At 36.5% G+C, this 117,031-nt stretch overlaps 4 protein-coding genes across 6 annotated transcripts; 2 read left to right on the top strand and 2 right to left on the bottom strand.

Moving 5' to 3' along the window:
* Positions 1 to 20,371: 20,371 nt before the first annotated feature.
* On the top strand, positions 20,372 to 29,562 carry LOC137387255 (alpha-2A adrenergic receptor-like). The gene is made up of 4 exons (XM_068073597.1): positions 20,372 to 20,536; positions 25,315 to 25,916; positions 26,212 to 26,777; positions 29,267 to 29,562. Exons 1-4 carry the CDS (start codon positions 20,372 to 20,374, stop codon positions 29,560 to 29,562), a joined length of 1,629 nt encoding a protein of 542 aa, XP_067929698.1.
* A 67-nt stretch (positions 29,563 to 29,629) lies between these two features.
* LOC137388663 (uncharacterized) lies at positions 29,630 to 39,635 on the bottom strand. The gene is made up of 5 exons (XM_068075128.1): positions 39,460 to 39,635; positions 39,193 to 39,292; positions 38,726 to 38,826; positions 33,262 to 33,457; positions 29,630 to 29,882 (listed from the first exon to the last, which is right to left on the bottom strand). Exons 1-5 carry the CDS (start codon positions 39,594 to 39,596, stop codon positions 29,826 to 29,828), a joined length of 591 nt encoding a protein of 196 aa, XP_067931229.1. The 5' UTR covers positions 39,597 to 39,635; the 3' UTR covers positions 29,630 to 29,825.
* Positions 39,636 to 51,969: 12,334 nt separating this feature from the next.
* LOC137386746 (LIM and SH3 domain protein 1-like) lies at positions 51,970 to 84,224 on the top strand. 3 transcript variants are annotated; one of them, XM_068072870.1, is made up of 11 exons: positions 51,970 to 51,992; positions 56,537 to 56,633; positions 58,270 to 58,364; positions 60,448 to 60,532; positions 63,171 to 63,204; positions 63,787 to 63,924; positions 66,197 to 66,298; positions 68,723 to 68,884; positions 70,769 to 70,939; positions 81,022 to 81,134; positions 83,387 to 84,224. In XM_068072870.1, exons 2-11 carry the CDS (start codon positions 56,562 to 56,564, stop codon positions 83,564 to 83,566), a joined length of 1,152 nt encoding a protein of 383 aa, XP_067928971.1. In that variant the 5' UTR covers positions 51,970 to 51,992; positions 56,537 to 56,561; the 3' UTR covers positions 83,567 to 84,224. The 3 variants fall into 3 exon arrangements, with proteins under 3 accessions (XP_067928971.1, XP_067928973.1, XP_067928972.1); XM_068072872.1 differs by lacking the exon at positions 70,769 to 70,939 and having other exon boundaries at positions 51,972 to 51,992; XM_068072871.1 differs by lacking the exon at positions 66,197 to 66,298 and having other exon boundaries at positions 51,972 to 51,992.
* A 101-nt stretch (positions 84,225 to 84,325) lies between these two features.
* On the bottom strand, positions 84,326 to 89,316 carry LOC137386747 (mucin-3A-like). The gene is made up of 4 exons (XM_068072873.1): positions 89,147 to 89,316; positions 86,476 to 86,566; positions 85,705 to 85,853; positions 84,326 to 85,120 (listed from the first exon to the last, which is right to left on the bottom strand). Exons 2-4 carry the CDS (start codon positions 86,510 to 86,512, stop codon positions 84,449 to 84,451), a joined length of 858 nt encoding a protein of 285 aa, XP_067928974.1. The 5' UTR covers positions 86,513 to 86,566; positions 89,147 to 89,316; the 3' UTR covers positions 84,326 to 84,448.
* Positions 89,317 to 117,031: the final 27,715 nt, after the last annotated feature.

The following is a 117,031-nucleotide window of genomic DNA, read 5'->3' on the forward strand; positions in this document are numbered from 1 at the left end:
CAAGAAGCAATGTGAAATACAGCCATGTTAGTTTAACCAGAATATTGTAAGTTAAGCCATAAAAACAGTAAAAAGATTGAGTTCATAGCTTTGAATGCTGCTACTTTGAACTTTCAAATGGCAGAAGTATCACAAAATTCGCCGTCCATATTGTAATTTTTTTGTTTCAATTTGTTTTTTAATTAGCTAGAAATCTCATTTAGTTTTTCATCGCAAGTAAATTAGTTTTATTTTGCTTGTAATGTTTTCCGTCACTTTACTTACTGTTTTTGTGCATAAAAATCATTGTATAAACTGCGTAATTAATGAAGATTACATTTTGTGTAGCGTATTAATTTTTTACAACAGAGTTATAAACATATTTTGATGTTTTATTACAGCCATAATGCATAATTTAACCAGAATATGCTGAGAATATTAACACAAAAGAAGGCCTTACAGTGTGTAAAGAATTGCTGTATGTTTGAGGGTGATGTTTGAGTTCTCTTCTCATATCCATGGTTTTCCACATCAGTGAAGTTTTGGAACTGATCTCTTGTAGACACAGGGATTTATTGCATTAAAAACTAGCGGATCTCATCACACTTTATGCCTCTATTATATGCTTTACATGCCTAAAATACTGAGTGGGCCATGAGCAGATGTTTTTTTAAATTTTCCTTGTAATGGTTAGTCTAATATTCAACATTGGCTATCATCAATGATATACAGCCCCCCAAGGATAGCCGACGGTTATCACCATCACAAGGGTAGGGTTTAATGATGGAGCTCTGTCAGGATTGTGCTAGCCTGGGTTTCAGAGCAAACACAACTCTCGCGGGGCGATCGCGTTGCCTTGTTAGGTTTTGGAAAACACGACTCGCTGTTATCGTTTCATTAGCTCATTCAGTCAGTAGACCCCGCGGTTCACAATAGCAAACCTTGAATTTCTACAATGTAGGGGTGATACCTAATCAAAATAATGGATCCATGCAAAATAAAACATTTCAAATTACCTACTTTTAGGAATTTTTAAATTGGAAAAAGTTGTGGTATATGCTTAAAGTTGAATATAATTTACCCAAAATTACCCGAACAACGGCCTTTTTTCCTAGTTTTTGATTAATACTTTGCCACTCCTAATATAAAATGACAAAGTCTTTCATCGTTCTCACATTGTTTTACCTCGCCAATAAGATGGGACAGCAGGCAAAATTGTGCAGTGTAGTTTTCATACTCAAAATCTAAATACAAAACCAAATTTGAGCTATTTTACGATTGTGACTATTAATATCACGAATGCTTGCGAATGGCAATGGACTGATCATAATGGTGACAATATTGGGATACTATATTTATTTGACAACAAAATGAATTCAACAGATAAGTAAAATAACCACTATAGTTCATAATATTTGTAAATTTACAAGGGGCTTTATTCAGCATATTTGTTTGTTCGGGTGCCGTGTTCGGGTTGACGGGTTCATCCCAACAGAGCTCCATCATTAAACCCCGCCCATATGAGAGCCGTCGGCTATCCTTGGGGGGCTGTATATCATTGCTATCATTCATATGGCTGTTTTGCCATCTAATTACTTTTAAAAAGAAGCTGTTTTTACTATCAAATGATGTCTACTGTAAATTAATATTTCCATCCAATAAATATAAAACTTAGAATAATTTTTGCTCATACTGAAGTTGTCTTAGGATAATATAGTTATTCAAGTTACACAAATCAAAATGAAACCTTGTTTTTGTAAGACTTCCATTCAGACAAATTCTGAAATTTTTATAACTTTTCTCACATTATTAGGAAAATCTTCAACGATCAAAAAAACTGTTTCACTAAAATGTTTGAAATTATAGGAAAATAGGGTCAAGAAAGAGAATTATAAGCTTTAGATAACGTAAGCAAATTTACTGTTAAATCACTTACCTGTAAGTACTGGACATATTTCAGTGCTGTCGTACTAAAACCTGCTTGTGCATTTGTGGCAAGAGCTGGTTCAGATTTGCTTCTCCAAATGTGCTTCGAGGCATGTACCTTTGAAGCCAACAGGAAATTACGAAAAGCTCACTAGGGTTCACTCTGCAGCAAGCCAAAGTTTATCACTTGGTAGATATTTAGACATGCTGATATATATTTACAGTAACACAAAGAGGGCAATTTACAGACGAGCAAATGACAGTTGTAAGCATTTCTCTATCACATTTCAACATAGTTATAAACATCAGAGAACTATTTCCAAAAGGTACTATAAAAAAGTAACTATTTCCAAAAGGTGCAGAAAGTGACTTATCAAAACAAGCCAGACAAAGTGCAAGTGTATCAGATTAATTATAGATTTATAGCGAAATGAAGAGAGACTTACTGTGTTTAACAGAGCAACTGTAGAAGAGTCAGGTATGCAGTGTATTTGATCAAAAGAATTAAAGAGTGTCTCAAGCCCGAGCGAGGAGAGTGTAGACACAGAAGGGCTCAGCTTGTCTTCGTCTGAAACAAGTCCAATTACTGTTCAAGTTGTAATAAATAGTTATAACTCTATATATAAACACTAATATAACATGAAATCAAACTAGTGAAAACACCAGGCTTTACAAGTTTGTAGGTAATGTGCACCAACCAGCTAGATCCTCTGTAGCAGAGGCTAGGGCTTCAAGTGTCTCAGACTCTGTTACTTTGTGAACCTCTGTTAGACTATCTTGAATATCGTTATATAAACCCTAAAAACCACAAACAGCCAGGTGTTGGATTAATAACTAAGTCCTCAATCTGCATGTTTCAATCTCGAAGCTGAGCTTTAGCAGTTACAGATAAGGAAACTGATTAAATCTGTTAGATTGAAACCATAAGAGAGGGTCATGGTGTTACTAGTAGGTAGTCATTGAGTTGAAGCTGGTGTTACTAGTAGGTAGTCATTGAGTTGAAGCTGGTGTTACTAGTAGGTAGTCATTGAGTTGAAGCTGGTGTTACTAGTAGGTAGTCATTGAGTTGAAGCTGGTGTTACTAGTAGGTAGTCATTGAGTTGAAGCTGGTGTTACTAGTAGGTAGTCATTGAGTTGAAGCTGGTGTTACTAGTAGGTAGTCATTGAGTTGAAGCTGGTGTTACTAGTAGGTAGTCATTGAGTTGAAGCTGGTGTTACTAGTAGGTAGTCATTGAGTTGAAGCTGGTGTTACTAGTAGGTAGTCATTGAGTTGAAGCTGGTGTTACTAGTAGGTAGTCATTGAGTTGAAGCTGGTGTTACTAGTAGGTAGTCATTGAGTTGAAGCTGGTGTTACTAGTAGGTAGTCATTGAGTTGAAGCTGGTGTTACTAGTAGGTAGTCATTGAGTTGAAGCTGGTGTTACTAGTAGGTAGTCATTGAGTTGAAGCTGGTGTTACTAGTAGGTAGTCATTGAGTTGAAGCTGGTGTTACTAGTAGGTAGTCATTGAGTTGAAGCTGGTGTTACTAGTAGGTAGTCATTGAGTTGAAGCTGGTGTTACTAGTAGGTAGTCATTGAGTTGAAGCTGGTGTTACTAGTAGGTAGTCATTGAGTTGAAGCTGGTGTTACTAGTAGGTAGTCATTGAGTTGAAGCTGGTGTTACTAGTAGGTAGTCATTGAGTTGAAGCTGGTGTTACTAGTAGGCAGTCATTGAGTTGAAGCTGGTGTTACTAGTAGGTAATCATTGAGCTGTAGTTAAGAGTCCTGTAGATTGAAGCTGAAGTCACTAGGATGTTGTTAGAGTCAAGCTGTGGGGACTCACAAGTAGTGTTTAGGATCAAACGAATATAAGGAAATATGAAAAGAGTTCTTAGATTAATTTGAAAGTTTGGCAATCACATATATAACAGGTTCATAAAAGCAGTTGGTGAGGCCGCACTTACAGTGTAATGTTTTCTTCTCTCGGGAGCACTCAGACATTCCCTGTCTGAGTGCTCTGAAGTCTCACTCGTCTCATAGCATGAGCTCGCTCTCTGTGAGCTGTGCTTGATTGCGTCATTCTTCCAAAGACAACTCTCACTATTAGATTTGTGTAATTTCTGGTCTTGCACCGCTTCTAAACTGCCAAAAAACAAAACCTCATTTTATATTTTAAGAAACCCAAACTATAATTTTATATTCTGAAATTATATATGCTAGCAAGTACCTGCTAGTACGTGTAGGTTTGCTGGAGGATGTCTGTCCACAAGCATTGGATTCAGAGTCAGAAGAACAAAAAATAATTTTTATGTTGTGTATGATCTGAGCAGGAGCTGAGTTGATGGTAACATGAAGAGTTCTCTGTGGTGGCTCTAAGGAATCCTGCACGACTGTAACCAGAATACCTTCCGCGGGCACTGCTACAACACATGTCTAACATAGAACTGCCTTGGGATATAAGCAGTAACTTTTATTTTATGTCCTGGTGATTGAGCTGAACAATTCTAAAATTAGACACTAAAATGTATTGCTTACAACTAATATTCCTCCAATGAACTAACAGGCCTTACCGCACGCATCAATGTTTTTGTAATTTGAGTTCTGCAATATTTTACATCTCAGAACACACGAGTAAAGTCACCTGCTTGCGGTGTCAGCTCTTTACTGACACCAGCTGGAATCTCACTGTAATCTGCAGACATCTGATGAGCACCTGGATTCCATTGTCTATCTGTAGCTGTATTTGTCGGAGATTTGCATGCGGCTTGTTCTTGGAGTAAGTTATTTGTTGGCGCACCATGGTTGGTGTACTCAGCAAGAATGCCACCCAGATTATTAATACCAACAATACTTGACCTTTTTGAATCTTGCAATGTTGAATTGGCAGAAGATGTCGCATCAAATGATGGATTTTTAAACTAAAAACAATACAAATTATTATATTGTAAATCATATCTTATTTCGAAGAAAAAAACAATTTAGTTTTTAATTGGTTTTGACCATAGATATATAAACCTAGATTGGCCAATATGGAAAAAGCCTGTCAGAATTAAATAGCATGACGTAACGTCATTGTATTGTACCTCATGCTTGACTGCACTGTTGTTAACAATGGAGCTAATGAGGAGAAGGTGACAAAATCACATTTATTTTCACATAAAAACCTTCTTGTATACATAATCCAGTAAACTAAAGCAATTCTGTGATAATATCTGATAACCACCATAGATTAAAAGTATAAAAGCTATGAAATGTTGCACACAAATCATGAGCCATCAGGGCTTTATTTGCCACCTTCTCCTATCCCCATTCTCTCTTTTCCTCTTCTCCAACGAAGAATTGAGAAGGGGAAAAGAGAGAAGGGGGAAAGGAGAGGGGGGCAAATAGCCCACCCACCTGAAGAGCCAGACCCTGGCTAGGTAAAAGACTAATATCATGTTGAACTAAACATGACTAAATATGATGAGCCTGTGAAGTTTTGATCTGATCAGGGAAATGGAATCAATGGCTTTCATAGCTAGAACCGGAACGAGACCAAGGAATGCAGGGTCAGACCAGACTCAGGGTCAGCAATAAGGGCCAAGATCGGGTCGGACCGGGTCAGCACGCGATTTTTTATTCATTTAAGGTTAAGATATAGTTCTATTACAGCCTAATGTTGTGACATCAATAAACTAAGATAAAAGAAACCGTTATCACACCAATCATTATATTTTGTGGCTTGGTTTATAGATGCAATCTACAATTTATGGCTAGACATTGGTGGATCAATGCTATTCAATGGGTGAGAGAAAAATGGCATGATTTGGCTAGAGTGTTTTTATTACAGATTTTATTTTCAACTGGTAATATAATCAACAAGAGATTAGTTAAAAAATACTTTACAAGTATAGAAATAGATAACCCAGCATAGTGGAAAGATAAAATCCATTACTTCCCTAAAACTTTTGGTATTAGTGAAAGAAACTAAAAATAGAATAAATTTGCTGGATTGAAGGTTCTTAAATGCGCTTTTAAGTTCCTCAGGATGCCCTCGTTGTAAATGCCTCAATAGTATTGAGGTGGACCCTTCTTTGTAGCTTAAAGGTTGACTTGCAACAAAATTCACATTACAGTTATTTGGTATCAAAAGATTCACCATGTTTTACTCTGTTGTGTTGTAGGTGCCAACTATGTGGAAATGTGATTACAAGCTCTTAAAAGCTCAAAAACGAAAAGCCGTCGTAGAGAATCTGTTTATTTCTCTGACGTTGTGTCATTACAGTTTGGTTATTGTCTTGTCACGTGATGTTCTCACCTGAATTGAAAAGCCAATAAAAAGCTCAATATAAAACTTATCGTAGCACTAGTTTATGACAAACACTTCGGGTTTTACCGAATACTCCGAATCAAATATAGATGCTCGCTACTTTACAGTTTTCTTTCGGGATTATTCAATCGTCAAGTCGTAATCTGATCACATGACTCAATACTTCAAAAATAATTTTTGCAGCATTTTTCGATTATCACAGGTGACCAACAGGCTCGTCATGATTATCAGACAATGATATGTACTCCTTCGAGCTAAGGTTAAAAAGTTTAACGGTTTTTTACGGTAAGTTATAAGATATCAGTGCTAAAAGTGGTGGCATTACAATGACGATAAAACAGACGTGTAATAACAATAGACATGGTTTTATTGAATGCATGAAGTATATTTGTGAAAATATTTTGACGAATGAGGTTGCATGAAAGTGTAAACAGAAACCATCCTGTAACAACTACGTCTCATTTGAGCCGTTTTGGAAGGCGAATCCAAACTACGGCGGTCTCGTGTGGCTGCTATTAACTGTTCGTTTTTGAGCTTTTAAGAGCTTGTAATCACATTCCCATATATTTTACACCTACAACACAACAGAGTAAGACATGGTGAATCTTATGATACCAAATAACTGTAATGTGAATTTTGTTGCAAGTCAACCTTTAACTTGCTTTTGCATATTGTACAACTTCTCCATGGTGGCAATTAGTGCTAGCCTGGGAAAGTTTTTCACCAACCTAGCACTTCTAAGCAACACTCTCGTCGCTTTCTCACTGTGGTTGCAAAACTCAATCCCCACAAGCAAAGACAAAGTCAAGCCACCACGATTCTGAACTGTGATTAGGGAATTCGTTGCTTGGTTTACATCATAGTTGGTAACATCCACGATGCAAGTGATACAATCGTTACACTTCAGCTTTGGTGACCTAGCCAGCTACATAGCCAGCTGTAAAATAATCATTCTGTCTCATTTTTGACTTAAGACATACTTGCATACTCACCATACTTAGTCATGTTTAGTTCAGCATGATATTAGTCTATTTACCTAGCCAGGGTTTGGCTCTTTGAGTGGGTGGGCTATTTGCCCCCTCCCCTCTCCTTTCCCCCTTCTCTCTTTTCCCCTTCGCACTTCTCCTTTGGAGAAGGGGAAAAGAGAGAATGGGGATTGGAAAGGGTGGCAAATAAAGCCCTGATGGCTCATGATTTGTGTGCAACAATTCATAGCTTTTATAGTTTTAATTTATGGTAGTTATTAGATATTATCACAGAATTGCTTTAGTTTACTGGATTATGTATCCAAGAAGGTTTTTATGTGAAAATAAATGTGATTTTGTCACCTTCTTCTCATTAGCTCCATTGTTAACAACAGTGCAGTCAAGCATGAGGTACAATACAATGACGTTACGTCATGCTATTTAAGTCTGACAAGGCAACCGATGGGAATAGCTATTATTGGCCAATCTACGTTTATATGTCTATGGTTTTGACATTACAAAAGGAGAAAAGTTTTGTTTGCCTTATAGTTGAGGTTGAAATAAGCTTGTTTGAAACGAAGCGCATTAACCTATTATTGAATTAACTCCGCATCATCAGCAATTCGAGATATTTTCCTCAGTAAATTTTTAATGGCTTATTTAATAGTTGTAATATAATGGTACTTTAATACAAGCCAACTATATAAGAATTCATTACACTTTAAGATCTGAAACGTTGTTTGAATATAAACTATACGATGATGTCTGGTTCTATAGCCATTCCACAACATAAGAATTTCTTTTAAGCTGCAACTCAAACAGACCTGCGGCTCTAAAATAGTTTTACAAGTCTGTGAGCTAATAAAACTGTTGAGAGGATTATGAAAAACTAACCTGATCTAGGGAGTTCTGTCTTGTCATGTTGTTGGAGGTTTCATCTGACGATCTTCTAGTGTCCTAAAATCAAAGATCACCTTTATTACTCGTTGATGCGCTTATAATGGCTAGTACTTGAAGAAGAGTTGCCTACTCATGGCGAGCAAAGCTATCAAATCATTTTAGCGCTTGGAGTTGTCTACCCTATAAAGGTTTAGCTCATACCTGACTAAGGGTCTCCTGAATATCTTCCAGACTTGGCACCTTAGACGATCTGCGAACATTTTCTCTCTCCAACGGAGCTGCAATAAATCTTAACTTTAACATCGCTACTTTAATTTTGTTATCATTTTATTGTTTAGTTTGCTGAGGTGGAAAAAGGTTGAAATAATACCATATAATAACTGCAGTTCTCATTAATCAATTTTCATTCAAAGTTAATACTAACTTATTGATGCAGGATTTGCTGTGGTTGCTAAGACTTCTGTACTGTAAACATGCATCTCTACAAATTTTCTACCTCGCTCACAGCATTTGTTGGTAAACCAGTTTGTCTGGTTAAATAATAATAATAATACAAACTGTCACATAAAATTATCAAAATGTGTTATGCATCTTTATTGTTAGTTTACATGATGAATTGAGTCTTTCAAATGCCCACAGTTTTAATCCTTAGTCTAGAATACTTGCAGGTACCCAACTAGCTCCAATGTAACTTGTAACGTTAAGAGTTGTGTTCTCAGTTTGGCTTTTTTCTTTAGGTAATCTTGAATACAAACAGTTCAATAATAGAATCTTTGATAAATTCAAAACCAGCTATTAGCAAATAAGTTTGTATGTCCTAAGATCAGGGCACCTAATGGGAAGAGTATTACATGAAAACCATACACTCACCATATTTACCAGTCCAAGTGACATCTCCACCTGGCGAGAGAAATACAGCAGAAGATCGTCTTCGCTGATTTCGAGGTGAAAAGGTTTGTTCAGAGCTGCCAGCATCTTCTGACGCATGACAAACAGAGCCACGCCTTGCAGATCTGCATAACAAATACATGTAAGTGTGCCTTAGCAACAGCTAGCCTAAGAAAGTGAGCCTTAGCAACAGCTAGTCTATGAAAGTGCGTCTGAGCTACCGCTATTTTGTGTAAGTGTGCTTTAGCAACAGCTAGTCTAAGAAAGTGAGCCTTAGCAACAGCTAGTCTATGAAAGTGTATATTAGCAACAGCTAGTCTATGAAAGTGTGTCTTAGCAACAGCTATTCTGCGTAAGTGTGTCTTAGCAACAGCTATTCTGCGTAAGTGTGTCTTAGCAACAGCTAGTCTGTGTAAGTGTGCTTTAGCAACAGCTAGTCTGTGTAAGTGTGCCTTAGCAACAGCTAGTCTATGTAAGTGTGCCTTAGCAACAGCTAGTCTAAGAAAGTGTGCCTTAGCAACAGCTAGTCTATAAAAGTGTGTCTTAGCAACAGCTGCTCTGGCTAAGTGTGCCTTAGCACCAGCTAGTCTATAAAAGTGTGTCTTAGCAACAGCTAGTCCATGAAAGTGTGTCGTAGCAACAGCTGCTCTGGCTAAGTGTGCCTTAGCACCAGCTAGTCTATAAAAATGTGTCTTAGCAACAGCTAGTCTATGTAAGTGTGCTTTAGCAACACCTAGTCTATGTAAGTGTGTCTTAGCAACAGCTAGTCTATGAAAGTGTGTCTTAGCAACAGCTAGTCTATGTAAGTGTGTCTTAGCAACAGCTAGCCTATGTAAGTGTGCATTAGCAACAGCTAGTCAATGTAGGCGTGTCTTTGCAACAGGTATTCTGTGTAAGTGTGCTTTAGTAACAGCTAGTTTCTGTAAGTGTGCCTTAGCAACAGCTAGTCTTAGTAAGACTGTCATTACATGTAGGAGAGAAGTTAATGTCAGTCAATCTATAGCACCTGTAGTCTCAATCTCTACAGGTATCTGAGACTCACTAGCTAAATCTGCTATACCTTGGGCAGGCATATCCATGGTGACGTAATTCACTGTATCATATTGTAAAGAATAGCAGCGGATAGGAGTGTACCGTAGTGCACTGGAGTGTATTGTAGCATATTGTAATGCATTGTAGTTTATTGTACAGTATTGTAGTATATTGTGTTGTAGCTCAATGTAGTGTATTGCAGTGTATTGTAGCATATCGTAACGTGTTGTAGAGTATTGTAGCGTGATGGTTTTTGTTTGTAGCTTCTACTGATGCCATATACCGATGCAAGTGCCAGTCTTGTAACGCATGCATTTCCCATTGTGTTAACAAATGCGCATGGAAACAATGCATTCCCTGAAACAACCTCTTTGCAATATATCGGTACATTGCATGAACTAAGTACTAACTACGTCAACTGTATAACATGACTACTTGACGATAAGATAACCTATCAGCAAAAAAGTAACCACTCGTCAAATAATCTGGCAGCCGTTACAACCATCTGCCAGATTCACTATCCAACTCACCGTTTAATTATGTTTTGTTGAGTGTGACACCATTCTAGGGTGCTAGCCTGTGATTCTGTGTCAGCCTCCTCTCCACCGACAGTAAAGTTCACTGCTGGCAGGAGCACAGACTTATCCGATTGAACACTTTGTATGTCTTCACTAGATTGCCTGTCTAGCTCTGTCACTGAAAGGCAAGATGAGCGGATATGTTTGGCAGCGAGCAAACTGAGCAGTGGTGTTGGTTTTTGTGAGTGGTGGAACCATTTTGAGAATAGCGGAACTGTATTTTAGAATTGTCAAACCAAACAAAAAGTTCCTCTTTTCTTGGTTTGACAAATTCAATTAAATCCAAGATGAGTAACTCTGGGAAAACTCATGCTAAGGTTATGTGACCCAATCGGAAGCCTGCCAAAACGGTACAAGCCAATGAGAGAGCCTGAAAAAAATGTTTTTAGAAATTTTTTGGAATAAGACACTCTTTGTCTAACCATCTTTAGCGGGCCACTTTTTGTGAGATAAAAACATGCATACCTGCATACATACATACGTACATACATACATACGTACATACGTATGTACATACGTACGTATGTACATACGTACGTACATACGTACGTACATATGTACGAACATACGTACATACATACGTACGTACGTAAATACATATGTACATATGTATGTACGTACATACATACATGCATACATACATACGTACATACATCCATCCATACATTTATACATACATTCATACATACGTACGTACGTATGTACGTACGTACGTACATACGTCCATACGTACATACATACATACACACATACATAAATACATATATGCATATATGCATACAAGCATACATAAACAGCCTGTGTAGTTACCACCATATTAACATATATACTCAGTATGTGTAGTTACTAACATATTAAAATACATACTCAGTCTGTGTAGTTACTAACATTTTAACATATATACTCAGTCTGTGTAGTTACTAACATATTAACATATATACTCAGTCTGTGTAGTTACTAACATATTAACATACACACTCAGTTTGTGTAGTTGCTAACATATTAACATATATACTCAGTCTGTGTAGTTACTAACATGTTAACATATATACTCTGTGTCTGTGTATTCACTAACAGACCGGTAAGCATTCTATTATTGAACTTCAACATTTAAAAAAATTCTTTGCCATTTGTTCTATTTTGTGTCGTACATCTATCTTGCAAAGTTCCTTTGAGAGCCGCTAATGACCAGCTGACTACAGAGCCTGCCCTTGACTTCCTTGGTTCATTGATGTAGACCTGCACTGGGCAGGCTGCCGTCGGCATGCTCTGCCGGACTTGTCTCGCCAAGTGCTTCTCACCCTTCTTGCTGGCGTGGCTCTCCTCATGCATGGACCTACAGTAGTGTAGATCATTGCTCTATATCTCTGTTTATAGCACTCTATATCTCTGTTTATAGCACTCTATATCTCTGTTTATAGCACTCTATATCTCTGTTTATAGCACTCTATATCTCTGTTTATAGCACTCTATATCTCTGTTTATAGCACTCTATATCTCTGTTTATGGCACTCTATATCTCTGTTTATAGCACTCTATATCTCTGTTTATAGCACTCTATATCTCTGTTTATAGCACTCTATATCTCTGTTTATAGCACTCTATATCTCTGTTTATGGCACTCTATATCTCTGTTTATAGCACTCTATATCTCTGTTTACAGCACTCTATATCTCTGTTTATAGCACTCTATATCTCTGTTTATGGCACTCTATATCTCTGTTTATAGCACTCTATATCTCTGTTTATAGCACTCTATATCTCTGTTTATAGCACTCTATATCTCTGTTTATAACACTCTATATCTCTGTTTATAGCACTCTATATCTCTGTTTATGGCACTCTATATCTCTGTTTATAGCACTCTAAATCTCTGTTTATAGCACTCTAAATCTCTGTTTATAGCACTCTATATCTCTGTTTATGGCACTCTATATCTCTGTTTATAGCACTCTATATCTCTGTTTATAGCACTCTATATCTCTGTTTATAGCACTCTATATCTCTGTTTATAGCACTCTATATCTCTGTTTATAGCACTCTATATCTCTGTTTATAGGGAAATAATTATTATAATTATTAAATGCATTATTAATACATGTCATTGTTTCTTCATAGTTCTATTTGAGCGAAATTCATTTACACAAAATTTACGTTAATCCGATTCTTTTGCAGCAATGAAAATTGCTTACTTCTGAACTATTGCAATAATTATATAATGTTATATTAACAACTAAAACCAGTCATGCGTAATATACTGAATACTCCATGAAAATGGCTATTTGAAGAATTATTTTCTGTAGCATCAAAGATGATTATTTTGGAGTTGATAACCTTTTCTGTTATCAATATTCTGGCATCCTAAGCATTGTTCTACGAAACCATCAGATAGAATGAGGGAACCCCACAATATGCTGATAAGAGCATAAAGTTTCTCAGTTAGCCAAGTTGATTTTGCAAAAGATATGAATTAGTCTCTATCACACCTCTTTCATCCTCTATGCGCTACCATATCTTTCATTCAATAGCCGTACTAGCAAATGATATATCACAATAGGTCGGCTATATTTGCTAGCATGATCAGCTATGAAGGTCATTATTCTATTTTTCATCCAGAGGAAAATGTAGTCAGCCAATCAGTTTCATTGCATAATAGGCCTTAATCTTAGCTGCCCTGCCCAAACTTGCACCTATACTACTTGAGAATCTTCGATATTACTTACAAATTCTCTCCGTACTGCCAATCACTCTCCCCTACAGACACGAAAGAACCGACGCTAGCTGTAGACCTAGTCGACGACCCTCTAAAATGCCTGGAGTGCTTTTTGCACCGCCCACAACAGAGTGAGGATAACATGCTGAGAAGAGCGCTTTTCATTTCCTTGTTGTGTGTACTGTAGATGATAGGGTTGAGAGCAGAGTTGATGTACCTGAATCACATGTATAACATCTTTGCTATAGTATATCATACTTAATAGCTAAGATGAGCAGTTAGCTATAGTGAGATATACTATAGCTAACTATAGATTATACCACAGTATATTATAATATTCCATTTTAACAACGTTACAAAAGTATTCAATTTGGTATTTAGAGCACTTATCTCCACTTTGCCAGTTTCTAATCGATACCCTGTTCATTACAAAAAGTTAAATCAAAGGCCTTGAAGGTCTAAAGCAGTAATTGAACTTCTATAATAGTTTATTAGCTAGAAGAGATAGCATTTAATAATAAGTGCCGGTGCCAAGAGCTATTATAATAGATGTACATTTATATCCAATTACACACTAATATTAAAGTGTATGTGCGGAGGGGGGGGGGTCTTGGGGTGTTCAGTAACTACAAGCAAAGATTCTATAGATAGCAATCAAAAGTTAGCGTTGTGCTGGCAGCTCAGGTCATAGTCAGCATTGTGCTGCCAGCTCAGGCCATAGTCAGCGTTGTGCTGCTAGCTCAGGCCATAGTCACCCCGTTGTGCTGCCAGTTCAGGTCATAGTCAGCATTGTGCTGCTCTGTCGTTGAAGTTGTAAGTTCATATCAATGCATAAGATCATCTATTTCAGCATTAAAAATTTGTTAGTAAATTATGAGAAAAGCAGTTGCAGTGTAATTGTTGCAGTAGCTTATAAACCATACAACTTATCTTAAGACTTTGAATGTTGAAAAGCATTAAGAATCAATGACTACAGACGCACCCGAGCCAGAAGCAAACCTTGAAGAGAGTATCAGAAACACCGCAGGTCACTTTGCAGACACCGTTTAGAAGGTAGACTATGGAGAAGGGGGTCCAGCAGATCATAAAAGCTCCAACAATCATGCTCACAGTTTTCACTGCCTTCCTCTCAGACATGAATCTGCAAGTACCAACCGCTCTTTATTGTTCTTACTAATGCTGAAAGTATTATACAAAAAGAGAAGATGGCTAAAATGAAGTCACAAAACCTGCTTCTCAATGCCGGTATGTGGACAGAAATGTCTGTTGTCAAAAAAACTGTTATAATTATATTGAACAAGACTGTAATTAAATATTTATTACATGTTGAATAGGTGCATAATAGTGCAGTTTATTCTATCGTGTGTAATACAAACATCGCTCAATCTTAACTTTTGCAGACCTGAGAATGATTGCGCTCATCTATTATTTCATTTTTATCTCTTCGTATGTTATTTTTGTTATTTACCAGCCTCTGCACATTATTTTTCAAATCTTGACAGATTTGAGAAACTTTCATCACCACATGTCCTGTTGGTAATTACTTTGGAGAGAGAGTTAAATATTCGTTATTACATTGAAAATTGTGTTACTGCAGCAGTAAGTGTACGTTTAGTCGTATATGGCTATAAAGGTAAAGTGCTTGCCAAACAAGGCAAGATACTTGCTAACGGAGACAAGGTACTAGCTAACAGAGGCAAGGTACTTGGTAATAGAGGCAAGGTACTTGCTAATAGAGGCAAGGCACTTGCTAACAGAGACAAGGTACTTGCTAATAGAGACAAGGTATTTGCTAACAGAGACAATGTACTTGCTAACGGAAGCAAGATACTTGCTAACAGAGACAAGGTACTTGCTAACAGAGGCAAGGTACTTGCTAACAGAGACAATGTACTTGCTAATAGAGACAAGGTACTTGCCATCAGAGACAAGGTACTTGCTAGCAGAAATGAGTGCATCATAAATTCCAACCTTCTGAGTCGACGACTAATAGGAGAGCGTTTAAATTTGCTGTTATTGGAGGAAGTCTGTGAGACATAGCTGGCTCTTGGAATAACAAGGTTCTGTTTGAAGTAATCATGCAATAGATCAGATTCCATATCACCCCCATAGGAACTTGAGCTAGACCTTGAGCTTCTCATCGAATCTCTCGGCACAGCCAAACTATCAATAGAAGCAAACTTAAATGGAGTAGAAATTCGCAACAGCGGAGTTGTTTATAAAAAGACAAAGCAGTCTCAACTATAAGCAGATGATAAGGCAAGATGATTGAACAGAAACAAACAGTTTTATTTTATTATTAGTATTTAAACAGTATCTTATTCATATTGAGGGTTTTAATTTATGACTCTCAGGTACACCGATACACCGAAGCAAAAATAATATTGCTAGTTTTGAACATAAATATTGCTATCAATTTTGAATGTTATGGGATATAGCAGTTTGCGATACTTTAACTTATAAGCTGTGGACTCACAAGATTGTCAACTTAAATTAAAGTTGTTTTATACTCTCAACTACAAAACTCAATTGTAGGTTTGTACAAAGAAGAGTAGATAACTCCATACTTTCTCTTACATAGTGTGAACTGAGTAACGGTCAAAGAGGGTTAGTGCAAATATTCGAGAATATGATTTAAACTGTTTAAATGTGTTTGTATCATCATCACAATTTTGATGATAAACTTTTAGTGAGTATCTCTTTGTAAATATTGATGAATATACTCTAAAATAAAAAAATCCTAAGTTCTGTGAAAAGTCTTGCCACTGATCATACAGCGCTGAGATAGCAAACGTAGCAAGCATAAACATGGATTTGAACTTGAACATTTCACTATAATTATGTATATTATATACATTACTTCATTACATCAGATCTTTTTAGAATATATACTTGTAATAACTTTTTTAAATTAAAAATTTCTTCAAGTTATAGCTTTCGTATTTTTATAGTTGCTATGTCTAATTATTTTTGTAAATTTTCAGATGTGTCAGAAGTAAATAGAACCATTTTTTTAAACTTCTACATGTCCGAATCGCTACTAGTAGTGTTAGTCACACCTACTAGTAGTGTTAGTCATCACTACTAGTAGTGTTAGTCATCACTACTAGTAGTGTTAGTCATACCTACTAGTGTTAGTCATCACTACTGTTTTTTAGGTCTAAAATGTTTTTAAATTTCATATGGAATATCTATTGACCAGTGGAGCTGGCAAGTAATATTTCCCAGCATGCATCAACAGGCTAGCAACATCAATGTCTCGATTCTTTAAAACTCAAAATTTGTTATTTTCTTTATGTAAAAAGTACTTCATTTTAAATCTATACATTTTTTACTGATATCTAACTGAATACTCTATAGGCTATAATACAATTAGATGTGGAGTTGCCCTACCTTGCCCCATCAAAATCAGAAACAGATACGGAGCCGCTGGACCTTGAACTTCTAGAGCTAAGAGGAGATATGAACATGTAGCCAGATTTTTTGCGCTGCCGACCTGGCACCATCAATGTATCAGAGCTGTCTTGCTTACTGAGGCTAAACCTGCTGCCACTCATAGGATGGCAACTGAAGGTGTCAGCAGTTGACCTAGATACCTGTATAAATGTTAAATCTGATTGGCACGGCTCACCATGTAGAGACCACTAAGAAGTGGTGCTAAGTAGTGCTTAATGATTGCAATTCAGATGTGTGCTGTTGTTAAAAAACAAAAGCTAAAGATTTTTTTCATGGTTCCTATAGTATACCTAGTGTCATGAACCTGCACCGGTAGCAAAGTGCTAATATTTCAAATTGAGGCATTAGTGTGAGAAGCAATCAATAAAATAACAAACAGTTTGAAGTAAACAATAAATATAACAAGGTTATTTTATGACAAGATGACATAACTGCTTGTTCACAAGGCAGATAGTGTATTTGTTTTCTTACCTTTTATCAGTCTCTATCGAGAGAAACCTATCAGTTCTATGCATGTATCACAACTCTATGCTTATCTCATAACTCTATGCAGCTATCACATCTCTATGCATATGTCATAACTCTATGCAGCTATCACAACTCTGTGCATTTGTCATAACTCTATGCAGCTAGCTCAACTCTATGAATATCTCATAACTCTGTGCAGCTATCACAACTCTATGCATATGTCATAACTTTATGCAGCTATCACAACTGTACTATATATATTTCTTTAAAACTGTCACTTGGAATAGTTAATAGCCTTAATAATCCCTATGCAGTTATCGGTAGAGTCACAAATAAACAGTCCATTTGCCCTTAACAATAAATCACTTTGTAAGATTCAGGATACTTGTCACCAGCATGTTCGGCATCTAGGTATGTTGGCTACTCAATGATACTTGGGACTGAGGCTAGGGGCTACATTTAGCCAACCTGACTGAAGCGCTGCCCGGCTTTGCTAGAAGAGTATCCACTTGAAGATGAGGTCAACCTTCTGTTCATGATTTTGTCATCAGAAAAAAGAATGCTTCTGCTGTCCACCCTCTCAAGGTCACGGCCACGCCCATCCAGGTCAAGCAGTGAACCCACCACTGACGTCTTCTTTATGGAAGCCATATGACTTTTAGCCACCTGGAAGCAGTGAGAAACTTTGGTAATTTGACAGGCATTGGCCAATCATACTTGTTTAGGAAATGACTGCAAATAGAAATGTGTAGATTATTTGCACATTCACAGAGCTTTTGAAATAGATTTGAAACAAATTTTTTATTATAGTCAAGATGTCAGTGACCTCTGTCTTTTTACTCTGCTACAGATTACAATAACGCTCAAAAGCCAGATACATTATATATATTGTGAGTGTTAGTTGTCACTATCTTTTGGCACATAAAATAATTTATTATATATAAAAAATGTAGCGTATGTTTTTAGTTTTGGTTTAAAAAAAGAGAATGTTGTTTTGCCTCCCATAGCCTTCCGCTCACGCGATGGTCTGGCATATTCACACGCTGTCATCTACTCAATGGCTCATATAACCTGATGCTTTCTATCGCTTTAGAGTACACGAGTTCTGAGAGTTCTGCCCTCTTTTCGTATGACATTAAATACAAAAAAAACTTAAATTAATTAGTTATTTGTTTTGCTGATTCTCCAAGTCTTGCAAATATATTAGCAAAATAAATAGCCCGTGATTCTAAGCTAACGATGTGGGTGGGTAACATAAAGCCCACAACTAGAAAAGGAATATAAGTTCGCTAATTGGCATAGACTCAATCATTGGCATAGACTCATCTGCCTGCAATCCTTTTAAACAGATGTTTTAGCGGCTGTTGAGCATTAATTTTTCATGCAAAACCTACAGTAGGTGTTTGGTAGTCTAGGTAGGTCTAAACGCGTGGTCTTAAGTGAGTGGGCTTATGTAGGTGGACCTAAATGGATCGTCCTAAGTGGGTGGGCATAGGTGGGCCAAGGTGAGTTATCCTAGGTGGGTGTGCCTAGTTGGGTAGACTAGTTGGGTGGACTAGGTGGGTGGGCTAGATGGGTGGGCTAGGTGGGTAGGCTAGATGACCTGCCTTGTATATCTTGTAGTAAAGCACGAACATGATGATGAAGGGCAAGTAGAAAGAGCCAATAGCAGAATAGATGACATATCCTGGAGAGTAAGGGAGGAAGCAGGTGCCCTCACTGTACTGCTGCTTGCCCCAGCCCAGTAACGGCGGTATGGAGATGGTTAGAGATATAAAGTATATTACAGACACGATGAGAGCAACTCTTTTCCCACTGATCATTCTTGGGTAGAGAAGACAATTGCTGTAATAGAAGTATGCTGGAATTATGGAATACAGTCAGGCTTATGAAATATTACAATGGTGACAATAGTACAAACTTGTTGCTTTAGCAAAATAGGTAATCGATACTATATTACATTAAATTGCATTATATTGTATTAAATTGCATTATATAATACCTATTATTATTATTATTGTTATTATAATGTTACCTTTTTATTACATATCTTGGGTTGTATTAGATTAAAGTGTATTGTAATACTTTATGTCATATTATAGTACATGCATATTCTGTTACAATGTATTACAATATATACAATACTATAATATAGTTGGTATACCTATATCATATTGTATTAGTATTCTAACATAATCATTTCATTTCTATCAAGTCTGCTGATAGCATGATTGTACCAACTGAGTGATGAGAGATGAATAAAAAGAAAACATCACATGTTAAGCAGGAGCATAATGAGCTCTCTAGTCTCACAACTCCAAAGATCTGCCCAAATTTGCTACTCAACCCAGCTAATCAGAGCTCAGTCCTTTTTGATGCCATACATAAACAGGAAACTGGCAGTCTTTGCTTGGAACCATAGTGAATTAAGGTTTAGAGCCTACATACGTCCTTTAAAAGAACACAGCTTGAATAAGCGCTGTCCAAACTTCCGCCATATAGCATAAACATTCTATGTGTAACTCTCTGTCCAGACATGCATTATTAACACTATTTGGGGCACCGTTTGTAAAAAGTTTTTTCTATAAAAAGGGTTGATGATTTCTTAATAAAGATATAATTATATCTATATATAAAATAAAATTTTGTGTGTTTTAATTTTATACATGAATATATATAAACTATCCCATGTACCCAACCAACCCATAGCTACACCTCACAAACAAAAACTACTGAGCACACCAGACATAAACAACATATACTGTCCTATATCTAGAGGATGATATAATAATGATAAGACATAATATATAGATATAGAGATATATTACATCTATATCTTATATCATAAGATTTTTTTTTTAAATACGATTGAATTCTCATACTATTATTTTATTTATTTTTATACTTTTGTCAGCGCTGAACAGTGAAATAAAGTTAAGGTTAAATCAAAGACACGCATTCAGTATGTACTTATGCATATTCTTAGGCATACGTCACTCGTCATACATATACACTGTTCATGCTGAAATAACCAATTTTTTTGGTAAGTTAATCAAGGTAGTCAAGAAGAATTAACTAAATACAGGCGATACAATAATAATAATAATATTCTAGTTATTAATATTTTTTTAAATACTAAAAACCTCTTAAGGGAAGCAATGCATAGACCTACCTTATCGCCATGTATCGGTCGGCACTGATAGCGACCAAATTTAAGATAGAGGCCGTCGATACAAATACATCCATTACTGTCCATATAAGGCAGACAACTGGCCCAAACACCCAGACCCCTGCGACATCATATACCGCAGATATTGGCAATATCAAGATGGCGAGTGACAGATCGGTAACAGCCAAATTCAATATGAAATAATTACTCGCTTTTCGCAGTCGTTTTCTAAGACAAAACGCGGAGATGACGAATGAGTTGCCGATAACAGCGACTATCACGATAAGTGAAAGCACAACAGTGACAGTAACTTCAAAAACGGTCGGCGAGATGAAAGGAGAGTAGAACACTGAATTGAGAAGAGAAGAATTGGAATCTTCAGAAGAGGAAACATTCGCCATGCTTTATTCGTACCGCAGCTATTTGTGGCCGTGAGCCGGAAACTCTCTTTTTTAATCGAAATTCAATTACAAATAATAGAAAAACTAATGAGCGAACTCGTGAAGGGCTAAGAATATACCCACAAGGCATTGTTAAATCTTGATTGGAAGACATGTGTAGCTAATTTTTGGTATAGCTGTTGTTGCTGCTTCATTCCTCTAGGGCGGCCTAGGCCATTCTACTTGCTAGACTCTCTAATATTACTGTTAGCTCACTGTTAGTCACATAGAGAATAACTTAGTCAAAGGTTATGACCTAGAGTGAAGGTATTATACAATGTTAAGTATAAGATATGTTAGGAAATAGGTTAAATAATTAGGTTAAACCATCAGACGGTCTGATGACCGAGTTCTTAAGGACTCACTAATTACACAGAAGAAACTGTGTAATCACATAAAATCTCCAGCTGTCAAGAGCTCTCTCCCAATTGGTGGTTTTATGAATTCGGAGCATATGAGCTTGTCAGATGTCAACAGGTTGTTGCCTAAATGTGTCAGATGTCAACAGCTTGTGGCCCAAATGTGACCAAATGTAAACATTAATTTTACAGAATGGAGGTAACATGTGAAATCAAGTATATGGACTATTTCCTGCCTGAAGAGGAAGTGAATGATGCCTACGCTTTTATTAATAAATACCATGTATTCTGAGAAAGTATAAAAACAAGATTATTGAGTTAGAGCATGTCATTAGTCAGCTTATTGACAATCCTTTACCATGCAGGTAAAAACCTCCGCTATTAAGAATAACGCATATACTTGCTGGTCAGAATATCAGCTGCGGGCTTTTCTAGAAACATATTGACATTTGATTAGTTGCAATGTATTCAACTCTGATAAGGTTATTTATTGTCTCCTTCCATAAGCTAACATCTCATATTTTAGACATTTCGCCCTCAGCACTAGACAACCTTGTGCTAAGTCTAGGTTTTATCCTACTTAAAAATATTGAAAATTGTGATGGTGTGCCTGACATGTGAAATTTGAATAAAATACCCACCATTCATAAATGATAGCGCATAACAGAAAACCATCAAATATTGGTTAATTGCCATCGCTCTCGGCGGCAATGTGACATCAATCCCGAAGACTTTATGATACCCAAGTACACAGTAGATTAGAAAATTCACTCTACAAAGATGTTGGCCTTTAAAATGGTTGCTTTGACATGAGTAAGTGGTTACCAATGACACCTATTTTAGGGCAAGGGAGATGGTGAGCGTGGAAGAGCTTCAACCCTTCTCTCTCTATTTTGGTGTTTGAGGTGATACTTTACAGAATTGTTGAGTCAGCACTGAGTGAAACTGGCAAGGTGGTGGGTGAGGAGGTGTTATATAAGGAACATCAGTCGGTTTCTAGTGTAGATATTATCAAGCAAGGTTAGCGAGTAGGAAATCGTTGATAGTCTGTTAAACGCCAAAAGGCCTGTAGGCTCTATGAACCGCAGAAAGGCTTGTAGTCTCTATGACACCGGCTGGACTAGAAAGTAACTAAAGAAGGAGGAATGAGAACTAATTAAATTTCTTTGAGAGGAAACAAGTAAAAGACAAATGACAAAGACACCAATGACTACATGGACAGCGTCTTCAACTAGCTGCTATGCAAGTTACAAAAACTTCACAACCAAAGATTAAAAGATGTTATGCATTCTGCTGAGACACGGCCTTTTGAATACCATATACATGTATGCAGCATTATTGTTATATGTACTAGTGTTATATGTACTAGTGTTATATGTACTAGTGTTATATGTACTAGTGTTATATGTACTAGTGTTATATGTACTAGTGTTATATGTACTAGTGTTATATGTACTAGTGTTATATGTACTAGTGTTATATGTACTAGTGTTATATGTACTAGTGTTATATGTACTAGTGTTATATGTACTAGTGTTATATGTACTAGTGTTATATGTACTAGTGTTATATGTACTAGTGTTATATGTACTAGTGTTATATGTACTAGTGTTATATGTACTAGTGTTATATGTACTAGTGTTATATGTACTAGTGTTATATGTACTAGTGTTATATGTACTGGTGCCCTGGCAGTTTCTAGTGCTCTGGGAGATCATCAGGTGTGTCATTAGAGCACAGAGAATAAGCATGTGCACAACTATTCTGAAATCCTGGAATGCAATTCATTGGTGGAAATGGTTGCGTAGAAAATGGTGAAACGGAATGCTCTAGGTTCGAAATCTGTATGATGCAATCTTTTTTCCCAAACTCCAACCTTGGCTTTGGACAGACAGACAGACAGACAGAGGGACACGGCTCTGATTCACCGTATTGTTCACAATGCAATACAAACCATGTTTGTCAATAAATAATTTGTATTCATGTTATTAAACAATCATTCTCAAAGGCTTCAGCCATCTTTGACACAGTTGGCATGTGAAATATAATTAACAGAGTAGCCCCTAGCCATCTTATACCATGAACTTGCCCGGCGGACTATCTAAGACGCCTGAACAAGTAGACCTGTCAGCTCCCTTACGTTCGTGCTCTTGTGAGACTAGCATACTCTGAAGAATTCATCGCGTGCCGGACTGCAGGAACTAGGTCTACACACCATGCTCCTGATATTGCGTTACCCCAGAAGTTACCATTTTATTCAATGATGATTGTGATAACCAACGACTTGATGGTATCAGCAAGGAGAGTGTAAAACAACATTATTTGGTTTTTTCAGTGAGTATAAACCAATAGAATCATCAGCTCTGTATGATCTTGTTTACCAACACAACTGTATTATTGCATCTTTGACAGCATAGAGAGGCACCCAAGACATTCTCAGGCACCTGTTTGTAAATATATGCTGCTACAAAATGGATTTACTTCTCTCAAGTCCGCCATCTTGTAACAAATTATTTATAGACGTACATATTTTATCTACTGTAAGTATAATGCGCTACATCCTCATTTAACAGTTGAGAGGCCAGGTTTAATTACTGCCTCCATTGAGATCACTCCCGGAGCTCTTCCGTTCTCTTTCTGATGTCAGAATGACGCTAAATGCTGGTAAGTAGGGCAGTGTCAGGAAAGCTGTGTATTATTCCTCCCATGTTGAATTATTCAGGCTGGTTAATCGCGCTGTTGTAGGGCGGCAAGAGCTCTATTCACTCAGGCTTGCTGCCTAACAGTGCACCAATAAGGGAGGAATTGATCTTCAGGGGTCCCGTCAGAGCAGCTGTAGGCTGCCGCTTAAAATCATACATGATAGCAGTTGCATGGGACCCATAGACAGAGTTCTACTACGGACTAGAGACGGCAGTTAAAAAGCACCTACTGGCGCGATAGAGGTAAGAATTTTGCTAGAAGTTTGTGCTTAAAATGTCATTTTGAAATATAAGCTATACCAGAATAAAAAATACAAACTTTTCAGAATATTGAAAAAAAATTAAATCAGCGATTTTCAACTGTTTGGAACCCTGATTCAGTACAATTTTAAATAGAAGTAAATACTTGTACATCTGGCCTACTTTGTCGATAACCTAGTAGTGAAGGCTACATTTAAATGGCATCAAACTGAGGGCGGTATCAATGTAGGTTAAAAACTAGGACTGATTTATGAGACTTTCTACTTGTTCAAATCACTGTGTTCACTCGCCTTCTGTTGCTCTCATTGTCAGAAGCAGAACGGCTATTAAATACTCACAAAAGTGACAAATTTATAATCGACCCTACATGTATACCATAAGCTGACCATGTTTTAAATGAGTTTGTGAGATCTAAACAAATATGTTACAGAATGAACTGAGAACATTAATAGCTTCTGATAAAATAAAATAGATTTCCAAAATTAATACTTTTATTTAAAGTTAAATAAACACTGGTTGATTTTTTACTGTTATTATCTCTTAAATGTTTGTGTCAAAATCAAACAGATTGTTGGCAAATTTACATTCAATTTAACATGAGAGGCTTTCAGGAAATTAGCATCGTTTGTGTTTGTTTTAATCTCAGCTATATGCTGTGAAAATTAAAAGCGAAGCTTTGCTATTGATTCCATTGATGAAGTCTGATGAGGGAAGTAATAATTTAATTTACTTATTATTTATATGTCGACAGTCATGTAAGTCATCGGGAGCATCGATACTCCTGTGAGAGAAACCTAAAGGGCAGCGCTAAGTAATGATCGCAGCACAGCAGGAGTTTCAACTGAGCTTAAATGGGTGTGCATGGTTAACATACGGCCCAACTAGAATGTTATTTTTTTTAAATTAAAGGCTACAGACGCTTGAAGCTTGGTTAAACTCATAAATTTATACTTAACATAAAAATATTTAAATAACAAGCAAAACTGGTCATAAAAAAGACATGCAAAATCACCTGTTTAGATAGTCATTCTAGCTGATGTCGGCAGCGGCTTCTGGTACTGACCACCATTTTTCATTCTTTTGCCTTCATAAGCATATCAAAATGGAAAAAAATCTTAATATTTACCAAATCTGTTTATTTCTTTTAATTAAATGCTCTGGTTAACCTAACAGACCTTTATGATATATTTTAGCGAGGAAGTTGTGGAAGCAAGACATGCTCTTCAGTCATGAACATAACCCAAGAAACACAAGTTTACTCGCAACTCGAGACAACATTCAAACAGATAAATGACAGTCACCAGGAGCTATCACTCGGTTCAAAGTCAGCCCTCGGCATCAGTCTGGGTGTCTGCTGCTTCATCATAATATTCGGAAACAGTCTGGTCATCGCTGCCATCATTATAAACAGGAAGTTAAGAATGGTCACAAATTACTTTGTCTTTAGTCTGGCGGTAGCCGACTTGATGCTCGGTGTTTTCGTTCTGCCCTTCAGTCTCATTCGACAGCTAGAAAGACGATGGCTCTTTGGCGCGTCATTCTGCAAGGTGTGGGCCGCCGCTGACGTGCTCTGCTGCACCGCCTCTATACTTAGCCTCTGTGCCATCAGTGTAGATCGGTACATAGGAGTAACAAGGCCTCTGAAGCACAGGGTGAGCAGAATATCATTGTCTTTTGTGGATGGGCCTGACCTTGCTCTGAAGGAGGAAGCGATGGCTGCCTCTTTTTCAGAACGAGCTGAAAGGCTTGCTCCGAAGAAGAGGCAGAAATGGCTGGCCAAACACATCTTGAATAAGTAAGACTTAGCTACTAACTAAATTGTATCAAGGGCTAACGATATGACACTTGCTTATTTGAAGTGCCCTACAAGTTCAAGGTAATTCGGTAAGTACCACGCGTGTTTGAAGCAAAAAACACTTATCAGGCAATAACGTTAGAGCACTTGAGGTGGGCATGATACACATACATAGCCTATATATTACTGTAGGCTATATTTTGTAGAATATGTCTAAGAGGAAAACCTACATTCCTATATTGTCCATTTGGACGGTCTCCTTGGTGATTTCGCTTGTGGGACCATTGATATACAGACGGACCAATAAAGTCATGCATGTGTACGACTGCACTGTGATAAAGAGTAAAGAGTACGTGTTAGCCAGTGTCACATGCAGTTTCTACATTCCAGCACTTGTTATCATCATTATTTATATACGAATATATAATGAGGCCCAGAAACAGTACCGATTCCTGCAAACAGGAGTGAAACGCGTGAAAGGATTGAACAACTCCGAACCTCTGTTGCTTAGAGCGCATTCAAAGAAGCAGTCATCGGCTCCGGTGATGTCAAGGTCAATGAAACTCGATGACAGCGTAAAGCCAAACGATCTTGATCAAGAACTTCCCGCGGCAGAATCCGAAGCTCCAGTCTTTTGTGAATCAAATGGTTTGATGAATAAGGACGGTTCCAAATCAATGCTAAGTAGCAAGCTTCTAGATGATTCCACAGAGTCCTTTGGAGAGGCCAAAATAAAACGAAGCGCGCTGAGCGCAAAGGTTTCGCAGTTTATGAGTGAGACGAAAGCAGCCAAGACCGTAGGAATTGTTGTTGGAGCCTTTTTGCTTTGCTGGTGTCCGTTCTTCATTGTATTACCGATAGGTGAGTCAGGCATTACCTCCGCTAATCTGTGTATAACTCATTAGTGACCAAGGAGACAATCTGAACTCGGTTTAAATGCAAATTTTTTCTAGAAGGTTTGTTAAAATTCTGAAACAATTTTTACCCATTACAAAATGCATAATGTGAATAATCTATACCTAGACTGAAAACTACTTATAGCCCAGCCTGGGTTTCTAAGATTTTTCCGTGAAATAAATACCTTCTGTGTTTTATTTAAATAGATACATGTAAAAGTATAGTAGCACACTGATCTACTACACAGATTACAAAATACGGTCAGTATGTTATAAACCACTAAGAATAATCCTACATACGACAGTTTAATAATACGGCTAATGAGAAGTCAAGTTGCCAGAACTATGCCATCAGGTTTTCTTGGTTTTTCTAGGAAAATTTCTAGCTCCAAATTTTTGTCCGGCGAGCAAAACGGTCTCAACTTTTTTGTTTAACCTCTCATTTATTCGATGTGAGATATTTGAAAGCTGAGGTTGGACTTTATTTACCTTTAAACCATCACGTTACATTAGCCTGTGCTCATACTAGCATTACTTAGCGCGTGTATTCATATCAGCATATCTCACACCAGCATGTATTTGTATCAGCATATCTCACACCAGCATGTATTCGTATCAGCATATCTCACACCAGCATATATTCATATCAGCTTGCACCCATACCAGTCTGTAATCACCTCAGCATGTATCCGTATCAGCATATATTCGTACCAGGTTGTACTCATATCAGCATGCATCACAACAGCATGTATTCATACCAACATGTACTCACACCAGCAAGTACTCACACCTTTTACCTCTCTTGATAAATTGTATGGATATTGCTAAGGAAAGAAAGATTGCAGCAGGACTTGAAAGATCGCTAGACATACTATTAGCTTAATCACATGTAATTTGGTTTCTTTTTGAAGACATTTGGCTTTTACAATGACTCCATATTTTCAAAAATTTAGGTTTCAGACTAATTTTAGAATACAAGTTGTTTATCTATACTCAGATGTGATTCGGTCTGAAGAAGATGATTGTACACCAAAACTGGTTTGGAAATTACTTGAAAGCTTCAGATAGCATCTTCCTGAGAACCAGTCTTTCTTTGTGCTGAACTACAGACAGCATTTTTTCTCCCGTGAACTAAATGATGACACCCTTTCCAATACTTGATCCACGAGACATATAATTGAGCCCGAATGTATATAATTGCAAGGAGAGCCTCCGGGGAGGTAAAAGTATTGGTTGCTAGAAAACAATAGAAGGATCTATATTTCGTGCTCTCGAGTGAATTGATCCATGCAGGAGTGTGACCCGCTGCGACGAGCAGAAGTTGCGTATACCAAAACAGTCAGTGTCGGGTAAAAATAGCTGCAAAGCAAGTTTTACGTAAATGTTTTGTAATAGTACACAAATAGCAAGCAATTTCTATGACAGTGCGTAATGTTTACAGCTGCGTGTTGTCATGTGAGCGACCTCAGCCCTGAACTGGTCTTTGCATTGCTTGCAAATGAATGCTGGGGGAACTTTAGCCTCTTGTGTTGCGATTACGAGGAGTTACAATCTGATACCATTATATCGTTATACTTAGCACACCTACTGAGCTCTTAATACGAATTGTAATCACTGCCAAGGAAATGTTTCAAGGATGTTGTTGCTAGCTGAACAAAAGTGTTGGCTATCAACAGAACTGAACATAAATTTAAGCAGCAAAATTAGATTTGGGATTGCTGATTTTAAAAGTTGCTAAAGGAGTTGTCTGACCTTCATAAGAAGACCTCTGAATATCTTAGTTATTTATTAATATTAACTATATCTCTGAACATACTTATGCGATGATGACGTGTCTGAACTAGGTTCCTAAATTAAAGTCTCACTTATACTAACAACATGTAATAGTACATCACATGTACTAGGGGCCCTATAAGGATGTACCATTTCTACTAGGTAACTCTAAGGATCTATCTCTGTATGATTGAGAAAGACCTTAAACATCGTGTCAAAACATTTAAAATATATATCACCACTCTTTCATTTTTGATATCAGGAAAAGAACCAAGCTTTCACACTCATCAAGGATTAGCAAAGCGAACCCAACTTTATATGGTACATAGAAGAAATTGAGAATGGGCCTAGGTGTAACTATTCTGGAATTATCTATATTTAATTTCAGTTTAAAAAAGGCATCTGGCGATATAGTTTTAAGCAATCACGTTACCTTCCATAAGGTAAATGTATATACATACGGCATTTATATTTCTATGTACATGTACTGCTCACAAATGCTTGATACTTTTGGCATGTACATTATGTTCTCCACTTCAGCACAAGAATGATATGACAGTCACTCGGTATCAGAAAGTCTTATCTTTACTAAATAGGCTATAATCACTACACATACAATGTTTAAAATGGCTGACTCCTCATATAGCCAATTATACTGGTTATATTTGTCTTTCATTTCAGATGCCATATGCAAGAACTGTGTGTCCGAAACAGTCTTTGATCTTGTCTTTTGGCTTGGATATTGTAATTCTATGCTCAACCCAATGATCTATGCCTTGAGGATGGGAGAGTTCAAAAAGACATTTATCAAGATTCTATGTTGTCACTACAAAAACCGCAGCAAGGCAGCTATGTATGACTTGTACAAGCGCAGCTCAAGCAAAGGAGAACACAACTCCTCGAAGAAATGCTCTAGTCGTGTGAAGGCAGTCGGCAATACAACAATCATACAGCTAACAAAGCCAATTGATGTGTAAAAGTGGAACTTAAACGTAAATAAAAAGCACCAAATATTTGATTGATATAGTTGATTTATATATGCAATAGTCATTTTATATTGATATCTAATTTATAGACCAAGGCAAGCATACATAACCATTAACTTATTACACTGGCAATTAGTCAGTCAACATTGCGCATCCGTTAATTTGTCTAACCTATTACACTATTTGCTCTAACATAATAATAATAATATGAGTGCATCATCAATTCATAGATAAAATCTCTCTTAAATCCAGAACTAGTCAGCAGGTCGGTTTTGTTGTATTGACAGCTTGTGGTTCGCCAACTCAATTGCCTGAAAATAAAATAGACAACCAGATGAAATAACAAGTATCAACTCTTTAAAGTTGGAACTGATTTTCAAAAAATTTTTAAAAGTTGACACGGCCCTATTTAATCTTTTATAACTTGAGAATTGGTACTTCTTTACACTGGAAATTACATTTTATTCAGCAGTTTCTTTTCTAATGATATATAAATAATTAGCTTTACTAAATCCTTCCATTCCATAAAAATAATAAAAGGGTTTAGAGAAATAATTTCTAAATCGCCCCTAAAATGCAAGAGATTATTGGCTATAAGAACAAACAGCTATGCTCACTATGATGTACATGTTAGCCATGTACATCGTAGTGAGCACTGAAACCTTGTCACTTGTCATCATAGTAGCTTTATCATTTGGCACTACAGAAAACATGTTTCCATTAAGTACTAAGACGAGTTATGAGTAAGATCGTAGGAGTTGTGTGATCAATGCTCTTTTGTATTACTTGAAGCGTAGAGTGGGAAGGTCTTTTAAGTTTGTACAATATAAAAACATTGACTTGGGCTATTTCTAAGCTAACTCGAACAAAATTGTTCCTAGACCTTATACTTACTGCGAAACTTCGAAATCAGAAGAGCTTGTAAAAAACGATAGCCGGATAAGGGTAACTTATCATTCAGAGAGGTTGATCACAAACATTGCTGAAACGCTTTTGATTGGTTGAAGCAAAATCAGAAACACTTGGAGATTTCACGTTACAAATTTCACATTGATTGTGTGACTCATTTCATAGCAATAAGAAAAATTAAACCAGATACATGGCACGACAATTTTTGCCTTCGTTTTTGATTACTAATTTTGGAAACAAATACAACCACTCATTTTGGCAATATAGTATTTAAAATAAGTTGTCTCTTGTAGAAATTGTACGCTGCCGATACACATGTGCGCTGCCGATACACAAGTACGCTGCCGATACACATGTACGCCGCCGATACACAAGTACGCCGCCGATACACAAGTACGCCGCCGATACACATGTACGCCGCCGATACATTTGTACGCTGCGATACACAAGTATGCTGCCGATACACATGTACGCCGCCGATACACAAGTACGCCGCCGATACACATGTATGCTGCCGATACACATGTACGCTGCCGATACACATATACGCTGCCGATACACAAGTACGCTGCCGATACACATGTACGCTGCCGATACAGAAGTACGCTGCCAATACACAAGTACGCTGCCGATACACATGTACGCTGTCGATACACATGTACGCTGCCGATACATGTGTACGCTGCCGATACACATGTACGGTGCCGATACACATGTACGCCGCCGATACACATGTATGCTGCCAATACATTTGTACGCTGCCGATACACAAGTATGCTGCCGATACACATGTACACTGCCGATACACATGTACGCTGCCGATACAAATGTATGCTGCCGATACACATGTACTCTGCCGATACACATGTACGCTGCCGATACACATGTACGCTGCCGATACACATATGCGCTGCTGATGCACATGCCAGTTGTATTGAAGCTATGAAAGCTGCAAACATGGGTTGAAACAGTAGTTACAAATGCCAGTGTATTCACCGCATTGGTCTTATAGAAGCTCAGAAATGCTCATCACCTTACCAAAGTTTAAGACATGCTTCCGTTACAAGAAAAAGTTGGAGGAGCTCAGACTAGATACCTTGGCTGCACCACTAATTAGGAAAACCTATTGAAATTTATGAGTTATTGTTGTCATTTTGATTGATAATCAAATATCAAATGTATTTGTATGTAATATGTAATATTTGTATATATTTGTATTATCAAATGTGTATGTCTTCACACATAAGAACAAACTGAGACACATCTATCTACCTGTGATGACCAAAATTTACATTAAAGGTTGACTTGCAACAAGTTATTGCATTTACATTACAGTTATTTGGTATCAAAAGGTTCACCATGTCTTACTCTACTGTGTTGAAGGTGAAAAATATGTGGAAATGTGATTGCAAGCACTTAAAAGTTCAAAAATGCAAAAATCAAATCAAAATTCAAAAATCACATTTCCACATATTTTGCACCTACTACACAGCAGAGTAAGACTCGGTGAACTTTTTGATACCAAATAATTTTAATGCGAATTTTGTTACAAGTCAACCTTTAAGAATAAATCAATGTCTTGCAACTTACCTAAAATTCTGACTGTTGTCAAAGCCTGAAAGACAGTGAAGTTTATCACTATTTGTTTTTTTAGCTTTTTTTCGAATCAATTGTTTCAATACTGTGGCAACAGCGCATGCAGAATCTCCTACTGCACTAATTGCACTTTTATCTGCGCGAGAAACAAGAAAGCAGCTCATGTATTTATTTTTCCCTATACTCTGAAGTACTCCACAAGTGGCAGCAGAGAGGCATCGCCGGCAGCATTTGATTGCATCGTACAAAAGGCAGGCCAAGGTGGCAGATCTGAATTTGGTGTCGACAGAGATCAGAATATGTAAAAGGATTATTGTAAGTTGAAGATATTCTAAAGCAGTGGTTCTTAACATTTTTAAGTGTATTTCTCACTTTGACAAACCACACTTCGACATTTCCCCTTCTCTAACAGCAAAAAATTGTGGTATTTTTGCCACTCTCAGATTGCAGGAGAAGGCTTCTCAAATAGCATTTTGCCATACAGTCAAAATGAATCAATTATTAATTGAACTGTGATAGAAATCATATTTTATGGATAGTTTATCATGATATACTTTTTATTTATGGAAAAATGAAGTTCAAGATAAACACAACAATAGAGTAATTTAACTATCCAATAAGCTGCTTGATACATCACGAGGCTTGGTTTCTGTATTAATACTGTTGTACCCACAATGAAAGCATGTGTCTGCACCATGTATGTGGTGAAAATACAGTACAACAGCTATATCCTTGAAATGCGCGTAATCAATATTCTCAATCTGAAGTTTGAGAATTTCCCACCTCAAATTTCCCACTGGTTAAGAACCCCTGTTCTAGAGTGACGCTTCTAGTAAACACATATATATATATGTGTACATAACTGTACTGCTCTTGCAAATAGGCAACTTAAAACTGCTACTAGAACCTTGCATTTCTTTCGAGTGAAAATGACAATGGTGTAATAGCTATGTGGAATCACTGGGAGATGATACATGTACGAAGGAATTACTAATATTGCCCCGGATTGGTCTGACAAATACGTTGCCATAAACACTCCCAAAAACTCAAGCCTCCCTTTTCTCCTAAATCGATAAACTACCCTCGGGAATACGAAAGTGACCGACATCCTTCATTACAGTTCCCTATTAACTTTCAAAGTTTTTAAAATCTGGTGGAAGTAAGAAGGCTAAAGGTCAGTCTGACCTTCAGTTTCTTTGTGATTTGGGCTATGTCGCCTTGAAGCGCGAGTATTTCTGACTCAGCACTGGCTATCAACGCCCTCTTCCTGCTATTCACGAGCAGCAGGTCAGCGAGCATCTCACTGAATGTTTTATGGTATTGGCCAATCGCGGCTTGAATATGAGCTTCAAGATCTATTGAAGGGTCACCACTAGGTCGCCTGAAAAGAGAACACAACTTCTTCAGATGTTTCTAGTCGATCTACTGTAAAATAACCTGAAGGGCTAATACTACAGTATACGTTATCACTCGGCCTGATGCACTAGTAGTCTAGTACGCACTGAAAACAACATCTGATGATAAAGGAATAAAACTAAGGCTACAGTGGACAGACTAAGGCTACAGTGGACAGACTAAGGCTACAATGGACAGACTAAGGCTACAGTGGACAGACTAAAGCTACAGTGGACAGACTAAGGCTACAGTGGACAGACTAAGGCTACAATGGACAGACTAAGGCTACAGTGGACAGACTAAGGCTACAGTGGACAGACTAAGGCTACAGGGGACAGACTAAGGCTACAGTGGACAGACTAAGGCTACAGTGGACAGACTAAGGCTACAATGGACAGACTAAGGCTACAGTGGACAGACTAAAGCTACAGTGGACAGACTAAGGCTACAGTGGACAGACTAAGGCTACAATGGACAGACTAAGGCTACAGTGGACAGACTAAGGCTACAGGGGACAGACTAAGGCTACAGGGGACAGACTAAGGCTACTGTGGACAGACCAAATACATGATTGTTCGAGGTGTGATAGCAGTCAAGTTTCTTTCTTAAAATTCGTACAGGACAGACAACATTGCTCTAAGTCAGGAGTGATTTTAACGTAAAACTATGTGTAATCAACTGTTTGGCACTACCGTTGACGAACACTAGCATAGGTCCCAGTAGACTGCTGTAAGGCACATTTCTCTGAATTACAATTGCCAATTTTAATAACATACTATGTACCGCTGCAATAGCGGTACATAACATACTATATGTTATGTACCGCTGCAATAGCGGTACATAACATACTATATGTTATGTACCGCTGCAATAGCGGTACATAACATATTATATGTTATGTACCGCTGCAATAGTGGTACATAACATACTATATGTTATGTACCACTGCAATAGCTGCCTATAACTCTTAGAGTCAGCTAATAGCAACAACCCGCAGTTGATGCTTCCCCATAGTTACTAATATTATAAAAGTTCCTAGTAAGTTTTATTCTGTATGTCTATCTTAATTCTCTAACTTGAAAGCAGCCACTGCTCCTAATAAATTAGGGGTCCAATCGTGGGGTGTGGTGCACCGCTTTTAGCCATCATATAACTGAGCAACTGAGACAAGCATATCTATTCCAATACTTGAAGATTTTGTGTTGGCTTCTAAAGACTACACAGGCAAATCAAATGCATCTTTTCCAAAGCCAACGCATTGCCTACGGCTCATTGACATGTTCTCGATACATCGTTTAGAAACGAACGTATTGATCTACATCGGTAAAGATCAAACTGACAGTCTGACACATCTGTGGTTGGCTGAAATAGTTGATTATCTCCATTAAAAATCGTAATTCGTTTTTGCTTGTTTTCAAAGCAAGCTAGTTTCATAGAAGATTCACTTTCGAGCAAGCAAACAACTATTTCTATATAGACAAAAATATTCTCACTTGTACCAGATATACGAAAGCCACTAATACAGTCTAATTGTTTATGAAATATTGTAGATAATCCTATTTGTTAATTAAACATTTCATTAAACCATTAAATATTCTGGTTTACACTCTATAGTTCTATTAGTCCTTAGGACTAATAGAACTATAGTTTAAGTATATTTCACTAGATCATTAATTTCAACCAAAGAAAACACAACAGACCTGATTGACCAAACCAATTCAAGTAGAGTTATCTTCTCTCTCATTCCTACACCCTTACTATCACTGGTTCAGGAATATGATAGAAGATGAGATGGCATATATGCAAGCAGGCTCTGGAGTATCGTGAATAGTGCCAATACAAAGTCAATAAATGATAAATTTTCTGCAATGTTGTATTTTGCTGTTTAAAAACTTTGACATATCAGTATCATTTTGATATACTTTATCTATTAATTTGATATATTATTTATATATACAGTCAAACATGGATAACTCGAACTTCAAGGGACCGAGCAAGTGTTCAAATTATCAGAACGTTCAAGTTATCAGAGCACTGTCACAAGTCCATATATTTACTTATTTATTAGTAGATACATGTACATATACAAACTATAATATAAATCAAAAGCACAAATGGCTTGTTTCAAATTAAATGCTTCTAATGTAAAGTTTAAAACGTTTTCATGAAAAAGTATAGAGATTTTTCTATCACTTGAGATTGGTTTGTTGTTTGAGGTGATGTTATTGCCAGGACGTTTTTCAGATTGACATTGGCAAAACTTGATCGTTGTTGAAATGCTCAAAAGAAAAGACATTTTCTTCTTTTGGGGTTTTACCCACGATCAATTTTGCCGTTTTTTCTTGAAGTTTATGCAGATTACCTTACTTTACCTGGGATTCGTTAAGAGCAACACTCCGAGGCAGTTCAATTAGAAGTTTTACGAGGTTTTACGGTACATTCTATATCACTCACGCTTTTTTAATAGATACTTATTGAATGTACACACGTATTCTGTGTTTAGGTCAAACGATGAATAGTTTTTTGTAGCTCCGACAACGTATACGTTTAATTACAACATTTTTTAAGACGTTTTAAACATTCAACATTCCGACGTTGATTCAACATGGAATCAACGTCGGAAAACTATTCATCACGGGCTAGCCGGGTCACGCACTCAAGGATTTTCGCCACACACATACAAAACAAAAATCGCATGTTGTTTTTGTTTTGTATGTGCGTGGCGAAAATCCTTGCGCGCGTGACCCGGCTAGCCCGTGCTATTCATCGTATCGCAGTATAAATCAAATTTCACCAAACTTTTAGAAAAGTCGTTGACAAAAATATTTTGCCGATGGTGGTAATAACGACGCTTATGAATTACGAAAAGATGAAGTTTACCTCTATGGCTTTGAATAAAGTGATTTTCTAAAGCGATAACAACCGTTTCGGTACCGTTGGGCAAAAAAACAGTTCGAATTAACAGTGTTGAGTTCGAGTTATCTATAGCAATTTATCATTACGTGGGAACGGACCAAAGGAAATGTTCGAATTAACCATGTGTTCGAGCTATCCGTGGACGAGTTATCCATGTTTGACTGTATATGTAGTTATTTGTATATTATTTTTATAAATGTATATAAAATATATGCATGAAATATTTTTTATTTGATACATATATTTTACATATACATATATAGCATTGCTGAAGCCGTAAGCCATCTTTTTGAAGTCCTTTCGGGTGTTTTGCTAAAGGATGTTTGTTCAATGATGGTGGACCTTATAAGGTTAGCAGGTCTCACTGAGCTATAACCTTTACACATAAAGCTTCATTTTTCCAAACTACGATAGATTACTTACCCTTTTATGAGTAACCATGAGCGAAGATTTTTCTTTTGAAATAACAAATTCTTAATTGACATAAAAGGCCGGTCATTTCCTGTTAACCATATTGGTACTAAGGTGCAGCCATGAAAAATGCAGGCAAACAAATAATCTCAATTTTTAAACGCACTTTTGAAAAACACATTTTTATACATGAATATATATCATTGCTATTTTAGGTACACTTTATATGTGTTCAATTATATACAACATACCACAAAACCTCTATTTGAACGACATGACGCCATAACGCTCTATTTTTCTACCTTTCCCCTATAGTGGCGGTCAAATGTTGTAGCGGTGGTGTTGTATTTTTCTAATAGCTTTTCAGATATTTGGCAAGACATTTTTAACTCTTTTACGGGCGAAGCGAATGTCGCCTATATTTTGCACTCTCCTTCGAGAGGAGCGACATTAACCCTTCTGGATACTATAAATCTGATAATTTACCTCCAACTTGTAGATCTCTAAATAAATGTACATTGGGAAGCTGAGAAATACCTCTACCAGTTGATATCTATTGCTTGCAATTAACCTACGATGCTCCTGCAATGAGCCTGCATTGGAAATTGTTGAAACTTTCAATTTTTTATTTCACTCTAAATTTGAAGGCATATTTTCATTTTCTAACTATGTTTAACAATGTTGCGAAAAGTTCGTTGCACTTATTGATGTCTTTGCTACAGTTTGCAGCCAGAACTGGCTTTTTATGTGTAAAATAGAAGAGGAGTTACGAGGGTCAATCCATTGTAAGTCGGGTTAAGATAACCGCAAGGATACTATCAAATAATTCTTTAAATAAGCAAATTTATAAGTTATATAATGATAATCTATCAAATGCTACAAATAATTATTCAAGAACCAGTGCTATAAACAAATCATATTTATAACAGCTGCAGAGAAAAAGTAAAATTGTGAAACAAAAATATCTGCATCATTTGCTCGGCCAGTTGCATTCTGATTCAATTCCTACCTATTAATTCAATACCTTTAACAGTGTTTGCTGACCTCAACTCATTTTCTGCACTGCTAAACTAATCGATACTAGTGTCCAAACATTTTTTAGCAGAGCAAAACTTTTACGTGTTGCTATTTGGAAAATTTCGCGAAAACAATGATGAACTTTTAGGCGCAGGCGCGCTAAGCACAATTTTATAGCCTGAAAATAGTAGTACAGATTCCATTGTAATTGTAAATTATTTTCACATACGTCGAAGTATCAAGACCACGTTAAACAAGGAACTGCTATTAACCGGATACAGTTATTAATCATTTCTATGGCGTTGGTTTTAAAGTTTAAAATAAAAAACCGTAAGCTTTGCAGTTGTAAAACGGGCTTCGATACGAATAGCAATCACGAAAGAATTTATTGTTAATGATGTAACCAAGTCTTTATTAATACGATTTTGTGGACACTTTTCTAATGATCCCTCGCTATTATGGATTCATACAGATCAAAGAATGTGAAAGTGGTGGTCAAATAAAGGTGGCGGTCAAATAAATGTGGCGGTCAATTAAATGGTGGCAACCTATTTTTTAAGCCTTCTCCTATAGTGGCAGTCAAATGAAGGCGGCGGTTAAATAGAGGTGGCGTCCAAATAAAATTGGCATTCAAATAAAGGTGGCGTTCAAATAAAGGTGGCATTCAAATACAGGTGGCGTTCAAATAAAGGTGGCGTTCAAAAAGAGGTTTTACAGTAATTACAACAAATAGCATTATTTACATTCTCTTTTTGGGCAATCTCTACAGATAAAAAGAGAGTTCAGATGTATCAAGTGCCAGAATGTTACGTTTGAAGTTAAAAATTAATTATGCTTAACATTAAACTAGTACACATATAAAAAACCTAATGAAAGCAATGCCAGTTAGTAACGATAAAGGCCTACCTACCACATGTCCTTGAATGTCAGAGGTCGTTCTTGGGTGAGAACATACAGTTCATTTAAAGAGCTGATGATTTGTGTGTCATCCAGCACCTCAGCTACCTTATCCTGCATACAAACACCGGTTTCGTTACTATATATGCATAACAGAGATCGACTGTACGCCTAATGCCTGCCAAGGAAACCGAAAAACTAAAATTTTTGATTTAAAGCTAAAAAGTCAATAGTAATATAAAAATAACATGCTAGTAATACATCATGTACATGGTAGACAGGTCTGGAGAGCTAATAGCTACATTCTTCATCAAATGATAAATCTATCCAGTCAACCAGCTCCCAGACTTGTACTAATTACAGAAGATTAGAGCTAATCTAGTGTAAACACCAACCGCTAGGCTATATTGGCACTGCAATGACTGTAAGATGACTGTAAGATGACTGTAAGATGACTGTAGAGACTACACATCTCCTTACTGTCATAAATTTGTGCAGAGATGATATCATCTTCTCATGTAGATCTTTCAACAACTCTTCATTTTCCACGTCTGCAAACGCCTTTTGAAAATTCTTCAGTCTACATGGATTTACAATAAAATAGCTAAAACGACAAACTCCTTCGATGCTTTTCTTTTTTTAGAGATATCAATTCAACTGTGCATTACTTTGGTCTCTACAGCATTAAGTGCGAGCATAACTTACACATGAATGTTATAATATGAGACAAAAGAGAAGATAACTTACGAAAGGTACTGAAAACAACGAGAGATGACAAACTCAATCGCCTCTTTAAACTCGGCTGCTAGAGGATACTCATTTTCATATGATGATGTTGAGTTAGTAAGGTACGGTCGGGCGACACTGATATCGTCACTAGCCATGATCTCTTTAGCGGTTTGGGCTAGGTTTGAAGCTTGTGAGTATCTAAAGGTAGAATCAAATCATTGATTTGGGGAATGACTCATTGCTGTCGTATTGAATCAACACAGAAACCATGAAATCTACAATTGACCAACAGATTTACAACGACTGCTTTCACTGCAATATAAAAAATAATTATTTTAAGAAAAATAAAACACTGGTGACAAAAACACTCACAGAACTTATTCAAATAGTCCAATGAAAGAAATTAACAGAAATGACAAAATATTCTGATCAGAAAAATTGTCTATTAATCATCAGCTGCGTGTTGCTCGTTGGAATTCAAAAACCATAATGCCAAGCTTGGATCAGGGTTGGCATAGTATTTCCCATGGCGGTTATTACTGCCGGTTTATACCGCCCTGGGAAAAACTCATTTTTGTACAAGAGTGGTAAAAATTGGGAAAAACTAAAAAACCTCTTTTTTGACAAGTTGACTAATGCTTAAGCAGAGAATAACAATACACTTATACCATTAGTTGTCATAGAGCTTCTTTATGGCTCTTTAACAGTAAACAGGCTAAAAAAGCGCATAACCTTTATAATTGGTTTATTTCCTAAATATAGAATGAAAAGACCAGATCACAAGATAATATTCGTTTATTGACATATATTAAATATTAATATTGAATAAAAAGCAAAATTGATACGCGTGAAACATGACAGTAAGCACAATACAACAATTAAAAAATAATTGAAAAACGAAAACACATGAAAATAATGCCAAGTAGTCAAGACCAGTGAACTGAACAAACAGATTAGAGTATTGAGAAATGATTGTCTAAGAAAAGTTAATTTTCGTATTCGGCCGAATCGTACCCTAAAGAAATTGTTTTTAGGTTTTGGTATCAAGCTACCAGTTTGGGCGCTTTCTCCACTCCAAGCCTGTTGCGCAGCTTGGTCTGCACTAAGGAAAAAGTGCTAAACAATACACGTCAAAACAGTTTTATTATTGGACTGCAAAAGGCTCATCGTTATTTAATGCTGGCCTGTATTTTGGGTGTTGATTTTTGATAATTTTTCCCACTTTTAAACACTATTTTACTTCCATTGCTATTGATTGATATAAATATGGAGCCACACAACTAATTTTTTAGTCCAATTTTTCATTTTTTAGCAAAATATTTGGTTAAAAATTTTGGCGTTATATTTCCCGGTTTTTACCAGTTTTTCCCGCTGCCCTGGGAAAAACAGTTTTTCCCGAGAAAAATGCCAACCCTGGCTTGGATGGAGGATAATTACTGAAAGTAAAAACATCGAGACACAAGGTTGGCCACCAAAGACAGCCCGATCCCCATGCCAAACCATAGCACAGTTGGCCGAACGCACCACACGTCGAAACAACTCTCATGACCCCTTCGAGCCGAACACAACGATGTTTTAATTAAGAAGGACTATAAAACTGGTGAGCGAGTAATAGACTGAAAAGGCTACTCGAGTTCTCTTACAATCTCTAATAAAGATTATAAAGTATCTGTTTCGTATCAAGAAAAGATCTGGTTAAAAAGACCACACAGAACTCAAATACAACTAAGCTCCTCGAAAGAAGAAAGCTTTACCATAGTATTTCTCTGATGTAAGGAGACAATTTGTTATGCTAAGATATTAAAAGGCTAATGCTGACTTCAGCATGAATGTCTTGTGGAAATGCAATCTGACCGATATTCTGCAAAAACAGAAGCTATAAGTAATATATTTGCTTAATATGTTTGATGCCAAATTTAGGTTAAGATTTGCCTTAAGATTTGCATGTGAATTATGTACTTTCAAGCCACCTGAACAATACAGTAGACGCAACTATAACATATACCTATATATAACATAAATTCCAGATAACGTAAAAAATTTATATAAAGTTATTGCTTTGTACTACGTAAACAATTCCATATAACGTGAAGTGTCAAGTCGGGCGAGTTTTCAAATTCGATTTGAATGTTAGTTTATCTCGCTGCACTTGCGAAAGAAAAAAATTTGTGCGTATAGCGTTGCATTTATTATATATAACTTTCGTGACATTCTAGTTGGGCGTTATATATCGTTAAATGTGTCGACAAAAGGCAAATAGGATAGCTGCGCAATTGTTCAGAAATACAAAGGCGATCGATTGGTACAGGTGTTACAGCGTCGGTTTACCAATCTGAATGTCAAGAGTTGTAGTATCGTCGAGAGTTATTTTTTATTCTAACCTTGAACCCTGGATACAAATAAACGGCAAACAAGTCGAATTGCCTTTTGTAGTAAAAATATTTTGTTGCTTTGTTTTTTTGTAGACATAAAATATTTGTTATTAGTTTTACTTTGCAGAATAAACTGTTTAAGAAGAATGAGCATATCGTTACAAATGAACATCAAAAATGTGCAGTCCCTATCAACTTCTTGTAAAATTACCCGATCTATAGTCTATAAAACCAGTGATATTGACGATAATAAGAAGAAAAGTTGCCAATACAAACCAATAACACTGCGGTTACAGTACAGCTCACAAATTAAAAGTAAAGTCAAGTTTTTTTTCTGCATGGCCATAGAGGTGAGTTTGCAAAGATGTTGAAGCGGATTAGGTGATTTACATGTATTTTACTACTTTTATAACGTAAATTCCATATAACATAAACATCATTTTCTCTCTTGAGAGCAGCAAGAGAGAAAACGATACTTATAAGTCTAACTATGGGACTCTCATTATTCAATTCAAATTTGAGAACTTGCATCAACTTTCCGGTTGACGTTATATGGAATTTCTTGTAACTTGTAATTTCATTTATACTGGAACAATTAGTGTCACAACTAAGTTTATGGTTGCTGCAGTTTTAAATGTGTTTTGGCTTTATAACACTGAATCACCAAATTGGTTCGTGACTTCAATAGAAAGTAGTCTTAACAGCTGTTACGATATTTGTGATTGCTGTGAAAATACAACATAAAGCCAATCAAACAGAATTGATGACAGCCAGTGAAGATTCAACGCAACCGTAAAAGAACCCAGTTTGCTATACCCCTCCTTGTATGAGAGTGCTGTTTATGTTTAACACTTAATCCATCTAGGCTCATTTCACAAGAGAAGGTATCTCACAAGTGACATAGATTACATAATAACTTTCTGTAAGGCTGATGAGATTGCAGTTGGTTATACAGATGCTAGTTGGCAAGGGAATGAGGAAAATTGTCACTACAGCTGTCAACTGTTTTTCACCTTTTTTTGGCCACCATCCTCTCACTCATCGCAGGTTCTACTTAGCCGAGTCGGTCAAAGTCAAATATAAACAAGCTAATACCATTCATAGTTTTTATTTGTTTCTTCTTCATTCTTTTTGTTCATGGGTACTTTCTCTATTTATTATGCAGCAAGTTACTGTGATTCTAACAGGCATTTGTTACACGTTTTAATCTACATATATAAATTTCTCAAAGTTTGTCGTATGTTTGTAGGATTGATTGTCCGGCTATAGCAATTATTAAAATAGTTTTAGCTGGACAACAATGCAGACGTAAAGTCATGGCTTACCGCCATTAGAAGCCTAGCTTATTAAGCAGCTTACTAGAATTTTTCATTGGCAATGTGCCTGGCTAACAGCTTGAAAGTTACAGTTGTTTAACAAAGTTTTAAAACCTTTACAGTTGTTTTTATTTTTCTCTTAATTTATTTCAACTACACAAAACACTTCTCTCATGATATGTAATTTGAAAGTTAGAATGGGAAATGTTGTTATATATGTTAAATACAAATCAATTTTTTGTTCAAAGACTTTTTTATTACCCGAGCAACGCCGGGTGGCACAGCTAGTCATTATATAAATATTATGTCTGAGTTCTGTGAGGGCTTGAAAAGGATTAACGCATTTAACGTAAAACCTCTATTTGAACACCACCTCTATTTGAACACCACCTCTATTTGAACACCACCTCTATATTTGACCGCCACTATGAGAGAAAGGTTGAAAAAGAAAGCGCCACTCTCTACTTGAATGCCACTTCCCCCATTTGACTGCCACTTTGAGAATCTCTGATCTTTAAGAACCAATAATATCAAGTGATCAGTAGCAAAGTGTCCACAAACTCATATTAATAATGAATCATTTACATCAATAACAATCTATTCCTTCGTTGTCAAACTCCAAAGCCTTTCGCTTTTTTTCGTTAAATCTTTGTAAGCAACATCATAGAAATAATTAATAACTGTCTCAGGCTAATAGCAGTTCCTTGTTTAGCAGCTCCTTAATATTTCGAAATACATGTATAAAAAACGGTTTACATTTACGATGATAGACAAACGACTAGTTTTAGGCTAAAGGTTGCGTTTAGTGAGAAAAACTTTTACATTCGTACAAAGTATTGCTCGGCTAAAAATTGTTTGGACGGCAGTATCGAGTAGTTCAGCAGTGCAAAAGAGGAGTTGAGGTCAGAAGACATTGTGGATGGCATTGGACAACCAGAAAATGTTTGTTCCATCGGAAGCATAAATTAGAATGCAGTTATCTGAGCAAACGATGAAAACATTAATTTTTGTTTGAGCATGTAATATAAGTATAGTTCATGTATGTCACTGGTTCACGAATATATACTTGTAGCATTTGGTAGATTATCATTATAAAAGTTACAGATTTTCAGATTTGAAGCATATTATTTGATAGCGTCATTGTGGTAATCTGATCTTACAATTGATCGACGCTTGTAACTTCCCTTCTATTGCAAATAAAAAGCTAGTTTTGGCTGCAAACTGCAGCAAACATCAATGAGTACAATGAGCTTTTATGCAACATTGGTAAATCTATATATATAAATCTTATTTGGTGTGTGTTAGTGTTGGGCCGGTAAGGAGTTATCCGCTCTTACTGACACAGAGGGATTATCGGTATCCGGAAAACCAATCATTTTCGGTGATAGTTATCCGCGGCCGGTTTGATATGATCGGTATTTATCCGTAAAAGCCTATCGGTAAATGGTTATCCGGATATATTTTTGTATTTGACAGGCTACAGCATTACCAGTGACGCAATGCGCGGGAGAATCTCCGGCACAATGAGCTGCTTATGAAACCTGTCACTGTTTATTAGGCGATTTTTAATACCTGTGAAACACTGGGCATTCCGCTAGTATAGATATAAAATATAAATGCCTTTAAATTTAAAATTAAACAAAAATTAAAAGCACCAACAAACTGCAAAACAGGACACAGACTATAATATCATTGCAGGTCAATTGCAAGGAATCTCAATCTTGATATCAACCAGTAGAGATATTTCTCTGTTTCTCCATGCATATTTATTAAGATATCTTTGACAAGTCGGAGGTAAGTTAGCAGGTTTATTGCAGCCAAAAGGTTAATGACGCTCCACCAGAAAGACACTGCAAAATATAGCCGACATTCGCTTCACCCATAAAAGGACAAAATTTATCTCTCCAAAATTCTGACGTCCCATTTGAACAATATAACGCCAGCCTCTATTTGAACCCCCACCTCCTATTGACTGCCACTATAGAGGAAGAGTTAAAAAATAGAGCACCAATGCGTTCAATTAGCGATTTTACGGTAGTCATACTTTAACTTACGAGTTTAATGCATTCTGGGACTGAGTTCATATGTCAATTTACTCAGATGCTGGCACAATTTATTCATATATACAGTGCACCCTCAGGATACGATTACCCTGATATACGATTTTTTCACCTTCCGAAGTTGAACACGGTGAGATTTTCACCTCATCATAAAAATTTTATTTCACCGTATGAATTCAAGAAAATTTTCGCTCGAGTTCAAATTTAGCAGTCAGTGTGCATATAATGTACGTCGAAATAACAAACACGCCGAAATGTGGTTCACCGAAAACATTTTCACAACACTTAGAAGAGACACGATGACCGACTTCTCTCAGGTCAGCATTCCACATGAGAAATTTTGTGAAAAGTAGAGCGAGAGCAAATTATCATTTTTAGCATTATACTCATATTTACTATAAACTTTTATTCAGCATACGTGTATAACTAGAAGTATCTATATTTAGATCACTAGCTATGGAATCTGAGACCGATACCTACGTTAAATGACGAAGAAAAAATGATTTTCGTGACAACAAAGTTGGAGGTCATAAATAAATAGGAAGAAAACACCTGTATCTATATATATATATTTCTCAAGGTATGTCCCTATGTATGCATTCTGGCTATAGCTATTAAAATCTTGGAATAAAGTATCCATACCGAAGATTTAATATCAAACCCTACCGTTCACCAGTCTGACGCCCTACCCAATAGGCCACAGAAAATGAGTTGATAGCTTGCTGATATAAGCCGATATATGGGAGCACATACGCAACGGCTTTGCATACCACACAGGGTGATTGCATAAGTAGATAATTATCATTAGCTAGCTTACGAAAAATTTTCATTGGCAATCTGCCAGGCTAATAGCAAGTGGCAGGCAACTCTCATTGTTTATAAGCTGATTTTCAATATTCGGGTAAGAACGGGTAACACTGCTAATTGTTAATATTGCCAGGGAACATGGTCGCACCCAATTGACAAGTGCAATCATTATTGAAAACAAGAAATCCATTTAAATTAGCACAAGGAGCTTACGACTGACGACTTGAAGGAATTGGAAGCCATGCACGGAATCAGCATTTAAGAGGAGCAACTACTTAGTGGTGGCAAGGAAGTAGAAGTGACGTAAAAACCTACATCGGCAGAAAAATTTCAAGTGTTTAATTTACTAATGTGGACTAGTATATAAAAACAATACTGTACATTGAATGTATAATGTATATCATTATTTACTTTTTTGTGTGGCGCGTTTTTCATGTTTTATTCATTTCATTTTATGATTTATTTCATTTTGATTTATTTTCTTGTTTAATCATGTTTTTGCAGGCAGGCCTGTTTTCTACTACGTAAATACGAATCATCGTACATGTATGTAACTCATATATAACTACTCAAGATAGTTGACGCATCCGCAATACTTTCTAGAACTTGCTAAAGCCCTGCCCTTTAGGGTATAAATACGTACAAACATCTGTATGTATGGTTACATTGATTCTTGTGCACATTTCAAATTTGGCAAACTACTGTACAACCTTCTCTGGATTATTTTACAAGCGTTAGCTAACTAGCAAGTTTCTGCATTGCACCAGCATTTACAGTGCACCAGCAAACATCCTCAATAAGTGATCAAGTAGGCTATGCTCTACATTGCACCAAGTTAGCTTGTTTTTTAAAGCACTCTGCATGATCAGGAAAACTGTGTCTTCCTGGCCATTTCTGCTTTCCAGGACCCAAAAGTGATAAACCTTTTTTAAAACCAGTCGAAAAATTGGACAAGACTAGACAACTTCTTTTAGCCTCCTAAAAAAATTCCATTTCATTATGTATTAAATTTATTTTCAAGTGTACAATAACATAATTAGCATTGATACGTCTTTGCCTTCTCTCTGCTCTACTCGCTACATAAACCAGCTCAAGTCACGTTACTCCAGAGGTATGTATGTCCTGTATAGTGTATAGTGAATAAAATTTCATTTTTCCTTTCGATGGCCAAGTGTGCGGGAGGCCGCTTTCCATAACCGCACCGCTCGGCCTTTCTTGTTGAATTAGGGTGGAAAAGGCTTTAACCAGATACGCTAAATCTTAGAGTGAAAGTGAAGGCAGAAACTCATAAAGAATAAATTTTTCGTGATAAAAAGTTGAAACTCTGTGAAATAGTTGAAAAATCCATACTAAAACTTAAGTTTAGGTGTGAGTTTAGTAAGCTAAACTTATTTGAAGTGAATTCAAACTTTATGTTATAAGAACGTCTTAAAGGTAAGAACTCCTTACCGTACGTACTGCATTTGGTACACACATTACAATGTTGCATTTTATTGCAGATGATAACCTTAGAATACACTAAATACAATACAGTTATTGTAGGTAACTAGAGTTAAGATACTATTTTGTTTCTAATTTTCAATATGTACAAATTTTTATTAAATTTTGACGATTTTCACAAGAGGATGTTTGCATTGTATAATTACAATAGTCCCTACACCTTATATAAGAATTTTTCACCATACGATGCCAACCCTAGAACGGATCAACATCGTATCCTGAGGGTGCACTGTAGAACAATTAAATACATATTGATTGGTTTCCATACTCTAAAAAAGCGTAAGCAAAAACACTTAAAACAAGATGTTGTCTCAGAAAAAACATGTTAGTTATTGTCCTAACTTACCACATGCTTTCAAAGAGCAACAAATACAAAATAATGCAAGGAAATGTGATTATTAAACTTATTAACTGTCTATTTTTTATAGTCTTGATAGATAGCACCGGCCTTTTCACATAGTATCGTTTCAGTCACGCTGTCACCGGCCAAGTTTTTGTCTTCTATCCAAAGCCTGAGCAGTCTCCTTTTGCAAACTTATTGCCCTTAATATAATCCTTCTGTTTGATAATTGTGCATATTATGGATGTATTTCTGTCATATTGCTGAGCTAGATCAATCACGCATACACATTTCGCATATTTTTTCATAATTTCATGTTTAATATCAATTGTTATCGTTCGCTTTTTCCTTGCATTTTCCTTCATTGTACCGGTTGGCTTTCGGTCCACGCAGAATTCACATAATTCTTCACTGAAAAACGCGCACAAAAAACACATATATATAGTATAACCTGTGGGGTTGAAAAATACTGAGTGATGCTGTTCTCATAAGACACCTTCGACATGCTTGGCCACTGACGCGCGTGCTTGTATCTCAAACATGGCTCGTATGTTAGTGCTAAAAATTGCTTAAAAGCTGGCTCGTATCTCAAGTTCCTCGTATGTTGGGGCACTCGTAAGTGAAAGTATGACTATATATGGTAAAAATTCATTCCTACGTATGAGATTTCCTACTTACAAAACAGGTTCTCGAAAAAATTATTTTCCAAGTGGAGGTTTTACTGTATTACACAGCAAATAAAATGAATTCCTTAGAACCTTTACTAAGGCCTATAAAATACTCAGTTGTAGTTTTATCTGTAGTTTTACGTCTTTATCCAACTATCGAATACAAAAATTTAATTTGTCTATCAAATCAATGCACAAATAGGTGTTAAAATCAAACATGTTGGGGACTACTTTAAAATAAAATCAAAACCTATAACAATTCCAGATATAGTCATTACTACAAATATGTAGGATTGTACATGCTGTAGATACAAATAAAAAAATATTAGTTTTGTCATAATATAAGCCCTCATTTTGTTAATGAAGTGCGAAACAAATTATGCGCTTCATGTACAATATCTGCTTTGCTTTGTAACAATTAGTCATGTAGTGAGCAGACTGACAACCATTGTAAACTACCACACGCTATACTTAATATGTAGTACACATTGTATCAGATATAGTAGTTCGTTTAGCTATTATTAGTTCGGGTAACTCAACGGGTTGAGCACACAATCTTTACAACACCAACTATCTAGAATAGCACATGAGGCATACTAACTAGCTGCCCAACAATCCACATATCTTTTTACAAGTCAGTATTGATACTACCATACATTTCTATCTTTTCAGGCGGTTAGTGACAGCAAAAACATAAGTTAATTCTAGTTTCGGAGGGGGAGGAACCTTTTAGAACATTTGTATAACTTGTAAGAGTCGGTTTACTAGTCAGACCTTTCTTACTGATCGTCCTTTATTAAAACAAAAGAAAAATGAACCATCCTATGATTAACAACCTTCCTTTATTGGCTTTAATGGCTCTTTCATATGCATCATGTTATTGGGTTATAGGCTGTATTAAATACTCTCTCCACAAAAGAACCTGACAAGAACAAGCTGTTCGCATACGCCAATCTATACAGACCTACTTTTGAGTATGGAAACACTCTATGGGACCCTGCAGACAAAACTGCTGAATGCTAGAATCAGTGCAAAACAAACATGTTCGCTTCATCAAAAACATTAAAAGCGATCATAGTCTGAGAGAAGTGCAAGCTAAACTAAAATTGTCAACACCAAATGATAGATGTAAATAACACCGAATAGCCTTACTGATGAGAATACTCTCTTATGAAGATAGATGTAACACCTTTCCCTCAGATTATGATGATCTGCTTAAAGACAGCAACAGCACAACTAAGACCACCCATTCAGCTACAAGGGGTAAGCCAACTTCCATATATGCACCCCAACCATGTACATATATTATTACAGCTTACTTCTACGCAGTATTAAAGATATGAAGATTGGGTCAACAAACAATTAATAATAACCTCAGCGGCATGCTGTATTGCTGCCTCAAATCATATGCCATTGAGGCACTTCCCTTTACACCATCAGTGTTATTAAAGTGTTCTATGCTCCACGCGGTACGAGCTGCAAGCGTAAATAAAAAGCAAGTATATCTCATTTTCTTAGAAAAACTATGTTCTCATAATTTAAAAGCATTAATCATTCTCTGCTCATCCTTTTTCATTCAACCTTCTTTTGATGGAGAAGGGGAGGATCTCTTTGAAGGTCTGTAATTTCCTTTTTTTTTACTAAAATGTCTTCTGTACCCATGGATAGGGAAAAACATTTTCTGCTATAATATAGCACTATAAACTTCTACTACAAACATTTCTGCTATATATACTATTTTCTACAATGAAACAGTACAAAATTAGTTAAGTCTAGTAGGAACATGAAAGGCATAAAAAAGCAGTATGCAGAATTTCCAAAGATGGTAATCTAATTTAAGTTTCCTAGTATGCAGAACTTCCAAAGATGGTAGTAATCTAATTTAATTTCCCTAGTGGCGCGTGGCAAGAAACTGGAAAGGTAATGCTCGGTGTTACATGTAAAGGCTTTTATACCAATTTTTTTTTATATATTGGTAACGGTTTCAATAGCTTGGTCATATCAATGATATACAGCCCCCAAGGATAGCTGACGGCTCTCATATGGGTGGGTTTAATGATGGAGCTCTGTTGGGATGAAATCGAACAAACAAATATGCTGAATAAAGCCCCTTGTAAATTTACAAATATTATGAACTATAGTGGTTATTTCACTTATCTGTTGAATTCACTGCGTTGTCAAATAAATATAGTATCCCAATATTGTCACCATTATGATCAGTCAGTTGCCATTCGCAAGCATTCGTGATATTAATAGTCACAATCGTAAAATAGCTCAAATTCGGTTTTGTATTTAGATTTTGAGTATGAAAACTACACTGCACAGCTTTGCCTGCTGTCCCATCTTATTGGCAAGGTAAAACAATGTGAGAACGATGAAAAACTGTCATTTTATATTAGGGGTGGCAAAATATTAATCAAAAACTAGTAAAAAAAGCCGTTGTTCGGGTAAATTATATTATACTTTAAGCATATACTACAACTTTTACAAATTTTAAAATGGGGGGCTGTATATCATTGGTCATATGAACAGGCCTGCCAACCCAAGGGTGGGGCAATGCTTGAGATTTGGTTTTAGGGCAATTGATGTATCAATGATAGTATATATAAAATTGTGAAAATTGGGGCAAAAATCTCACGCATTTTCATTTTTTTTCTGGGGGTGATTGCGTGAGTCTCACGCCCAATGGGTGAGAGTTGGCAGGTATGCATATGAATCATTTAGACTTGGGAACTTACCAATATTTTCAAGAATTTCGAAAAGCATGTTTTTACGGACACTAGTTCTCCTGTCTTTTTGCAAATCTAGATTTCGCCCTTCTTTTGCTACCGTTACTGAGAAATCGCTCTCCTTTGCATTTCCAATAAACCTGATAGCCTATGACAGAATTCTTTTAAGCATACAGATGTGCTTTACCCTGTATCGATCCAAGCTTCCCATGCTTATTCCAGTAACGGTCTACAAAAGGCGAGGTATGCTACATAATTTTCTTTGGGGGTGCTTAAAATACATGTAGTACGTTTTATCAAAACGTACTACTTCAAGCTCCCAATATTTTCACCAAAACATTATATTCAAGTCCTGGTAAAATATTATCTCGTTTAAAATATTATAAAGACATGGTAGAAGCAGTGTGCAAGTTTCACCAAAGTATGTTTAAGATTGTGGCAGAGTCAGTGATTGCTTAAAGCTTCCCGCCGTATTATAAATATTCCAGATTCTCACCAATAAACTTGATGAATTTGAGTGGGCGAATAAACGTAGACTGTGTATTCAATATCGACTGGGTAAAAATTAGACTTCTACCTGTTTTATATATGCAGCAAATGTAAATGCGTCACAAAGGCTTTGCAAATGATTAACCTTTCTTTAGGCTTTACAACGTCGTAAAGTATATGATATAGTTCGAACTCTTACTTCGTCCTTGTATTTCCGGCCTCAAATAAAAGACAAAATTTCCGAGATTGCTTTGCGCTTCTCTGAGCTTGGTAACTAAATTTGTAATATCGCTATCCGCTGCGTGTTCTGCCAACAGTCTTTTGGATTTTACATCAACAAATGTTTACATAATAGTTTTCATAGCATGATTTCATTTGCGTTTTATGGTAACGCAGTCACTTTTAGATGTATTGTAGTTCGTAAGCGATATTAACGTAGCTTGTAAAAATTGTATGATTTTGATTCAGTTTTTGTATGCAAGGATGTTCGCTATGGTTTGCGAAATACTATTTATATTTCGTATTTTGAATAGTGCATTATTTATTTCTTATTAAAGTAAAACGCATGCTATTACTTTACGACTGGGGTACGATTTGCTACAGACATGATAATATATTCTCTAATTTACTCTATCAGTAGTTAATTCCGAAATTTAAAATAAATAAATAATTTATTAAAAATAAAAGTTTCAAAGATTTTTTTTATTCGTAGCAAGGTTCAACACGTACTACATAGACCTACTTAGCACTGATATTAAGGACAGTCTAACTATGTCATTTGTAAAATTGTCAAGTAATGTATTGACGAAAAAAAAGCAAGCAGCTGTTTAACGGACAATCTGTTTAAAGAGTATTTTACATAGTTTACCAGTCTGTAAAGTATGTATAATTTGTGATATGACAAAAATATGATCATTTATATAATCTACATACATTTAATACTTTCAAATATTATGCCATGCACAAATTATCTTTTCATGCCAAAAACCTTGTTAGCACTTGCCAAGTTCTGTAGTGGTAGTAGTCACATGTCAGAAGTACTGACAAGAGACTAATAATCTTCATTCATGTAATGAGATTAATGTTTGTCAATGAGAGTTTTTATTATGCTCATGTTATTATTTGATTCTGAAAACCTCTCTAAAAACTCTGTTGCCTCTTATGAATTAACATAGGCTGATCACATCTAAATAGAGTATGTCAAAATGGTATGAAGAGGAGACCAGAGATCTGCGGGACTGGCCTTTGAAATTTTGCACACAAACTCATCTTGCGAGGTTTTTGCCAGCTTTGGAAAGCTAAAATTATTTTCGCTCAACCTTTCGCATTACCTCACTTGGTATGTTGTACATAAAATGTTAGTTTGAGCCCGCTAGGCTCAAGGCCTGTGTACGTACTAGGCTAAAGGCCTGATTAGGAATATTGATAAAATGCATAGCTACCACGTAATTTAGATACCTACTTCGACTGCACATACCATCACTACTCACTGATACGTCGCGTTGACAAATTGATTGACCAATGAAAATGGGCCTGAGTCGTGTGGATCGTGACTTCTTTGCTGGATTCCCCATTACCGTCATTGAAGTATCGTCAGCGCATCAATGGGTCATCTATGCACAATTTTGGATAGCGAAAACACTTGTACAGCTATTTGCATTGCTATATCTTTGCTCAAGGAAAAAGCAATACACATTGGTAAAACCAATGATATACAGCCCCCAAGGATAGCCGGCGGCTCTCATATGGGCGGGGTTTAATGATGGAGCTCTATTGGGATGAACCCGAACACGACACCCGAACAAACAAATATGCTGAATAAAGCCCCTCGTAAATTTACAAATATGAACTATAGTGATTATTTTGCTTATCTGGTGAATTCACTTTGTTGTCAAATAAATATAGTATCCCAATATTGTCACCATTATGATCAGTCAGTTGCCATTCGCAAGCATTCGTGATATTAATAGTCACTATCGTAAAATAGCTCCAATTCGGTTTTGTATTTAGATTTTGAGTATGAAAACTACACTGCACAGCTTTGCTTGCTGTTCTATCTTATTGGCCAGGTAAAACAATGTGAAAACGATGAAAGACTTTGTCATTTTATATTAGGGGTGGCAAAATATTAATCAAAAACTAGGAAAAAAAGCCGTTGTTCGGGTAAATTATATTCAACTTTAAGCATATACTACAACCTTTACAAATTTTAAAATTACTAAAAGTAGGTAATTTGAAATGTCTTATTTTGTATGGATGTATTATTTTGGTTAGGTATTACCCCTATATTGTAGAAATTCAAGGTTTGCTATTGTGAACCGCTGGTCTACTGACTGAATGAGCTAATGAAACGATAACAGCGAGTCGTGTTTTTCAAAACCTAACAAGGCAATGCGATCGCCCGCGAGAGTTGTGTTAACTCCGAAACCCAGGCTAGCATAATCCTAACAGAGCTCCATCATTAAACCACGCCCGTATGACAGCCGTCGGCTATCCTTGGGGGGCTGTATATCATTGGTAAAACAGAGTAGTACTAAAGTACACTAGGTGCTCAAGATGAATTGCACAATAAAAGCAAGCGATTTTCACAAATTTAATTATTAAAAAATCATTTGAAAGGTTTCATGAACAGTTCGAATTAACACTAGCCTCCATATATATATGCTACGAGTGAAAATATTTTTTCATCTACATGTATATAAATAGTTGTTTTTGCATAAAGTTGCGATATCATCACCATTCAAAAGTAAAGCTAAGATGACATTAGTTTGGATTGGCAATAAACAAAATTGGGATTGAGACTATGTTTGTTGGAATTGACTGTTTTAGCCGATTACAGATGTTTCAGTTCATCTCTGCCAACATAGACTAACATGCTCGTTTTGATCCAACGCATTCACATCGTGTTGACAACACCGTCGGCGAGTGTAACCAGGCCTATCGAAAAACCATGAAGACCGATGTAACCTGCATAACGGATCGGATTGCCAGCGACTAAACTGACATTATCAGCTACTAAACTAACATCACAAGCTCTAAACTGGGACTGTATCTGGGCATGTGGATATTAGAACGAAGTAAAATATTCAGCAAAGGCTGATGAGATTTCTTAAAAAGTGTGCTGTGGCCACACTCGAAGGGGTTAGATAGACGTATCCTCGGCTAGCCGCTGCAGCAGACCAAAGATGTCAGTATGTCTGGACCTGTTTTTGCTCGCTGGATTGCATCTCCTTACTGCCGAGAGAGGGACTCTAGTAATGCAAAAGCTGGTGTTCCTTAATACCTTTTGCATGCAGTTTTATGAAAATGACGCAAGTCAATGATAATCATTCTGACTGGAACGTCGCCAGGCGCAAACAAACGTCGCCAGGCCTTGAACAATAGGGGTTTCCACTACCCTATAGGTTTACAACTGTCAAATAATTTTTGTTAACTATTATCGTGAATCCTTGTAGTTCACTATTGTGTTTATCTAAGTGCATTTGTAGTATTTCATCTTTTTTCAAAACTGCGACAATATTCCCCCGACCAAACGAGCGAAGTTCGAGAGTTTTTATGATAAATGCATGTGCACACAACTTACGAAAATTATTCATCAACAGTGAGACGAACCCTTGTCCCAAAATCTCATCAACAAATTTAACCATCGTTTTGTAGAGTCGTTAAAGTATAATAACGATACAAAACACATATAAGCCTATTTAAATATGTTACCAAGTCTTTGTAAATTGTCGACAGTCTCTTAAAACTTACCCATCTGATCGGATTATACACAAATAGACAGATTAATTTGGCCGAAAATCATCACAAAACGCTTGAAAAGCTTGGTTTAATAAAAGTTTTGACCGGCAAACGAAACGCCGAGTGACAGAGAATAGAACCATTAAGTACAGAGAATAGAACCATTAAGTCGTGCGCATTTCACGAAAAAATAACGTTCACATTTCACCAGTCTATAGCATTGTCGAATTGCCGAAGGTTTCTGTAATTAACGTAGAAGTACAGAAATCGTTTCCTTTTTGCCGATTTCGAAGTAACTGACATTTTGGAAACTTTTAAGTACTTTGGTATTCTAACTGATGTCCAACGCAGTGTATGTAAAGGAAATGACGATGACATTTTTTTCTAACGATTCTTATGAGATTATTACAATATTTAATTATAAGTTTGGATGACTACAGAACAATGACTACGTGATACAGATTTTCTACAAATCTATATAAATATTACAACTTCTTGATATTGCTAGCTATGATGTTTTGAAATGTAAACAAAATTGTGCATTGGTTTTATATTATTACTATATTAATAATGTTGGTTATTCTAATAATATCAGTGCATTTTACTTCTAATATTGGCCAATATTGCATTTCTCCTATTGCAGGGGGAGAGATATAAACATATAATCTTTTCCTTTCATTATTGCTATTTGTTGTATATAATAACACCCACACCCAGTACATTACAGCTACCATTGCGGTTATCCTATTGCACTGCAGTGCCATTTGACTGCTAATATTGCATTTCTCAACCATCAGTACCCTTTCTTTTTTTCTAATATCTCTTTGGTCGTGGGCTGTATGACAGTGGAACTTCTAGTCTAAATATGCCCGCTTATTTGTGTGCGCAGGGTTTTGTTATTTCATCTCATGCTATTCTCAGGCCGGTGGTGAATCTTATATGTCACTCAACCGAATATAATCTACATAAGTCATATCATGCTTATTCCACACAAATCAGAAACAAGAGTTATGCTTCAGACCTGACAGAGTCAATAAATTTATGTGTGTTTAGTTATAGATGATTTCTTTCAGGTAAGTTCAAGAAAAGTTCGCAAAAATGCCTCCAAAGGCTTGCGCAGCATGCCAGAAGTCGGTTTTTCCTATGGAGGAGCTAAAATGTCTAGATAAAGTGAGTATTGTCTCTTAACAGTTTGATAAAGTGAGTATTGTCTTTTAACAGTTTGCACTAATGACGCATTGGAGTTTACTAGGTTTCAGTCGATGAATCTCGATCCCATGCAAGATCGATCTGCGTGCTCCTCTCCACTGATACTTATCAACTTACCTTTCATTCAAAAAGCACTGTGTTTTACTAAGATACTGTTGACAGGTACTAAAAATACTGGATCACTCTCACATCTTGTCAGTGTTGAATATGTGATAAGAGATTGTTTACAAGTTAATTTGGTGGTGTCACTCATAGCAAACATTGCTATTAGCTGTCCTATTTAACAGTGACACAAAATGACCTCTATCTCTTCTCATTTTGATGTTTCTAACTATGTGTTCGTAACGCTGAATTCAAATTATTTGTTTGCCTGTAATGTAGTTTGTTTAACCAGGGATGTTAGCATATCACCGGATCCGTAGTTCGGGTGTCATATCTTTGCTGTACATGACCAGTTGGCTTTGACCTAGCATTGTGATCACATGACACCTGACTTCTCATTAACAACATTTTATTCATGGTAAAAAACAGATGTGTGGTAAAGATTTACCATCTCCATCCAGCCACTTATCTAGTTTTAACAAAAAAGATTTTGTTAAATAAAATCTGAGTGTAACCATTGGTTCACTATATAAAAATAACCTGGTGGTTGTAATAGCTCTATCAGTGTTTTCATGACGCGGTCACGCCATAAGTTTCCGTCATGCGCTAGATTAAAGCGCAAAACATCCATAAAGCCTGGTTTCCATATAACAGCGCAAGGCGCGCAACAAGGCGCACGACGTCGTGCGTAGGCCAGTTGTGATATGAAAACGTCAACGCACGACGGTCGCGCGACGTGCGTACGCTGATCGCAAGTATCCAACAGAATGGATCCTTGCGATGGGTGCGTGCGATTATGTATCCCACAATACACCGCTAGATCTTTTCAACCTATCCCACAATTCCAGCGAAGGGCTTTGTTCCGAAGAAATCGGTCTCCCGTACGAAAGAGTAAGCCTGATTTTTATATGACAGCGTAATTTCGCAATGGAGGTCTGTTTTTCCGAATAAAAATGTCTCTCTTACGAAAAAGTAAGGAAAATATCCACCCTGTCCAATGCAAGCATGGAGCTTACGCGCGATATGGAAACACTGCCTCGCGGCCCAAGAGATGCATTGCGCACGATCACTGGGCCGCGCGCGATCATTGCGCTGTCATATGGAAACCAGGCTTAAGTCAAGCTAGTTTTGTTACGCACAAGTACAGATCATTTCATGCCTGTGAAAGATAGAAATGAAACTTCCGGATGATGCACAAAAAAATGCCGTGCAAGCTATTCCATTTTAAACATTTTCTACACTTCAATCGTGTTTATTTCCATTTGAGAAGTTGCGAATGCGCTGCTATGACCGTTGGCATATAAATTCTTATCCTTTTTTTTAGCAAAATGCCCGCATCAATCCGCATCATGTGAATGTCTATTGAAATACTTAGCGCATGATAAGTCACCTTGTGCACAGTTCCCAGTCCGCATTATGGAAACATTGTATATCACTGCGTTTCCTATACTAGCCCAGTCGCAGCCGTCATCCGCTAGAAACATTTCTTTTGCAGACTTGGCATAAAGGATGCTTCAAATGTCAGGTATGCAACATGACCCTGAATATGAAGAACTACAAGGGATACAATAAACTGCCCTACTGCAATGCGTGAGTGGTCATTTCCTCTCTGCCCAAGTCTTATAGCTATGCGAGTGTTACATGTGTCTGCATACTAATTACCTACTTCACTCATCCGCTATGGGGAGAAACTTGTCTTATTATAGCCAAAAGCAATCCCTGTAGCATCGCTAACAATTCGTTTACAAGAGAGGAGCGCTAGCCTAGTCTAGGTATGACCTGTTGCGAGCAAGCTAATCTATGTCAAACACGCGCATCCTAAATACCGCGGAATTTCTCCTCTCCGTATTCCATTATTAATTATGCAAATGGGTTAGACGAGCTTGTAGTTGTATTATAGCTCTTTTGAGTTCAAGAATCGCAGTCTCGCCATCGCATCAATTTACATTACATCACTTTTGTGATGCTGCATTCTTCTGTCTATAAAGTCTGCACGCTAGCTTGCTAGCAACCGGTTCATGCCAACTTTTATTTGGAAGAGATGATATCAGCTTGTTGCTAATGCTCCAAATATTTCAGTCTTGTTATTGTCATTAATCCTCAAGTTCAATACATAACCATAATATGAGCCATTTCTCTAACAACCATTTCATGCTGTAAGAAAGCTCTCTATTTCTGTATTTTACACCGATCATCTGCGTCTTTATTTGTATTACACGGCAAACATTAGATCTAGACAGGAAGGGAATATTGCCTTGTAGGAGTTAGAGAGAAGACTTGATTGGAATAACAATTAAACTGATATATCTACTAGTTGTGGTAATTATTTTCCAATATCTTAATAGATGGTTTTGTAATGCTAGCGTAGTCTTGTCTGCCTCCTATTCTGTCCACATGTATCATCAACAGCTACCAACACAAGTAGTTTCCTGTTTGCGGTTGGGTCGGGTCATCCGCTTGCTGCCTGGCTGTGTGCCAACTGATAAAGGCAGTCCTGAATCAAGGGCTGCTGATAGACACTTGACATATGATTGATGCTGTCTTTACAGCTTGAAGCCTGCTCCTGGTGTTGATTTCTTGGTGTACTAGCTGCTCTTCTAAAGGGCTAGTAACTAAAACTCGATATGTAACTCTCTTATTCTGAAGTAAAAGTGTAGTTCATTCCATTTCAATCTGGTATGTTTTCAAATGATTATTCCGCTTGATTTATAAAAAATAATTTATCATGTTTCTGGTACATTTATAAATAGACAATGTAATATAAAACTTTGTAATAATAATAAGGCAATTGGTTGTTTTCTCCTTTTTGTTTCTCTTTCTTGTTTGTTCTCTCTTTTCTCTCCCCCCCCCCCTCTCTCTCTCTTCTCCCTCTCTCTCTTCTCCCCCCTCTCTCCTCCCCTCTCTCTCCTATCCCTCTCTCTCCTCCCCCTCTCTCTCTCCAACCCCTCTCTCTCTCCTCCCCCTCTCTCTCTCCTCCCCCTTCTCTCTCCTCTTTCTCTTTCCCCCTCTTGCTTTCTCCCCTCTCTCTCCTCCCCCTCTTGCTTTCTCCCCTCTCTCTCCTCCCCCTCTCTCTCCTCCCCCTCTCTCTCTTTCCTCCCCCTCTCTCTTTCCCCCTCTCTCCTCCCCCTCTCTCTCCTTCTCTCTTCCCCTCTCTCTCTCTCTTTCCTCCCCCTCTCTCTCCTCCCCCTCTCTCTTTCCCCCCTCTCTCTCTTCTCCCCCTCTCTCTCTTCTCCCCCCCTCTCTCCTCCCCCTCTCTCTCTCCTCTCTCTCTCCTCTCTCTCTCCCCTCTCGCTCCTCCCCTCTCTCCTCCCCCTCTCTCCTCCCCCTCTCTCTCTCCCCTCTCGCTCCTCCCCTCTCTCCTCCCTCTCTCTCCTCCCCCTCTCTCTCCTCCCCCTCTCTCCCCCTCTCTCTCCTCCCCTTTCTCTCTCTTCCCCCCTCTTTCTTTCCTCCCCCCTCTCTCTCTTCCCCCTTTCTCCCCAACCATGTAAAAGGGTTTATTCACAGTTAGAAGTGCAAATGATTTTTAATACTGATTCCAGACAAATGTGTTTATCTCATCTTCATCACTGACACATTTAAAAATGAAAAGTATTAACAAAACCATGTTTCATAAATAGGCCTTTCGATACTAAACACATTCAACGTATTACGTCTATATGTGTGATTCTTGTAGGCACTATCCAGAAACGAAGTTCACTGCAGTCGCTGACACACCAGAAGCCAAGAGACTCGCACAGAATTCTAAAATACAAAGTAATGTAAGTGGGTGCACTAGAGTACTCTATGTCTATTACGTGTAGCACTCTATGTCTATTACGCGTGGCACTCCGTCTATTACGTGTAGCACTCTATGTCTATTACGCGTGGCACTCCGTCTATTACGTGTGGCACTCCGTCTATTACGTGTGGCACTCTATGTCTATGACGTGTGGCTGTCCTTATAACATGGTTTGTAAGGTGGCAGTGCTGAAAGTAGATGGTGAAAATATGGCAAAGAGTTGAGTGCAGTCGGGTTGATTCACAGGCAACTATGTTATCAGCTTTACGGAAAGGAAGGATCAACCTTCTGCAACATGTCTTTTGCTCACCTTAATATTCACCATAACTGCCAGCCATCATGTTTATAATTTACCTTAAACACTCTTACAACTGTTTAGTGATGCATTGGTTTGAATATTTGTGTGTTCCTTTGATGGTTTGTTGGTTCTTCAGTGAGCGTATCAGTCTGTTGAACTCGTTTCTATGGAAATTGAATAGATCATGGGCTAGGGTGGCTCCAGCTCGTCACAGTATCTTTATCAGATCTCATCGCCTTGGTGATTCTTATTGCTGATTCCCTACCTCTGTAGGTCTCTAGGCCAGTCGCTTTGTATCAAGCTCTTTGTTTTTAAAAACTTTGTGATAAGATATCAATTAGAGGTGCTAGGGCTATTATAGGGTGCTAGGGCTATTATCAGGCTCGTTTAAACACATACACGCACGAAGAGTTTGGTGTTATAGACAACTGAGACAAGTCGGAAAGCGAAACAAACAGTCGGTTGAGTATGTACATGTAGATGCTGGTAGGACCCTGGAATAGCCCTCCGGTCAGGTGGGGCCTAGTAGTTCAGGTTTATTGCACGGGTGGGGTGGATGGCGGAGTCATCAGAGAAGATGGCCTACCGGACCTAAAGCTGTGCAGATAGGGGAGTTGCCACTTTCTGGTGCTCATTTAAGATAGTGTATTGGTTGAGTGGGAGGACAACCACCGGAGTGAATTTTTAAATGTAAAAGGCATTGGGTTGGAGAGCAGTCATTTCCACCCTGTGACTGAACCAAACTAAATGTAAGTTGATCAACTAATTGCCAATGCTGAAGGTTCTCTGGAAAGCGAGTCTACATTCATTAGGTTTGTATTTGTGTGGGCCTTTCTGATTGTATCAATCAAAAAGTCTACTCTGTGGAAACATTGATTCTTCCAATTATGTCGCTGCTTCTATTCGGTTACATGGTTTACCATCACAGATGTTTATGATATGGGCACTACATACAACAATAACGCGTGTCAGGTTACATTATATGTCACACACCAATATGTCACACGCCATGGAAACCACGCGGCTTGCCTGGGTCAAGGTTGAAGCAAAGCGGGGGGGGGGGGGGGGGGCAAGTGAATGACATTGTATTTGGAAATGTTAGTCCCCGGGTCAGCCTGTATTGTTCTGTGAAGCCCACATGTAATGAAAATGCATGCAAACTTTTTATCCTTAGCATTTATACATAACAATTTCTATTGTAATACTTTTAATATAAATTTTAATTGTATGTTTTTAAATATACACTTTAAATAAGTTGACCTTAGGCGTTATATTATTTTAGTGTGTCCGGGTGTTTTCATTAGTTGAAACAATTTCTTTTTAGCACATTTTGTATTTTATTTTAAAATGCTGACAAATCGGTAGATGTAAATATCAAACACACATGAATTGATTATTAATCATTGTTGGAACTGTCGTAGTCTAGATACAGTCCAGGTGCAATGTAAATCTAGACTTCATTCGCTAATTGTTTAAATACTGCTCCAACGAGCTTAGACCTTGCTGTTCTCTCTAGTGCCAATATCTTGTACCCGTAAGCTTCGATCCTAGGAGTAAATTTCAATCTAGAGGCGTCGCGTTTGTTCACTGTTCTAGGCTAACACATGTCTTACAAAAGAGTAAAGTATGCTGTGTCAATGAAGCTTCAAGTCTGTCTACAGTTTGTAAATCAACTTACGGTAACTGCTGAATTTTGCTTTTAGTGTTGCACTAATTCATTGATCAGTGTTAAATTCAAGCAAGCCTGTCAACAAAAATAATAAAGGATGTGCATTTCTTAATTTACATCAGCAACCTATTCATCACTGACAGTAAACTCTGTTATAAATTATGTAAAAAGGGGTCTTAACAACCGATGCTGCCACGCTGTTTCTAATTATGAAGTTGGTAGATGAAACCAATTCTTCATCAGATGTGTTTGGGAAAACTTAGGAAGGAGAGGTATATTACATCTGTCTGTTTTTTACCAGTAACAGTTCATAAAATAATAATCTATAATATCATATAGATAATATGATATTATATAATATCATAAAATAGCTATAGTAAGCTGAATCTCTCAATACAGCAAAATTTTGTATTTATAACTATATATACCTGTATTTGCTGATAGCACACTCGATTACTTGCTAATTACTGCTTCACATATATTTACGAATAATAAGCTAGTCTACGTGGTATTTGTATATTATCACATTTGTATGAACTGCAGGTGAGTAGCTGAGTGAAATGGCAGGTCAATGGGCTGGCTCGGCCTCGGTTAAGATGGTTAGACTTGTAGGTGTTAGGAATGCTTCATTTCCTGTTCTACGTTTTGTAGATTACCTACCATGCTGAATATGAAAAGGAAAGAGGTACGTAGCATGAATAATGTTATCTACCATTCACGTTCTTATCAATGGGAAGGGACCCTCTTATCTCTTTAGTAGCCAAATATAACATAGATTTGGTACGTTCAAGTACTTCAGTAGTCCAAGTACTTGAGTAGGCAATAGCATGGGAGCAGTTGAGTGCTGCGGGTAGGGTGCTGACATCTCATTTGATGTAGCGGTGGGCCTCAGGCTTGCGTTACTAGTAAAGCCAGTCCGTAAATCGATTGTAGCTACTATTGCTAATTGTTGCTCATATAAGCGAGACTTATTAGACAGTGATTACATGGCTAGTCTCTTGCTAGGCGTGTATGGTTCCCCCTCATTGCATTCACCTGTCTGAGGACAGAACAAACCAATTGGGCCAATTCCATTTCAGGTACAGAATTTAGCTTGAAATTCTACATACAATGGTTATATGTAGGTAACATTGCATTTCTGTGTTAGCCAGTTATGTGTTCTGAGTTATGTCATTTACTGGGGGAAGGAGGGTGTAGGCTGGTGCACTGGCTACAAAAGTGCAATTCTGTAATGGGACTAGTGAAGGTCTGCTTAATCATTTGCCAGGTCAATACACGGCTGTTGCTGACGATCCAGAGACGCTGAGAGTGAAGAAGAACATGTCTACTATCAGTAATGTAGCGTATCACGGAGACCTCATTCGGAGGCAGGAGATGGAAAATACGAGGCCCAATGAATATGAACGTAGGTTTGTTGATTAGGTAGTGACTAATCTAAGCTGTCTTCACTGTACAAATGTGTACTCTTATTATTGCAAGTACAGTAGACGCTCCCACAACGTAAATAATCCGTTCCGATTACGTTTACGTTATACGAAGAGTAAAATACATGGAATTGCCTAATTCGTTCCAAGATCATCCCCCACCTTTGACCCTTCAAATAAGTAAAAACTAAACCTAACTTCTTAATTTAGTGAAAGTTATTGTAGTATTATTGGTTTGTATTGACAACCTTTCTCTTTTTCCTGTCATTTCCGCTTGGTTTAGTGTTTGTGATTACGGTAATTTCACAATAAGTGTAGGAGAGCGAAAACCTCTAAATATCCATTTAATCGATTTTTTCACTTTTTTTCTAGACAGTATTGTCTTCGTTGGACAGAAAACATTTTGTATGTCTAAAATAAAGTAAAACAAAAATATATATTTACTATCGTAAGCGCTGTCTGTTAGAGGTTAGAATAAAATATGGATCTCAATGAGACTCCAATTCAGATTGGTAGACTGACACACTCACACCCGCACCAATCGACCACCTTTAGGTACTTACTAATTGCGCAGCTACTTATTCTATATTCGATTCGACTCAACTAACGATCTCTCACAGCATGTTAGACTGCAAAAGGTATTAGTATATATAATATAGATACCCTTACAGGTAATATAATAGAGATAACATATAATAGAGATACCCTTACAGGTAATATAATAGAGATAACATATAATAGAGATACCCTTACAGGTAATATAATAGAGATAACATATAATAGAGATACCCTTACAGGTAATATAGTAGAGATAATATATAATAGTGATACCCTTACAGGTAATATAACAGAAATAACATATAATAGAGATACCCTTACAGGTAATATAATAGAGATAACATATAATAGAGATACCCTTACAGGGTTCTCTTCCAAATACGGCAAGAGAAAAAACAATATTTCAAAGGCTGCCAAATTCTAATTATTTAAATCTAATTTGAGAACTTTATACCATAGTGAATTTCTTTCATAATACGAAGCAACAACTTTGTATAAGTTCTTTACATTCTGAGGAATTTACATTATAGGAGGTTTATGTTATAGGAGCATCTACTGTATATAAGTAGATAACCGTAGCATTTCTGTCAGACTTTCTTGAACGTATGTCATCCCTCTCGCTTTTCTTCTCGAAGGTAGTACCTGAGACTGCATGCTCTTAGAGGCATAATGCATGACAGCCAAACCATTACCCTGGAATATCGCCTGTTGTTTTAATTTATTGGACAAGTTACTAACACATGCATGTTGCGCGCAACCATTTAAATATTTTTTGCAAGCTAGAGTTATCATCTCATGTTCGTAGTAAGAGTTGCAGATTGTTTTTTATTGCAGCCAACTCCAACCTCCAACTCCACAGACAACTCCAAACTAAAATATGCTGGTATATTTTAGTTTGGAGTTGTCTATGGTTTGGGTTGCTACTGCTGCATAGAGTAAACAACTTTTTATCATTTTATAAAATGACTAGCTGTACTACCCAGCGTTGCCCGGGTAATAAAAATGTTTTTGAACAGAAAATTGATCTGTATTTAACATATAAGAACATTTGCCATTCTAACTTTCAAGCTACATATCATGAGAAAAGTGTTTTGTGTAGTTGAAATAAATTAAGAGAGAAAATAAAAACAACTGTAAAGGTTTTCAAACTTTGTCAAACAAATAACTTTCAAACTTCATATCATGAGGAAATTTTTTGTGCAGGTCAAATAAAAAAAAATAAAGCAACTATAAAAGGGTTTAGATATAAATGTGAAATAATTAACAAGTAGTAGCTAAACTAAGTCTGTGTGCGTGCGCGCGTGTCTGTGTATAAAAAGATTATTGTTCCACCAGAAGCTATCCATCAAAACTTTGAATACGACGATACTGGTACCTCCCGATACCGGTACGAATGTAGAATGTATATAGATGCGTAGGTTTCACTTAAACGGGCACCAACTTAGCAAATTAATTTGTAAGTCTGTAGTAAAAAGTAGCAACAGACGGTAGTCTGATTTCAATGGGTTTTCTTTGGGAATCTATTACCTCTTCATTGGTTGATACTGTTGAAGATGAAAACTGACGTTCTGTATATAATGAACTCTGTAGCTATATGAGGTTTTTATCAATTTCATTTAAGGACTTGAACAAGCTCTATAAGCATAATAGTGCAAAGCTTTCTTTAGTTTCCTTATATGAAGGCTACATTTGCAGCCAGTGAGAGTTTGCAGCCCTCACACGAAGCCCCTCCTATGTCTTACACAGCTCCGCCTTCTCAACAGCAGCGATTATCGACCTCTTCTCAAGGTCAACAGTGTACGTCATGTCTTTGCTTTTACTACTAACTAGTAGCAGGGGACAACTCTTAATGCATCTTTTTTGAGAGAATCTCGCTAGATTGTCTCAGTTCCCTCTGAAACTTGGAATGCTGATAAAAAATGAACTTTGTAAAATATACAGCTGTACAAACTATGATAGTCGGTAAGAGTTGTCTCCCGCTGTTCACGGTTAGCTCACCCGCTATGTACTTTCATAAATAACCTTCATGCTAACTCGTTGCAGCTCCACCGCTTGCTCAGACCGTACCTTTGAATATACCTTACGACTATCAACCACCTGTACAAGGGCCCAAGTCATATGCCCGACCTGTTGTAACAATAGGCAAAGGGCAGGCTATCGGTAACTAGTGTGTACCGCCATCCCTGCATCTTGATATGTGTTGGAGCATGTTGTTATATTTAGTTGTTTGTACAAGATTTGAGAGTAATTATTGTATGCTATAGATCAGTAAGGTGGGTATACAGCATCTGTTGAGTATATAGCTACTACTGTGTATATAGCTACTACTGTGTATATAGCATCGGTTGAGTATATAGCTACTAATGTGTATATAGCTACTACTATGTATATAGCTACTACTGTGTATATAGTATCTGTTGAGTATATAGCTATTATTGTGTATATAGTTACTGGTAAGTATTTAGCTACTACTGTGTATATAGCATCTGTTGAGTAGCCTATATAGCTATTACTATATAGCGACTGGTGTGTATATAACTACTACTGTGTATACAGCATCTGTTGAGTATATAGCTACTACTGTGTATATAGCTACTACTGTGTATATAGCTGCTACTGTGTATATAGCTACTACTGTGTATATAGCTACTACTGTGATGCATGTTTGGTAGAAGTTGTGAATTCTATTTAAAGGCTGTGTACGAATTTCGTGTATAATCACGCAAGAATCTTAAAGGTTGACTTGCAACAAAATTCACATTACCGTTATTTGATATGAAAAGATTCACCATGTCTTACTCTGTTGTGCTGTAAGTGCAAAATATGTGGAAAGGTGATTACAAGCTCTTAAAAGCTCAAAAACGAACAGAAAATCGCAGCCACACGAGACCGCCGTAGTTTGGATTCCCTTTCCAAATCGGCTCAAATGTGATGTAGTTGTGAGAGATGGTTTCTGTTTACACTTTCTTGCAGCCTTATTCGTCGAAATATTTTTACCAAATATACTTCACGCATTCAATAAAACCATGTCTATTGTTCTTACGCGTCTATTTTATCGTCATCGTAATGCTGTCACTTTTAGCAGTGATATCTTATAACTTACCGTAAAAATTCGTTTAATTTTGTAGCCTTAGCTTGAAGGATTGAACATATCATTGTCTGATAATCATGACGAGCCTGTTGGTCACTTGTGATAATCGAAAAGTGCTGCAGAAATTATTTGCGAAGTATTGGGTCACATGATCAGATTACGACTTGCCGATTAGACCAGGCCGAAACAAAACAGTAAAGTAGCGAGCATCTATATTTGATACGGGGTCTTCGGTAAAACCCGAAGCGTTTGTTATAAACTAGTACTACGATAAGTTTTATATTGAGCTTTTTATTGGCCTTTCAATTCACGTGAGAACATACGTGACAAGACGATAACCAAATATCGTGGTTACATCATCGAATTAAAGAGATTCCAATCTATGGCGGCTTTTCGTTTTTGAGCTTTTAAGGGCTTGTAATCACATTTCCATATACTTGGCACTTACAACACAACAGAGTAAGACATGGTGAATCTTTTGATACCAAATAACTGTAATGTGAATTTTGTTGCAAGTTAACCTTTAAGTAATGTTAGTTGACCACAGCTGAAAGTGATCCACCTGTCTGTATCTGACCTGTCTGTATTCCTTATTTCCATGCTCATGTGGCATGTCAATCCATTAGCTTTAAATGGGTCAGTGTTGCTTATAGTGGCCTGATTGAGCAACAGCTCTCCGCTGTCCTGCTTTTTGTTGCTTGTGACAGTGACACCGTTTGCATTTTGCGAAATTGCATACGCTACAAAATAATGTTTATCTGGAATAATTTCTTCATGGTTTAATTTAGAATTAATTTTAATCATCGAGCAGGCTTGTGCACACGCAGCAGTAAGGGTCAATGACACTCCGATTATTGACCTAATAATTACTTACATAACCAATTATCCACTCTGTTACCTGAAGGCATAACTACGTTGTCATTTTCTCTGTAGCCTGACTCCACTGGATCTATTTTTTTCTGTTCAAAGGTCATGCAAGGATATAGTCTTAGCATAGACTCTAATTATAATATGGTCTGAAGTGTCATGATTATCAACCTGCATGCATGTGTGTGTGAACTATGTATGATAACATAACCACTTAGTATATCATAAGTTGGCTATTTATCAGTATTTGTACATTTATTTAGCCCAGCAGCCTGTGCTCCCACCATCCCAGTCAGGCTACGCTAGGAGGCCAGGCAGCATTAATGACTATGATCCGAGGTCTGGCCCCGGACAGGCCAGCTCTCCATATTCGAGCAAGCCCCAGTCCACTACAGCGTATAACTCACAGCAACAGGGCTCACAAGGTACCCCTCGACCTACTAAACCTTGATGGTTGTATCTTGTTTGTTACTGGTTGTGGTCTAACCATTCCGCTAGGATTATGGGTGAATTCTAAGGTAAAGGCTTCCTGTCTGCATGTAGCGATACCTGTTTTCTTTCCACGGACCAATCCCACATTTTATCACTGCCGGATATGTCCAAATTTTGTGGGTCTCATGTCGACAAGAAGTATTGGACAAGCATTGTTCGTTTTCATGGCAAGTTGTGCTCACTCTGACCAATGTTTGTACCCTATTACACAATTACAGTAGGCTCTCCGGAGGCCTATACCGTGATTGGCTCTACGTGTCTATTTTTCTTGTTTGTAAACCAATCATTTATCAGATAGGTGTGTTTAGTCTTCCCAACTATACAATTTGAATGGCTCGTAGACTATGAATCACATGTTGCGCTTTGTCGGTTTGTTTGTGTTACAATACCCTTCTTCTTTCACAACATGCTAATGGTGTTTGGTAATTCCTTCAATGGCAGTAGAGAGAGCACACTTTTATACGCTGTCATTTCATTAACTAGAGCTGAGTTAATGAAGTCATTTCACAAAGCAAACAGCTAAAATCACTTTCAGTTGAACAGCAGTTATACAGCTATTTCGCAAGCTAACTTTTAGCATTGTAAGCGCAGATATTAGACATGTTGAGATGTTATACGCATTGAGAGAGATTTGGTTGCTAAAATGTTTTATTGATATTCCGTAAAAATGACTTATGATCATTCTTCTTTTCACACCCGATATGGTTTAGAGATCGGAGGTTTAGGGAGAGGATGTTTATGGTTTAGAGATCGGAGGTTTAGGGAGAGGATGTTTATGGTTTAGAGATCGGAGGTTTAGGGAGAGGATGTTTAGGGTTTAGAGATCGGAGGTTTATGGAGAGGATGTTTAGGGTTTAGAGATCAGAGGTTTAGGGAGAGGATGTTTAGGGTTTAGAGATCGGAGGTTTAGGGAGAGGATGTTTATGGTTTAGAGATCGGAGGTTTAGGGAGAGGATGTTTAGGGTTTAGAGATCAGAGGTTTAGGGAGAGGATGTTTAGGGTTTAGAGATCGGAGGTTTATGGAGAGGATGTTTAGGGTTTAGAGATCAGAGGTTTAGGGAGAGGATGTTTAGGGTTTAGAGATCGGAGGTTTAGGGAGAGGATGTTTATGGTTTAGAGATCGGAGGTTTAGGGAGAGGATGTTTAGGGTTTAGAGATCAGAGGTTTAGGGAGAGGATGTTTAGGGTTTAGAGATCGGAGGTTTAGGGAGAGGATGTTTAGGGTTTAGAGATCGGAGGTTTAGGGAGAGGATGTATACAAATACAGTGTTTCATAAGGTGTGCCTAGTTGTTGAAGCATGACCGATGTTTAGCTTCTGGTTAGCTTCGATTAAACCTAACTGAATCGATAGCCAAGTGGATTCTGAATCACTTTGGGAATCAATATTTAATTAACTTTGTCAATTACTTCTTTATCTTAATGACTTGTGACACTCATTAATCTGTGAGTTTCCAGTCCCTTCCGGCAGTGTCTATCTGAAAGGCCCATGAGATCATATCTGCTCATGAACATTAAGTTTAATGAGTGCCAGTTAACTCACTCTCCACTGTTCTTGTCAGTGCACTACGCTAGTTGAAGTCTCCGTTTTCCTCTCATTAATATTATTGTCACTATATTTTAATTGGAGAAAAGGTATTTCAAGAATCACAAACAAAATTTCGGAGTCATCAAATTTTTCCGTGACAATGTGTAGCGACATGTACATGTAGTTGCGAATAGTTATCAATTAAATTGATGAGATGAGGGCTCTCTCTACTGTCATTTGTCTTCTCTTGCAATGATATGAATACTAACCAACATCCTCTGCTTGCTCTCAGCATATGGCAGCAGGGTTTCTAGCGGTGCTGCACCATCAAATATGAGCAACCAATACAATCAGAGGCCAATGGGTCAACAGTCAGCATTCAACTATAGCCAGCTAGCTGCTCCACAACCTTATACCCCTCAATCACAATCTCCAGGCTATCGGCCACCTTATAGTCCCACAGGTAATGTCTATTTAAGATATCCACAACCGGTGCAAGATATCTAACAGACCTACACTGCTCCACAAAGGATGTGTTTTCTGTGCTTAGGCAAATTGCTAAAATTGAAACTTTCAAGGCAACAAGCTTTGGAGATCATATATCGCTAGATTTGTTCTAAAAACTATATTACAGCAAAGTTTAACATAAAGCAAATAGTTACAATATAGTTATATACATCCTAATATATACTCTCTAGTTACAGTATAGTTAGATATATCCTAATATATACTCTCTAGTTACAGTATAGTTAGATATGTCCTAATATATACTCTCTAATTACAGTATAGTTAGATATTATCCTAATATATACTCTCTTGTTACAGTATAGTTAGATATGTCCTAATATATACTCTCTAGTTGCAGTATAGTTAGATATATCCTAATATATACTCTCTAGTTACAGTATAGTTAGATATGTCCTAATATATACTCTCTAGTTACAGTATAGTTAGATATGTCCTAATATATATACTCTAGTTGCAGTATAGTTAGATATGTCCTAATATATATACTCTAGTTACAGTATAGTTAGATATGTCCTAATATATACTCTCTTGTTACAGTATAGTTAGATATGTCCTAATATATATACTCTCTAGTTGCAGTATAGTTAGATATGTCCTAATATATACTCTCTAATTACAGTATAGTTAGATATTATCCTAATATATACTCTCTTGTTACAGTATAGTTAGATATGTCCTAATATATACTCTCTAGTTGCAGTATAGTTAGATATATCCTAATATATACTCTCTAGTTACAGTATAGTTAGATATGTCCTAATATATACTCTCTAGTTACAGTATAGTTAGATATGTCCTAATATATATACTCTAGTTGCAGTATAGTTAGATATGTCCTAATATATATACTCTAGTTACAGTATAGTTAGATATGTCCTAATATATACTCTCTTGTTACAGTATAGTTAGATATGTCCTAATATATATACTCTCTAGTTGCAGTATAGTTAGATATGTCCTAATATATACTCTCTAGTTACAGTATAGTTAGATATGTCCTAATATATACTCTCTAGTTACAGTATAGTTAGATATTATCCTAATATATACTCTCTTGTTACAGTATAGTTAGATATGTCCTAATATATATACTCTAGTTACAGTATAGTTAGATATGTCCTAATATATACTCTCTTGTTACAGTATAGTTAGATATGTCCTAATATATACTCTCTAGTTACAGTATAGTTAGATATGTCCTAATATATACTCTCTAGTTACAGTATAGTTAGATATGTCCTAATATATACTCTCTAGTTACAGTATAGTTAGATATGTCCTAATATATACTCTCTAGTTACAGTATAGTTAGATATGTCCTAATATATACTCTCTTGTTACAGTATAATTAGATATGTCCTAATATATACTCTCTAATTACAGTATAGTTAGATATTATCCTAATATATACTCTCTTGTTACAGTATAGTTAGATATGTCCTAATATATACTCTCTAGTTACAGTATAGTTAGATATGTCCTAATATATATACTCTAGTTACAGTATAGTTAGATATGTCCTAATATATACTCTCTAGTTACAGTATAGTTAGATATGTCCTAATATATATACTCTCTAGTTACAGTATAGTTAGATATGTCCTAATATATACTCTCTAGTTACAGTATAGTTAGATATGTCCTAATATATACTCTCTTGTTACAGTATAATTAGATATGTCCTAATATATACTCTCTAATTACAGTATAGTTAGATATTATCCTAATATATACTCTCTTGTTACAGTATAGTTAGATATGTCCTAATATATACTCTCTAGTTACAGTATAGTTAGATATGTCCTAATATATACTCTCTAGTTACAGTATAGTTAGATATGTCCTAATATATACTCTCTAGTTACAGTATAGTTAGATATGTCCTAATATATACTCTCTTGTTACAGTATAGTTAGATATGTCCTAATATATATACTCTCTAGTTGCAGTATAGTTAGATATGTCCTAATATATACTCTCTAGTTACAGTATAGTTAGATATGTCCTAATATATACTCTCTAGTTACAGTATAGTTAGATATTATCCTAATATATACTCTCTTGTTACAGTATAGTTAGATATGTCCTAATATATATACTCTAGTTACAGTATAGTTAGATATGTCCTAATATATACTCTCTTGTTACAGTATAGTTAGATATATCCTAATATATACTCTCTAGTTACAGTATAGTTAGATATGTCCTAATATATACTCTCTAGTTACAGTATAGTTAGATATGTCCTAATATATACTCTCTAGTTACAGTATAGTTAGATATGTCCTAATATATACTCTCTAGTTACAGTATAGTTAGATATGTCCTAATATATACTCTCTTGTTACAGTATAATTAGATATGTCCTAATATATACTCTCTAATTACAGTATAGTTAGATATTATCCTAATATATACTCTCTTGTTACAGTATAGTTAGATATGTCCTAATATATACTCTCTAGTTACAGTATAGTTAGATATGTCCTAATATATATACTCTAGTTACAGTATAGTTAGATATGTCCTAATATATACTCTCTAGTTACAGTATAGTTAGATATGTCCTAATATATATACTCTCTAGTTACAGTATAGTTAGATATGTCCTAATATATACTCTCTAGTTACAGTATAGTTAGATATGTCCTAATATATACTCTCTTGTTACAGTATAATTAGATATGTCCTAATATATACTCTCTAATTACAGTATAGTTAGATATTATCCTAATATATACTCTCTTGTTACAGTATAGTTAGATATGTCCTAATATATACTCTCTAGTTACAGTATAGTTAGATATGTCCTAATATATACTCTCTAGTTACAGTATAGTTAGATATGTCCTAATATATACTCTCTAGTTACAGTATAGTTAGATATGTCCTAATATATACTCTCTAGTTACAGTATAGTTAGATATGTCCTAATATATACTCTCTAGTTACAGTATAGTTAGATATGTCCTAATATATACTCTCTTGTTACAGTATAGTTAGATATGTCCTAATATATACTCTCTAGTTACAGTATAGTTAGATATATCCTAATATATACTCTCTAGTTACAGTATAATTAGATATGTCCTAATATATACTCTCTAGTTACAGTATAGTTAGATATGTCCTAATATATACTCTCTAGTTACAGTATAGTTAGATATGTCCTAATATATACTCTCTAGTTACAGTATAGTTAGATATGTCCTAATATATACTCTCTAGTTACAGTATAGTTAGATATGTCCTAATATATACTCTCTAGTTACAGTATAGTTAGATATGTCCTAATATATACTCTCTAGTTACAGTATAGTTAGATATTATCCTAATATATACTCTCTTGTTACAGTATAGTTAGATATGTCCTAATATATACTCTCTAGTTACAGTATAGTTAGATATGTCCTAATATATACTCTCTAGTTACAGTATAGTTAGATATTATCCTAATATATACTCTCTTGTTACAGTATAGTTAGATATGTCCTAATATATATACTCTAGTTACAGTATAGTTAGATATGTCCTAATATATACTCTCTAGTTACAGTATAGTTAGATATGTCCTAATATATACTCTCTAGTTACAGTATAGTTAGATATGTCCTAATATATACTCTCTTGTTACAGTATAATTAGATATGTCCTAATATATACTCTCTAATTGCAGTATAGTTAGATATTATCCTAATATATACTCTCTTGTTACAGTATAGTTAGATATGTCCTAATATATACTCTCTAGTTACAGTATAGTTAGATATGTCCTAATATATATACTCTAGTTACAGTATAGTTAGATATGTCCTAATATATACTCTCTAGTTACAGTATAGTTAGATATGTCCTAATATATATACTCTCTAGTTACAGTATAGTTAGATATGTCCTAATATATACTCTCTAGTTACAGTATAGTTAGATATGTCCTAATATATACTCTCTTGTTACAGTATAATTAGATATGTCCTAATATATACTCTCTAGTTACAGTATAGTTAGATATGTCCTAATATATACTCTCTAGTTACAGTATAGTTAGATATTATCCTAATATATACTCTCTTGTTACAGTATAGTTAGATATGTCCTAATATATATACTCTAGTTACAGTATAGTTAGATATGTCCTAATATATACTCTCTAGTTACAGTATAGTTAGATATGTCCTAATATATACTCTCTAGTTACAGTATAGTTAGATATGTCCTAATATATACTCTCTTGTTACAGTATAATTAGATATGTCCTAATATATACTCTCTAATTGCAGTATAGTTAGATATTATCCTAATATATACTCTCTTGTTACAGTATAGTTAGATATGTCCTAATATATACTCTCTAGTTACAGTATAGTTAGATATGTCCTAATATATATACTCTAGTTACAGTATAGTTAGATATGTCCTAATATATACTCTCTAGTTACAGTATAGTTAGATATGTCCTAATATATATACTCTCTAGTTACAGTATAGTTAGATATGTCCTAATATATACTCTCTAGTTACAGTATAGTTAGATATGTCCTAATATATACTCTCTTGTTACAGTATAATTAGATATGTCCTAATATATACTCTCTAATTACAGTATAGTTAGATATTATCCTAATATATACTCTCTTGTTACAGTATAGTTAGATATGTCCTAATATATACTCTCTAGTTACAGTATAGTTAGATATGTCCTAATATATACTCTCTAGTTACAGTATAGTTAGATATGTCCTAATATATACTCTCTAGTTACAGTATAGTTAGATATGTCCTAATATATACTCTCTAGTTACAGTATAGTTAGATATGTCCTAATATATACTCTCTAGTTACAGTATAGTTAGATATGTCCTAATATATACTCTCTTGTTACAGTATAGTTAGATATGTCCTAATATATATACTCTAGTTACAGTATAGTTAGATATATCCTAATATATACTCTCTAGTTACAGTATAGTTAGATATGTCCTAATATATACTCTCTAGTTACAGTATAGTTAGATATGTCCTAATATATACTCTCTTGTTACAGTATAGTTAGATATGTCCTAATATATACTCTCTAGTTACAGTATAGTTAGATATGTCCTAATATATACTCTCTAGTTACAGTATAGTTAGATATATCCTAATATATACTCTCTAGTTACAGTATAGTTAGATATTATCCTAATATATACTCTCTAGTTACAGTATAGTTAGATATGTCCTAATATATACTCTCTTGTTACAGTATAGTTAGATATGTCCTAATATATACTCTCTTGTTACAGTATAGTTAGATATATCCTAATATATACTCTCTAGTTACAGTATAGTTAGATATTATCCTAATATATACTCTCTAGTTACAGTATAGTTAGATATGTCCTAATATATACTCTCTTGTTACAGTATAGTTAGATATGTCCTAATATATACTCTCTTGTTACAGTATAGTTAGATATATCCTAATATATACTCTCTAGTTACAGTATAGTTAGATATTATCCTAATATATACTCTCTAGTTACAGTATAGTTAGATATGTCCTAATATATACTCTCTAGTTGCAGTATAGTTAGATATATCCTAATATATACTCTCTAGTTACAGTATAGTTAGATATGTCCTAATATATACTCTCTAGTTACAGTATAATTAGATATGTCCTAATATATACTCTCTAGTTACAGCATAGTTAGATATGTCCTAATATATACTCTCTAGTTACAGTATAGTTAGATATTATCCTAATATATACTCTCTAGTTACAGTATAGTTAGATATGTCCTAATATATACTCTCTTGTTACAGTATAGTTAGATATGTCCTAATATATACTCTCTAGTTACAGTATAGTTAGATATGTCCTAATATATACTCTCTAGTTACAGCATAGTTAGATATGTCCTAATATATACTCTCTAGTTACAGTATAGTTAGATATGTCCTAATATATACTCTGTAGTTACAGCATAGTTAGATATGTCCTAATATATACTCTCTAGTTACAGTATAGTTAGATATGTCCTAATATATACTCTGTAGTTACAGCATAGTTAGATATGTCCTAATATATACTCTCTAGTTACAGTATAGTTAGATATGTCCTAATATATACTCTCTAGTTACAGTATAGTTAGATATGTCCTAATATATACTCTCTAGTTACAGTATAGTTAGATATGTCCTAATATATACTCTCTAGTTTCAGTATAATTAGATATGTCCTAATATATACTCTCTAGTTACAGTATAATTAGATATGTCCTAATATATACTCTCTAGTTACAGTATAGTTAGATATGTCCTAATATATACTCTCTTGTTACAGTATAGTTAGATATGTCCTAATATATACTCTCTAGTTGCAGTATAGTTAGATATGTCCTAATATATACTCTCTAGTTACAGTATAGTTAGATATGTCCTAATATATACTCTCTAGTTACAGTATAGTTAGATATGTTATACATGACAAACACATGAAGAATACGCGCAAATATGAAGTATGTCAATCTACATACGGTATATTATAATTTTTAATCCTAATCTCACATATATAAAGTTTGGCCTCAGTCAACAGATTGGTTTTATTAAAGCAAATATTTTTGGTGTAAATGTGCTGTCTGTTGACAATATAACACTCATCAATGAGCATACATCGAATCTGGCTAAGTTGAGGTAAGTAAAATCACCGAACAATGCAACAAAAACCGTCAAATCTTTTTTCTAACAAGTTTAATATGTTTCCATTTGAATTTTGCTTATACATCCCGATTTGCTATGTTTTTCTTGGCGTTTCCATGTATCTCAACTTTGTTTGGTGATGGTAACACCCTACAGACTAACAATACACTGCATGCAGTCAAAATATAAATAACAAGTGGTAGACTCACAGATCAAAGTTCTTGATGAAACAGAATAGCTATGTGTGATAGATTCATTAAAAGAATAAAAAGCCATGGAGTTGATATGGTGGACAAGGAGTAGATGTGCTGTGGTTAATAGGCTATAGCCTAAGTCTTTTTTCGTTAAATTTCTCAGTCCAAGACATCTACTACGCTGAGAAAAAGGGATGATCTGGCTTGCGTAGCGTCATACCTGAATTATTAGCCCAAGGCACCTCCACAATGGACTAAATGATGTTAACTTAGCCCATAGCTTAGTCTAGTTCATGGGAATTATAAAGGTTATCGTTTCGTTGAAATGTATTCCATAAAAAGGAACCTTATTGTTTATGTGTGAAATTAACTGCATTCTGGTGCTTGATAGCTGGTCCGTGAAACCAAGATTATTTACTGCTTGATAGCTAATTGGATATATTCAGTTGATATGTAGACAGAATCTGTGTAGGCTGTGGTTGTACCTGTAACCTGTGAATTTTATTGGAATACAGTGTAGTTGTATTCAGGAATGAAATTTTCTAAAAAGTAAAACTCGTTTCAAAAAGGAATTATTGATATCTTGCTATTAATTACTGTCTAAATAATCATATTTGATTGCTTGACTACAGGTGCGACTACTGATTTACACCAGGTATATTACAGATGACTACAGGTGCAACTACTGATTTACACTAGGTATATTATAGATGACTACAGGTGCAACTACTGATTTACACTAGTTATATTACGGATGACTACAGGTGCAACTACTGATTTACACCAGGTATATTATAGATGACTACAGGTGCGACTACTGATTTACACCAGGTATATTACAGATGACTACAGGTGCAACTACTGATTTACACTAGGTATATTATAGATGACTACAGGTGCAACTACTGATTTACACTAGTTATATTACGGATGACTACAGGTGCAACTACTGATTTACACCAGGTATATTATAGATGACTACAGGTGCAACTACTGATTTACACCAGGTATATTACGGATGACTACAGGTGCAACTACTGATTTACACCAGGTATATTGCACATGACTACAGATGCAACTACTGATTTACACTAGTTATATTACGGATGACTACAGCTGCAACTACTGATTTACACCAGGTATATTATAGATGACTACAGGTGCAACTACTGATTTACACCAGGTATATTACGGATGACTACAGGTGCAACTACTGATTTACACCAGGTATATTGCACATGACAACAGATGCAACTACTGATTTACACTAGTTATATTACGGATGACTACAGGTGCAACTACTGATTTACACCAGGTATATTACGGATGACTACAGGTGCAACTACTGATTTACACCAGGTATATTACGGATGACTACAGGTGCAACTACTGATTTACACTAGTTATATTACGGATGACTACAGGTGCAACTACTGATTTACACCAGGTATATTACGGATGACTACAGGTGCAACTACTGATTTAAACCAGGTATATTACAGATGACTACAGGTGCAACTACTGATTTACACCAGGTATATTACAGATAACCACAAGTGCAACTACTGATTTACACTAAGTATATTACAGATGACTATAGATGCAACTACTGATTTACACCAGGTATATTATAGATGACTACAGATGCAACTACTGATTTACACCAGGTATATTACGGATGACTACAGGTGCAACTACTGATTTACACCAGGTATATTGCACATGACTACAGATGCAACTACTGATTTACACTAGTTATATTACGGATGACTACAGCTGCAACTACTGATTTACACCAGGTATATTATAGATGACTACAGGTGCAACTACTGATTTACACCAGGTATATTACGGATGACTACAGGTGCAACTATTGATTTACACTAGGTATATTACAGATGACTACAGGTGCAACTACTGATTTACACCAGGTATATTACAGATAACCACAAGTGCAACTACTGATTTACACTAAGTATATTACAGATGACTACAGGTGCAACTACTGATTTACACCAGGTATATTGCACATGACTACAGATGCAACTACTGATTTACACTAGTTATATTACGGATGACTACAACTGCAACTACTGATTTACACCAGGTATATTATAGATGACTACAGGTGCAACTACTGATTTACACCAGGTATATTATAGATGACTACAGATGCAACTACTGATTTACACCAGGTATATTGCACATGACTACAGGTGCAACTACTGATTTACACCAGGTGTATTACAGATGACTACAGGTGCAACTACTGATTTACACCAGGTATATTACATATGACTACAGGTGCAACTACTGATTTACACCAGGTATATTGCACATGACTACAGATGCAACTACTGATGTACACCAGGTATATTATAGATGACTACAGATGCAACTACTGATTTACACCAGGTATATTACAGATGACTACAGGTGCAACTACTGATTTACACCAGGTATATTATAGATGACTACAGATGCAACTACTGATTTACACCAGGTATATTGCACATGACTACAGGTGCAACTACTGATTTACACCAGGTGTATTACAGATGACTACAGGTGCAACTACTGATTTACACCAGGTATATTACATATGACTACAGGTGCAACTACTGATTTACACCAGGTATATTGCACATGACTACAGATGCAACTACTGATGTACACCAGGTATATTATAGATGACTACAGGGGCAACTACTGGTTTACACTAGGTATATTACGGATGACTACAGGTGCAACTACTGATTTACACCAAGTATATTACGGATGACTACAGGTGCAACTACTGATTTACACCAGGTATATTACAGATGACTACAGGTGCAACTACTGATTTACACCAGGTGTATTACAGATGACTACAGGTGCAACTACTGATTTACACCAGGTATATTACAGATGACTACAGGTATTTTGGGATTGTTAAAGATTTACTATCCGACAAATAGGCTTCTTCACAAATTTTAGTTGGTTATTCTATGTATCTCTTCCTGCTAATACTGGGTATGGGTAGGTATACATGTAAGTAGGATTGGCAAACATGTAGGTATACATGTAGGTATGGGTAGGTATACATGTAGGTATGAGTAGATATAGGCATGCCTTCACAAGTATTGCTATGTTGCAGGTCAAATGCAGCCACAGGTAAGACAGCCTCCACAGCAACAACAACCTGCGATGCCTCCACCACAGCAACGTGCTCCTCCACCACAGAGCAGGGATCCTTACTATGGCAAAGGGGTTAGTTAATTACGTCATTTCACGAAGCTTTTGTTTAAACAGTATTCTAGATCGTTGGGCGATGACATTTGTGTGTGTATTTTATTTCATCAATTAGTAGAAATATAACATTAAGCAAAATGAAGATATGGTTATAACATTGATTTATTTAAAACAAAATAAATTAAAGCTTAGTTCCTACTTCCTACAGTAGCACTGCAGCTAGTCGAGGCGCTAGGCCCACAGGAATTGGCACGCTCCAACAGCAGGTCTGGATTAATATAGGCTTAACAAATGGCTTTTAACTGTAACACTAAAGCTAGTAAATGCAGAGGTATTGCGCAAGTCTGTTGGAAGACTGTTCCATTGTGATGGTACTCCGTATTCGATTGTTTTTTGACCTGAAGCAGTATACAATAATGGTAAATGTAGATTGGCTTCTAAAAATCTGGTGTTATAGTGTAAATCCTTCTTGGTTTCGTCATCACTTGAATAAAATTTTGAATGAGCTATCAAGAGATATTTATACTGTTAAAGTTTATCGACAGGCAACACAAACAGCTGAACAAACAGGAACCGAGATAAAGTCAGCGGTGGTTTATTAAAGATCATGCGCATTATACATTTTTGTGATTTAAAATTTTGTTTAAATAAGAAAATGGAGCATTTCTCCAGGACTCAAGACAGTAACTAATTTTTGAGTTAATAAACGTGTGGTATATTAGTTTCATAATACTTCTGGGTAAAAATTTAGAACATTTCCTAATCAGGCCTGACATAGATTTTATGTGCTTATTTGTATAGTGATTTGACCAAATGTGATCTTGACTATGATAACTTTGAAGATGTTTAATTTATTTAACATCACATACAATATATTCTAATACAATAAAAACATACATATTGCCTGCACAATTAAACATAAAAAAGTTTATCTTGACTTTGACAGCAGTCAATAAAAGTACATCCGTCTTATTCTTGTACTCAGAAACGTGTCTGAATTCAAGTTTTATTTTCATCTTGCTGGTAAAAGTAACTTTATTCATCTTCAACTTGCATGCTAATAGCACAAAGAAACTTTCGTAGTTATAGTAGTTTTGTCATCTGTGAAGTTTCAAGAGTGAACCTTTTTTATGCGTTTATAATACAGTTCCTTACACTCTTGTTAGTTAAACCACCTAAACTTTTGTCAACTTTTCTGATATTAAAAATTAGTTTTTTTCGCCATTTTACAAGTTTCAAGTCAGCTAAATTTATTTGGCAAAAATTTGTCTTTAGTAGTCATAACTACTTAGATAATTATTATAAAACAAAAATATACTTTGTTAATTTCAGCTGAGCTAGAAATATGAAAGCGATCTCAAATTGTCCAGTCTTCATTATATACATATATTTTATGCTTATATGAGCTTTTGCATCTACAGATAAACAACTGCATAACTGAGCGTATTTAAATGTACCATCGCACAAAATTCCACCCATTGTAAACAAATTTAAATTTAGTTTGTTATAGATTAAAATATCTAAAATTTTCTAACATGGAAGTTTCTAAATATTATCTTTTCACACCTTCCACTAAAACGGAAGTATTAGCTATAACTACAAACTAGCTTGTTTTATGTGTAATTTGCTTGCCGAACAGTCTCTATGAACTTTGGTATTTGCCTGCCCATGGATAATCATTACAGCTTTCTCCTGTAGCAAATGCAGTGAGTCAACTCATGCGTGTTCCAAATAATTTAATGCAGCTAAATCTTAAGAACACTTGAATTGTTTTTTTTCGGCATGAATACACAAATAGTCTGGTTTTGTTATTGGTTTTCACGCTTCATGTCCAAACATTTACTGATGGTTATCAGGAATTTTAACCTTTTAGATGCGCTTATAATATAAATCAATTCAGCAAGAAACCATTTCCCTGTTCACTGTCAAAGTTAGTTTTGTTAACAGCTGACCACAAAATCATAAAAAAATTGTCAATTTCTTTTCACTTCCTCAATATGGTAGGCTTTAATTTTCTATTTTAACCGTGACAATTTGAATTAGCAGTAAGCTCAGCTGTACCCTCGATTTTTGCTGGAGGATGTTTGCTATGCGGTGTTGTTCTTTTAGGTTGTGTCCAGGAAGTCACTTTTCTGAACGCATCTTAAATTTGGTTCCAAATTGAGCTGTTAGGCGGAATAAGATGTATTTAGCCACTCAAGCCATACTTAGCGTACTGCCAAGTAGGTTATCCGTGCAGCAATGTCCTAGCCAATAATTTGATCTTACAGAAGGTTTCCAAGTCCATGTATGACTATACTGGCGCTGATGATGATGAAGTCAGCTTCTTAGAGAATGACATCATCATTCACTGCACCCCTATAGATGAAGGATGGATGACAGGCACAGTAGAGCGCACGAATGAGCACGGTATGCTGCCTTCCAACTATGTTGAACATCTCAACTGGTAATACAACACTGTGGAGCATAATTTTTTTAGAAAGTCAATCGTAGCGGATGCATTACTAAATTTTGCAATAAGCTTTTGTTTCTATGGACTTGTGAGCTAAGACGAACATCAATTGAATGACAAACGGCAAAATAATCTGCATATGGTTAAAGGTCAGTCTATTCCCTGGCGTGTGTGTTTTTCCTCTAACAGATGTTTGTCATTTTATTTAGCCTATCGAGGTGATGGTGCACTTATGCAGTCTACTAGTAAGACTCACTAGTGATAATTTGTTTAGACATTTGCTGTTTACATATTGAATTTTCCTAATGAACTAACAATGCTCACACGTAATTGTAAGCTGGATTGCTGCTCATTCAGCAGACAGTAATACGGGCTAATTCTGCCACTTTCTTATTAACTTTCTATAGCTGCAATCTCCGCCTGATATGGTAGATGGTTTTTAAGTACCTAGGTTTGATTATATCCTATATTATTTTGTTTAACTGGTTGCAGCTTACAGAGCATGGTGTTAAGAATCTAGAATATTTTTGCTGGCCACATCGATGGTTTTTACTTAGATATGCATTTACATGTCGCATGCAGTGTTGCTTGGATAGCTCTTGCTACTTTTATATCCTTTCTGTATAGAAAGAATAAAAGTTTATTTATACCGCGTCTTCAATTTGTTTGAATGTTTCAATATTTAGTATTTATCTCATAACCAATAACATTCAACGATATATTACAAAATTTCTTGACAAACAGAAGTGAGAAATCGTTCTGCACAGTAGTACATTATATAAACATGAATTGTAAGTATATAAGCTTGCGAAGAGAAGTGGAATGAGCCATATGTTAATAAATTTGCACTAGCACCTATTTTTGCTGGGCCATTTTATTCTCATACCCGTGATATTTTCTCTTGACTTGTATCACAGTTATCTTCAATCCCACATTCGTCTTCCGAACCTTTTTCCTTTGCCTTTTTGCACGCGCTGCTCTCTGTCATCTTCAATATCCCAAGAATGACTCCGGCTAATACACAAAATATAACCAGAGTTACGACTATTCTCCACCAGCTATATGGAGCAGTTGCTTCAGTTGTCATGACACTAACATCAGTTGAAATGTGTAATGGAGCTGAGGCTGGACCGACTGATGCCGGGCTTGAATCAGCACTGTCGCTGACTCCTGAGTGACCTTCTGTCTTGGCAGTTGCAACTGTATGTATCATTGTTGCTGTCTCAATTATGCCTTTTTGCGTGGACACGGTCGAATGAGAAGGTCCTGATGAGATGTCACTGTGAGATGATATAGTTGCTGTAATTTTTGTTGTGCTGTCATCGGCTACACTATCTGTGATATGAGTATCACGCTCTTGTATAGGGTAAGCCGATGTGATTTCATCTTCATCGATGACGGCGTTATTGGTTGTTTCAGTTTGCGTAGCTGGAGTGCTGGTATATGTGTCAAAGTGAGCAGAATTACCTGTGGAAGTCTGCCAATTACCTCCATAAGTTGTCACGACTGCTGAAATTCCATTAACTTCTAGTTCCGTCTTATTCACACTTTCCTAAACCAATTAGAATATAATGCAATACGATACGTATGACTATAGATATGTACTGATAAGATACCTTGCTATTGGCGCTATTCATCAGATTTCAAAATTGAGATGGCAGTCACGTGAACACTACTACATTCAATCTCCTTCACAGCGCCTACCCTAATAACAGTACCTACCGTAATAACAACGCCTACCGTAATAACAGCGCCTACCGTAATAACAGCGCCTACTATAATAACAACGCCTACCGTAATAACAGCGCCTACCGTAATAACAGCGCCTACCCTAATTACAGCGCCTACCGTAATAACAGTACTTACCGTAATAACAGCGCCTACCGTAATAACAGCGCCTACCCTAATAACTGCGCCTACTGTAATAACAGTATCTACCGTAATAACAGCGTCTACCGTAATAACAGCGCCTACCGTAATAACAGCGCCTACCCTAATAACAGCGCCTACCGTAATAACAGTACCTACCGTAATAACAGCGCCTGCCCTAATAACAGCGCCTACCCTAATAACAGTACCTACCGTAATAACAGTACCTACCGTAATAACAGTACCTACCGTAATAACAGTACCTACCGTAATAACAGGCGATGTGGGGCTAGTTGTAAAATTGGGTACAACGTCTGGAAGAACCATAGGACTTGCGTGTCGGGCTCGAGTTGTGTAATTGTTGACAGCCGCCATGCTGCACATTCGGTATTCAAAAGGCATAATTAGGAGAAGTGCTATAAACAGCAGAAATGCTGAAGTCAAAAACTGGATCCCTGTGCTAGCGGTATTGCGTTTTGTTATTGATATATTTTGCAATGCGCCAAATTACAGGCTTAGGAACCGGAGATTGTGAAATATGTGTCATAACCGGTAAATCTTGAAAAATGCTGGCCGAGTAGATACAGAAATTTCTTTGACTTTATTTTTAGTTAAAAAGAGCAACAAATTTTCCAGTCAACACAACAGTCCTAGTTAAACAGTCATCTCTCTATTCAGGCTCAGTACCTGTCATTCAAATAAAACATGATATGGAAGTTAGTAGCTTCGCTAACCAACATACAGGAAGTTATGGCACAAAAACTAGTGAGTAAAGATTTTTACAAGCGGGCAAAGCTTTTACAGTCATGTTTCTGATTATTCGGGCAACAGTTGAACAGCAGGGTGGAACGTGTTTGCTACCATGACGACTAATACTTGATAGTCTTGGCTTCTATCATATCAAAAGATTGTTTTGTCCTCTCAAGTTTGGATGAATGAGATCTATCTAAAAGGCTGTCCTCATTTCCTAGCACCTCAAGCATATTTACTGGGTTCCGATATTGCTCAAACTACAACATCTTTTATCATACGACTTACCGAGAGCAGAGGCTAGCTGTAGAACATTGGTTATCATGCTGTCTATTAAATTACAGAAGTGTTATGTCACTCCAGACCTCTGCTTGATGTTCTAGAATGTGTAAATAAAGCGATCAACAGACTACCAGAAAATTTTCATTTATCAACGAATGCAAAATATTTTAATTGAAAAATTTGCCAATAATTTGACTCTTGAGCGATATGTTTCCAAGTGTGGGTAAAAAGTGATATTGAAACCTTCAATCATTTCACAGAACCAGTTTGTTGGTGTTACCACAGCACACTTGCATATCGGAGTTGAAAACTGAAAAAAAGATAAATATGTATGGTGCTTTTCTAAGCCAGCTTGTTGGTCTTTAGTTTATGAGAATTCCTCAAGTTACGTTGAAAAGGAACAAAACTAGCTGCCAGACCGTTAGCCTGTTTTCTTAGCTCTGTAGATTCTTCTAAAACTGATGTTGCTCAAATAACAGATTAATGATTGATTCACCCATTCAACAAAGGGTCAACCATTGTAATGCAGGAAATGGCTTTCAAGATAATTATTAATTCATCCGATCTTCTAAAGATTATGACGAAATGAGCCTTTGAATAAGAATGAGACGACCAAGAGGTTGTCAATAATTGGAATTAACAATTGATATATACATCCTCTGTGGGTTTCATTCATGATTCACAAGTACACAATGTTTTATAACACCTGAATAAATTATATTTGTGATTTCTTTGATTTCACCTCAAAACATGAAATCCAAAATGTACATGATGTAAGTCAGATTAATTTTAATAATATTTATCTATTATTATTATCGTTACAGTGTTTACTTTATTTATTATTAATTGCAGTGGCATGATGTTTGTCATTACTTTTATGTGTTACGTGTCCTTTCCAAATTCTAATTGTCTTCGGTACGAAAAGATTTCAGTAGTTTTATTCTCAGAAAATCAAAATTTCTTCACAGCTGCGTAAACAACAAGTCTTATATGAAACCTATCCTGAACTAGTAGTTATATGAAGCCATATGAATGTGTTCAATGGAGGAATTACATAATCATCATAGTACTGGATATAGAACTCTCATTATCATTGCTGTTCTGACCAAATTATACAATGCTACTGAACTCTAATCTCATTCAAAACATACAAATTACAACAATACATAGTTATGCTAGACAAAATTAAACTGCAAATATGCATACATATGAGTTAACTGTTTATTTACAATTTACAACATTTCTTGTCTGGGCCAATGAATATGGGTTATCTCATCTTGCTAATTAACAGCGCACCGTGTTTAGCAACCGAACTCACATAAGATGTCAGTTTAAGGATGAGCAACTAATCACCCGTTCCCTATCGGCTAATGATTTATGTCATGTATAGCAGACTGTAGAATATTTGTATAGAATATTTGACTTCCCTGTCAAACAGGCAACCGCAAATCTCTTCAATTAGATTGTTCCTAGAATAACATCGAGCTTGTAGATATTCTCGTAAGGATTGATATAATATCCCTTTTAAAGGAGATTAGAAGGAGGCATGCCATGAGGTAAATGGCATGGAATGTTGATCTCGCTACAGTATGCTGATTATCAGTCTTGCAGTTGTGAGAGCAGAGCAATAACCTCGCAGAGAATGTGAATGGCTGAACAGCCGCAAGCCCTTTCAATATTGGTATTCACAAATAATTTGCGCAATGCAATATTTACACAGCATGCATTATGGACTACCACTTCAGTTCTAACGTATAAGCCGTATATCAGATTTCTATTTGCTCATCTAAAGAATTCCTTCGTGTGAACGGTGAGTCCAGCAAGGAGGCTTACAACACAAAATGTCAAAATAACCATTCACGCTATTTTACTGTTAGATTTATGCCTATTCTATGCTGAAGGAAAAATGTGCATCCATAACACATCATTCACCTTTGTTAGGTATCATATAATGGATGGTGAACTTGTTAATAGCACATCTGTGCATATCATGCAGGCCTTGCAAGTTTGAAGGCCATACCACTCATATGAGCTTATTTATGACAGTTAGAATTTACCTTGGTTGGTGCACATGGTAATCAATATGAATATTTATATGAATTCCGCATGACTGTGGAACAAGAAGTAGTCAATTGGTTGTGACAGTTTAGACCAAATACTGTTTTGTTCCAAGTGACATGCGGACAAACCTTTCTGGTATTTACATCTGCCAGATAAAGTTAGGACATGCTATGCTCAAAGATTATTACAGTTATGAATGTTCTTCGTCATGGGAAGCCATCGGAAAAGATAGTAACTTACATAAGAAATCTAGCAACTGTTAAAAGGCTTCTTATTAAGTTGAGAATAATAAGTTGAAGAGCGTAAACAAGTTGCCTTATCTAAGTTTTGTCAGAAATCGTGTGCATGACATTGAGTAGAACCTGCAGTACCTAATTATTCCCACAACAAAACATCAATAGCATGAAAGATGGTATTGGCACCAGATATCAGATGTCACAATTACAAATAAAAGTGAAGCTGACTTTATGCAATTGGTGATCACCTAAAAATGACCGATTTTGGCAATTATGAGATTCGCCTTTAGTAATGCATTACATCCATCCGGTTGCTATAATATTCTTGTAAAAATATTTGTAATTTTACTTTTTCATTCATGCTTAATAAAGGATCATACCTTCAGCAGCAGTAGATACGGGAACCTAGTTGCCGTCAGTAATCTGTACAAGCTGTGCTGATTGACATGTAGATTGCGAATGAAAAACAGGTCTTGACAGCTTGGCAGGTGCAGACAGGCTGGTGTCCTTACCTTGGATGAGCTGTTATATGATTTCTATTTAACATGGTGCGGAGAGAAAGTTGACTGCTCAAGGCGGGTCAGTCACTAGCTAGTAAGCAAGCTACGCATGAGGGCTTACTCGACCAGGCTCTATAATGGTTAGTCATATTGTTGGCCTTTATATTCGAACATAATGAGCTATATACTAGATTCAGATTGATTGATTTTTCTGTGAGCAAATGCTTTTGTCTAATAATTATCCCCCACGCCACACGTGATATCTAATGTAGTCTATTTTTAGATAAATTCATTGCCGCTACAGTTCAGCAATATTTTTAGTAAAAGTTAATCAAGTATGGGTGTTGGTATTTAAACATGTAGAATGTAAGAGAATAGCAGCGATATTAACTGAGTTAATAGGAATCAATTAGTACTATTATCAATTCAATTATAAATTAAAGTTAACAGTTATCAGGTAGTAAGACATTGATTAACTAAAAATTCAAATTAAATTTATATGACAGCTTTAGTTTTAGCCGATATATATATATAATGGAGAGTTACTACTCCTTTGGGTGAGGCCATACCATTTGGTGACCAGATCGGTAAGTGGCGCAGTGCAGGTTCTGAGAGAAAAAGGTTTTCTGGAACGTTCCTCGAGTGACCCGACCATCTTGCCCCTGCCCGAATGAGTGCACCGCGTGAGAGCCACTTCGCATGGGAAAAGAAGTGTTGTGTGCTGTCACTTCTTAGTTTATAAGAACAATTTTTTGACGGTCACGTGCCATTTTCATCTTCATTTTCATTTCTGTCCTTAATTGTGATGCAGTCTGAATTGTTGTTAGCCAAAACTAATAAAAATTAACATTACCATGCTGTTACGATAAAAAGCAAGCTCAGACATATCGACCTACAATGCTTGCTATTTACTATCAAAATAGCGTTATATCATTCACACAGCACACGTGTTATTCACTAGTGGTTCATCCCTTGTAAGATTGTCAAGACGACTGGCACAGTTCATGATCAGCTACATAGTTGAAGCAGCCTTAAGCATGCCTTGTTACAACGATAAATGTCAATTACTACTTACAAGAGAAAGAAGGCCGCGATGAAAGAGAATTCACATTTGTGGTATCATCATAGTCAGAAAACAAAATATTTCCATTTAACACATTTAGTAGGTTCAAAAGGCAAAAAACATAATCTATATATATATATATATCTCAAAGTATGTGTGTACTTCGGTTTGTCCAGCTATAGCTATTAAAATTTAAGAATGAAATATCCGTTTTATGCTAGAGTTGATCTCGGAACCTCCCATTTGCCAGGCAAATATCTTACCAATTTACAGTAGCTACGCGAGGCTATATAGTGATATAGCTACATACTGAGGCGATATATGTCACTATATGAGTAGAAACATGCTACCGCTCTCCGTTACGGAGCAGCGTAATTTTAGGCTTGCTCTCACGGCTCTTAGTAGTAAGCTTACTCAAATTAGCTATTGACAATGTGCCAGGCTAATGGCAGGTGGCAGGCAACTATATTACCTCTCACTGTTTATAAGCTAATTTTTAATACCATGCAACGCCGGGCATTCTGCTAGTTTTAGCAATAAAAGTTAAGCTTATAAACATCAAACTTTGCAAATAAATCATAAGCGTTGATATCTAAATTGAGCTTTTGCATGATTTTTTGTGATCAACTGTTGGACAGTCCAGGTAATATTTGCTAGACTAATAATTAATAAAGCATGACCCCGGGTTTTTATGTAAAGTCATCAGGAAAATGAGTTGATTTAACATAATTTACGAACACAGAATTTTGAGGTGTATTTTGTACACCTTGTTAAAATTCATCAAGCCTTGGTTGTGCAGCAGTCTTGCGTGATTCTTACCTACTGTCAGTATCATCTGATGATTCATTCATGTAGTAAAATATTTTAAATTACTCTATGCCTTCCAAGCTCTGGTTTTGTACGATTTAAGTCTTGTGGAATATATATATATATATAATGTTGAACAGGAGCCTAATTATGTGGTAGTAGACATTGTTAGTGTTGTGATCTATGAACGGCATGGCTAGGATTTGAAATACTCTGCTCCAATAGAGCTACCAGTTTTGCAAGGTAATGTTATGTGTGTTGGAGACACAGTCTATGAACTAGTCATGTTTTCCTGTATCACTGAACAACAGTGCTTAATAAAAGGTACTAGCCAGATAAATACAATTTGCAGTACCGCAATATTTAGGAACAACAAGTTTACATTAGGCATTATGTATGAAGAACAAATTTGCTGTAGCGGATGCTACAGCGGGATGCAATTACTGATATCCGTGAGAAGCCAAAGTATCTAGCACATAGCTAAAAATAATTACAATTTAGCATTGTTCAAAAATAACTTTCAAAGCTTTAGCTATAATTTAGGGATTTGGGTTTATGTAGAATTATGAACATAGAATGCCACTTGCAACGCCGAGATTCTTAAATTGAAAAAAGTTTGGTCACCTACAGAGTGAAAAGGCTTTGAAGTCTGGCAGACCTTCATATTCAGTCTGTATGATAGAGATGAAAGAAGATTGTGCACAACATCACAATTGCTCATTTGTTACATAATGTAACGCAATTAAGACAAATGTGAAAATACTGTATGAGATACAATTGCCACTTTTTCTCTTCATAGAGAGAGAATAAGACTTGAGTGCAACGTTATATAGCCTATTTCTGCTCCTATTTTTGACCTTTTTGAAACAAATATTCATAGGATAATCCTATTATAGGATCTAAGGCTTATACTAACTGGCTGTTACTGCTTAATAAACAAATGGACAAATAGACAAAGCCAATTACAAATAAAATTCTGAAACATCCAATGGGCACGAATCGAATGTTAAATAGGCAGCTTCATGACGGCTTGCATGATGGCATCATGGGCAGAACATGAAGTTTTAAACTTACTGCTTTTCTACTGTATCTGGCTTCTCTACTGTACCCTGCTTGTCTATCATACCTCTGCTTGTCTACTGTATAATCTTCTCTACTGTACCCTGCTATTCTAATTACCCGGCTTCTCTACTGTAATCTGCTGCTTAAGATATTTCTCTTTTCATCTGATCTTTGATAATCTTTTCGGAATGTCCGATTCTAAACGACCGTTTCATTTGAGCATAGTTTGAAGATGAATTGGTTTTTTTTAATGTAACGGAATTCTTGGAATTGAGCATCAATATTCCTTTAACTAGATTTTTTCTCTATCATTCTTTTAAAACTAACATTTTGGCATAACCTCTTTGCATTCCTTGGCTATATTTAGATTAGTTTACATCATTGTTAGTAATACTAAGTGATGAGCCATTAAGAATGACTCTGGGAAGTAATAAGAGCTGGCATCTCCTTAAAGGAGCTGGCATCTCCTTAAAGGAGCTGGCATCTCCTTAAAGGCCGATATGAAGAGAAGATTATCAAAGTAATTTACTTGTTGCCTGGCAAAGTAGCAAAAAGAGTGAACTGATTACCTGAGGGGTGTACAAAATTTGTGCCTAACAACATTCTAACTGCTATAACTCCATGTTCTTTGTAATATAGGCTACTTCAGAAAATATCATGCCAGAAATAGATAATTTCATATGTATGTTAAGTAATGTTTTTCTTATTATTGCAATGAGATAATGATGAAACTACAGTACAATAAGCATTTATAAGTTGAAATTTTGAACAAATCTTTTTTGAAATCAATCTTAAAGCATTCATACATCATACATGCGTGTAATTACTGGCCGTAGGAATACTATGTCATGGGGCTTCTAAATTTAGCTAAAATAAAGCTGTTGTTGCTCTGAATTCAATAAAGCGTCTTGAACGTTTTCATTTTTCAATTTGTGTAAAGGTGCAAACACACTTGGAGATATTTAGTGCAATATCGCGCCATGTGGCGCTAATCTGCGTTAAAACTCGATCGGTGAGCTCAGGCAGAGCGATAACGCTAGACATTCTCTATCACAACTTTATCGCGCGCGCGAGATGCATTTTGATTAGTTGGTTTTCCCGGATGCAATTCTAAAGCTGGTAATTTTTTCGTATCGAACTTCACCAATGGACAGTAACAACATTTTGCTATTTTGCTACAATTGAAGCATCATCAAAATGAACACTGAATTGTTCATAGATTTAATAAAAGCACATCCAGTCCTGTACGACACAATGCACAAAAATTAAAAAGAAACCGTTGAAAACCAACATTTGAGATTCAATCGTTGGGCAAGCTGACCATCTTGAGAATGGTGAATATTTATTATATTACAAATAAAAAGCTATTATTATAAAGTAAACTATATATAATAATTGTAAAATATTAATGTTAAAAATACAAAAATCATTTTTTCCTTGTTTTCTCGTAGTGTACAATCCGTGAAAGTACGATAGGCTTAATAACAAAAGCGGAAGTTGTTTACGTCATTGCCAAGAAGGCGCCATATTGACTCAAATTTATTAACAACTCCGAAACAACTAATAACACAAAATTTTATTGGTAGTTTGTGAGCGTGTCCGCGTTATCGTTTGCTGGTGAATCGCTCAAGTGTGTTTAAGCACAAGCCAGCAATATCTCCGCGCTCCTCATGACGCACACGATAAAACTGCCTGGTGTGTTTGCACCTTAGTAGTTCCTATACGCATAAGTGTTGGGGTTGTCTTAAGGAATAAAACGCAAATGAATTTAAAGAGTTATCCTCCCAATGTACAACTGAAATAGCTTTGGTCTTTGAATAACATCACACTTTAGAACAAGTCTTGCATAAATGGGTATATCCTAGCAAAAATGGTTTTGCAAAACTGTTTGGGGGAACTGCGCCAGTAAAGGCAGAGGTTTTAGGATTATAGCAAACTGCATAAACATTTGATGTACAATGTAGGTATTGTTTGCACCTGAGCTTAGTTCGTTTTGTTTAAACAAAAGCCAACCATAAACTTATTTACAACTTTGTCAATAGCAAAGAGGATCACTGGTGCCAATCTATTATTAAATCAGATAAAGCTTCCTGTCTTAGTTAAAAGCATTTTAAATGCAAGTATCAGTTACTACCGCAGATCATGGCATGACACTGGGTACGAATAAAATTACATTTGATACTTGTTAATGTCAATATTTTAGCAAATATTGTATCCACTGCACTTATATAATAACATTTACAGCTTCTGCGCTTACAACGCTAATAAAAACGATCAAATTACTTCTTTATTTGCGTCCTAAATTGGACTAGCTATCGTATTTATGCATACAGTCAAACCTTGACTTATGGTAACATCTACATGCAAACTCTTTGAACAAATGATTTGTGCAAATGTTTAGTCTTGACATAGGAAGGGATTTCCAGCATTTTTTCAAACATTAAAGTTATATAAATAAATGTAAGAAAGCTAGTAAAAATTAACAAGATGATATGGAATAAACCGCTATATAAATTAAATTAAACTACCTATACTGCATTACTTCTAAGTTAGAGTAAGCTACACAAAATAATTTCACTTCGAGCTTTTTCACTGAACCCAAGCAGTCATACCAATCTAATGAAAATAGTCTTCGAACAATTCTGACAAAGCTATCGGATAGGAGGTGAACATTTGAACTGATCAGACAGCATTTTACTTGTGCAGAGATACACACGAGCCACAATTCATCTCAAGGTCAACAGAAGGCCAATGGTTTTGTTTGTAAAGATAATTGGAGGGAAATGGATTGCTTCAAAAGGAAATACAAAAACAACTTCAATTAGAGAGGTCTATTTAATCCTGACTACAATTTGAAAATGTTCTAAATATCTTTATAAAGAGAGAAAATATAAATAATATGAGTACTGGAAGAAAACAGTTCAATTATAAAAAAAAACAATTACACTGAAATAGCAGAATAAATTAGCCTGCCGGAAGTTCAACTGAAATCTGACTTGTTCTTCAAGCATGTAACTAACGAATATGAAGACAATTCCAAACAACTTACACAAATGTATGTCTATATTCAACGGCGCAAGGCATAAAGAACAAAACTATGACATAAAAAGCTAGTAGCCTTCCTTTAATAATGTCGACAACAAAATGAAACTTGAACAAGATAATCACAGCAAATATGGGAAGCAAAGTAGGTAACGACCTGCAACTCAGTATTAAAGCGAACGAAAGCTGACCTATAATTTGAAAGTTTTGTAAGAGGTCACAGCTGTATTTTTATGATGAACTAATCACTATCAAGAGCAAATGTTAGTTCAGACGTAATTGTGTTGAACTAAGAAACCCGCCTGGTTGATGTGAATATAAAGAGATGGCTGCAGGGAGTTAATTAATGGCGAAGTTAAGATCAAGTAATTTAACCGGTCAGATTGTATTTCGACACAATTTAGTTATGAAGCCTAAACTGGTTGTATTCAGTGATCAGTGAGTTTTCTAACTAAGACTAGTAAGAAAGCTATAAGTTCAAAAGGAAGGACTGAATCACATGCCTGTTTATTAAATTTTAAACTGTAAAAAGACACATTACCAATTGGCACAGCTCAGAGTTGATCAATGCATAAAACTGTTTGCATTTCTAACCTACCAGAACGATTGTGGCAGATTTGAAGTTTATGAAAACTGGTCTACTATTTCCAACCAGTAGTACGAAGTTCTCCTGGTAGGAACTACCAGGAGGAACTGGTAGTTCCTACCAGGAGTAGCCAGAGAGCAAAAGGAGTTCCAATGTTCTACAGATTACTGATGACGGAGTAGTCAACATAGCAAAGGAAGTTCGACTGTCCTACAGGTCACTTCTGATGTAGTAACCAGTCTAGCAAATAACAAAGAAACTTTTACTGTTGTTCAGGTCACTGCTGATGTAGTAACCAGTCTGGCAGAAAGGGTTCCACTGTTCTACAGGGCACTGTTGATGGAGTAACCAGGATACCAAAGGTAGTCCATTGTTGTACAGGACATCACTGACGGAATAGCCAGCATGGCAGATTCAAAGCTGACTAAAACCACTTTCTATGTGCAATTGTGCACATGTTTGTTCTGCTCTCATTAGAGCAATAAAGATGAGTTTATTGCCTGTTCATCAGTCTCATAGTGAATGTGTTGATAGACACAAATTGTATCTAGTTTATTACTAGAACATGGAAAGGTATGATAGCACATACATATTGTCTGGGAAATGCTCCTTCCTAACCACGGACTAGTTGGACCTAGTTGGACGTAACTAATCTTTATAGCAGTTGTAAATATCTAACGGCCATAAGCCTGTAATCTGCACTGTTATTAGCAGACAACTCCTCAAACTCTACAACTCGAATGGTAGCAGTGCGCTATAGACATTAGCAAGCACAGACAAACCCTTACGGAAGTTTGCAAGTTGAATTTGAATCTCCAGAGAAAGCTCCAACAACTACATTAACCTGTTCGGTTTTTCTTTGTTTACATACCCTTTCGAGACAAGCTCATTGAAACAGCGGAATACATTATACACATTAATTGATATGATCAGATAAAAGTGAAATGTCCAAACATTAATGCTGAACTGACCTTTGCAGTTAATAGCAAAACAATGTTACATGCAAGCACATAGTAAGTTATCATTCTTTTAAAGGCACTTTGGACTGCTGAGCTGTTCAAAAGCATACTAGCATCCAATTTGGTGACAGGAATGCCACTCTATTTGCACCTCTTCAAGACTGCCAGCGTACTGACATCGTCAACCAGAATGAAGGAATCCATGAGGTGCACAAGCAATGAGAATGAAGCTATTAATATATTGTATTATATTATTTGAGTAGTTTCTTCACTCTGCATTAATTTATGTCCACTGGCAATCTAATCTGCTAGAATAATGTCAATATGCAATTCCCTCTACAGTCACCAAACTAATTGTATTTCTCAAACCTCAAAGAATTTTCCACCAAATCTTTGACGATATACCCAATACAATTTCCGGCTTCTCAATTAGAAGTTTCTCAGAGCATTGTTGTTTCATAAGTACATAAATAAAAACAAACCGATGAGAAGTTTGAAAAATGTGAGAAAATATGCAAATAGTGAACAATCCATAAGCTACGTTAGTTTAGACTCTACCGGGTCTATGTTAGAATAAGTATATCGGTATATCTTTACACTGTATATCTTTACACTTCTTTGAACTTAAATATTTTCAACCCAACACCTCTATTCTTTTGTCTGTAAGACGAAGTACCTATGAAAACTTTTTTGATTGATCAATACGTAATAAATTTATACTTTTATATATTTTTCAGATTTTGACATTTAGTTTTTGAATAGTTTTATACAGAGAATTTGCTTGAAGGCTATGCACAATAACCCTCAGTATGTATTAAGGAATCAACGGCTGTATGTTTTCAAGCTACGGAAGTGATTAAACGCAGTGTATTCTTAGAACTGCTCCAATTTATTATTATTTAAAGGTTGACTTGCAATAAAATTCACATCACAGTTATTTGGTATCAAAAAATTCACCATGTCTTACTCTGTTGTGTTGTAGGTGCCAAATATGTGGAAATGTGAATACAAGCTCTTAAAAGCTCAAAAATGAACAGTTAATCGTAGCCACACGAAACCGCCGTAGTTTGGATTCTCTTTCCAAAACGGCTCAAATGTGACGTAGTTGTGAGAGATGGTTTCTGTTTACACTTTCATGCCACCTTATTCGTCGAAATATTTTCACAAATATACTTCACGCATTCAATAAAACCATGTCTATTGTTCTTACGCGTCTATTTTATCGGCATCGTAATGCTGCCACTTTGAGCACTGATACCTCAAAACCTACCATAAAAATCTGTTTAATTTTTTAATCTTAGCTTGAATGATTGCATATCATCCTCTGATAAACATGATGGAGAAAAATATGTAAGTATTGTTTTGCAATATGAAGCGATAATTATCATCATTAAAATCATATATATATATAATAATATTCGTTCTAGCACTTTCTAGCTATAACTATTACTACTAGCTAGCTTGGCACATAAGAGCTGGCTAGTGGCGGTGCTTACTTGCTGGGAGGTTTGACTCTGTTGTGGATCTTCTTCAGATACAGCATCAGGCTCGAAACGCCAGGGTCTTAACTTTTCAGAATTTGACATTTTTTATCATGGCAAATCATATACGTACTTCGAATTGTCGGACGGAATGGCCAAGCTAAAACTGTAAAGTAGCGAGCATCTATATTTGATACGGGGTCTTTGGTAAAACCCGAAGTGTTTGTCATAAACTAGTGCAATGATAAGTTTTAGATTGAGCTTTTGTTTGGCCTTTCAATTCACGTGAGAACATCACGTGACAAGACAATAACCAAATTTCATGGCTACGTCATCGAAATAAAGAGATTCCAATCTACGGCGGCTTTTCGTTTTTGAGCTTTTAAGAGCTTGTAATCACATTTCCACATATTTGGCACCTACAACACAACAGAGTAAGACATGGTGAATCTTTTGATACCAAATAACTGTAATGTGAATTTTATTGCAAGTCAACCTTTAAGCAAGTGAAGCAGATCTGAGAATGAATCCTATGAAACATCATATTTAGATGTTTAATTGTATGCAGAGGTCTCACAGTAAAATCAAGTTTTGTTGAAATTAGTATAATACAACCAGAATGTTATTTCAAGCTTCTTGATTTTGTTAGATATATAACAAACATTGAACTATTCTGAATGCTTAAAAAAAGCTTATTAATTTGAAAAGTTGGTTGTTCTTTTCTCAGTATGGGTGAAAATGCAACAGCTCTAATAACATTTCTACGTTATTTCCAATATTGCATATAAACGAAAACGGTAATTATTTGATGAGGTTGTTAAAGTTACACTTTGACACATATATAAAGAAATAGAACAGTGGAATTGGTAACAGTAAACCACCGATAAGGAAATTAAAGGTAAATAAAGAGAAAGTAAAAACAAAAGAAAAACTAAACTGTGTTAAACTCATCAATATTCAAAATATTCAGCGGGAAATTCCCAAAATCCGGCATATAGAAGCCGAAAGCTTTGCAAATGACTTTAATGGTTGACTTGCAACAAAATTCACATTGCAATTATTTGGTATTAAAAGGTTCACCATGTCTTACTCTGTTGCATTATAGGTTCAAAATAAGTGGAAACGAGATGACAAGCTCTTGAAAGCGAAAAAATGAACAGTTAATCGCAGCCATCACAAGAACACCCGTATGTTGGAATCCCTCTCAAAACGGCTCAAATGTGACGTAGTTGAACATGATGTGCTTCTGTTTACACTTTCATGCAACCTCATTCATCAAAATATTTACACAGATATACTTCACCCATTCAATAGAACCATGGCTATTGTCCTTATACATCTATTTCCTTATCACTGTAATGCTGCCACTTTGAGCACTGATATCTCAAAACCTAGTTAAAAATCAATTAAATTTTTTAACTTTAGCTCGAGGGGTGCATATCATCCTCTGCTAAACATGACAAGCCTGTTGGTCCCCTGGGATGGTCGAAAAATGTTGCAGAAATTGTTTGCGCCGTTCGACGGGAAATATGGGTCACATGATCAGATTATGACTAGATGATTAGACCAAGCTGAAACCGCACTGTAAAGTAGCGAGCATCTATATTTGATAAGGGCTTTCGGGTGGAACCCGAAGTGTTTGTCATAAAACTAGTGCTACAAGACGTTTTATATTGAGCCTTTTATTGACTTTTCATTTCATGTGATAACATCATGTGTCAAAAACAATAACCAAGGCAAGGTGAATCTGTCATCAAAATAAGAAATTCCAACCTATGGCCGTTTTTTCTATTGTTCATTTTTTAGCTTTCAAGCACTTGTAATCACATTTCCACATGTTTTGAACCTACAATACATCAGAGTAAGACATGGTGAACCTTTTAATGCCAAATAATTGCAATGTGAATTTTGTTGCAAGTTGACCTTTAAATCTATTTTTCAATTTAATCTCTAAAATGAACTCAATTTTTTATGAATGCAATACAGTGCCACATTATGTGAGAAACCTGAGCTTTAAGATTTAACTTTGACCTTGGCAAGCAGTTCTTATATACAATATCTTCACGTTCAGTGTACTATAACCAATCACATAATGAAAACTAGCAGTATAGGTTAAATATTGTCCTATACAGACGGTTCCCAACCTACGAACGAGTTACGTTCCGAACGATTGTTCGTAAGGTGAATTTGTTCGTAAGTTGCTTCAGTACTATATTTTGTATTATAATTTATGTTTAAGCCCTATATAAGTATATTGAGGGTTTATATAAGTATGTTTAAGGCTTGTATAAGTAACCTGTATTGGTTTGTACTGAAAAAAATATTTAATAAAATGGCGATAATACTTTGGTGGACGCCGGGCCATGAAACTGCATTTCTTTTTTATTGTATGTCTTGCCCTTTTTATTATATTGTTGTTTTAATCGTTATGCTATCACTTATCGTTGTTTATTTTTTGTATGTGGTGTCCGTTTATTATATCGTTGTTTCACTCGTTATGCTATTGTTATATCTGATATACCGTCATAACACTATCACTTATCGTCACTTATATTGTTGTCATACCAAAGCGCTAGCGGTCCTTATTTATTCACCTTGTTAGCCGGTGTTCTTACCGTTTGCCGTTAGCCGGAACGGTTGATATTATTGTATATAAATGAGTGCGCTCATTTAGTTGAGCAGAGCAGATAGCCGTACGCTCCTCGGCTAGTGAAATTTCCTTCGCTAATTGAAAGCTGAATGAAACTACACGCACTCTCTTCTCTTTATTTATTAGTAGAGATCGTGCCAAGTAAAGGCCGGCAAATCTCTTTACAATACGCATGTAAAGTTCAAACAAGGTTTAAACAAATAACTCAAAAGTTATTCGAGTTACGAACAACGGTACATACGTTCGTATGTACCGTTGTTCGTAACTCGAATGTTCGTAAGTAGGGAACCGTCTGTATCACATATAAATTTACCTGTTGTTTGTCTGTTGAAGCTGTGCAAAAACGAGTTTCACAGCCTATATGCTCCAACTGCAATTTTGGAGTTCGGTCTTTCAAGATGACTTCTATATTGTGAAGAAAAAACATTGAATAGCTTTAAAAATACATTTTGAACAGTCACTGCTTTCCATCTAGCAACTATGTGTTGTAAGAAACATTACTATACATCCTTATTAGCAACACTTAAGATTTTTTACGTGCATAACCTTGCATATTCATGCAACAAATTACTTGCGCAGACTGAATAGTCCCTGAGCTAAGTAATGACCATCAGTGCTGTGATTGGCTAGTTTTAGACTCTAGAATGTTTTGTAGACAAATCCAGTCAATAGCATTCGAAGACACTATCACTTAAAGGACAAATTGAAGGTGTATCTGTAATTCTTTTCAACACACATTAAAATATAAAAAGTTATTACTGGATAGAGCTTGTAAAATTCTCATTCCGCACTTACTTTACAGGTCCTGTTGGGCCATTTTTAGGTGAAACAATCTATTAACTCCAGGTTGTTAACATAAGTGACATAATTGAATTGCATTACCAACAGTGCAAAAATGTATTCAATGATCTTGAGTTCGCAAAGGATTATACATGTATATATATATAGCATCGGTATCAGAGAAGACACATGTCCCTAATGCTTACATACTGCATGCTTAGTCTCACAACCAATGCTACCAGAAGTAAAAAGTCTCAGCGAGATGGGTGGGTTACATCTCCTATCAGAGAAGCAGTAAGTGGTGTAGTGAAAGCAGTTCAGTTACAAAAGCAGATGAATAGGCTTGTGCACATGTTGATCTGACAACTCTAAATCAATCAGGCAAGAACTACAACCAACTACTACAAACAACCAACACCAAGTGTATTCTAGGCTCAGTGACAACTCTGGGCTACCATCAAATCAACTTGACAGAGTATTTCCATTGCCCGACTACATTTTTCATGCAAGCATTTAATCCCCTTCTTTGTCTTTGTCGGATATGAGCTGCGCCTAAGATTTAAATGTTATATGAAAACACTGCTCACAGACATTAATGAAATGACTACTTAATTGGATGCATTGATGCAAAGATCCACCAAAAACAATATGATGTATGTCTCAAGCAAGCTTAAAAACATCATATTCTGGCATGACCCTCAAAAGGAATAACTGCCTATGTAGACAAACCATATGGTCAAAATTTTTTGATAGTTTATCGAGGGTGTTGGCATTCAACCTGTTGTTGATTACCCTGAACCTAAAAACCAGTCTGACATCTGAGACCTTGATGGTATGTTAAACCAACTCACGAACTTCATTCTAAAGCATTCTCCGATTACCGCTTTACCTCACCAATAAATTAAGGAGAACAGAGAATGGATTTGGGAGACAATACAGCAGGAATCATCTGCAAAACTAAAAAAAATTTTAGTCTCAAAAAGGCATTATTTTTACATGCCCAAAATTTTTGCCACGAACCATTATAACACCAGCCTAAGACTAATTTCAAATGCAAATTGACAGTAGTTGTCGCACTGTCAGTTTTGCTTAGCACTCATTATCTGACATGGAATTCCATGATAGTCTTAGAAAAAGAAGCATTAGCCGGTTTAGGTCGGTTAGGTTTAGAAAACACAACTCGCTGTTATCGTGTCATTAGCTCATGCAGTTAGTAGGCCCCTGCGGTTCACAATAGCAAACCTTGAATTTCTACAATGTAGGGGTAACATTTAACTAAAAAAATAGATCCATGGAAAATAAAAAATTTCAAATTATCTACTTTTACTAATTTTGAAATTGGTAGGTTTCGTAGTATATGCTTAAAGTTAAATATAATTTACCCAAAATCACCCGAACAATGGATTCTTTTTCCTAGTTTTTGATTAATATTTTGCCACCTCTAATATAAAATGAGAGTCTTTCATCGTTGTCACACTGTTTTACCTGGCCAATAAGATGGGACAGCAGGCAAAGCTGTGGAGTGTAGTTTTCATACTCAAAATCTAAATATAGAACCGAATTTGGGCTATTTTATGATTGCGACTATTAATATCGCGAATGCTAGTGAATGGCAACTAACTGATCATAACGGTGACAATATTGGGCAACTATATTTATTTGACAACAAAATGAAACCAACATATCAGTAAAATAACCACTATTGTTCATAATACTTGTAAATTTACAAGGGCTTTATTCAGCATAATATTTGTTTGATCAGGTTCATCCCAACAAAGCTCGATCATTAAGCCCCGCCCACATGATGCCCGTCGCCTATCCTTGTGGGTGCTGTATATCATTGCTTCAACTAACAATTCCCAATCTTATACATGATTCCTGCACGACAAGTGCTCAAGCATGCCAAAATGCTCAGTAACGAATATGAAACATTGAGACATTTGTGCCACATATTGTGCAAAGTAAGGTAACACATTTTTTCTAGTTTCTTTACCCAAAAACAAAACTTTGGCTTGGCAGCCATGTGGTTTTCAGCAATGCTTTAGAAGAGATTGGACAAGAATTCTTCACATTAAACAGCAAAATCTAACTACTGGATGTAGGTTACTATATCTAATTGGATGTAACCTATGAGATGACAAAAAACCTTGGGTTTGCTGATCTTACTTAGATTAACATCAGCAAACCCAATAGCTATCTCTGGTACTGCTTTTGCAACTCATAGATTTCCATATAATGAGCTGTAATTTGCTTTTCAAAATTTATAATGGTATGTAAAAAATAATAGTTATACTCAGATTATGTCATACTCCCTCTGTTCCCATGCAAATGGCAAGGCCAAACAAGCCATGACAAACCATCAAATTTTGACCAAATTTGGGAATCTATGTAGTATTGCAGAGTATCTCTAAAAAGGGTCATTCTTTGTTACAGGTGCTTAGGAAAAAATGTTTTAAAAGTATATAGCTCCTTTACTTGATCATTTCAAACAAGCTTTAACAGACTAACAAAGGGTCAACCAAAAACAGAGTAGACACTTCAGAGGTAGCTAGATTTATGGTCAAAGGACGGCAGATACAGTAATGCATAAGGTATCTCATTTTTAGTCAGTTATAAAATAATTGAAAACTATGCTCTGTCATAATAGGTCTGATTCGGTTTCTTAAACTAAAAATGAATATTTGGAAAGCCAAAAACCTGCTGCATACCAATGTACTCTATAGTTGTCTAGCTAAGCACTCATCAAAAAACATCTCTAGCTCGGCAATGTATACCGTCATTTAATTTGGCTAGCCATCATAGGCAAAACCCTAACCCACCTTTAATTCTTGTAAAAACTATCGAACTGACTTTTGTAAGTTAATTAAAAAGTAAAACAGTATATTACCAACTGTATTTAACTACTAGCCAATAAATATTACTCGTCGTTTACTTTATAAATACCGTTATAAATATGTTTCGGTTATTCTGCTAACAGTCACAAACCATAGAAGTGGTATAGTATAATCAAATAGAATGAAAAAGTAGTATAGGCCTAATCAGCTTTTAAAAAGTTGCTGTGGCATTCATATATATATTCGTATATATTCGTACATATACAGCGTGGAATTATCATTATATGCATGCATTGATATCAGCAATAAAACACTTATCTCTCCGCTTCCTACACGCAGCAGTTGCACAATTTATCTTCTACATTCGCAATCTTAAACAGTCAGTCATGTGAAGCCAAGTAACACGACATGGTGGCAGCGATTGTCATCCTCACACATTTCTAGTGATGGGGATGAAGATGAACTAGCCCAACGTCCACATTTTCACGCTCCGAGATTAAACCCACCGGATAAATTCGACTTTACAGATCCAGGCAATTTGTCTCGTTAGAGAGCTAAATGGATGCGTTATAGAGATGCCAGCCGTTTAGCTGAACAACCAGAGATCGAACAAATAAATACTCTTGTATATACCCTTGGCGAACAAGCTGAAGACATTGTTTTAGCTCGAGGTATTAAAGAAGATACTCACCAGAATGTTATCGTGGCAATCAACGACTACTTTGGCGCTCAAACTAACACAATTGTAGAACGCGCCAAATTTAACAAGTTAGTGCAAGGCCAAGATGACGTGGATACTTATATATATAAACTATATCGCCAGGCAGAATATTGCGAATACGGAACTTTGAGGGAGCAACTAATACGACATAGACTAGTTGTGGGAGTAAATGACAATCGCTTGAGTGAAAAGTTGCAATCTGAAGCAGACTTGACATTGGCAAACGCTGTTGCAATGTCCAGACGCTTTGACACAGCCAAGCAAGCGCAACTAGTAGTGAGGTCAGGCACAAATGGTACAGGAAGTACAGTAGACATGGTGAAGTCTAGATGTAGAGGCCAATATACTAAAGACAAACACCGTAGTGAAACTGCGTACAAGCCTAAAGCCACAGCGTATAAACCTCCAACACGTGCTTTATCCAAACAGCATCAGTCTAAACCCACCACCATCTCCAAATGTCACAGATGCGGTAGATGCTCTCAACACAGTAAGAAGTCTTGCCCAGCCATCAAATCTAAGTGTGACTTTTGTAAAAGCGTTGGCCACTTGAAAATAGCACACCGTAAAGCTAATCCTAATGTGACAGAGGTAACCACAATTGACAATTCAACCGACTACCTGGGAGAGGTGAAGAACCTTGGTCAATCAAGTAAACCATGGACTTGAACACTAAACATTACACTAGACAATGGTCAGGTATTAAAACGAACTTTTAAAATTGATACTGGCGCTGATGTTTCAGTTTGCAGTGAAATTGGGTTGCTTGATAATCAGCTAACACAGTCAGACCACCATCTCATAGGCCCTGGTAACTTTGCATTACCCATTGTTGGGAAGGTAGACGCTAAATTGAGTGTTGGCAATAGACATGCTAACGAGGTCATTTATATAGTTGAGAATCAAACTACTAATCTTCCATGTAGATCTGCAGGTATTTCCTTAGGTTTAGTGCATTATGATGTTGATAATGTAATGAATGTTTCATGTGACAAATCAATTTCTGATTCTAATTGCAGATATTTTGATGAATATACTGAAGTTTCTACAGGTCTAGGCAAACTAACCAAGCCTAGAGGTCGAGGCAGTTTGGAAGTATACGCATCCGGTTGCTACGGAGTGGGGATGGAGCAATCTGGAATCTCGGAGCAGGTTTCTTATAGATCCAGGCAAGCTAACTGAGCTTTATACAATAGAGGACAGAGGCGACGCCAAACCGGTCGCATTGCATTGCATGTCCCTTACAAGGTTTCACAACCGAGGTTACCCATAGTTAAAAGACAACTGGAAAATTTAGAGTCAAAAGGCGTAATTTTTAGGGCTATGACACCGACTGACTGGTGCGCAGGGATAGTCCTGGTGCCAAAGGATGACCCAAATCAAATCCGCATATGCGCACTTCTAACTAGCCTGAACCGTGCTGTAAGACGTGATACGCACCCGAGTAGCTCAGTTGACAGTACATTAGCTAAAGTATCCGGCGCAAAGTTTTTAACCAAACTAGACGCAAACTCGGTTTACCATCAAATACCGTTAGCTGAGAATTCACGGCTTTTCACAACATTTATCACCCCCTTCGGAAGATACTGCTATAACAAAGTGCCCTTTGGTCTAGTCAATGCAGGTGACATATTTCAGCATTGCATGCGAGACATTCAATGGAATGGTTGGTGTCATTTGTCATATGGACGATTTGTTAGTGTACAGCAGCATTAGCAGAACCGAGCACGACGCTCGTGTACGTCACGTATTAGAACGACTAAGATCTGCAGGTATGACTTTAAACCACAAAAAGTGCAAATTTGGGCAAACTTCATTTAAGTTCTTAGGTCAGTATGTAGGAGCCGAAGGCATTAGTGCCGATCCCGACTGTATACAGGACATACTCGCAATACCTAACCCGACTAACAAAACACAACTACTCAGAAAGTTCTCACCCAGAATAACTGAATTGACTCTTCCCTTAAGAGCATTTCTTAGAAAGGATTCACCCTGAACATGGGACATTACACAAAAACAAGCTGTGATAAATATCAAAGCAGAGCTTAATTCGACACCATGTTTAGCTTGGTACAGTCCCACAAAGCGCACAGTCATCATGTGTGATGCGTCTAACGAAGGTTTAGGAGCTGTGCTGTTCCAAATACAAGACGATGGCACTCGATGCTTGGTAGCAGCCAAATCTAGATCCTTGACCGACACAAAAAAGACATGGTCACCACACCAATCGAAAAAGAAGCTCTCGGCATTGCATGGGCTTGCATGAAATTTGAGATGTACATCCTTGGTCCTCTAAAGGTGACTATTGAGACCGACCACAAGCCATTATTACCAATATTTAATTCAAAAGCCTTCAATGACCTGACACTGCGAATTCAGAGACAAAGACTCAGAACTATGAAATATGCATTTACAGTAGAGCATATCCCAGGCAAAACCAACTATATAGCTGATTTATTGTCATGACAACCTTCTGGAAGACAGAGCCAGGATGATGTTGAGCTAGCAAAAGATGTTGATGTGAGCGCAGTTATCGACTTAGCGAATCTACCAGCAACTGAACGACTAGTTGAGCTTAGGAACAGGCAACAAGAGGACACAACTCTCCAATCTGTGATTGAGTGCACTCAACGAGGTTGGCCAGCATATTTATCTGACGTTGACACACATATCAAACCATATTGGCATGTTCAGTCTCAACTTACACTCATCGATGGTTTATTGCTATATGCTAAACGTATTGTAATACCTCCGCTGGAACGCATGAGTATTCTTCAACGCTTACATGGTGAACATTTACGCATACAGAAATGTAGGGAGCAGGCCCGCCAATCAGTTTGGTGGTCTGGTATATCCGCCAAAATGGCAGAGATGCTCAAATCATGTCGTACACGTCAAGCAAACCAAGATAAACATCGAGAGCCCTTAAAACCTAGCAGTCTGCCGGACAGACCGTGGCAACGAGTTGGAACTGACTTGTTCTATTGGAATCAATCGAATTATGTCATTGTAACAGACTATTTTTCAAGGCATATTGAAATTAGCAAGCTATCGAACCTTGACAGCAAATCGATTATAACATCACTCAAATCGATCTTCGCCCGTCATGGCATTCCAGAAATCGTTGTTTCCAATAATGGACCACAGTACGCTAGTCAAGAATTCCGACAGTTCGCCAAAGATTACTCATTTCAGAGTGTCACAAGCTCACCACATTATCCTCAAGGAAATGGAGCTGCCGAAAGTGCTGTTAGAACAATCAAAAATCTTCTCAAGAAATCTGCAGATTCATACAAAGCTTTACTTGCATACCGAAATACACCAATTCGAATTGGATACTCCCTGGCTGAACTACTCATGTGTAGACGACTCCGTTGTGACTTACCCGTAGATCCTTCTTCATTAAACCCGATGTTACCAAACTATGACTTAGTTAAAGACCGTGAACACACTTACAAACAGCAGATGAAATACAACTATGATCGCCGACACAATACACGACCACTACCACCCATAGAATCTGACGACAATGTTTACATCCGAGACTTAGGTAGGACAGATACTGTAAGACAGAGACTTCCCAACAATTCATTTGCGATTCAGACTAGTTTACATGAGGTATGACGTAACCGACATTCACTTACCCCGTTACCTGATAACTATACTTTTAGCAACCAGCAAGCTAGACCTACAACTCCCACGCTTAACAGTCCACAACCGATTAATCAAACTGCTCCGAGACCCCAGATTGCTCCATCCCCACGCCGTCGCAACCAGGTGCGTAGACCTCCAAACCGCCTCGACCTTTAGGGTTAGTTAGTTTGCGTAGGTCTGCATTATATTGTAGTTTATGCTTGTACTTGCTCACAGTTATCCCTTTATTATACTCATACATATAGTCCACCAACTCAGTTTGCCTTTTGGATAAAAAGGGAGATGTGGAATTCATATATATATTCGTAAATATACAATGTGGAATTATCATTATATGCATGCATGGATATCGGCAATAAAACACTTATTTCTTTGCTTCCTACACGCGGCAGTTGCACAATTTATCTTCTACATTCGCAATCTTAAACAATCAATCAGGTGAAGTTAAGAAACACTACAGTTACTTGTTCCAGATTTTTGTGGTAACTTTTTTTCGTAATTTATCCATAAAAGTTAAGTTTAGTACGTTTTGATGGTACGCTGAGTAAATCGGTTTGTGATTAACTTTTTAGAATACAATACGTACGTGTCTAAAGATCAATTTACACAAAGGTTACACTATTTATAACTATAAAAATGGTAATGAAAATTTACTACTTAATTTATACATCTCATTACCTATTGTTTCAAACAATTACAGATGGTTAAATGTGAGAATGCCGATGATGAGCGATTAGCTATAAAAACCGTCACAAATTCTGCAGCATTCTCCTCATTTGGCTGCTTTTTTTAATAACCGACATCAAGCGCTCCAGTTATCACTACGATCGTTAAGTGTGGCTAGACACCATGCCGATTATAACCATCAATGGAGCGTACCACGCAACTTAACATGTCACGGCCAAATACTAGCCGCAACAACTGAATTATACTACCCCTGGAATGGCATTGGCCTCAAACCATTGCAACGATTTGAGCGCCATCTTGATTACTGCTACATAGGCTTCCTGTTGTAATTAGAAAAATAATGGATCATAGTTATCCCAAGAAAAAACTCATTTATCTGCTGGAAATCAGTGTTTTGCCATTAATTGCTACCACTACAACAACCTGAGTATGTATAGTTCAATGGCTGCAACTACTTCTGCAATAAATAGTCGGCACTTGTTTTACATTCAACGCAAATAATGACGTCTGTGGTAAACTTGGAAAAAATTTTGTATTTTCGTGCGAGGGTTACATATTCATTTTGTGGTAATTATTTTTGCATCTCATATTAGTTATTTAATTTACTTTTCACTTTTTGAAATTCAGACTATATCGTTAAAGTAAAACTATGTACATGTACTTCTAACGAATGTATGTACTATGTACGTGTATTCAGGAAAACTCATAGGAGTAGGGTGGAGACAACTCTCACTTCTGACGCATCTGCGCTAGACCCAACCCTTTCTGAAAGACAACCTGCTGGACCCAACAGGAGGGAACTGAAACCAACTAACTTGTGCTCTGCTGAACCCAACAGAGTGCGCTGAACTCAACGCTGCCGACATTACAACTTGTTGAAATCAACTCATTTGTGCTCTGTTGAAACCAACTCATTTGTGCTCTGTTGAAACCAACAGAATGCGCTGAACCCAACGCTGCCTGCAATACAACCTGTTGAACCTAACAGGAGGTAGCTGAAACCAACTCACTTGTGCTCTGCTGAAACCAACAAAGTGCGCTGAACCCAACGCTGCCATCGTTACAACCTGCTGAAACCAGCAGCAGGAAACACAACTCTTGTAAAAACAATAACTTTTGAGTCATCTAGTTATTTGTTGCAATCTTGTTCTGCCTGATGCTAGTCTTTTAATAATGATAGGGAAAAACAATGAAATAAAAATAAACTAATCTAAGTTTATTCAAATAAACAATTTTATTATAGTAATAATATCATGTAGCTCTTTCAAGAGCAAAACACAAGTTGAAAAAAAGTTGCAGCAGTATGTATATTAAATAAGCAGATTGTTAGATTCAGCAACTTATTTGCTATACACGTAGTAATGTATACATCTTTACTCACTGTCCTAGTCTATCAGCTGTCCTCAAGAGACAGCAAACAAGTCAATTTTAACCACAGGGTTGTGATTTCACCAAGCCTTGTCCTCATTTTATGTGTTTTTCAATACTATTTCAACATTTGTGTGTTTAGTTTATAATCGGAAGTATGATTCATTAGCAATTGGCAGCAACACTTTCCTGTTTTTCGGACCACCTGAAGCATTTATCTTGTGCACCTCAAGCTGGTAACTTGTGTTTTACACTTATCATATTCGTCAATATTCCTGAAGTAAACTAAAGTCATCCGAAAGCCTGATCAAGAATATTTATCACGTAATATCACAACCAGGACAATTCTTATTGCATTTCCTGAGAGGATGTAACAAGGTAATACTTTTTACTTTAATATCATTATTATACAGAGTGCCTTTTTTATTTGTTATTATTCATATAGTTAATGCTTTGTTTTCAGCTGCCTTTTTTAAGTATATGCGCATTTCTGCTTTATATCTGTTATATACTCATCCATATCAAATCATAATTTGTTAGTAATGTTTTATCTGCTACATATTATTGCGAGTTTTTTATACATCTTCTATGCTACTTTCACTTGCTATCAAACTTGCTATCGCCTCTTTTATTATTATTTACTCTTCATTTAATTTCATTTTAGATTCACGATATATCGGTATATACATATATATCAAATAAACATACTATTCACATACAAATAACAACCGATAATCCATTGGATCTCAGATCTATTGGCAAGTGCAATACACAGATGGCCTAGAGATTAACAGTTATTGCTCAAACTGGCCAATCACATCGTCTCTCCGACTGCTGACTTGTAAAAATTTTCCCATTCGTAACAATAGAAAAATTAATAAGTGACAATTAGCCATTGCAGTATAACAATCTAAAAACTAACAAAATGTCTATAAAATTTTACATATACTAGGTAGGGAACAGTACTCGTAGAAAAACAGTAAAACAGATTTTGGTAATGAAAAAGACTAATTACAAAATCTTATCTCAAAAAAACGTGTCAACAAAAACAGAAAAAATATTATTTAAATGACTTAAACAACTAATACTTAATCAGAACAGATATTTAGTTTATTCTAACGCGCAATCACGAACATAAAAACATTCTTCAAACGAGCGAACAACAAAAAAATAAATTTATTAAAGATTGTTCATCTCATACGAATTTTCTATAAATCTTGATACATGGCGTCTGTTATTTTTTCTAGGTCAACCACTGTCCCAGAAGATCTTTCTTCACAAATCTCGGCTTGGTCACCTCGACTTTTCATCTGTCCTTTGGAAATGAATGCTGATGGAGTTGCTCCCCCACGACCCTTTGCAGAACCATCAATCATTTGATAGTGTGCTCGCTAGAATGACATTTGCGACTTTCTTTAGATTTACTTCAGTATAATGGCAACCCCTTATCTTATAAGTTCTAGCAGAGTTTATTCTGACCGAACAGGCACCCGCTGAATTGAACCGAAAACTAGCCCGGCAGAGCTAGCTCGAAGACTGACCAGGCTGAATAGGACAGAAAGCTGACTCGGTAAAAGTGAACTGAAGACTTGCCCAGCATAATTTCCTGTACTGGTCGTGCCTACTACAGAAGATAGCTCTCGCTTGCACTTTGCTCGCTCTCAGCATTCTAGGTCGTTGATATAACATGCAGGGTAATTTAGACAGAATGTATCCTCTGATTTGTCCAGATGCCCATTCTATCTTAATATTCTTCCCAGTTTGCATTAGCTGTTACTTTACTACAGATTACTAGTCTTGCTAGGTTAGTACGCTTTAGTAGATGCAGCTATGGTTCACAGTCTTATACCCCACACGATTATATTACCTAAAGTCGCAGACTCATCAAGCCTACTGACCATCTCTTGGAACCTTAGGTGGCTTCAGCTCTATACCGGGTGACCTATGCCACAATTTGTAAGGAGAGGACAAGGTAAGTTTAATTAGTGCTGTACTAGTTGATTAACCGAGTAGCCAAATATTGGAACATTGTTTTAAATGAATTTTAAAGTTTATTAGCTGTAAAGCAACTCACAGCAAAAAGCAGACCACCAACATGTGCAGCACAAGAGCCTTATATACAGACTCATTCAGCAAAACAACAAATGGTTGATTAAAAGTACTATAGATTGAAGCTTTTGGTTATGATTGGTCCGTGCACAAAATGATTCTCAAATCACTTAATGGGTTGTTACACTAATTAAATTAAACAGTTGGTAGCAGTTTTATCCACTCGCTCAACAAGGAATATTTGTAATACGACCACCTATTTCTTATAAATACAATGCGTCTTGCCAGAACTTTTCACTGGCGATCATGGTCTTGTAGTGCATAGAGTACTCTTACAAAACAGGTAGCTTTCGGGAATTAAAGAAACATAAACGTCTCCATCGTCGTTGTGCATGCTGCAATCACTGCAGTGATTGGTTCCCATCACATGAAGGGTTGACAGACCACACTCTACGGGAGCGTTCCAAGACTAATATGGCATGACAAGCGAAAGCCTCGTCTTGTTGCAGCTGGTAAGGCACCCGCTAACTAGGTTCGGGTAAAATTACCTGCAGACAACAAGCTGTCTGCTGGTGGGGAGATTCAGATAGATCCTCGCATCTCAAAACAGGGAGATGCAGAAGATGTTTTTCTCGCAGCGCCCTGTGATAGCCGTGCGGCTAGCCATGCTGGCATAGCCAAAACAGGTGGCATGCTGGCCCAGAACACACTTGGACTAATCAGGTGGAGATACATGAATTTCTGGAGCCGAAAGGAGTGCCGAGAAATTAGATTCTGAAAAGAAGTTCAACATCCACTCATTGCATGGCGCTGCTGGCTTGGTGTCAGCGAGAACAGGGAGTGACCAGGATACTTTGTCAAGGAATAGGCACTGGTAACAGAGAAGCAGGTACGCGCACAGAACTTCCAGGTTTGAACTGAAAGCAGCAGGCTTCTAGATTGACGAGAACTGCTACAGCCCAGAAAGTAAGTGTGGGAGGAGAACAACTCAACCTATACAGGTGAGACCATTTTTAATTCTGGTATGAGGTTAACATCTGGCTCACAGGCTGTCTTCATGTTCATGCACAAGTGTTATGCTTCTATCTGACACCTTGAATGAACTTGCTGATTTCCCTTGCTCTCTTTGTGGGCTAATGTTGACTGCAGGCCCCATTAGTGTACCAGTGGCTAGTATACATGTACGTCAGCCACCGTGTCTGAAGCTGGTTGCTTCTTAACATGCTTCCAGGTGGTGGCGGGACCTATGCTAGAACCTCAATAGTCACAGTGTCTATGTTCAAAGCTCAAAGCAAAGAGTTTGCATGTTCTAATTTTTTTATGCATATTATATGCTTCGAGGCCACACGGGACTCGCCAAAGCCCGGATTAGGATCAGGATATCACATGGCATAAAGGCTATATATATGATGTGACCAGGTACAAGGTTCTCTCGCTTGACATCTTCTTGCTGATAAGTGACCCGTAGAAACCTATCCACCAGTGACCCCTGCCATCGCCATCCTACTTGCCAGCTCAAGAGCACCACCGTAGACGCTAGCCAGCCTTGCGGCGACCTCGGTGGTGGCCTGCAAAGAGTCACAAGGCGCGAGTGTGAGCCGGCTGTATTCTCTGTAGCTGAGCAGCCGATGGCTCCATTAGAGTTCTTCAACATGAACTACAGTCTGTAAAACCAAGCCGGCATTCTCTGGGCGATCTGTGCCAACACTTCGTTCAGAAGTCTGGTTTTGGCTATTGCTGTTTGCTTAATCATTCGTTTCTGGGTGACTAGTGATAGCCCCAATGAGAGACGTTAAAAAAAGATAGGACACTGCAAACATTCGTTTAACTTCATTAATAACTCTCATTCCATCCAGCTTTTACTCGTGCGTCTGCAGCACATTAAACCCTTCACCCGCATAGGTACGAGTACAATATGTGCAAGTGGTAGTTTTAGTTTATTTCGTTCATACATCTATGGATGGTTGCATCTATGGATGGTTACATCATAAATCTGTGTAATTATTATTCGCCTTACTATTTTCTTTGTCAATGAGCTATATCTAGTATGTGTACACGCTACCTATACAAACGCTATCAACACTCACTGAATAATTTTCGTACAGGTCGTAATTACAGTCCATGAACCAACATGTTCTCTTCAGTATTAATAAAGTTATGTAAAGCAGTGCCTACCGGGTAAACTTTTTCTAAACTGCCCTTATCACTCTGAACATAAAGTACATGTATAAGGAAACTATAATATTAAATTCGAATGCAGTGTAGTACTCACAACAAAACAGCTGAACAATTCGAAGTTGTACATAGTACTAAAAAAAACATCAAAACAGAAAAAAATAAGTTTGCCAAAAGTAAGTATTCTGTACACTCCTTGAGTTGATATCACAAAACTTTGTTACTCGTTAGTTAGGTTTGTTTAGGAGTTAGAGATTTGTTTCGTTCGAAGAAGAAAATAGTTGTACATAGCACCTCTTTTGATAAAAACTACCTACCAATAAAATGGCGAGCGAGTCACTCTGTCGCCTGCATCAATACAAGGCTAGTCAACGAAACTGAGTAAGGAATATAAGGAAGAAGTGGTAGTTAAGTGTTGTTTAGACATAATAAAATGTACTAAGTACCTTTATCAAGATAAAGCAGTCTTATAGCACTAAATTGCAGAGCTCTTCGATTAAAGGCGGAGTGATATACAAGGAAAGAAATGAAGTAGTAGTTAAAATATGTTATCTGAAACCGATTCATCTCTTCCTGCCAAGAATAATTAATTCCTGGTTTTAATCAATCATCATTACTCACTACTGGGCAGTAAACAAACAACTGCCCATACTAAAACTAGAAGGAACAAGATTTTGAGGCAGGATGTAGCATATATATTAGTGTGGAACAGTTTATCCCCTTACAGCTTAGCAACTGCGGCTTGTGACCAGCCATTTGTGCCTCATCAAATTAAAGCTCTAAAACTTGGTACTAAACATTCGATGGATATTTAGCAGTTTTTGTTAGAATTATATGCGTTATTTTTCATTCAACAATTTCTTTTAGACTGGTTTTTAGGCTATGAGGCTTCGCTGTAGACATCAGTTGACAGGAAGATAACTATACATAACTTTCTGGAATGTTCTTCCGATAGGCTAATCTAAAGAAAGTCATTTCCTGCCCCAACTTACTGTTACAGCAGAGGCACTGTATAATAACATACTAGCTGTAATGTATACCAGTAACTATTATGCTTCGAGGAAGCAGCGCAGTGAAAAATAGAATTGGCAAGAAGCCAAATTACTGGCGAATAAAGAAGATGGAAGATACTGTATGATCCAACATACATGTACATAGCATTAACTGAAATTCCATTTGCTATTGAATGTTTCGTATAAATGGTAGCATGTAAAATTGATTCAAATGTATACATGTTGTAGTGTTTGGTAGCAAACATCTACATGTACATACTGGTCGTAATAGATCAATAATAGATCAATAGGTTGTAATAGATCAAGTTTACACTAATCTGTATTTATGGCTTATTTCTAGTTTTCTTGTCCATGTTTTGGTCAAGGTATGGCATGCCAGGGAGCAATTTCAGTGATTTAGTTTTGGTCAAGATATAACATGCCAGGGAGCAATTCAGTGATTTAGTTTTGGTCAAGATATGGCATGCCAGGGAGCAATTTCAGTGATTTAGTTTTGGAAGCAGACATATCTGTAAAAAGACTAGCTATATATATCTTAAACACATTAAAAACCTGATGCTTATCGCATGGTTCCCACAAACTAAAATATGCTAATATTGCACTGTATTTTTTACGTTGAACGATTTTAAACCAGAAAAATAGCATGGACAGAAAATACAGCAGTACACAGATATATTTAATGTTTGCAAGTATTCCAAAGCCAAGATGTCCATGTTTGAAATATAAGGTTACTGACTTGGTTGCAGTCCACTGCAAACTAGTCTGGATTGCAACCCAATAAAAAACTTCTATCTGGGCTGACCTGACAGTCAGCTCAAATAAAAGATTTTTATT

The sequence above is a fragment of the Watersipora subatra genome, chromosome 2, assembly GCF_963576615.1.
Source record: "Watersipora subatra chromosome 2, tzWatSuba1.1, whole genome shotgun sequence".
Classification (NCBI taxonomy): Eukaryota; Metazoa; Bryozoa; class Gymnolaemata; order Cheilostomatida; family Watersiporidae; genus Watersipora; species Watersipora subatra.

Excerpts from the sequence above, each read along its gene's own strand:
- LOC137387255 (XM_068073597.1), top strand. The coding sequence starts at position 20,372 with ATGTATCGGTCGGCACTGATAGCGACCAAATTTAAGATAGAGGCCGTC. Across the intron at positions 20,537-25,314 it reads AGATGGCGAGTGACAGATCG|CGAGGAAGTTGTGGAAGCAA; the intron begins GTAACAGCCAAA and ends GATATATTTTAG. Across the intron at positions 25,917-26,211 it reads GCCAAACACATCTTGAATAA|ACGGACCAATAAAGTCATGC; the intron begins GTAAGACTTAGC and ends ATTGATATACAG.
- LOC137388663 (XM_068075128.1), bottom strand. The coding sequence starts at position 39,596 with ATGGCTAGTGACGATATCAGTGTCGCCCGACCGTACCTTACTAACTCA. Across the intron at positions 33,458-38,725 it reads CTGACATTCAAGGACATGTG|GCGACCTAGTGGTGACCCTT; the intron begins GTAGGTAGGCCT and ends TTCTCTTTTCAG. Across the intron at positions 29,883-33,261 it reads AAATCACAAAGAAACTGAAG|GCAATTGAGTTGGCGAACCA; the intron begins GTCAGACTGACC and ends TTTTATTTTCAG.
- LOC137386746 (XM_068072870.1), top strand. The coding sequence starts at position 56,562 with ATGCCTCCAAAGGCTTGCGCAGCATGCCAGAAGTCGGTTTTTCCTATG. Across the intron at positions 56,634-58,269 it reads AGCTAAAATGTCTAGATAAA|ACTTGGCATAAAGGATGCTT; the intron begins GTGAGTATTGTC and ends TTTCTTTTGCAG. Across the intron at positions 70,940-81,021 it reads GCCACCTTATAGTCCCACAG|GTCAAATGCAGCCACAGGTA; the intron begins GTAATGTCTATT and ends GCTATGTTGCAG.
- LOC137386747 (XM_068072873.1), bottom strand. The coding sequence starts at position 86,512 with ATGATAACCAATGTTCTACAGCTAGCCTCTGCTCTCG. Across the intron at positions 85,854-86,475 it reads ACAGCTAGCCTCTGCTCTCG|CACTTCTCCTAATTATGCCT; the intron begins GTAAGTCGTATG and ends TGCTGTTTATAG. Across the intron at positions 85,121-85,704 it reads CCACATCGCCTGTTATTACG|GAAAGTGTGAATAAGACGGA; the intron begins GTAGGTACTGTT and ends TAATTGGTTTAG.